The sequence below is a fragment of the Auxenochlorella protothecoides genome (assembly GCF_000733215.1).
Source record: "Auxenochlorella protothecoides strain 0710 unplaced genomic scaffold scaffold46, whole genome shotgun sequence".
NCBI classification, from domain to species: Eukaryota; Viridiplantae; Chlorophyta; class Trebouxiophyceae; order Chlorellales; family Chlorellaceae; genus Auxenochlorella; species Auxenochlorella protothecoides.
The window spans coordinates 1-132,134 of NW_011934475.1; the positions used below are offsets into that span (position 1 = coordinate 1).

Sequence of the window (132,134 nt, forward strand, 5' to 3'; positions counted from 1 at the left end):
TGGTGAGCTGGGAGGTGGGCTGGGTGGAGGTGGCTCTGGCGGCGGGGACGGTGGTGGTGGGCTGGGAGGTGGGCTGGGTGGAGGTGGCTCTGGCGGCGGGGACGGTGGTGGTGGGCTGGGAGGTGGGCTGGGTGGAGGTGGCTCTGGCGGAGGACTTGTGGGAGGCGGGCTCGGCGGCAGAGATGGGGGTGGCGGGTTGGGAGGTGGGCTGGCAGTCATTGGGCTGGGAGGGGGAGATGTGGGTGGTGGCAACGGGCTTGGTGGAAGGGGGCTGAGGGCTGTTGGGCTGGGAGGCGGTGTGTCTGGTGGGGATGGGCTTAGGAGCATGGGTGGCGGTGGGGAGATTGATTGTGGAGATGGTGGGGGTGAGTTTGGCGGTGGGGAGGGCGACGGTGAGGCCACGGGAGGAGGTGTAAAAATGGGGGCGCTGGGGGGAGCAGGGGGAAGAATAGGAACGGGTTTGATTGGAACTAAGGGCGAGACTACAGGCGTGTTTGTGCTCGGATCCGTGTAGAGTGCCTGGGCGGTGCCCTCGGTAGAGGTGGAGCTGACAGATACAGTAGCTGATGTGGTCAGAGATGTAGGGTGGAGGACGACAGTGGCTTCATCCCCAGACTTGAATGTGATGACGATTGTCACAACTGGCACCAGAGAAGTCATAGTAACCTGGAGCGAGCATGCAACTGCAGCGCTGGTGTTGGGTGCGCAAAGTAGATTCTTCACGTCCACACTGGTGGTTGCTGGCGGAGGACTGGCCCGCCTTGGACTGGGTGTTGGAGGCCGCTTGGAGATGGGGGAGGGTGGGGACCTTAAGACCAGGGAGGGTGGGGGGCTGCTGTCGCGGTGTGGTGGCGGTGGGGAATGGACAGGTTTGGTGGGCGGTGGAGGCCTAGGCTTCTTGCGTGTGGGAGGGGGTGTCCTCTTTCCAGGGGGGCTCGGGGGTTTTAGAACTGCCCGCGGTGGGGGCGGCTGTGTCTCCTTTTTGGGTGGGGGTGGTGGGGACCTCTTTCCGGTCGGAGGAGGCTTTCCTCTTGAGGGTGGGGGCGGATACCGTCTCTGGGGAGGAGGCGGAGACGCCTTCTTGGGAGGAGGCGGAGACGCCTTCTTGGGAGGAGGCGGAGAGGCTTTCTTGGGAGGAGGCGGAGAGGCGTTCTTGGGAGGAGGCGGAGAGGCTTTCTTGGGAGGAGGCGGAGACGGTTTGGGCCTCGGGATGGGTGCTGGTGTCACATCCACAGTCGCCGACGTTACCAACATGGAAGTCAGGCACACCGCCTGGAAACCCTTGCTGTTGTTGCAGATGTTGTGGTCGCCCTTGTTACTGCTCCCGATGTTCTTGTTCCCGAGATTATTATTACCTGGGGGAGGAGGAGGAGCGATATCAAGAAGTGGTGAGCTTTCCAAGGAGAGGTACATCTACGCGATGCGGTTGGCGCAAGGAGTCTATTTGCAAACATGCAAACTCATGGTGAGGGGAGGAGGGGTCCAGGAAACTCGCCATTGTCAGGCAGTGGATGCTCACCCTTTTCCACAGGAGAGATAACTGATCAGTCCATGCAACATTGTTTCCCCGGGGTCTAACACTATTTTTACTTGCCTATGTTGCGTGATCCTACATTACTGGAACCGAAATTATGCCAGCCAATGTTCCCTGTCCCAATGTTCCCCATTGCATCGGCGCTGCATGCGGCCTCGCCTCGCCACAGGCATTCCACGCCCAGGAGGGCCTGGCATGAAGCACCAGAACATTTTTGGAGGGATTTGAGGCTGATTGCGGCTATTGGAAGGTCGAGTGACCCCAAGGGACCACTGCGGACTGATCCAGCTTCAGTATGCCCTTGACTCCTGGGGTAAGGCAGGCAAGAAACAGTGGTGAGAAATCATGAGAGGAGTTGGCGAGTTGGGATTTGGTAGGGTATAATGTGAGCCAAAGCGAATGCATCCGGGAACATACCTGCAGAACAGCGTACTGCTGTCTTCCCTGAGAAGGAGCACGGTGCTCCCAGATCTGCAGGTCGCAAGGGGAAGGGCATGGTGAGGGGGATTGTCGCCGAGGCACCTCGGATAGTTCCGACCCTGCAGGGCGCCCGGCCGGACCAGGTTCGTTCCTCAATGGCACACGTAAGTCCTTGATTGCACCGAATGCGCATTTCATAGCCAATGGGCTCTCACTTTGCACTCGGTAGTGCGTAGAAGGCTGTCTTGCAGGATGCCTGCGGGGGGTAAGGAATGGGAGTAGAGTGTGCGCATCTCCCGACGTATATCCACGCGGGGGGCGCAGCCTCTCGAATCGCCACCTTCGCCACCACAGACCTTCACGTAGAATGACTTCAATTGCACAAGGAGGAAGCACGTCAGCCACCAGCGGGTGCGGCCGCTGCCCCTCATCGGAGTATTGCGGTCCTCCCGTCGGGTGCAGAATTCAGATGCGCATGCTGCCCGTGGGACCTCCGTGTGCTCACAACGCTTAACAATAGGTCAAACCACCTAATTCTCAGACACAACGAAGGTGAGACTGCAAGTGGGTGTCTTAGGTTATGAATGGCGCCCCTCATGCTGAACCCAGAGGAGTTGCTCCCCCGACAAGGGGGTATCACAGGCGCGGTCGCTCCGGTCACGACCGCACGTCCCACATGGTATCCAGCGGTGAGCGGGTCGGACACTTTACATTCTTTCGGAGCCCGTAAATCAACTTAAAGCCTCCACAAATCTTTGTGATCCATTATTTGTGAGAATTTTAAGAATAAGTCTAGCTTGTAGCACCATCGGAGCTTCGCCGTGGAGATGCGGACAGATACCGGATTCACCCGGACATCGACCTCGCCGGAGCCACTGAGTGAAATACATCAAGCCCAAGAGAAGGCGAAGTTACAGGTTTCATGAGTGACCTGATGTGTTTTTGCCAACATTATAGGGCCCTCGATGCTACTGTGGCTCAATTTGTTCGCTGCAACGGCGGAGTGCCCTAGGCTGACTTAGCGCGCATGCAAGGGGCCCGACGATGACCAAGGCATACACCAGTTACAGGTTGAAGCAAGGACCCAATACCTTGTACGCAGGACGTTCACCAGAGAGGAGAGCCACACCTGTGTATGGATTTGCAAGTGGCACACCGGCTGTGGCCTTCCGGTCGTTGACGAGCGCTTGGAGAGGTAAGCCCGAATTTCATCGCACCATTTCCACTGTTTGTAAGATTTAAGCTGCTTACCACGAACAATCCCATATTAAAGGTTCAACTTAAAACTTCCGGGTTCAGCGCATTGCTAAGATGGGGGTCTTCCCTCCCCGCGATGGATTACTTGGACACGAGCACCACAGGGGTAATTCGTCAACCCTAACGCCTGTGGCATCAGGTACAACCTACCGCACATCTCCGGCAGTGTTCTTTACATCCATTCATACAAGAGCGTATCCTTACTTCTTGGAACGTCCGGTTGGTGTGGTCTGAACGGACAATTATCTGAAAGGGAAAAGGCTGGGCGGGGAATGGATCTCACTGCTGGGACCAGCCACCAGCGGGTGCGGCCGCTGCCCCTCATCGGAGTATTGCGGTCCTCCCGTCGGGTGCAGAATTCAGATGCGCATGCTGCCCGTGGGACCTCCGTGTGCTCACAACGCTTAACAATAGGTCAAACCACCTAATTCTCAGACACAACGAAGGTGAGACTGCAAGTGGGTGTCTTAGGTTATGAATGGCGCCCCTCATGCTGAACCCAGAGGAGTTGCTCCCCCGACAAGGGGGTATCACAGGCGCGGTCGCTCCGGTCACGACCGCACGTCCCACATGGTATCCAGCGGTGAGCGGGTCGGACACTTTACATTCTTTCGGAGCCCGTAAATCAACTTAAAGCCTCCACAAATCTTTGTGATCCATTATTTGTGAGAATTTTAAGAATAAGTCTAGCTTGTAGCACCATCGGAGCTTCGCCGTGGAGATGCGGACAGATACCGGATTCACCCGGACATCGACCTCGCCGGAGCCACTGAGTGAAATACATCAAGCCCAAGAGAAGGCGAAGTTACAGGTTTCATGAGTGACCTGATGTGTTTTTGCCAACATTATAGGGCCCTCGATGCTACTGTGGCTCAATTTGTTCGCTGCAACGGCGGAGTGCCCTAGGCTGACTTAGCGCGCATGCAAGGGGCCCGACGATGACCAAGGCATACACCAGTTACAGGTTGAAGCAAGGACCCAATACCTTGTACGCAGGACGTTCACCAGAGAGGAGAGCCACACCTGTGTATGGATTTGCAAGTGGCACACCGGCTGTGGCCTTCCGGTCGTTGACGAGCGCTTGGAGAGGTAAGCCCGAATTTCATCGCACCATTTCCACTGTTTGTAAGATTTAAGCTGCTTACCACGAACAATCCCATATTAAAGGTTCAACTTAAAACTTCCGGGTTCAGCGCATTGCTAAGATGGGGGTCTTCCCTCCCCGCGATGGATTACTTGGACACGAGCACCACAGGGGTAATTCGTCAACCCTAACGCCTGTGGCATCAGGTACAACCTACCGCACATCTCCGGCAGTGTTCTTTACATCCATTCATACAAGAGCGTATCCTTACTTCTTGGAACGTCCGGTTGGTGTGGTCTGAACGGACAATTATCTGAAAGGGAAAAGGCTGGGCGGGGAATGGATCTCACTGCTGGGACCGGGTGGGATTTGAGCTGGAGAGGGTTCAGCAGGACCCGGGAAAAGCTTCGAGGGGCAAATCTGGTCTGAGAGCACAGAGTGACCTTTACAGGATGCACACAGCTGGTTGGCCATGTGGATGAAGGCGCCAGAAGCACTCCTCCTTGATACTGAGTGGCATGTCGCTGTCCCAGACCTCTGTATCCCAGATTGGTTGCCGAGGTGCAAATCCACTTCGCCCACCATCTGGGGTAATTGTGCTTGCACACTGACTTGAATGTCAAGTAGGAATGCTTCTGACAGGTTGTGCAGGGTTGCTGTGGGAGGCAAGCGTCCTTCAGAGAGGGAGCATCTTCCCTTTCCAAACTCGGCATGGATTTCGTGGGGGTGCTGTGGCATAGGGCAATGCCCGCACACAGGGCTGCTGGCATGTGAGGAGCATGGCCAATCAGATTCCCATGAATGATCCTTCTGCGACATTGCATGCCAATCCCGGCCAGCGGCATTGGTCCGCTGGCGTGCCGTCGCGCTCACCCCTATGCGTAGGTCAGAGTCGCCACCCTCTGGGTGTCAGCATGCTTGACCCTGTGCCCAGAGGGGCAGGTGGGTGCGGTTCCCGGGACGACGGCGCCCAAGTCGTCAGGCCGGGAGCTCTGGAAGAGGGGCATAGGGATGAAGCGGCCAGAGCCGGCAGTCACATTAAGGTTGGTGCCGTCCCAGACGAGGCGGCCTCGGCTCAGTGTGAGCACCACCTGCAAAGACGGGGAGCAGGAGCCAGGGTGGGGATGAAGCGGGCCAGTATCTGGAGGCAGGCAGAATGGGGGGCCCATGGCGTTGAGCGCTGCAGTCCTGATCGCCTTCCCCCTTCTTGGCCCCAGGGGTGGGTAAGGGGGGCATCTCCTAGATCACAACCATGCCACTCGCAGTTGCTCCCCGCAAAAGCGTGGTGGCAGTGGCTGCCATGTGGCTGCTGGTGGGCGGTGGCTGGACGGCGTCTGGCACCGCAGTGTGGCCAGCTCCGTTCTTGCATTGGCACTGGACCATGTCACCCGGCCCCATACATAGCATTTGGTCCAATCCCCCACCCCCCTTCTCTTGCGCACCTTCCCGGTGACTTCCATGCCCTCGTACACGTTGACATCCACCGCGGAGTGATGGGTGGCCGCGCTGATGACGTGGCGCACGCTGGGGTCGAGCACGATGACGTCGGCGTCAGACCCCGGCGCCACGCTCCCCTTGCGCGGGTAGATGTTGAAGGCCCGGGCCGCGGCGGTGGAGGTGGCCCGCACAAAGTCGCTGGGGGTGGAGGCACCGCTGTTCACCATCGTCTCCCACACCACATGCAACCTTCAAGGGAGAGTGGCTGAGCTGGCGACGGCTTCGTGTTCGCGGTGGGGTCGGGGGTGGCGATGAGGGGGGGACCCCGGGACAAGGGGGAAGTGAGAGGCGGAAAGGGCGGGCAGATTGGGACGAGGGGGAGGCAGGAAGGTATGTGGGGGAGCTGGGTCGTCGCAAGGGGAGATGCGCCGGAGTGCAAGGGAGCAGTTAACGTGGGGTTCCCCCCCTCCCCACCCACCCACCGACAACTTCACAAAGTACAGGGCCGCCCCTCACCTCTCCTCAATGCCGTTGACGCCATTGGGGATGGCGCGGAAGTCTTCCTTCCCAGCCGCCTTTTGCGTCGAGTTGAACACCGCGTGATCCGTGCCCACAATCTTGCGGGGGGCGGGGGGCGCAGGGGGAGGCGAGGAGTTCAGCACTGCTTACGCATTCATTGAAAGTTCAAGGAAAAGTTTCGAGAATCCCAGGGTGTGACCTGGCAGGACGCACTCTAGCTTACCCCTTGGGCGGGGACTCTACAGACCTAGTGTTGCTTCCACCCCCCTGACCCTCTCTCACCTCGCCCGGCCCTCCCATGTCAGGCCCTTCCCACCCCTCTCCCTTTGACCCCCGTAAAACCTCCACCCCCTAAGTAAACCTCTCACCTGGAGCACGCCGCCTGCCAGCGCCTGGCGCACCGACGCCCTGTGCGCCGTGGAGCGGATGGGGGGGCTCATGACATGGGCGGCGGCCACCGTGAAGTTGGAGTCCCACATGCTGTCCTCTGTCAGCGCCAAGGCGGAGATAACCGTCTCGCCCACCACCCGCTGGCCGTGGCGCCTGGCGCGGAGGCAGAGAGGATTCTAGGTTTGGGTATGGTGGGAAAGAGGCAGGGGGGGGTGCGGTTGGGGGGTGCTGCCGGGAGCAGCATGGGTCGGGAATGAAGCAGACGCTCCTGGAAACTGAGTATCGTCCTATGGCGTCAGCATGCAAAGCATGCCTGGGCCGCCCTCGCAGCTCATGACTCCCCAGTTCCCCGCACATTTGCACCGTGCACCGAGCGTAGCGGCTGCCTGCTCCGACCCTTCATCCCCCACGTCCGGTCACCGCCACCACCCCCCCCCCCGCTCATTTGCGCACCTGGCGGCCGCAATCTCGTCGGCGGCGCCCCCCGACATGACGTGCACGACGTACAGGCGGGCCCCCGCCAGCCCGGCCAGCCGGATGGCTCTGCCCGTGGCCTCGTCCTCGAGCGCGGCGGGGCGGGAAAGCGCATGGCCGTGCGGCGCAGTGACGCCGCGCGCCGCCACGCGCTCCTGGCCCCAGGCCACCGCCGCACCGTTCTCGGCGTGCACCTGGGCCAGCGCGCCCAGCGCGGCGCAGCGCTCCATGCCGCGCAGGAGCGCGTCGTCCTCCACCATGAAGGAGCCCTTGTAGGCCATGAAGAACTTGAAGGAGTTTATGCCCTGGGCGGCCACGGTCGCCATGTCGCGGGACACCCTGCGTGGAGGTGGTGGGGATGAGAGCGGGTGAGGGGGGACGACAGGTGCTGTGGGGTGTCGGGAGTGGGGCGTCCAGGCAGGAGGCTCACACACTAGCTGGTACGTGACAAGCTCCACGATCAATCTGCTTCCTGTCTGCAACACCTCCTGGACAGAGTCGGACCACCTCACACATCCCTGACATGTATTAAAAATCTCTCCATCCCCCCGTCCAAGGGCACACTCACTTGTTGGACCAGGAGGTGACGGCCATGTGGAAGCCATAGTCCATGACCCCGTGCCGTGCTTTCTTACGCCAGGCCTCCAGGCCCGCCAGCAGGTCGTGCTCCACAGGCAGCACAAAGTCGATGTGCATGGTGGTGCCCCCCGCCAACGCAGCTCGCTGGCCACTGCGGCGGCGAGGAGGGTGGGGGGTGGTGGGGTGCTGGGGTGTGGGCATGCCGCACTGCAACAGACAACACCCCCTCGCTCATGTGGAGGGGTGCTGGGCAAGGAACGGAGACCGTGCTCTCTGCACCCAACAGCACCCTCTTCCCCCTTTGAGGCGTTGACCTAGCAAAGTCGTCGCAGGAGACTTGGCCCATGAATGGCATGTCCAGATGTGTGTGAGGATCGATGCCCCCCGGCATGACCAGCTTCCCAGTGGCATCCAGCACCTGCATTCCTCCCGTCAGCTGTGTCCCAGGGACAGGGGGTTGGGGCTGGGTTAGTGAGCAGTGTGATGGAGAGCCCAGACACTGCCCAGGCGTTGGGCTGGGTACTGTGCATTTCAAGCCCCTCCTCCTGAGGAGCAGGGCTGGCCCATGCCAATGCACCACAGTCCGCGAACTCTGTGGAAGAGACGTAATGACTTTCCCCACGTCACTGTGCAGGCTGTGCAGCCCCCAACAGCGCACCTGTATGTTGGGCTTGACGGCCACTATGATCTCGTCCCTGATGAGGACATCAGCGACGACGCTGTACTCTGCATTGACAACCGTGCCTCCCTGATTGGGGCATTGGCGGTGAATGATGAGAAGAGGGAATTGGTGAGCTGGATGGTCGGCCAATGCGTGTGGGATGGGGCACAGGATGGTACAGGCCTGCTCGTTCACAAAGAAAACCCTTGCAAGGGAGCCGAAACCCCACCAGCCATAATCCGCACCGCTGTCCATGTACCTTGATGAGTATCTCGGAACCTCGGGAGGGAGCAGCAAATGCCAGAAGCGCTGTTGTGATCACCAATGCCCTCCATGGGAAGTTTACAGACCACGACCGAGTGCGGCCACGGCACCTCGCCCTGGTACGCATCCTCCTCGCACAACCCTGCATCGAACAAGATGGGTGGCGTGACCCAGCAATTGCCCGGATTGCTGCAATCCTGGATGTTTTCACGGTTTGGCACTGTGCCAGTCACTCCGTGTCGTAAGTGAGGTCCTTTCGAACGACGAGGAGAATCTCCGAGAGGCGTACATCATCAGGCGCCTTCATCTCCGTGATGAAATGTCCTGTAGACGTCGGATGTGCAGCAGGTCCCTCCAACATCACCCCGAAACCTCGTTACTTAAGCATGATTGTTTGATGAAGCGCTGTGACGTCGCGGGGAGATGACCACCGTGACCAGTCCCGCTCCGTGCCAGCTGCCCAACCCACCGCCCAAGCCCTCCATCCGGGATGTGGTCCCTGTCACCCTGCGCTTGGAGTACAAGGGTCGTCGCATCGCGGACAAGTTCCTGTGGAACAGCGGGGAGGAGCAGGCCGTGGTGGCGGAGTTTGCCCGCACTTTTTGCCAGGACCACGGCTTGTTCGCCTGCCACGCACCCACGCTGGCCGCAGAGCTTTCCCGGCAGGTGAGGGCGTGGCTGGTAGCCCTCCCCCCCGCCAGCACGGAGCATGAGCCGGCCCCGGCCCCCGACCTGCAAACCATCAGGTGAGGGGGGGATTGCGTGTGATGGTGGGAGGGGCAGCGTGTTGCCCCTCGCCCTCTGTCCTCCTCCTCCCTGTTCAGGCTCGATCGTGCTCTGTCTCTTCATTTCGACATCCATCGCCTCCACCCCTTCCTCCCACTGCGCCCCAGGCTAGACTGCATCGTGGGCAACGTCCGGCTGCAGGACCGGTTCCAGTGGGACGTCTCGCGCATCGATCCCCAGGGCCCCGAGATCTTCGCGCAGGGCCTGTGCCGCGATCTGGGCCTGCATGGCCCCTGGCCCATCGAGGTGGCCATCGCGGTCCGCCACCAATTGGCGCTGCTGGCGCGCCAGGGGGCGGCCGCCGCGGTGGGAGGCGAGGGCAATGTGCGGACGGCGGGCGGCGGGGGAGCGGCGAGCGGCGGGGAGGCGGCGAGCGGCACCACCCCACCCCACGTCGAGCACGAGGAGCCGGGGGAGTGGGGCCCGCGCGTGACGGTGCTGACGCGGGAGGAGCTGGCGGCGCTGATCTCGGCCCGGAGCGAGGCGAGCCGGGGGGCCGGCGCCTCGGCCACGGCATCGGACGGCTCGAGGCGGGGCCCTGGCCAGAGCCAGGGCCAGGCGTCGCCGGGGCAGGAAGGCCCGTCCCTGGGCGCGTCCCCCGCGCTCAGCGGGCGCCAGCTGCGCAAGCGTCGTGGCGCCCGCCTCGCCGAGCTGGTCTCCTCCGAGCTGGCCGGGGACGGCGCCCGCCCCGTCGCCGCCCCGGGGTCCTCAGGATCGCCCCCCGGGGATCCCGCGCCAGGCGCCCCACGCGCCCCTCGGGGCGCCGATGATGGAGGGGATGGGCGCCGCCGCCGCCGCCGCCGCATACGCCTACCCTGGGCCTGGGCTGGCCGGGCAGGCGGAGGCCCAGCTGCAGGCGGGGCGCTTGGTGGCTCCCGACCCCGGGCCCGACGCCTTTGGCATCGGGCCTGCGGGCACGTACCCCGTGACCCAGGCGGCGCCCCGGGCCCCGCCCGTGAGCCAGTTTGCAAACCTCTTCCCCGACATGTTTTGAGGAGCGATGGGTGGGACCCATCCACGTCCCTGACCTGACCCTGCAACGTGCTCCCTGTGCCCCTCCCTGTTCATGCACAACTCTTCTTTCTCGAGCAATGTGCCTGGCGTAATGCACTCCCGACGGGGACCCACACAACTGACATACACCCTTCCCCATTACTATTTGCCATGACCAGACCACATGTAGGCAGCACATGGAGATGGGCTGCCTGTTGCCATGGGCTGACCCAGGAGGGAGTTGAGGGAAGGAGGTGGGGCGCTGGGCAATGCGGTCAAGAGGCAACAGGTTAACAGAGGGAGCTCTGAGACCCATTGAGGCTGCATGCCAGGCATGGGGTTGCCCCCGGGACAGCCACCCAACGGCTGCATAGTACACCAGGGGGCGTTTGCAGGGCGAGGAGCACCTGCTGCCCATCAGAGGTCCTTCTTCACAATCCCGTCGACAGTGGGATGGGAGGTCCCTGCCGGCCGCGTGGCAGCGACGTTGTCCCCCGCCCGTTCGAGCCTCCTTGCGCTGTCGTTGCCGAGGAACGCCACCTCGTCTGCGGCAGCAGCGCCCTTGCCCTGCAAAGCCAGCAGCTTCCCCCTCAGCACATGCTTGTCGCGGTTGACCTGCGAATATTCATCAGTGGAGAAAGAGGCGAGGGTTAATTGACATGTAGAAGTGGGTCTCGGCGAGGCCCAGGAGGGCATTCAGGGCTGCATGCCACCAAGTCGCCCAGCCATGCCGTCACCACAACTATTGGGAAACCGAGGAAAGACATATTGATAACGTGGGAACCTGCTGGCCCCCCAAAGGAGTCCCAAGCGCACCTGGTACACGACCCACAGCACCGCCCAGGAGGACAGCGTGAAGAGCGCCAGCCAGAAGTTGCGCTCGTTGCGGTACTGGCGCGCCAAGAGCATGACCAGGATGTTGGGGTCCCGCCGATTCTCTAGCTTGGCCACCTCCGCCTCAGAGGACAGCATGGGCCCGATGCAGAACGTCACCGACAGACCTGGCGGTAGACGATGGCATGCGGTGGACATTGGACGCTTGGCAGGCAAAGAATCCAAAGCAGGGGGGCTCTATGACTTCAGAGGAGCTCTGGCTGGGGAAGAGGATAGCCTCAAAGCCTGCACCCATGTCAGCAGGCACCACCTCCACCCTGGGTCAGGCATCCTGGCGATACCAGGCCAGCTCCGTGCACACAGACAGCCGAGATTCACCCACTGAGAGAGCACCACACTCACCCGCGATGAGCAGGGCAAAGTGGATGATCTCAATGGGACCTCGCACCCTCGCTACAAGGAGGGTCTCCACGAACCGGAGGACACCCCTCCTCACCAGGCGGGGGGCTGGCGCGGACAGGAGAACCACCAGGACGACGGGCAGGGGGAGCAGAACCCAGGCAAGGAATCTCCACCAGGTGAAGTCCTGGGTGCCTCCGCCCAGCACGTCTGGCACCGACCCGAGGTTGAGGTCATTCTCGACGGAGCCAACATACCCCATTATGATGAGGCGCTCGGAGATGATCAGGCCTTCAACACTCCAAATCACGCACGATTTACTTGACAGTGTTCTGATCCGGATTGATACGGGACGAAGACAGGTTTGGCAGGGACATACAAGGACCACGTCGCCCATGCGAGCACAACTAAAGCACGACTTCCCATCAGATTCCAGCCCAATTGCATTACAAACTTCTTCCTTCAGTCCCTCCTCCCATCCAACAGTGTTCAAAATCGAAATGTATAATTGCTTTCAGTACAGAAGTTTACCATCTGATCTTGCATGGGCTTGCGTTCACCAGTCGCTGGCACAATGGATTGGTTCTATCTAGGCAATGCCGGTGGGAGGCATCGGCACGCTTACTGAGCGGGCATTTCCCAGCTTTGAAAGGGGTCCATCCTCTATTGGACCATCAGAGTAGAGTTTTCAGCCAGTCAAATGACTCATCCCAAACCATTTTTCTCTCGAGGGTGTGCAAGGCACAGTCGGGATGAACAACCTGGGCTCATTCAAATTTGCGTGGCCAGGCAGCCAGCGATGTATATTCTCACATCTGTGGACTGCCGGTCCAGCTTCCACAGGAAGCTTGCGGAAGATAGTCTCCAGTTCATGACCTGAAGCATTTAATGCAGGTGCAAGCAAGGCTAGGGTCATTCGTTCACCCTGCCAGTTCACTCTGGATGAATGGCAGCAGCCCCAGCAGCTTCCTCGACTGGGACCTGACTAGTGATAGATGCTAATGCGATGATGTTATCGATGTCCCTCACGATCCGAGACACAACGAACCATGCAGGATGTCAGAAAACTTCTGAAAGGGGTACGCAGAACCGGGCGCGCGCGCGCGAGTATGTTTCCGTAGGGGTGCTCCCCCTGTCGATGCTGCCAGAATGTCTCATCTAGGCGAGCCCGGTTCCGGAGGGAGGCTAACACAATAAAGCCAAGCCTCTGGTTATCATGAGGTGTCAAAGAAGGGCCATCTGTTCTCTTAAACGCTCGCCTGTCCTCTCGTTGTTACTGTGAACTGTACAATCCCCTCTTGCGGATCCGTTGTTTCGGGTGCCCCTCAACCCACTGAATACCGATGAGTGGCTTCTGGACAGACTCTTGGTGGCCCATGCCGGAGACGGAGAAGAGCAGTGCCTGCACGGCGCCTGTTTCGGTAGTGAGTGTCTGGGAACGCATCGGGCATTGTTGCGGTTGCAAGTCGTCCGGGAAGCCTTCCATTCCTCGAAATGCTGAACCGCCTCTCCAAAATCCATCCAACGCCGCAGAAACCATCCGCGCGGGTGTCTTCCGAGTCAGAGTCCACTTTCTGGCCGGTCTGGTGGACCTCGCACTACAAAACGCCTCATGACCACGACGCCCCACTGGTGGTGGGCCTTTCCCTCCTCTCTGTACGCTAGCCTTCATCAATGTAGAATGCATCACCGCGAGCCCGATGGCATCAGAGCCACTCCACGGGACGCGGCCCTTGTCACACAACCATCATCACTGATCACCCTGAGTGGACAGATCCTCGCACGGCCATCCATACCACACCCATGCACATGATGATTGAGATTTGTCTTCCAAGCCACCTTTTTGTTTATGAGAGGAAAGAGAGAGGTGTACGTTGCCAGCCATCAGGCAACCCTGGCGGGCACTGATGATCCAAGCAAGAGCGCTAACCATGCTCATTTCCAACCAAATAGACTGTACAAAAATCTGAGATGTTGGCCGAGCACAAGGAAGGATATAGGGTTTGGCAATTCAAAACGGGGAATATCATCCAATTCCCACACATTTAGGCATGAGTCGGCAGGCGTCAGGTGCTGTAATTGAACGTAGTAAAGAAGGGTTGCCACCGTGTCGCAACAAGTTGTTTCAATGCAGGATCCAGCCTGTGGGGAAAGGAGATTCGTGGGAGAGTCTCGCTGCATGGAGGTTCGTTTTGTAGATGCTGCAGCATCACCGCAGCACTCACACGCAGTCAACTTCTCAAATCAATCACTGCGCTGTGTCTGCATGTGGCTTCACGGAAACCTTGTTTGTCCGAGCTGCCCGGCCATGCAGACAGCCACAGGCACTCCCACCACCCATGACTCCCACCGCTCTAGGTCATTCTTCTTAAAGTCGGCAAGTGTGGAGCAGTAGTGCTGGACGTCGGGCTCCACCCTGTCAAAGCCAGCGAGGCCCAGCCTGTCATAGATGGATCGCAGCGTGCCCACAGCATCAGCCTCCAGCTCGGCAAAGCTCACCTCGACCAGGTTTCCTGTGAGGTCGAGGAAGGGATGGGGCTGGTTGGTAATGTAGTGTGCGCCGGGCCGCTTACCACCCCCTCCCTCCTCATGGTTGTGCCCCAGCCGAGTTGCCATGTCCATCACGAGTCGTACCGGGGGGGATGAGTGGCTTGGCTGCCTGGTACGCATCATGCAGCAGGCTGAACTGATCCAGGATGAACCTGGTGACGTCTGGCGGCGTCATCCGCTGCAGGGCGGTGTATGGGTAGTAGGAGTCCGCCATGTGCGCCGCAGAGGAGAAGACCTGGGGCGTTTGGTTGGGGTGAGGTGTGTGTGCACATGTTCCGCTCACTGGTGGACCGTGGGAAATGGGTGGGTCCAAACGCCGCTGCGTGCCAGTGCGCGCGACGGCTGGCCCTTGACGAGGGACTGCGCTTTCTCCATGCACCGGCGCTGCCAGCCAGCCCCACACTCGCGGCCCTCGCACCGTGTAGGGGTCGCGGTGGATGTAGATGAACTTGGCACGGGGGAAGAGCTTGAGGAGGAGGGGTACGCGCGCGGTGTGCACAGGCGACTTGAGCAGCAGGGGCTTGTGCCCGCCGGCCCGCAGCGTGACCTTTTTCAGGAACCAGGTGAAGGCGTCCAGCCAGCGGGCGGTGTCGGCGGCGCTCGCGGACTCCAGCTGGTAATAGGGCTGGAAGAGGGCCTGGTCCCGCATCATCACCAGGGGCATGTATGGGGACGTGCCGCCTGGTCGAACGGAGTTGGGGGGCCCGTGGATCCCTAGGCAGCAGGCAAACACCGGGGTTGGGTTCAAGAGTCTGCAGCCCATCCAAATGCAGCCTCTGTAGGGCCCAAATGTAGGCCTGGCTCCTGCTACCATCCCGCAGCAGGCCTGCGGTGCTCAGCCTCTTCGAACCCCACCCACCCACCCTCATCCACACGTGCCTGTCAGGGCGCAGACTGCAATCTCGTCCTCGGCGGGAGTCTGGAAGCTGAGGGCCATCGCGTCCATGGGCCGGGTGGGGTCCAGCAGCGGGGCGGCCAGGCGAGCCAGCGCCGGCCCCAGGGTCAAAAAGGCAGACGGGAATCCGGCCGCTAGGGTGTCCACACAGGCGAAGCGGGCGTCGCGGGACAGGAGGTTGTGCAGGTGGGTGGTGCCCGTGCGGGGGTGCCCCAGGATAAAGACGGGGTCCGGGTGGAGGTGGGTGGCAGCCACCCTGCGCCGCATCAGCACCCAGTCCGGCACGGCCAGGAGGCTGTTCACCGCCGACAAGAGTGTGAGGAAGCCGATGCGGGGGGCGTAGGGCCACCAGTCGAGCCGGCCGCCGTGGCGCCAGAGGAAGGAGAGCCAGGCGGGGAGCGTGACGCCTGCAGGCGCGCGTGCGCGCGTGTGTGTGAGTGAGTGTGAGTGAGTGTGAGTGAGTGTGTGGGTGGGTGAGGGCCCCTGTGATAGGGCGCTGCCCAACCTTGGCCAGATCCCTGCATCGCCTGGCGGGGACCTACCACTGAGCATGTTGTTCTTGAGAGCAAAGGTGTGCCTGTGGGTCAGGGTCACCGTGGGTGAGCCCTGCACGTCAATGCAGCGATATTCAGCTTGCTGGTCCTCCATCCCGCCGACTTGATCAGGCATTCCGGTCAAGTTCAGGGGGCGGACGAAATTCCAGGGGCATCCGGCGCTTGGTATATTCAGATATTAACATATCTCGCTTGTATTGTCGCATCCCTTTCACGATGGGGACACATGCCAACAACTCCTCCTCCGTAACACACTCGGGGAGATCGCGCGCGCCGAGACCGCGGATCGTGTCCGAAACGCGACTTCACCATCAAGCTGGAAACAAAAGGGCTAGTGTGCATCTACAACGTGGCATCAATCCTCTTCTAATGTTTGGCATGGTCCATTGAGCGAAACCCGGTCCCACGATGACGCGACACATTCGCAGCTTGGCCAGTCTGGCTCGGAGGTCTAGGCTAGTCCTCCCGAGCCCGGTTCTGCAGCCGCCAGCTGGCCCAAATTTGGAGTTTGTAGGACCCCATGCGCAAGCATCATCCTCCATCCCCTGGGTGGGCTTGGCAGTCGCTGGGCTGTTGGCGACTCCCGTGACTGCAGCCGCCCTCTCCCCCGACCCGGCGTCTGAGGAGCGTGCAGCTGCCACCCGCGATCTGGTGTCTGGGACCACAGCCGATCGCGAGGCAGCTGTTAGTCTCCTGTCCCGCCTCACTCGCGATCCCGATGGCCATGCCGCACTCCTAGCTACCGGTGCGCTTCCGGCACTGGTGCACGTGGTTACAAGCCGGGAGATCGACAGCCAGGTGGGTGGCCTCATAGAAGTCCTGATTGGCGAGGGGGGTGGTGCACAGCCCACCCACTCCCTGGATGTGCCCGATAGCCAGATCTGCCTGTCGTGAGCGCAGAGCCACGAGAGAGGCGACTGAGGTCAAACGCCCCAGCTCGCAATTCTATATCTCCGCAGGTCCGTGTGATTGCGCTGGGCTGTGTGGCAGACCTCCTGGCCTACCTGCCTGCCCGACAACCCTCGCCCGACACAGCACTACTGCTGGATGAGATTGCGGCCGTCCTGCAGGTGGGGCTCACGCCGTGCAGGTTGGGAAAGGTTTTGGCATGGACCCTGCCTGCTGTGCATTCCCGGCAGGGACCCCATTGCAGCCCATGTGGCCTACCCGGCGGTGACCTCGCACACCGCATGCAGGCACGGAACGACTGGGGTAGCGGCCCAGGCGACGGCGCGGTGGGCAGGGCGCATGCGGCCCGCGTCCTGCAGCACCTGCTCAGCCAGCCTGAGGGCCATGCTTCGGTGAAGAAAGCGGGAGCACTGGATGCCCTGCTCGCACGCAGCGCTGAGCTGGTGGGTGGCGCGTTGCGTGCAGGCATGGTGGGAGTACCGCTGTGAGCACATGCGCGGGGCACGTCCACTGCGCGGTGTCGTGTGTGGTGTGGTGAGAGGAGGGCATGTGGGGCTGCCATGCTGCGCTCATTCATGCTATGAGCCTGGCAAGTCAGGGCCCCGGCCTGTGATCCGCAGCCGCCTCCCCGTCCTCTCCATTCTCAGGCCAAGGAGAGCGCAGAGGAGGGTGGCACCTACCCCTCCCTGGCAGCTGTGCCAGGCAACCTGAATTCGCTGAACTCTGTGGAGGAGGAGCGGGCTCTGGCTGCAGCCCTGTATGGGCTCACCGGTGCGGCGGTTGTGCTCCTGCCTTGTGGCTCACACCGATATTGTGGGAGTGAAACCCGGGATGCATCCAGAAGAAGTAGGAGCCTTCACATATGGCATGGGATCATGCATGCATGCATGTTTTTTGGCATGCATGGCGTGTCTGATTAGCAAGAAGAGTGCAGCCCTGGCCAGAGCCACTCTTGGTCAAACAGCTCAAGATCAAAGTGCCCTTCCTGCCCCTCTCTCCAGGCTCAGAGCTGGGGGTTCAGGATGTGCTGGTGTCCGAGGAGACCCTGAGGGGCCTGATGCGGTGGGTGCTGTCCCAGGATCCTCTGCTCCAAAGGGCTGGGGCTGGGGCGGTCGCGCGCATTGTCTGCTCAGGTGTGTTGCGGGAGGGGGTGGAGCGGAAGAGGGAGGGGGCAGTGGGCAGGGACGGGGAGAAGGGGAGGTATTCTTGTGATGCAGGGAAAGCTTTGAGATGCCAGGACCAGCGCGGGGCATGGCCTGGGTCACTGCACCCGCACACAGCCACACCAGGCTAGGCTGACTGAATGAGGAGGTGCGGCCTCCGCGGTCAGCCTGCAGACTTCCCGCGCATGGCCCCGCCGGCCAATGACCCCTGGATCTCACACCGCGCAGGCCCCTCCCAGGCCACCTCCGTCGCCGACCTGGGCGGGTTTGCAGCCGTGGTGGCGTCCCTGGCCTGCAGCGACCCCCAGGCGCGCTGCTATGCGGCCGCCGCCGTGCGCAAGGTCGCGCAGTTTGGGGGGCCGCTGGCCGGGCGCCTGGCGGCCGAGCCGCGGCTGGTCCCCGTGCTCCTCGCCTGCGTCGTGTCGCGTGGCGCGGCGGGTGACGGCGGCCCCGCCGCCGGCGCGGCGACGGCGGCCGCCCGGAAGTTGGGCCTGGCCCCGTCCGGCGGCGGTGGCGGCACGGCCACCTCGCTGTCGCAGGCGGAGGCCGCGCGGGGGAAGGACAGCGTTGAGGGGCTGCAGGGCAGCGTCCGGCGGGGGGTGCAGCGCTGCGGGCTCATGGCCCTGGCCGCTGCAGCGGGGGAGCGCCAGCTGGCGCTGAGCCTGACCGCGGGCGGGGCGGTGGAGGTGCTGCGCAGGGAGCTGGCCGCCTCGGCCTACGCAGGGGAGCTGGAGGGCCTTGCCAGGGACACTCTGGCGCTGCTGGAGCCCAAGCGATGACTTCTGTTCTGGAGAGGGATTGAAAGGTTGTCTCCTGGCCCATGCCCTGGTGCTCATGCATGTGCAAGCTTGCCAGCTCATGTGGCTTCCGAGTCCAGCATTTGAAAGGATACGAAGCGAATCCCCCCCCATTCCAACATCGCCCGCTCGATAGATCAGCACGGTAATTCTACGCTGTACATCAGATCACTAGCAACCGCGTCGACTTGTGATCCCCTCATCAAGCCGCCCGATCACCCACCCGGTGAGGCCTCCTCATGGTGGTCACGAGTGAGACGCCATGGAGCGAGAAGTACAGGCCACAGACTCTGGACGAAGTGGCCTTCCACAAGGATATAATTGACACGAGTAGGTCGCCGGGGCGAACAGCGGGACCTGGTTGTTTATGCGTCGGCGACGAGATCACTTTGCTGGAGTGGCCCTTCAAAGCATCAAGCCCATGTCTGAGCCACCACCCTCCTCCCGATAATGTAGTCAAGAAGCTTCTGAATGAGAACCAGCTGCCGCACCTGCTGCTGTACGGGCCGCCAGGCACGGGGAAGACCTCCACCATACTGGCACTGGCTCGGCAGATGTACGGCCCAGGGGCTGCTAACATGGTGCTGGAGCTGAACGCCTCAGATGACCGTGGCATCGGCATCGTGCGGAACGAGATCCAGGACTTTGCAGGGACACGGAGTATCTTCAAGTGAGCTGGGAGGGCTGTGAGGGAGGGAATCCATGGGAAGTGATGGGAATGGAGCCATGGCAGGGTAGGGCGGGTGGGATTTGGACAAGCTTGGCTCTCGCCCACACCGTCCCCCTGTTCCTCCTGGTGATGCGGCCCAACCCCTTGATGCGAGCCGCCGCCGTGCTGCTCTAGTCAATTCCCCTCACACACACACACACACACTCTGTGTCTCACATCCACAGCAATAAATTCAAGCTGATCATCCTGGATGAGTGTGACGCAATGACACGGGACGCCCAAATGGCTCTGAGGAGAGGTGCGGTGCAGCCCCAGGCCTGACCACGAGGGAATGCCTCTGGATGCAGGGTGGGTGCCTGCCACTTGGCGCGAATGCTCTTGGACCACACGGCGCGCGCCCATCCATTAGAACAGCCCAATACTGGTGAAGGACCAATTCTTATCTGCACGCCCACTCCTCCCTCCCGCAGTGATGGAGAAGTATGTGAGAAATGCCCGCTTCTGCCTCATCTGTAACTTTGTGAGCAAGATCATCCCAGCGCTGCAGTCACGCTGCACACGCTTCCGCTTCCAGCCCCTCCCGCCCAGCTTCGTGACGGAGCGCCTCACCTCCATCTGCGCCCTCGAAAAGTGAGTCCTGGGAGGGGGATGCTGGAGGTCGGAAGGGGGATCTGTTGGTGCTACCACGAAGCGTCGCCGTGCCGACACTTAAGCTGCCCCATTGACGAGCAAGCACCCTTCATGCCACTGCTGCAGGGTGCCCACGACGCCTGAGGGGCTGGAAGCCCTGGTCCAGCTCGGAGAGGGCGACATGCGACGCGTGCTCAATCTTTTGCAGGTTGAAAGCGTGGGGAATGAGGGTTAGGCCCAGCGCGGGGACACGCTCCAGTGCATGCGGTCCCACCCGTCTCGCACGCTCCGGGGATCCCTCCAACCCTTGGGGTCGGCGTCAAGCAGGAATCATGCAGCGTTCATTTCTCTGCATCAACGGCACCTGACCCGACCCTGTCACAACCCACGCCTGCAGTCGGTGGTGATGTCGGCAGGCGAGGTCAGCGAGGTCAGCGCCTATACATGCGCTGGGCGGCCCCTCCCGGCAGACATAGAGAGCGCGATGCACTGGCTCCTCAACGAACCCCTGACCGCAGCGATGGAGAGTGAGTACGGCGGGCTTGTTGTGTGTGTGGGGGAGGGGGGGGGGGGGGGTGGAAGGCCCTCAGGATGGCCACATGGGATGGACCTCATGGCATGCAAAGGGGTTGATGCGCGTCAGGTTGCAAGGGGCGCGATGGGTGCACCACACCTGGAACTGTGCTGCGGAGATGAGTGGGTAGATTGCCCATTAAGGGCCAGGCAGGATTGGTGGCATGCCCTGAAACAGTGCCCGGTCCGGGCCCCCACCGCACAGAGCTGACGGATCTGCAGCGGTCCAAGGGAGTGGCACTGGTAGACATCTTGCAGGCCCTCCACCCGTGAGCACACGTTGAGGGGGAGCAGGTCGTTCTCTTGCACAGCCGGCCGACGAGGCATGCTGTTGTCAGGTGCAGGCAGCTTGATTCCTCACATCGCCCCCATCTTCAACCCACCCATTCTCACCCCCGAACAGGTTCGTTTTCAGGATTGGGATGCCGCCCGAGGTGAGGATCGAGCTGGTGCGGAGCCTGGCGTCGGTGGAGCACAGGCTGGCCTTCGGGACCAGCGAGAAGTTGCAGCTGGGGGCGGTGGTGGGGGCATTTGCCGCCGCCAAGGCCGGCATCGTCGCCAGCGCCAGCTGATGCGTGGCACACGTTCACCCAGCTGCTGGTGGTGTGCGAGGAGATGCGGAGTATTTGCACAGAGTTCTACCTGCTCCCCATGCGCAGCTGGCATGTGTAAGCGGGTGCTTGCGGTGCCTGGCAGCTTCAGGGTGCACACGGCCCCTCAGCACTCCGTGAGTTGCTGAGCCCTGACGAGGGCGCGACCTCGACAGCGGAACTGAGGGAGCTCAAGGTGCAGCGGGAGTCGCAGTCGCCTCCCCCGCACTTTGACGCTGCGTTCTGAGAGTATGTTTGTCATTCTGCTCGCCCCATTGGGCTGAGGCCACAACCACTGTGCTCGCCAGGCTCCCTGGGGTTTGAGCCACACCGACCGGTTCGTGTGCAAACTCCGGCACCACCTTGGGCACCAGATGCCCCCCCTCCCCCAGCATGGGTTGTGCTTGCTCAAAGAATGAGAATGCCGGGCCGCGAAACCTGCCCACCTTCGCCAGGTGGGGTTCTCCTGCCCTCGCGGCACGCGCACCCGACTGTCGACGCTCGCGGCGCCTGATCATGAAGCATCCAGCCATCCAACCCCTCTCACCTGCCCCTCCTCCTCCCTCCCGGCATGCACCAGGGTATCCATCTTCAAGTCGCTGGCCGAGGCGGGCGATGCCACCATGCCCAGCCAGCGCAAGCTCGAGGCGTCGTCCAGCGACGACTCCCTGGCCCCCATGGGCCAGGAGGGCGTCGAGGGACAGAGCCCTCCCCCACCCCCACGCCAGGAAGACTCCCCCGTCCTCCTGACGGGGGACTCCGAGGCCCTGCTGGCCAAGTCCCGGGGCATCAAGCACACCTTCAGGCTTCGCGTGGGCGTGCTGGAGGTACGGCATCAGTGCGAGGGGTTTGGCCTTGTTGATCCCTGCCTGTGCTTCGCTGGCGACCACTGGGCCGTGTCCTCCCTCGCGCTTCGCTGCGGCCCCTGCCGTCCTCAGCCCCCGCCGTGCCATTCGCTCTTCGCCTCATCCCACGACAAGCCCCACCTCTCATTCTCGCGCACTCCCCACAGGGCGCTACTTTTCTGAACCAGTATATCGTGGTGGACACCCTGGGCCGCGGCTCCTACGGCCGAGTGAAGCTGTGCCTGAGCACGCAGGACGACGAGCTGTATGCCATCAAGGTGGTGAACCGGGCCCTGGTCAAGGCCGCCAGCAAGGCCAGCCGGCTGGGCACGGGGGCCGCCGGCTCGGGCCGGGGGGTGGGCCTCCTCGCCCGGCGCGGCAGCGGCGTGTCCGCCGTGGCCGCCTCGCCGCCGCCCGCCGGCGCCGACCTTTCCAGGTCCAGTCCCGAGGCCGACGCCGACGCCGACGCCGACGACTTCGGCGGCGACACCCTGGGCCCGCTCCGGCGAGAGATCGACGTGATGCGGCGCCTGCGCCACCCCAATCTGGTGCGTCTGCACGAGGTGATCGAGGACGGGGCCAGCGGCAAGGTGCTCATGGTCATGGAGTACGCGGCGGCGGGGCAGCTGCTGGCGAAGGGCCAGCTGTCGCCCGAGCGGCGCATGCCGGAGGTCATCGCGCAGTACTACTTCCGCCAGATGGCCGCGGGCATGGCCTTCCTGCACGCCAACCATGTGGTGCATGGTGACATGAAGCCCGACAACGTGCTGCTTTCGGGCGACTCCACCGTCAAGATCGCCGACTTTGGGCAGGCCCACTTTTTCAGGAAACGGGACACCTTTAATCGCACCCTGGGCACGCCGGCCTTTCTTGGTAGGTAGGAGGGCGGGGGAGGGGGGGGACAGGTGTGCAGGCTGAGCGGCAGGGGAGGCGCAAGATTGGTTCCGAGGCCCTCGTGATGTTCAGGCTTGGCTGGTATGTGGCGATGGGTTTTGGCGAGGTGAAGACATTCGAGACATGGAAGCTTGCATCCGCTGGCCGCTCCTGCGCCCTTCACCCACGTCTTCCCCCTTCTCTCGTTGCTTCGCCCCGCAGCCCCAGAGGTGTGTGCCGGGGAGACATACCGAGGCCGGCAGGCCGACATGTGGGCGCTGGGGATCAGCCTGTACCTCTTCATCTACGGGGAGGTACCCTTCCACGTCAGTGCGGAGGGTTATGGGGCTGGGTGGGTGGATGGTCGACGTACGGGGGTGCCTGGACTGGGGTCTCAGCGGCAGCATGGTAACGTATGGAACGCTGTGGCCCCGCTCGAGTACGGGGCACGGTGGCGACTTGCCCCTGCCGGGGTTGTGACACGCCAAACCCACGGTCTGCATGCCCCAGCCAGCATGATCAGGCCGGGTGCCCTTCCCACAGCCCATCGCAACACTCCCCACACCCTGCAGAGTGAGACCGTGCTGGACCTGTACGACCAGATCGCGGGGGGCAGCGTGCCCTACCCGGAGCACGTGCCGGTGTCCATGGAGCTGCAGGACCTGTTCAGGAGGATCCTGAACCCCGACCCCGCGGCCCGGCTGACGGCGGAGGAGGTGCGGGGTAGAAACGGGGGAATTGAGGCGGGATCTGGGTCGGACTCCAGGGTGCTCCCCACTGCCCCTGAGCAAAATACAGGCCATGGGATCCCTTCAGGCGGAGCGATGAGGTCCCTGGTGGCCTGCGCGAGCATGCCTACTACCTGCGGCCGCTCTCAAGCTGCTTGTATGTCCATCACAGCCTAAAGGCACGAAGAATGAGGGACCCCCCTCAATCCCACTCCATCTAACCCATCCCCGACCTCATTCTTACACACACACACCAAGACCTCCAATTCACCACCTGAGCGCGCAGATGATGGAGCACGCCTGGGTCAAGGGTGACTTCTGGGCATCCCTGCTCTCCAGCTTCCAGCTGGCAGACGGCACCTGGGCCGCGCCGCCGGAGGTGCATGCCAGCATGCGCGCTGAGGACGTGGCGGCCATCGTGTTCCCCTCGCCCTCGCCGCAGGGCGCTTCCCCCGTCGCCGGCACGTCGCCGCGGTCCGGGGTCGCTGGGGATATCCCCGCCGAGGCGACGCCCACGGGCCGTGCAGGCGCCGCGCGGCGCCGGCCGGGCCCGCTGAGCCAGGACTCGCCCCCACTGCTCCAGGCCGCGGCGCAGGTGAGTGGCCTGCAGCGCCTGCCGCACTGGGAGGACGGCCTGCGCACGCTGGAAGACGAGGGGCCCGACATGTCAGCGGCGTCGCTGGAGGACGCCACGCAGATGTGCAGCGGCGGCGGCGAGGACCCGGGCGCGGCGGTGCCGCCCGGCGGCCGCGGCCTGGCGCGGCAGAGCCCCACCCAGGCCCTGGCCGGGACCTGGGCGGCAGCCGCGGCGTCGGGCCGCCTGCACTCCACCCTGTCTGGGCGCCCGGTGCCGGATGGCGCGGGTGTGATGGACGCAGCGGGAACGGCGGAGCATGCCGCGAAGGCATGCGAGGCATCCCCGGACCCGGCGGGCCCGGGCGGCGGCCGCTCGACGGAAAACGGCAGCGACCTGCAATTCTACGCCTCCGCGAAGGCCGCCCCGCTCTGCTCCCCCTTCCAGGGCTCGGCGCCTCCGCCCGCCGCCGGGCCGAGGCCGGGCCCCGACGCCTCCGCTGTGCCGGTGGAGGCGTCGACTTCGATGGCCACCAGGCCCTCGGCCGGGCTCCACGCCGCGGGGCCGGGCCGCACTCAGCCCGTGGCCATCCTTCTGCCCCGGCGCCGCTCCGTCGCTTGGGACGCCAGCTGCGAGGACGGCGCGGGGCTGGGCGCCTTTGCCTTCACCCCGGGCACGGCGCGGGGGGAGGGCATGGCCAGCAGCGGCATGTTCCGGCGCTCAGTGGTGCTGCAGCCCGCCCAGGCCCAGCTCCCCTGCCCCAGCCCCTTCCAGAGCGCGCGCCTGTCGACGCTCAGCCCCTCCCCTCCCTTCCTGGGCCAGGCACCGGCCTCCCCTGGGCCGGGCTGGAGCCGGGGCGGGCTGGCGCGGCACGAGGAGGAGGAGGGCGCACCCTCGTCGGACCCGCGGTCCCGGCGGCGGCCGCTGGCACACACCCGCTCCATGTCGGTGGACGGCGGGGAGGCTGGACCCGAGCCGCACCCCGCGCGGTCGCTGCGCCGCAGCTCCTCCCGAGCGCTGACGGCGGGGTCCAGCGGCAGGGAGCGGCGCACGCAGAGCCTGCGCGGTCCCAGCCCGGGGGCCGAGAGTGCCTCCAGCAGCGCCGCGGAGGGCAGCAGCCCGCGCGGCAGCCGCCCCTCCAGCAGACTGGTGTGTGTGGGGGGGCGGGGGGGGGGGCGTGGGGGGAGTCGATTGTGATGGGAGTAGGAGTGGGTTAGTGGGGGAGCTACACGGTGGGACCACGACCATCCAGTCCACAGGGGCATCCTGCATCCTGCATATTTAGGTCAGGCAATGGCAGAACCTGGGCACATGTTCCCGCGCAAGCGCACGCGCACTTGGACGTCCAGAGCATGAGACTCACTCCGTCCCCAGAGCCCAGGGACCCCTCCCAAACAAAAATCCTGCAGGCAAACCTGGCGCGGCTCTCGCACCGACTGGCCAGCGCCGTGCGAGGGTGGGTGTGGATGGGCGACCTTGTGAACTGGGATCACTGCCGCGCACCCTGTCCTGCCAGTGGAAGTACACCACCAGCCCCTTTGCCATGATGCCCCATCACCCTGTGCCGTGCTTCCCCCTCTGCACAGGGTCCAGGACATCGAGGTCCTGCATGTCGCGGCGGGGGAGAACCTTGGCACGTCGGACAACATGACCTCGGTGCTCTACATCGAGTCTGGGGAGCTTGAGATCAGCTGGGAGGCGCGCCTGCCCTTCTCCCTCTCCGCCGTGCTGGGCCACGCGCTGCGCACCAATGAGTCCTTCAGCCTGGACCATGGGCTGTCGGGGCCCATGGACTCCACCACCATCGACATGGACATTGGTGTGTGGCGTCGGGTGGTAGAGGCGGGGGGGGGTCGGAGAGTGTGTCCATGGAGGAAACTTTGTCTGAAGCGTGGTGCAGGGCCATAGAGTGCGTGTGCAGGGAGGGGTCCCAGGTGTGTGGGGCAGGGCTCCCACACATGGGGCTAGAGTGCGACGGCGTGCTCAAACATGGGCGCGCTGTAGCGCGTGTCACTGTGTGGTAGTGCCCCACGGTTGCCTCTGGCCCTCTTTCCAGGCATAGCCTCGCCTCCATCGCTGGCCCTCCTGCATGCATGGGCCCCTCGCGCTGTCGAACCTCTGATCCCACCAAACACACATGCACATCACCCATCAACCCCTCTCCCCCTGCCCCACACTCACATCTCTTTGCAGAGCAGCTGCAGACCGACGCGAGGAGCATGACGCTGACGGGGACGGTGCGGGAGGCGGCGGAGCGCGCGGCGCTCCTGCTGCGCTCCGCCGCCGTGCCGGGCGCCATGGACGACCTGCTCGTCACGCGGCGCGGCCCGCGCCAGTTCATCGGCGCGCTGGGCATGCTGGACCCCGCCTTCTACCACGACCGCTGGAAGGCCTCGGCCGTGGCGCTGACCCCCGTCACCCTTGTCCGCCTGACGGCCTGGGGCCTGGAGCGGTTCTTGGAGCAGAATCCGCTGGTGCAAGTGAGCATGAGAAGGGGGGAGGGAGGGGGATTTTGATGGGTGTCCTTGGGGGGCAATGGGTTGACAGATGGAAGGTTGTATGCGGCACAATCGCTGGGGAGTTGACGGCAGTATGGCTCGCGCGAAAGCGTGGAGAATGATGGGTGCATGTGTGTTGAAGGCCGTGGAGGGTGCTTGTCCAGTCCAGGGTCTAGGAGATGGGGCAGGGGAGGGCTTGCCCGCCTGCGGGCCCTCCCCCCTCCCACCCCCAACCATGCAGCCGGGCAGTGAGCCGGGTCGCCTGCCTCCAGATGTCTGCACCTGAATCCCCTCCCTCATCTGCCCTGGCTGCCAGGTGCACCTGCGTGCCAGTATTGCCCTGACCCAGGCGGAGGTCATCAAGCTGGAGAGCTTGGAGAAGATCGCGGAGTGCATGCACACAACACGCCAGCGCACCGTCGAGAGGAGGCTGGATGCTGAGGGTCCCAAACCAAACGAGAAGGCTGACTCCAAGATCGAGGAAGTCGCAGGAACGGTGAGGATCCTGCGGAGGATGTTGCAGGGAAGGGGAGAGATGCAGGAGACATGCAGGGGGGAGGGTCTGTACAGCTCGGGCTCCCCGTGCACAAGGTCCAGTGGCATGGATGCTGTGCTTGCTCTCCACCTTTACGCCACACATCCCTGCCTCCTGCCCCCCGCCCCAGGCGCCGGCCAACGTGGAGCATGACGCCATGCTCGACAGGTTCGCGGTGGTGCACTGGCTGCGGGACACCTTCAACACCCTGGGGCAGGATGCCTTGAGCACGCTGGGGCTGACGTCGGATCTGACGCCTGCATTACGCTCCTCGAAATCAAACACAATGACGTAAATTGACCACGCTCCGCTCCGCTGCGCCAATTTGTTGCTTGATCCAGCTTGTCAGCCACCAAGATGTACACAGCGAGGGCTGGCGCCATACGATGGTCAAAAGGGACATAGTAAAGTTCGCGCGCGCTCGATCTCCGAAGGCCCACGATCAGTCCATGCCATGCCCCTTGGGTTTCGATCTGCAACATGCGCACATATTCTAAACGATATTTTGTAACAATCCCGAAAATCTAATCTGTGCAGCCAGGGGCTTTGTGGGCCATGTCGACCTCGACGGCCTGCGTGTTTGTTTTGCTCCTGTGCATCCTGCCGATGCACCTCACCGCGGCTTCGGAGTTCTCCTTCCTGGAGCAGGCCCGGGAAGACATCAATTGGCTGGTGTCCACTCGGCGGGCCCTACACCGCATCCCCGAGCTCCTGTATGACCTCCCCCTGACCAGCGCAGCGGTCAGGGGCTACCTGGACGAGCTGGGCATCCCACACACGTGAGTGCCGCCTGCATGGGCTGCGGTGGTGCAAGGGAGTGCAGGGGGGTAAATCATGGGTATGGGCATGGAGGTCCCAGGCGATCCAGTGAGCCGACACCCCCACAGGCCAGCGGCCGGGTCCGGGGTGGTGGGCATGATCGGCACCGGGGGCCCGCCCTTTGTGGCCCTGCGCGCCGACATGGACGCCCTGCCCATCATCGAGGCCAGCGGGGTGGACTTTGCCTCGGAGCACCCAGGCGCCATGCACGCCTGCGGCCACGACGCCCACATGACGATGCTGCTGGGCGCCGCCCGCCTGCTCAAGGCCGTCGAGCATCGACTGCCAGGGACCGTGAGACTGGTCTTCCAGCCCGCCGAGGAGGGCGGCGCAGGCGGGGAGCGCATGGTGCAGGAGGGTGAGGGCGGTCTTGGGGCAGGAATTTTGTATGCTGGGAATCAGTGCGGCACAAGCGCTACGGCCTGGGTGCCAGCCTGCCGACCATCATCTCATTGCGCTCTATTAAATCCCAGCGCCGCTGACCAACACCCCCTCCTTCCCGCATTCCTTGTTATCTGCGCTTCATTCTCAATGAGCCCCCCTCCCTTTCCAGCATGCACACATATACACCCCCATAACATCCCCCCCCCTTTCCCCCCTCAACAACAAAAAGGTGTGTTCCAAGACGTCGGCGCGGCCTTCGGCTTCCACGTCTGGCCCTCCCTGCCTTCCGGCGGCGTGTACTCCCGCCCCGGCTTCTTCATGGCGGGCGCCATCCGCTTTGAGCTGGTCGTGCGCGGCCGCGGCGGCCACGCCGCCATCCCCGAGCTCCTGGCCGACCCCGTCGTGGCCAGCGCGGCGATCATCACCGCGCTGCAGACGCTGGTGTCGCGCGAGACCTCGCCCTTTGACTCCGCGGTGCTCTCCATCCCCAAGCTGGTGGCAGGGCGGGGCAGGGCACAGGCCCACAACGTGGTGCCAAACTCCGTCTTCCTGGGCGGCGTGGTGCGCGCCACCTCAGACGCCGCCATGCAGCGCCTGCGGGCACGCGTGGCGGAGGTGGTCGCCGCCGTTGCCGCAGCGCATGGCTGCGTTGCCGAGCTGGACTGGGCCGAGGACGCCACGCCTTACTACCCGCCCACCATCAACGACCCGGCCCTCCACGCCTTTGCCGACGGCGTGGCGACGGGGTGGGTTGGGTTGGGGGGTGTTACTTCTATCTTTTGGGGGAAAGTAAAGCTCTGCCAGCCAGGACGGCCCGCCCACAAGACCACAGCCCCCAAATCAACACCCTGTTACACCCCCCAAAAACAACATACAGGCTGCTGGGCGCCGGCGCTGTGGGAGAGTACGAGGGCACCATGGCCGCGGAGGACTTTTCCTTCATCGCGCGCGCCGTGCCCGCCACCTTCATGTTCCTGGGCATCCGCAACGAGACCCTGGGCTCCGTGCATGGCCTGCACACCGACCAGTTCATGATGGACGAGAGCGTGCTGCCCGTGGGAGCGGCGCTGCACGCCAGCCTGGCGCGGAAGTGGCTGGAAAGGGAGGCAGCGGCCACCGCCCCACCAGTGCAGGACGAGCTCTGACTCTCCTAAGGGATTTCTTGAGCTCCTTGGCAGTGTGTGGAAACGGTGATGGGAAGGCCTCTCAGTTCCACGCGCAAGCATATCCCGTCCAGGCCAGCTTCCAGAGCATGGCTGCCCTGGCGCTCTGATGTCTGGACGCCCACACCGTGCTAATTTATGTCCTTATGCCTTGCAAAAAGGGCGCTCGTCATCCGCGCCACAATCTATACCGTGCCTCATGCTGAGATTGTTGTATGTACACTGACCAGGAGCCCTGTTCTCAAGTGCACAACAAGCACAAGGGTCCAGGCAGAGATGCTGATGTAGGGGATGGGGGGACAGGCTGCAGCCAGCCAGAGGTGAAAACCTGCTGGCAGCCATGGATTCAACATCAGCATGCCTGCTCCCATCATCACTCCAGCCCCGCTACTCCACTTCTTGGAGGTAGTCGGACACCTCGGCAGCGGTGAGGACGCGGAAGACCCGATCCTCACCCACGATCCCCACCTCCACGGTCTCTCCCGTCAGCTCGCCTGCGGAGGGAAGGCGGGCCAGGGTGGGCATCGGTTTGGGGGCTGAGAGGGTGGTGTATGGCCGGCCTGCACCCATGAATTTATACTGCGGTCGCAGATTGTACCAGGCACTGCACCTCCACCCAATGGAGCTTGCCAGCCCTCGGCCTGCTTCGAGCCTGGGCCAAGGCCTGAGCTTGAACCCACCCTCAAAGCCGTCCTTGAGCGTGAGCAGGGCGGTGTGGATGGCATCCTCCAGCTCGATGTCCTCGCTGTACCTCTTCTCCAAGAATGTGCGGGCATTGATGGCGTTCTTGCCGATGGCAGACGCCTTCCAAGCAAAGTAGGAGCCGGAGGGGTCCACTTGGTACAGCTGCGGGCCGTTCTCGTCCACCCCAGCCAGGAGCAAGGAAACGCCAAAGGGACGCACGCCTCCAGACTCTGCTCAGTTGGGGGCGACAGCGAGGAAGAGGGATCTGAATGGCGTTCCAACAAAGGCGCAGCTGTGCTGACACGCCAAGCTCAGGCGGCCCGCAAACCACGCCCCAAGGCCATCCCCCCAGCACTCACGTGTGAACTCCTGCATGACGGCCGCTACCTCTCGTACCAGCTGCGCCACAGGCATCTGCTCGTGGTACTGCCTGTAGTAGGTCTGCCCTGCCTTCCTGGCCTTCCTGACCAGGACTCGGGAGTCGGGCCCCATGCCCGCATAGGCCACCCCGAGATTGGGAGTGAGCAGGGATATCTTCTTCACCGTTTCCTCGTCCACCAGTGTGGAGGGCAGTTTCTTTTCCGTGGCGATGACCACCCCATTGCTGGCCTTGATCCCCAGACTCGTGGCGCCCCCGTTCACCGCTGCAAGCGCATACTCGATTTGAACCAGCTTCCCACTAGGACTAAAGGTGGTCAGACTAAAGGAGTACTGCATGGGGAGGCAGCGCGGGAGGGAGTGGGTGCGGAAAGGAACCGATCACGCTGTGACGTCCAAGGCGCCTATGCGGGGTCCCACCTGAGACTCCCCCATTCTGCTGATCCAGAAACGATATAAGCGAAGGGGCTGGTTCCAGGGATGGGACGATGGCCGAGGATAAATCTACAGTTTATTTCGCTGCCTGTGGATATATGCAGTTCTCGCAGGCCTACACCAAAGGGATCAACGAGGCTGATTTGGAGGGCGATCTGCAATTCCAGGAATGCTCCATGCCAGGTGAGATGCTCCCGATTGGTCCGTGTACTATTGGCATTCATTCCGACGGTGCTCGGCCGTGGTGCGTACCCAGACCACTAGGGTACCGTGCACGATGGCAGATCACATTGCCATAAGCCGAAAATCGTCCCCAGCTCCAAGACGGAAAACCTACCCCTGCATCGCTTGTATGTGTATGCAATTCTCGCAGGCCTACACCAAAGGGATCAACGAGGCTGATTTGGAGGGCGATCTGCAATTCCAGGAATGCTCCATGCCGGGTGAGATGCTCCCGATTGGTCCGTGTACTATTGGCATTCATTCCGACGGTGCTCGGCCGTGGTGCGTACCCAGACCACTAGGGTACCGTGCACGATGGCAGATCACATTGCCATAAGCCGAAAATCGTCCCCAGCTCCGAGACGGAAAACCTACCCCTGCATCGCTTGTGTTACCGATGTGAACAAGCGGGCAAAGTCTCAACATTGCTGAGGTACAGGGTATGACGGGCACCACACTTGTCGAAACTCGGGAAGGAGAGCACCCCGAGGCGACACCCAGCGGCCCCGTGGAGCAGCACACCTACTTGCCATTCCATATTCGGTTTGATGGGAAGGATCGACACATCTTCGAGGTGATTTGCATGTGAACGTGATGAGGAGCTGTCGATGTAGAAGACGTGTTGAGCCTTCCCTGTTGCGAATGTTGCACGCACCCCACCCCATGCACCAACGATGGCCGATAATGACCTCCAACCCTCCCCATCTCCAGCCCCTCCTGCTCCTGTTGGATGGAAGACACGGCTCTGAGGCCATCTCCAAGCAGCTGGCCCCCATCATCATGCCAGGGCTGCAGACCAACGATGGCCTGCAGGGGTGAGTGGGATGTTTGGCGCCTGGGGAAGTGCTACTGAGCACCTATTCCGTGAACGCTTCATCTTCTCATCCAAAAGGGTTTATTTCGCTGCCTGTGGATATATGCAGTTCTCGCAGGCCTACACCAAAGGGATCAACGAGGCTGATTTGGAGGGCGATCTGCAATTCCAGGAATGCTCCATGCCGGGTGAGATGCTCCCGATTGGTCCGTGTACTATTGGCATTCATTCCGACGGTGCTCGGCCGTGGTGCGTACCCAGACCACTAGGGTACCGTGCACGATGGCAGATCACATTGCCATAAGCCGAAAATCGTCCCCAGCTCCGAGACGGAAAACCTACCCCTGCATCGCTTGTGTTACCGATGTGAACAAGCGGGCAAAGTCTCAACATTGCTGAGGTACAGGGTATGACGGGCACCACACTTGTCGAAACTCGGGAAGGAGAGCACCCCGAGGCGACACCCAGCGGCCCCGTGGAGCAGCACACCTACTTGCCATTCCATATTCGGTTTGATGGGAAGGATCGACACATCTTCGAGGTGATTTGCATGTGAACGTGATGAGGAGCTGTCGATGTAGAAGACGTGTTGAGCCTTCCCTGTTGCGAATGTTGCACGCACCCCACCCCATGCACCAACGATGGCCGATAATGACCTCCAACCCTCCCCATCTCCAGCCCCTCCTGCTCCTGTTGGATGGAAGACACGGCTCTGAGGCCATCTCCAAGCAGCTGGCCCCCATCATCATGCCAGGGCTGCAGACCAACGATGGCCTGCAGGGGTGAGTGGGATGTTTGGCGCCTGGGGAAGTGCTACTGAGCACCTATTCCGTGAACGCTTCATCTTCTCATCCAAAAGGAAACCTCCACGCAAACCGTCCCTGGGGCAGCCAGCTGAAGAAGCAGGTTGATCATGCGCTGCGGGTGCTTCCAAGGAAGGGCGTGCACCATCCACACACACATCCATCCTCTCCAACGTCCCCTGGGGCAGCACCCTGGGGTCTGCCCCCAGATGTACCCAGATATCTGGAGATTTCGGTGCGTGAGGGAGGGAGGGGCTCTGCTGTGCACTTCATGCATCGAGCTTCTTGTAAGGGACGTGCTTGTCCTCCGACACTGCGGAACCCTGTCATGTATGATTCCTGAACCGGATTGCCGCCCTGCACAATCCCTTCCCTCAGCTCACGGTGCCCCTGGGTAGCAAAGTGTTCGTGGACCGGGTGGTCTGGGACATGCGCGCCGCCGTCGATGAGAGCAACATCTATGCCAGCACAGTGGCTGGGGATCTGGGCTTGCCCTGGGTGTCCGCTGCCGTCATCTCCAAGCGGCTGAAAGAGATCTTGGACCAGGTGTGGAAGGTGAGGCCCTTGTGGCAAGGCGGAGGAGGCAATGTAAGGACTGGTGGTGGGAGCAGGTGGGAACAACTGTGTCTGCCAGGTTTGCCACCGCACCCACTTCCTTGCCCACGGCCTGCATCTGGATCAGTTGCCGACAGGTACGCATGCTTCACCTCAAACCCTCACAGGATGGCTTGGGCACTCCAGGCGTCGTGGCACAGGACCCGAGTGCAGCACCCCCCATGAGGTCAGCAGCCACTTCCTGGCCCTGCCTCGTGACACGTGAGAAGTTTGCTGCTGCTACGCAGGGGAGCAAACCGGTGACGGGTGGCGACGGGCAGGAGGAGGGCGCAGGATCAGAGCACACGACGAACAAGGAAACCATTGAACACATGGATGTAGACAACTGAATTGAATAAGAATGCTGGTTTACACATTGTTGAGAAACAAGACAGTCCCATTCTCACAATCAGTGGGTTTGTAAGGTCTTCATCATGCATGCATATAGGCCAACGTGTCGGCTGGCGGTCGGGGCGCGAGTGCGTAGGTTTAATTGAAACCCGAACGGCGACGAGTTGATGGCATTCAACAGGAAATAGATGCCCGGACTGTTTTGTAGAGATCCAGCGCCATTGAGATGACGAGCGCTGTCGAGACATGCGTCCTGGCGAACGCCTTGCCCTCTTCCCTCTTACAGAGGATACAGGTGCATTTGCGATGGGCCCTCGCTCTGATTGCTGTGGCATTCACGATGTCCATGCTCCCCGAAATTCCTTCACGAATGTCCACTCCCTCCAGAGCGATGCGAAGGCCCTGGCCGCCAGCCCCAACTATTGGTTTCCCTTGGAGTGCTTGGATTCGCCAGCAACCGCGGCCGAGGAGGCAGCGGCTCACCTGTACCATACATATATAGCTGCAAAGGATGTAGAAGGCGTCGTAGGCGCCGAATACTGGGTTCAGGCAGGTTCACTGGCCCCTGGGAAGACAGCAGCTGTGCTTAAGACTTTGGGTATACCATACAGCCCTGAGGGATGCAGACTCCATCACCCTCTGCACCCCAACATCCCTGACAACAGATATTTGAGAAGGGACGAGGTCTCGGCTTTCACATGGACAAGGTATTTTGTATCAATTGTGGGTTTGAATTGGCGACCTATGATGGTGGGCAGAGAGTTCCAAGAGAAAACACCTCATGTGGACGACAGCCCAGGCCAAGAGCACCCTCCTTCAATCTCATTGATGACTGTTAAGCACAGCGCCCTCAGCCAGCTTCCTTCTGGCGGTCTGCACCCACAGGACGAGCATTTGATGGCCAACGAGGGGCGGCTGGTGACCCCCCTCATCTCGTCAGTGCTCTACCTCACTGGCACAGCACAGAACCCCCAGCGCCAAGGTGTGTGGTTGAGGGGTGCACCCCTCCCTCCTGTGGCCCAATGCAGGCGTGTGCATGCTCCCGCTGGGAGGATGGAGACGCAGGTCCAAATGCCCAGTCCCCCTGCACCACCCCATGCCTCTGCAGGGCCAACTGTCATCCTGGACCAGAGGTTTGATGCCGAGCTGGGAGCGGTGACCCCGCCCAGTCCCGCCTGGAGCACGCTCTCCTTCCCCCTGGCGGGCAACTACTGCCTCTTTGATGGCGCGCTGGGTCACGGCGTGCTGGACGCCGGGGACGAAGCGGAGATGCGGGCCACTCTCTTAATCAACTGGTGGCAGCACCGGCCGGAGGCGGTGGGGCGAGCGCCGCTCATGCCTGCGCAGGCCGAAGCGGCCGAGGGCGGTAACGCCGGGCTTGGCAGCGATGCCAGACGGAAGCTGGCCGACCTTTGTCTTGGGGAGCGCGCTCTTCCCATCCCCAGCATTGCCGTGGACGCCGCCAGGCTGGCAGGGGAGGACGACATGCTCCTGGTGAGTTGCCTGGCGCGGGCCAGTCCTTAGGAGTCTGCCGCGGCTGCCCTTCTGTGAATCCTGACGTGTCTGCATGCCAGGACAGGCACCTAAACTGCCAGCTCCACGTTAGTCAACCCAACCCCCCCTCCCCCCACTCGCAGCCGGACAATCTTCTTGCGGAGAATGGGGTCGCACTGCATGGGCCGGGTGCCGTGCATGCGGTGACCTTTCACCACCAGGGCCTCAGCCTTTGTCCCATTGATGGTGGGGAAGGACTGAGCATCGCTGCCGCGCTGGTCCTGGCTCAGGATGGGGAGAGCAGCTCTGAGAGTGGGGACGAGGAATAGTTGTGGAGGGATTCGCACCTGACGCTGGAGAGCGACCTGGTGGGCGGCGTGCGCATGCAGGCTGCCGCGAGTATTTCCTATCCTAATAGGATGAAACATAAGAAAGCTTGATGGCCCCCAGATTCACGTTGGGCATCCGAGGAGGAAACACAATCTGTGTAGAAATAATCTAGGTTTTGGCCATGGGGTAGCAGCTGAACATCAGACGCGCGCCGGGCTCCCTGCCGAGTGACTTCCCTCCTAGGCACCAGCTACAGGCAGATCGTCCCGCTCGCGCATGCATATCCTCTGATACCGCTGGCACGACCAATTCGGCACAACCGCCCTGCATCGACAGGTGGAGGGACTAGGTCACCTGTCCAACCTCCCGTCACTCGCTCCTGGGCTGTTCCACCGGCTGGAGGGCACGCGAGGCTGCCAACAAACAACGCGGAACTCTACATCCTCCCCTGAATAACTGAACTGCAGATTAGTCGCCATGGTCAAGCTCACTGCCACCATGCTGCTCAAGTTCATGGGCGCAGACCGGGACCCGGTGCTCCTGGGCTCCGCAACCGACCTCTCGTCCTTCGGTTTTTTTCAGCGCAGCACCGTGCGGGAGATGCTGATCTTCGTGTCCCGCACCGTGGCCAGGAAAACCGCGATTGGAGCGCGACAGAGCGTGCAGCATGAGGAGTACCTTGCCCACGTCTACAACCGGGACGGCCTGGTGGCCGTGGTCTTCACCGATGCCACCTACCCGGCGCGGGCAGGGTTCTGCGTGGCCAATCAGGTCATAGACGACTTCACTGCCCAGGATGGGGATTCCTGGCGAGGGAACACGAGCGATGTGGAGACGGGAAACGCATTGCTGGAGGCAGCCCTCCAAAAATATCAGGTGTGTCAAGGCCTGCTGGCAATTAGGGGTGTGAGGCCATGTGGCCCAGGATCGAGCCTGTGCTCTGCAAGATATCCCTGAGCATTTTGAATGGTTGGGTGGGCTGAGAGTAGGCATGGAGCTGGGTGAGTCGCTTGTGAAGGGGCGGTTGGCGTCTCATTTTTGGAGAGATTCCTCCAACGCGCGGCTGCATAAGGCGCTGCGACAATGCCTCCCTCCACTTCGCGATTCTCAGGATCCCACAGCGGCAGATAAGCTCGCCAAGATCCAAAAAGACCTCGACGAGACCAAGATCATCTTGCACAAGACGATTGAGAGTGTACTAGACAGGGGCGAAAAGCTCGATCAGGTGGGGAGAGATGCAAGCATGCGGTTTTAACTTATTGTGAAGGTGGACAAGCCAGAAACTGAGCAGACAAGCGAGGGATTCAGTGTCCATGCACCGCTCTCAATATGATTCGTCAGGAGGGCAAGGTACCTGGATAGAATCGCCAAGCTATGTAGGGGTTGTTTCCTAGATTCTCAGCTTCTCTCATTCAACCCCTCCCCCCCCCCCCCATTTGAGCAGCTGGTGGAGAAGAGTAATGATCTTGGAATGGCGAGTCAGCTCTTCTACAAGCAAGCTCGGAAGGCAAACTCCTGCTGCCGACTCATGTGATCGCTCCCTCATCCGCTCTGTGGCTGTGCAGTGCAAAGCAGCCGCACATGCCTGCCGACTTGCAATGTATTGCCTTGAAACCCCTCAAGCATTCCTGCTTGGCGCACTTCACCGACCATGCCATTTGACTCTGTAGACCAGCACTCTGCACCCACTGCGGAATCGAAGGAGCAAGAGAATTATCTCCCACTAGGTTGCATGTGGTATACACAGTAGCAAGCTGAGTGATATGCTGGCGAGGCACAGGGGCACACTGAGCTAGGTTCTGAGGTGGCTTCAGAAAAGGGAATGGTATGTTGTAGTTGCTGGACGCTGCAACTTATCATGAATGTGTGCCTTGCCACTCCATCACACCCAACTGCTCGGTCAGGCTGGAGAGTACACCTTGGCATTGGGCGCCATCAGGGACCAGAGGGGATGCAATGCGATTGTGGACGCATGGGCTGCTGGGATGGCCAGTTGGATGAGCAGCCCTGTTCCAAATCCCAGGGCTGGCTTGATGTAGGCGAAGCGCTCGAACCAAGGGTTGGTGAATCCATGCATGTATTTGAGCTTCCCTGCCCCGAAGTCGATCTGAGAGGGTGGGCAGGGGATGCATGTGAGAGATGAGATGGGCAGAGACCAACCAATGCAGCTTGGCAGCTCAGGCAGAGACGGAGGGAACACATGGGCACTGACCGATGCAGCCTGCAACATGCCTGCTCCTTCCAGGAAGCGATGCCCCAGTCGAGGCCCGTTTTCCCGCCGAGGGCAACGTCCAGGAGCTTGCAATGGCAGCCGCAACCCACCTCGTGGAATGGGTATGCAGTGACGGCGGAGGTGGCGCAGGTCTTCAGGGAGTCTCCCTTGGCGATGAAGTTGGCTGCCAGCAGGGGTCTGGGCAGGGATGCCATCTCCTCCTGCTCGTGCAGCGCCTGCAGCGTCCCGGTCTGCGGGGTTGGGTGGGGTGGTGGCCTGATCCGCAGGCAAGGGGGTGCTGGAGCTTCCAGGGGTGCCTGCATGAAATACTTCCGGCTACGGCCTGTTATTCATGCAGGCATCCAACCCCGCCCACCACGTCTGCTCGAACCGCGATGAGCCGACGGCGGATGAGGCGGGCATTGATCTGGACGGCCGCCTCCAGAGTCGAGACTTCGCTGGCCCCCGTCGGCATAGCCAGGCCGCTCCTGGCGTCCTCTGCGGCGAGGCGGACAGGGCAGAGAGGCGATGGTATGTTGCGGTGTGGGTGCGCCTGCCACAGCCTGAGTCCCAACTTGAGCCCCTGGGCGGGATACATCGGACATTCCCTTCCCCCTGCATCCAACCCCCTCTCCACCCACCGGGCGTCAGCCCCGGCACTTGCAGGATCTGGATCGTATTTCCCATGGCTCGTTCCAGCTGGTGGGCCACCCTAGGCGCCAGCCCCAGACGGGCGTGCAAGAGCTCCACATTCACGGTGAGCAGGGCCGGGGCCCGGGCCACCAGCGGCTTACCCCCCAGCGAGTTCACCAGCACCGCCAGGAAGGCCTGCACCGCGTCGAGGCTGGAGACGGGCGGGCCGGGGATCGGGCCGCCGCCCGCCACCTCCCTGATGCGCTCCACCGCCTCGCGGGGCAGGTGGATCGTGTGCACGCCCTGCTCCGCGGCAACAAAGCGCCAGAAGGCGCCGGGCAGGGACGCCCACTGCGCCGGCGTGAGCCGCGGGTCTAGGCCCGTGGGTTTCCAGGCCGGGGGGGGGCGGCGGGAGGGCGGGACGCAGGGCGTCGTAGCTGCAGGCCTGGGTGGTGCCAGCCAGGGGCGTGCCCAGTGTCCCGCGGTACAACTCAGACAGGCGGCGGAGGAGGTGGAGCTCGTGCCGGCCGTCTGGATGGGAGGGGGTGTGGAGAGGGGGGGTGCGCTGGTCTGTCTGTGGTGGTGAGAGGGGTGTCCAGTGCTTCTGACTGGCATCCCTCCCTTCCTGCCCCTGCATGGACCAAAGCAGAGGAAGAGATGTGATGCCCCCCCCTCCCCCCATCACACACGCGCCTGCCACCAGGTGGGAGACGGTGATGGAGAGGATGTCCCCATTGCTGCAGCTGGTCAGGCGCAGCTTGAGCAGGGGCCCACTGGCGGCGCTGCCCTTCCCCGAGATGGGGGGCTCGGCGAAGAAGGGTGCCGGGGTGGAGAAGAGGGAACATCGCGCCATCGGGCCTGGCCAGGTGGGGGGGCCGAAATCCTGGATCTTGAGGTGAGCTGGGACCTGCAAAGGATGAATGCTCTTACTAAAGAAGAAGCCGAGGTGGGGCACCAATGCCTTGCATACCGGCAGATATGAAGGCTGCCAGCAGGCACCATTGTCATGACGCATGCCCCCAAGCTCGTTGCACTCTCCGCAGGCACCTTGGCGTGCGCCAACTCGATTCCAGCATTATTGCAGAGGATGGCCGTCTCCCTGTGTGGCTGCAACCACCCTGTGCCAGTCAATCTGCAGGGGGTGACACTCCAGGTAATGCAGGGGCTTGTGCATGTGCCGCTGCGAGGTGCCTGCCAACGCCCTACGAAGCGATCCCCTGGCATGGCTGAGCGCCCGAGGCCATGGGAGTCTACCAACATGTTGCAACCTTGAGGCCTCATCACCTTCCTGCAAGGTAAGGAAGCTCTGGTAGGAGCTTGGTCTCTATGCAGCCGGCCAGCCTGTCGGGGTCGATGGCTGTCGATCCCTGGGAGCCATCCCTGCAGAAGAAAAGGGAAGTGCTCACGCTCCAGGCCGCCGTCAGCTGGCTGCTGGCATTCGTCTGGAGATGGAGTGGTTGTGAGTGTGAATCAATGGCCAGGTATCTTGAGGCTGGTCTAGATGCTGTATCTCATAAAGCAGGGCATAGGGCCAGCGATCTCCACCAAAGCAGTCCAGAAGGGCACCTTTACGATATTGTGAGCGCGGGTGGCGTCGTGGTCCCTCACACGCAGTACGCGGCGATAGACTTCTGTCTGTTCCCTCCATGCCACATGCTCCTCCGCGGTGATCGGCAATTTGTGTAGTGGTACGGCAGTCCGTGATGAGGACGTCAGACATGCTCGAAACACATGCGCGTGTGGTTGACTATGGCGACATCTGCGATGTAGGACAGCGCGGCACTTCTCGGCGCCGAGCACGATCGAGGAGTCGATAGCTTAATGGGGACTGGCATATATATCTGCTGCAAAATCTCGCTCGGCGCACCTCGCGTGTGCTGCGCGAGAGAGTCGATGCCACATGAAGTGCGAATTCGAGTGCAGATCCCCACCACGCCTTGGAGGGGCGAGTTGCAGCCCGAATGAGTATGAGTGCGTTACTAGATGCAGAAGATCGACTTTCGCATATTTTCTATATCATCAGGGTTTAATCTCGAAGCTCATGTCGGACAGGATCATCTTGCGAAATCGACGGCTGGTATTCCAGAGTGCTCTCGGCAGTGACCTCGTTTGACCGTCTGCTTCCTGGGTGAACCAAAGTGTCCTGCCCATCCACCAAGATCTTCCATCGGTAGCTTGAACCTAGCAATTTTTGAGCAGTGCGCGAGTCGATGAGGAGCGTCAGCGATCTACGGCAGTTGCACATGGACACATCACATCGCGAAATCAGCACACATACAATGAACCCTAACACTTGTGACTCTTGCAGAGTGCAGCACGGTCCTGTGCATGCGCTCATGTTCTAGGAATGTCGATCGCCAGCTCTGAGGCACGAACTGCCAGCTCCGTGGCAGATCTGACTGCCTCAGTGCACATAACCTCGAATAAATTCCCAGTTACCCTGTTTGATTTCCATCTGTCGCTGGACGTCTGCAAGTAGTTTGTCCCGAAAGGGGCGCAGGTTCGAATCCTGCCGTTGTCGTGCGCCGTGACAACGTGGCCGAGTGGTTAAGGCGCAAGCCTGCTATTCATTCCAGACCTTTTGGAGAGCCGCACAACATGCAGCAGGGTTCAGACAGGCGGCCCAGCTCTGGGCAGGGCCGCATGCAGCGCCGCGCCGGACTGCTTCGTCAGCTCCCTCACCACCATGGTGGCGTAGGAGGAGGGAGCCAGGCTGAAGGCCAGTCGCAGGGCCAGGAGGGCGCCCCCGGGCTCCACTCCCTGCCCCTCCGCCAGGTCCGTGTCCTGTGCAGAGTGGCGCAGCAGCTCCCACTCGACGTCGCCCGGGGAACCCAGCACGAGGCGGTACGCCCCCGTCTGTCCCGCGAGGGTGAACCCCGCAGTCCCATGCGCTGAGGTCTCCAGGCTCAGGCCGTCCTCGGCCAGCAGGCGGGCATACTCCTAGACACAGTGGCGCAGGGGCGAAGGAGTCTTTGGAGCACGCCTTGAATGTGTGCAGCGTTGAGGTGGTGGCCAGAGCCGGCACATGGTAAGGACGGTCATACAATCATGCACCCAGCACCGCTGACCCTGCTGCTCTGTCTTACTGCAGCCACTACCTCGCCGGTGGCATTCTCAGGTAGACGGACGCTGCTGCCTGGCAGCGGGAGGAGCAGGTCGGACATGGAGTATGACCTCGTGTCCAGGTCCTCTGCTGAAATTATGTGCACCGCCTGCAAAGGGTGGATGGGTGGGTATTTGAGTGTGTGTCAACGACCTTCCCAGCGCATGTCTGCACACAAGGAAGTGGGGAAAACGTGCAGGCCAGAGTAGAATTTCTACCATGCCCAACCCAATGCCTCACCATGTTGGCAGGGGCGGCCGCCTCCTTTGCGTTTGCTCCGGGCTCCGTGAACTCCACTTCATTCTCAGAATGGAGGGGCACCTGGTCTGTGCTGCCCACAAACTCTTGGCTGCCATCAGGCCCACCCGCACCGGTCTTGCTCTGTGCCACCAGGTCTCCGACCAGCAGTGCACTCCTGGACTGGCGCAGCCGGAAGCTCGCCACTGAGTTCCAGAGGTAAGACTGGTAGGCATGAATGTACATGGTGCGCAGGTTCCGCGGGATGGCTTGGACTGCTGTGAGGTAGTTGGTGGCGCCATGCTTCAGCAGAGCCTGTGGGATTTTGGGAGGGAAGTGACCGGGTGTGATGAAGCAGTCAGAGTGCGCAGGAGTATGTGCACACAATTGCCTGGTGACGCTGCGTCTGTAGAGCAGCGGAAGGTGACATGGCAGTAGCTTCCAGCAACCAAAAAGCATCATTGAACCAGGAAGCTGGCATCGAGGACGATCTTTTTAAACTAGGTATTGCCTCACAAGTGCCTTATCCCTGTAAGACCACACCCATGTGCCAAGCCCATCAGCACACTGAAATAGGGTACCTGGAGCACAGCTGTCTCAGCAACTGCAAATCCGGGGGTGCCCCTCAGCGCGCTCTTGACCTCTTGGAGGCTGGTGGGCAGGACATCCGGACCGGCCCGACCAAGGATGCTGGCGACAGCCCTGTCCCACTGCCCTGCCAACAGAGCCCTGCCAATGGCATGTGTCGGGATGGGGCCGCTGCCAAATCGCTGCAGGCCAAAGTAGTTTATGAAGCCAGAGGCAGCGAGGGCTGTGCACGCCGCCTTGACGTCTTCCTCTGCATCAGGTGGGAGCCCCCTGAGAATGAGCTCAAATCTAGAATGGGATGGGAGGAAAGGTTAGGTGAGCCAGGTTTGCTCGGCTGGCTGGGCACGTGGCATCCAGGGGCACCCTCGCAATCGGTCTGGGTACAGAACTCGGGATGTCTTGTGTTGCAATGCAACCCAAACAAGTGATCTCACAGCCTCTCAACCCCAGCCTTTACCAGGCATGCACACACCTGTTGCCCCCCAGTTGACCCAGGTGTAGCTCCTCGTCAGTGAAAGAAAAGTCACCCACACTGATGCCCCGCAGCTGTTTGGCAGCTGTGGCCAGGCGCCCAGGGTCGACCCTGAAGGCGGTGACTTCTTGGCAGGTGCAGCCCCTCTTGTCCTTGGTCCCCGCAATCCCAAACACCTTGGCGGAAACATGCAGCTTACTGCCTAGCAGAGAAAGCGCGGCCTGGGGGGAAGTGTTGGACGTGAATTGGGTGTGGAGGGCTGTGGGCGTGAGACCTGTAGGGCTGCCTCAAGTCAAGCCTTTGCCACACTCTGGTGCTGTTGACAGCGTCGGAACCTCCTCCACCTGTCAGTGTGGGTACCTTCACACTACATAAACCCAAGGCCAGGATTCCCATGCACATCCCTTCCCGCATACCTTTCCCACCCACCTGAGACTCCATGTTCTCCTTGTACATGGTAAACTTCACATACCGAGCGTCACCGCCAGCCCACTCACTGCGCCTCCTCTTGATCCCCTTGCCACCCCCCAGACCGAGCTCAATGCTGCCCTCGGCTCCTGTCTCGGTCGCCAGGGTCGGCCAGGCCTTGAAAATTCCGTGCACCGCAGTTCGTTGCGCCTTATCCTGAAAGGGGCCCAGGTGAATGCGCTCCGAGGGAGGAACCTGCGCGTTGGGGGGGGGGCCTCGCGCTTTGTACTGGGCTTCTGCTGAGATCAGCGACCACCTCGCTGTCCTGCACGAGGTTTGGGGCAGAATGCACCAAGTGGAGCAGAACCCACATCCATGAACACCCCATTATGAGCACAAGATGCCATGCCACCACTGACCGAGCCATTCTTGACGCGTTCTAAGAAGTCAAGGATGTCTGGTGAAGCGGGGTTGCCCGTCGCAGACTCCAACTTCTGGATGAGCTCCTGAGCGGAACACAGGGGCACCTCACGAGCCTCAGCCGCCTGTTGCAAGGAGACAGCGTTAGGTGATGGCTTGCGATGCGGTTTACTTCCCAGGCCAGAGAATTGGGCTTTTCTGGGCGCTCTGCCCATGCTTACAGCTGCATGCAAATACGGCTTTGCTAAATGGTTCTGGTTCTGCTGACAGGAGATGCCGTGGACACCCAACTACATGCTGACCTTGGGGACGGTGGTGTTGACCAGTCTTACGACGCCTCCCTCCTGGCGAATCTCATTCACGCGAAAATCAGAGTACCTGAGGAATGGATGCAATAAGCGACGGGAGCTGAGGGGCCCCTGGGCAGAGTGCTGTCACAGGATCCAAATCCGCTACAGCCCGAATTACCTGTGCTTGAGGGTGGCGGCGAAGCCCTGAGCATCATTCGCGTATGCGACGATGCCCACATCGGCCTCCAACACCATTAATGTGGGAGAAGCTGTCCAGGATTCCTCGTTACACCTCAGTCTCGTAAGGCGGCAGCCGGCAATCGCTGGTTCGAAGGGGTTACCGGCGTGGATTCTGGGTTTGGCACCAACAAGCGGGCTGTGGGGTATGCAGCAGACAGTACTCGAAGACTGGTGGAAAACAGCGAGTCTCATTCAAGGCGGAAGTATTTCTGTATATACATGGAAAGCAGCGTCGCGAGGTCCTTCCGCGAACTTGCATAGGAATTATGACTAGGCCATTCTTTCCGACACTCTAGTCAGGGTCATGTAACTCCACTGGGTGCTCACACCTCAGGTCAATGCCATGCTGCTCAGAGTCCCAGTCGGGACTTGATGGCTATCAGCAGATCTGGATGCTTCAGCAGGAGGCTCTGAAGGCGGACTGGGTCTCGGAGGAGTGCCTGTAGCAATGGTGGGCACAGTGAGGTTGTAGGGAGTATGCGGATATGACAGTGCAGTGGGAGTTTGGAGCAATGACAATGAAGATGTGGCCTCAGCAGGGCGAGAACATTTGGTAAGGATTTCAGTAGTCTGGATGCTGCGGACACAAGTACCCTCAACATGCCACACACAGGAAAAAGACTCCTTCCAATTCGAGGCTCCAATCACACTCACCATCGCCGCCTGGGGGTCTCCAAGAAGCTCTTCAGGTCCAGGTGCGGGTCCCACTCCATGCAAAACGCTGTCACGCGGCTCGGATGCCGTCCCTTCCGGCAATGGAGACGCCCCGGGCATGATTACAGGCGGCTGCGGCGGCTCTTCTGCACCCTGTGCTGCCACAGGGTCTCCTGCTGAGCCGGGCGAGGCGGCCCTGCTCCTCTCCGAACTGAAGTGTCTGGTCTCCTCTGGCTGCCCGCCCGTCCTTGCCACAGGCACCACCTCCTTGGCAGAGCCTTTCGCGATGGCATCTGTGTTCGCCACATCAGCGGGTGCGCCGCCCTTCTTTCCCTCTCCACTGCCCGCCAGCTGCCAGGACAGGTATTCACGGGGCGGGGAGGGTGGGGCCGCCCTGCAAGCCAGGCGGCCCAGGGGGCAGGGCGCGCCTGCCCGGAAGGTGGTCATGGCGTCTTCGGCCCCAGCCCCAAGCGCACACGTATCTGCCATGGGGCGCGTGTCGACCTTGACGAGGCGCTGCGCCGCCGCCTGGGCAGACAACGCCGAGGCGGGGACGACCTGCTTTATTCAGGGAAGTGCGAGAGACAAAGGGTAATGTGAATTGGTCATGTGAAGCAGGTATGCAGCGTCCTGCCTTGGAAATTCAAGGGTATCCGTTTCTTCCATGCAGCTCTTCACAAGATGCGAGCCAAGAGACGGCATGAGTACAATCCCCGACCCTTGAGCCCCTTTGCAGTCATCGCACCCGTGCCGCAACATTATTCCAGAACAGGACGAGGAAGGGATCTTGCACGAGGAAGCCCCCCGAGGCGTCCTCTGGCCTCCATCCCAGCACATCGGAGTGGGGAGGCTGGGCCTGCATGCAGATCAGTTCGGGACATGTCAACACAGAGCCTCATCGGCAACTTGCAGCTGCATCTCAGCCAACGGCATGCCACCAGTCGCCCTTGGATAGGCTCAGAGCTGACGCAAACACATGAAGGAGATCCAGCAGAATAAGCCCTACAGAGTTGCAGTGCAAGACCACCTCACAAAGGTTTATGAAAGGCATTTGCCCAACCAGGCATTCCACCCTCCACAAATTCGCACCTGCAGAGCCGCCTCCAGGGCTGCATACTTGGCATGAGCGGGCTGCATCGGCCACTCCCTGTCCTGGTCATATGTCTCACACAGCTCCTGGAGAACACCCCGGTCCAGCAGCAGGCCCTCCGCCCTATCAGCCGCCCACTTGGCTGCCAGGCCCAGGCGCGTACGGGCGTGCTCGCCAGCGGCGCCAGCCTCGGCGACCGACGCCGCATGCCGCGCCACCAGCGCATTCCGTAAGCCCGCCCGCCCGTGCTCCGAGGCGGCCAGGCAGCGCATCACGCGCCGCGCCAGCGCCCCCGCGTCGGCCCCCTCACGCAGCGCGGAGGCATGAGTCATCAGCGCCGCCGCCAGCGCCGCCGCGTCCCCGGCGCGGGGGCCGTCGTCAGTGCGCTCGGGTGGCCTGTGGCCAAAGCCAAGGCCGGGGCTGCACAGCGGCAGGCAGGCCTCCAGGGTGGAGAGCACCAGGGCCGCCCGCTCCGGTGCCAGGGTGGCGGGCATGCCCGGGTAGTAGGCCAGGCCTGTGGAGTAGGGAGGGTGAAGGAGACGAGACTGGGCAGGAAGACAGAGGCCGCCGCAGATGCGTACCCCGTCGGCCAGAGCACTGCACGGCGTCATTCCGACCATTTCCGAAGGAGCATATGGCGAGGGACCCAGACCCAGGGCTGCATGTTGCAGCGCAGGGTGGACCCCTTCCCCTTGGAGCACACACCACCCAACTCGAGGCCCTTACCCACCCAGGATCGTGGCCAACCGGCCCACCAGGCCCGCGTCCAGCGCTGCTGCCCTGAGCGCAGGGCGGTGGAGCAGGGGCACCGCCAATTCCAGCAGGCCCCGGGCTCGGTGTAGCAGCGGGCCGGGGGCTGTGCCAGGGGCAAGGGCGGCCAGCCCGCCCAGACCCCTCGCCAGTGGGCGCAGCGCGACCTCGCCCAGGTTCGGGTGCAGGCACGAAAGACGGGCGAGCAGCTTGCCCAGCGCGGCGCGCAGCAGGCGCGACTCACTGGCGGTGCCGTGCTCCGCCAGCAGAGCCAGGGACCGTGCGTGGGCTCGCAGGGCCTGTGCATGGGGACAAGGGAGGGTGGAGTTTGCTCGGAAGGTGACGTCGAGCTCAGGCATGGAGCCACCGTTGACTGCAGACCGTAGCCCGGGCCGGAAGTGCAACAAGAGGCTGGCTGCCCCCAAAGACGCCAACCCAATCCCAATCAGCAAACACACAGCCTCCCAGCCCACCTGAGCCAGTCGGGAGCGGAGGGTGCGCTGGCAGGGAGGGGCGCTGGGTGCGCTGTGCCCCACCGGCAGCCACTCCTCGGGGCAGAGGTCGCCCAGGAGGCAGGTGGTCGTGAAGAGCCACGCCGGCAGCTTCGGTATTTGGGCAAGAGGGGGAAAGGGGGGGAGGGTAGTTCCAGGTAGCAGTGGGGGTCGGATCAAGCTCTGTGTGATCTGAGATGCTCGGTGCGGGTACTGAAAGGCTTGCCCAGCTCCTGCCCGCATGCCAAATTGCAACAGGCGACGACGCCCGGCAACTGGCTTCGCCCCCGACCATTTCCCCCACATGCCCCACTCAGCTCCACCCCATCAGAACGGCACCTGAGGCGCAGGCTCGGGCCCACTGTCGGCCGCGCCGGCCTCCGGCCAGGGCTGCAGCAGTGGTAGGCCTCCTCTCTGGCTACCAGGCTCCGAGAACAGGGTGTCCATGAGTCTCGGCGTCCATGCGTTCTCATTCAGGAGCCAGGTGCGCAGCGCCAGGACGATGCCGGCCCGGGCGCGCCGCACGCGACCCTTCGCCTGACCGCCTGGTGCCGCCGTGGCGCTGTGCAAACCCTCTTCGACCCTCTCCTCTGTGGCCCCCGGCAACAGCATCCCGAGGCCCTCCTCGTCGGTCGCAAGAGCTGCGTGCGCCGCCAGGAGCGCGCACAACAGGCCCGGGCTCTCCAGCTCGCACCCTGCCAGACAGGGCAGCACAGCGGCGGCGGCCGTGGCCGCGCCCTCCTGTAAGGTCAGCGCAGCACACCGGGCGGCGCACCAGCCGCCGGGGTCGCGCGCCGCCCTCCCCAGGCCGCCCTCCCACGCTGCGTCGCGGCAGGCCTGCAGCGCGCGCGTCGCAGCGCCCAGGGCCGCGGATAACAGGCCGGCAACGTCCACCCGCTCGCCGGCCTCCGTCAGCGCGCGGCGGGAATGTTTCATGTGCGTGGTAGAGGGGCCGCCGGGCGCTGACCCGGGCGCGCACTGCACCGCCAGGCACCGCAGCGCCTGGTCCAGGCTCGCCCAGCCTGGAGGCTCAGTCATGAGACGGTCGAGGCTAGTACGAGGCGAGGCAACATCGGATGAGGCGACGACGGACAGGGCTGCTGACTCCACCAGATTTCGCTGGGAGTCGGTGCCATCGGCCCCATGCCCCGCCAAGTGCGCCTCCGCGTGACGCAGGACTTCGGGCAGGCCCCGGTCCCGGACCGCGACCAGCACCCCCAGCCGCACCGAGAGCTCCGGCAGCAGGGCCGAGCCCGGCCCCGGCAGGGCCTGCCTCTCACCAGGCGCGCTGGTTTCGGGGCCACTTGCACGTTCCGCACCCTTGTGATCCACACCTTCCCCGGCAGCCAGCAGGGCGTCCAGGGAGCAACCGCAGCGCGGCAGCATGGACGCACAGGTAAGCGCGAGTCCCAGCTCGACGGCGCCGGGCGATCGGGCACTGATCGCCTGCGCCAGAGCAGCGCCGGCCGCCTCGCCGCTCAGCGCCATCGCCAGCGCGGCGGCAGCCGGCTGGACGGCGGACAGCGTGCGCAGCGCGACGACTGATCCTTCCGTCCCCGCCGACCCGTGCTCTCCTGGACCTTGGTGCCAGTCGACCAAGCGTCGGACCGCAGCGTGCGCCAGAACCGCCTGGCCCACACAGGAGCGCAGGGCAGGAGGCTCCCGGTCGGAGCGCGAGTGGCCGCCGCCGGCGATGTCGATCCCGGCCCCCGCCAGCATGGCGAGGGAGGTCGGGTCGGAGCCCAGCAGGCCGAGCGTGGCAGGGCTGCTGGCGAGCTGGCTCAGGAAGGGGCGCAGGGCCAGCCCCAGCGTCCGGGACAGCTCGTTCCTGGCCTCCAGCCCCGCCGACGCCTCACCCTGCGATTTTGACAGGGGTGGGGATTGAAGGTGATGAGACAGGCTCTCTGTGGCACCGCGCATCAACGTGGGCAACCCTCCCGCAAGACCACACCTTAAGCATCCAAGCACCCCAAGCCCTTGCGGCCACGGCAAGGGACATGGCTGGACACACGCAGCACATGCTGAGCCCTGCAAGTTCCAGGCCAGCCCCCTTGGACCTCCCACGCCGCCCAGCTGCCCCTCCTCCACCCGGGTCGGTCCTCATCACGAGCATCCCGAGCACCCATCCACCAGGTCCCGTCCCCGACGCACCCTGCTCGCCAGCACGGCCTGCGCAGCCGCCGGCACGCGCAGCAGGACACAGACTGCGCGGGGCGTGCGCCGGGCCTGCAGCAGTGTCACCACGCCGGCCGCCGGCCCCTCGCCGGCGCGCAGCGCTTCGGTGAGAAAGCGCAGCGAGGCGGCGGCCTCGCCCGTCGCCCGGCCCAGCTCCGCCACGAAGGCAGTCGAGTCGGTCGTCACGGGCGCGCCCTCGTCCACGTCAGGGCGCGCTTGCCCCATCTCCGCCGCCACGCGGCCCGCCAGCTTGGCGGCGGTCCTCGTCAGCGCCGCCGCCGCGTCGGCGGCGCCGAGCAGGGTGAGGCACTGTGTGGCTAGGCTGGCGAGGAGGCGGGGCTGGGGGGTGAGGAGCCGGGATGCCACCGAAGTCCACAGCGCGTCCCGGTCCTGCTGCGCAGCCTCCCACCGCGCGTCGATGCGGGCCTCCACGACCGCGGCGTGCGCCAAGCGGGCAGAAACAGTGGGTCCCGAGGATTCTGAGGCAAGAGTGGGCTCGAGAGCCACGGGGCTCGCGCCTTCTCTGTCGCCGGAGACTACTGCGCTCCCCTGCGCCTGGTCTGACTTCCCTGGCCCAGGGCCAGACCCCGCCGGAGCAGGGATGGAGAACCCCGGGGGCCCCTCTGCGGAGGGATGCGCTGCTTTCTTGGACTGGTGTTTGTGCCGAGTGGAGGACTTGTCCCCATCGCCCACCGAGGCCGAGGTCTTGCTACCGGACCTCGTCCCGTCACGCTCGCTGCGCCTCCGGCGCTCCGACTGGTCGTGGTTGGACTTGGACTTGCTCCGGTGCTTCCCTCGCCGAGCTCCCGCTTGCAACTCGCGGTCTGGGGAGGCCCCGCTGCCTGGTCCGTGCAGCCTGCTGGCAGCATGGTCACCTTGGTCTCCTGTTCCTCTGTTTCCAGGCCGGGCCTCCACCGGCCACCCCAGCGTCGGACGGTGGGTCACCCTGCCTACAGCGGCACCGGCCGACCTCGCCGCCATGATCACCACAGGGTCCTCCTCCTCTGGTCGCCACCTCGTCGGCGCGGCAGCGGCGGGGCGGGGGGCCGCCAGGCGCGTCGGGTGCCACATCCTCACGCCAGGGGGAGGGGAGTGGCGGGGGAGCAGGGGGGGGGGCAGCAGCGCCGCTTCCTCCTCAGGCAGCCACTCGCGCTCGCGGGGCGCCGGCACCGCGACCCGGGTGGCCTGGTGTGCAACCCGCCCGGGGCCATGGTGGGCGTCCCCGGCCCGCCGCTGCTTCCTGCAGCCGAAGCAGAGTCACAAAGGGGTCTGGTGAGTGGCAACGCTGGTGTCTTGAACGACCCAGGAGCTTGGGCCTGCCTACTATATCGTCAGTGGCGCTGTCTTCATACCATTCATTCGTGACAGCTCCCAAGGTGGCATCTGCAACCAGAATTCTTGCCTGGAGCGGGCCTCGCTTGGGTCTGCATGCGCCGCCTGCAAGCTTGGCTGCGGCATGGCGCGGGGCCATCCTGAACCGGACCTGTAGTCTGCTGCCTCCTCTGTAGACATGAGGCAACAATGGCAAGGCAGGTTGGTTGGGCTAGGATACAAATGTGCCATGCACTTTTTCGCTAAACAGCCTCTCACATTCGGCATCACACTGGCACCTCCCTTCCACGAGGCCTCGCACGCTGCACCAGTGTACCCACCCTCCCACCTGGGCAGAAGCGTATGGGCTCATGCCTGCGCTTGGGTGGCGAGGGATACCCACTCGCCCCGTCTACTTGGGGGATGGTGGCCCGCGCCGGGAGCGGAGGGGGTGCCAGAGCTGTGAGCGGCTTGGCAGCATCGTTCACACTGCGTAGCTCAGCCGATCGCTCGTCCCAAGGAGAGCCCTCTGAATCGTGGACATCAGCAGTAGCGGCCTGGTCGGTGTACGGAGTCACCGCCCCCGGTCCCGCCTCACAGGCGCTCCCATTCCCTTCTTCGGCGCCATCGGGCGGCCAGATGCCGCCAGCCCCCGTCTGCGCGGGCACGGGGCACTCCCAGCGCCCCAGCAGGGCCTCGCAGGCCAACACGCCGCCGGCCTCCATGAGGACCAGGGCCACGGCCAGAGCGTGCACAGCGTGGCGCTGGGGCCAGGCGCCAGGCCCGGAGCCCAGCACCTCGGACAGGATGAGGAAGACGGCGGGGCGGCGCAGCATGCACAGCGCGGCGTCGACCCCCAGGCAGGCCAGGGCGCAGAGCGCGGCCAGGCCGCCCGCCGCCAGGTCCAGGGTCGCGGGGGGCGCCCCCGCCTCCTCCCCGGGCAGCAGCCGGCACCAGCGCAGCGCGAGGCACAGGCCGCGGTCGAGGCATCCCGGGGCCGAGGGGACGAGCGCGCCCCGCGCCAGCGCCTCCCGCACCGCTTGGCCGTCTGCTGGCGCCGCCAGCACGCCGGTGATGTCGTCGGCGAGCGCCAGCGCCTCGTCGAGGCACGGGCCCACGCCGACGGGGACCTCTGCCTGCTTGATCGTCATCGCATCGATCCCGTCCTGCAGCGCTGACAAATGAGAAACAAGGGCGGCGGCCCTGGCCTGCAGCCCCCGGGCAGTCTCCAGCACCGCAGTGGGGGTGGGTTCAAGCCCCGGCTCCAGGCGGTGCTGCAGCGCCTCGCCCAGGGTCAGCATTTGAGGCGAGGCAGGGGCATGCCGGGGCGCCGCCTGGTCCAGCCCAAAGCCATGCAGCGTGAGAGGGAGCGTCTGGAAGCGCCCCGTCAGCACTAGCCTGGTACAGATCATGTCCTGCATGGGGGTGCAAGCCTGGGTGAGGTTCTGATAATGCTCAAGAACATCACTGGCCTGAGGGGAGCAAGATGGTGTGATGACTGACAGGCCCGCAACATTCATGGCGCGCGACCCCAGACAGCCTGCCGCTCTTGGAAGACATCCCCGGGCCCCAATTTTGCATGTGCCTGTTGGGCTCCCGTCCACACCTACCCACCTTGAGCTGGACCTGCACCGTCCCCTTCTTGGGCTGTTGCACGTGCCCGGAAAGCGCTTCGAAGCGGGCGGCGTGGGGGTTGCGTGCATCCTTGCCCCACATCTGGACGTAGGCAGGAGTCACTGAGGAGGGCCCAGCAGCAGTGCCCCATGATCCGGCCTGGGGCACCGCCCCGACAGCGACCGAAGTGATGCAGGCGGGGCCAGGCAGGATGATCTGCGGGCACGTGGGGTGGGCGATGTGCATGGGTGCAGCCATGGCATGACCCCTCCCAGATTGGCCTTCAACGACCACCGCAGCAGTCATCGGGCTTCCCGCACCTCCTCAGTGTGCTCTTCAAATCTTGATTTGGTGAGGATGCCTTTCCATATCACTTCGCTGGAGCCTCTGGGAGGCTCCGATCGGGACATCGTCAGGCTCGGGCTCGGTGCCTGGCCTTACTTGCGTGCACGAGCATACCCACGTCCTCGGCGGCAGGTCTCGCGAGGTGCAGTCACGAAGCATGCACAGAGTGCTCGGGCTGTCACTCTTGTTGTGCATTGGTTCGAACGATCCGACTTTTGTGTTACTTTCATGAACTGCACGCGACACAGTCGCGTGCAGCGCGTGCTTTGCCTTTCCTCGTCCATAGATACCAGGCATCGCTTGCGATGAATCAATTGTCGATGCACATGATAGCGATGTCAAACTCATCGGTTTCCACCGTTTAGAGGGTAGCCACAGCACCTGGCGCTGCTGTGGAGTCCCCACCCATGACGAGTTCCGACTAAGTGATCGACGGGGGACCTGCAGGACCCCCTTCAGATCCGAAAGGGTGTGCGCATGGATTTCCGTCAGACAGGATTCAGTGGTAGTGCTGCCAGGCACGGCGCTGTGTCTCTGGGAGGAAGGTCTCGGCGGGAGGAAACTCGAGCGGAGATCCTGGAGCGCACGAGGAGGGAGAGGGAGGAGCGGAGGATCAACAGACTTCGTGCCAATGCTGCCACCACCATCCAGGTGGGTTGGGTGCGAGGCATGCATTGCACGCCTGCTCTACAGGTCAGCCAAAGGACCCATGCCTGTTGTCATCATATTACTCACTCCCCCTTCCCAGGCTGGCTGGCGATGCCGCCGTGACCTCATCCGAGCCAAAGAGACGCTGCGCCGACGATGGCAGGGGTGCTTGGAAGCGGAGCTGTCGGCATCCTGCGACAGGTGAGGGCCTGGGGAAGCACCTGGGATGGGCCTGGGCTTGGGCAAGTGTGTGACAGGCTCCCGAACAGGACACCCGCTCCCTGGGGGCCTGCACATCGATGCAGGGTCCTTACCTCGATGGCCATCGATTAGTTCACCCCAGCACCTCCTCTTTGCAGCTCTCTCATGGCAACTGATGCAGCCTTCCTGCGTGCCTTCATGTTCTTTGCCGACGCCAAGGTCGCAGGAGACATCCCCCTCCTGCCTCGCGCCGCGGAGGCAACGAGCCGGTCCCCGGCGCCGCTCCGCACCCTGCAGCGCCGCAGGCTCGTCGCGCTGACCTGCGCCGGACTCTGCGCGCCCGCCGGCCCCGACTCGTCGACGTGCCTCTGGCCCCTGCTGGCCCGGCTCCTGGACAGCCCAGACCGGCTCCCCCGCGTCTGCACAGCCCTGCTCCCCGGCTGCCTTGAATGGGCAGCCTGCACCGCGCTGCATGCCGGGACCGACGCCCCAGGCACCGAGTCCCTGGATGCAGGAGTGCATGGGGTGCTGAGCCTCGTCTGCGCCCTGGACCCTGCCGAGGTGCGGGGCGCGCTGCGCCGACCATCCCCCAGCACGCAGACGGATGGGGCCGGCCTTCCTCCCTTTCCTCCCACCAGCTTCTTTGGGCTGCTGAGCACACCGCAGCCGTGGCTGGGCTTCCCCCGCACGCGCAGCCTCCTTCCTGCACTGGCGGCCTTTGCCGCGCCCGGCTTAGGGGCGGGCCTGGAGGGCGCGGGGGCGGATGCGGCGATGGAGGGCGTCGACGCTGCGCTGAGCCTGCTGGGCAACCTGACGGAGGGTGCGGCGGGGCGGGCGGGCGCGCCGCTCGGCGCCGCCGACGCCGGCGCTCTCGCGCACGTGATCTGCCGCCTGGTGGCGCGCGTCGCGGCGGCCGGCGGGCAGCTGCCCGGGCGGGGGGACACTGGGACGCTGCCAGGCTCGCGCCTGGCGCCGGAGGTGGAGCGGCAGCTTGCGGGTCTGGCGAGCCACGCCTTCCTCCAGGCCCTGGTCGGGCCTCTGCTGTCTCTGGAGGCTCAGTGCGGGGGGATGCCCGGGGCGCTCGCCCTCTGCCGGCTCCTGGACGCCCTGGCCGGGGCGGTGCCAGGCATGCGCGAGCGCCTGATGCTCAAGCTCTCGGTCGGCACGCCCTTCCTCGCCCAGCTCTGGAGCGGCTACCTCCAGCCGGGCATGCAGGCCCACGGGCTCACAGGTGTGGACTCACGCCTGGGGCTGCATGGGGCAGAGGGTCCTTGCAGTACGGCCATTGTCTTTGCATCCGTGCACTGCTGTCTTCCGCAGCTTTGTGGCTGGTCGGGTTGCCGATGCCGTCCCTGGGACTCACGTGCAAGCCCCCCTCCGATCCACCCAGGCCAGCCGTGGCGAGCGCGAGGACTCGGACCACGGCACCCGGGGGAAGACCCGGGCTGGATGCTCCCGCTGTCCATCCTCTCCTCCACCTGCTCCATCCTCATCTCCACAGGTGCGATAACTCCACGTGAGGACAGGAGCTCAGAGGAAGAGAAGGGACTGGGATGTTCAGCTAATCACCCAGATGTTTCTCAACGCCGCAGGCCTGAAACAAAGCTCACCCTCTTGTTGAAATCCTCCCTCCCCTCCCATTTCCAGGCGAGGATGGGGATCTGTACGACCGCACCTTCCCCCTTCCCCTCCCCGACCTGGTGCAGGCCCTGAAGAGGGCGGTGTGGTGGGTGCTAGGTGGCGGCGAGGCCGCACGCGCCCAGGCCCAGGGCGGTCCCGGCCCGGGGCTGCAGGCGCAGGTCGTGGAGACGGCAGGTAGGCTGCTGGGCCAGCTGTGCGACCGCAACGGGCGCCGCGCCTTTGTCGCGGCAGAAGCCTTCCACGTCCCCGCCAGCTTCCCCGTCGACGTGCTGGGCGACCTGATGGCCGCGGACCCCGAGGCCGAGGGCGGGGATGCCGCACGGCGCCCGCAGCTGGGGGACGGGCGGGGCCGCGCCGCCGCGCTGTGGGTGTGGGCGCCCTGCCTCATCCCCTTCCACCAGCGCGTCCAGGCCTTCCAGCAGGCGGTGGCGCAGGCGAGCCGTGCAGAGAGGGGGTGGGGGGAGGGGCTTAAACCCCTTGCCAGGATGGGAGGGGTCAGACGCTGGTGGGCTTGCTTCTCGCTTGGGTCTCTTGCTGAAGGAACCCCTCTCCTTGCGTGTGCCGAGAATTCCAGAGGTCATGCTCCAAGCCCTTCAACCCAGAATTCCCTTTCAAACCTGTGATACCTGCCCTACCCGCCCACCCAGGACCGGGCGTCGTACTATGAGGCGGAGGAGAGCTGGCAGCTGCGCACCGGGTCTTACAGCCGGGACTTTGTGCCCGTGCGGCGGGGGCAGGTGCTGAACGACGCCTTCCAGGCCCTGGGGGGCGCTGGCGGCACGCTCAAGGGCCGCGTCCGCATCCAGTTCATCTCGGACCTCGGGTTCCCCGAGGCCGGCGTCGACGGCGGGGGTGCGGGGTGGTGCTTCACGCCCCTGGCCTGGTGACGGTTGGCTGGCAACCGCTACAATGCGTTGGCGGCGTCCTTGCTGCGAGTCATCTCGTTCCACTCATGCTTGTATCCATTCGATCGTTTGCCTATCCCACCCCATCCCCCGGCCCTTCTCCCCCTTCACCCTCAGGCCTGTTCAAGGAGTTCCTGGAGGAGGTCAGCAAGGAGGGTTTCGACCCTGGGCGCGGCCTCTTCGCGGTGACCAGCGACCAGCGGCTGTACCCCGCCCCCGGCGCGGCGGCCCTTGTCCCCGACGCCCCCCGCCTGCTGGCCTTCCTGGGTCAACTGCTGGGCAAGGCGCTCCTGGAGGGCACGCTGGTGGACCTCCCCCTGGCCACCTTCTTCCTGCAGAAGATGGCGGGGAGGGGGTGTGAGCTGCGCGACCTGGCCTCCCTGGACCCGGAGCTGGCGGCCAACCTGGGCAAGCTGCGTGCCTACGACGCCGCCACGCTGGCGGGGCTGGAGCTGACCTTCACCGTCACCGACGTGCTGGCGGGGGAGGCACGAGAGGTGGGTGTGCTTTGGGGTGGGGAGGAAGGGAGCAGGGGTTGAAGAGGAGGGGGGTGTGGCTTTTTAGAATGTCGAGGGGGCGGGGCAGAGGGTGCCCAAGGCCACGCAGGACCGGCGGAGCAGCCGTCTGGGGAAGCAGGAGGGGTTGTGATTCGCGGTATGCACGCGCATGGGGCATGCCCCACGTGCGTGCTTCCCATCGCTGCCTTCCCATCACCCAGATGTTCATGTCCACAGCCTGTCAGGTCCAGCCTCAGCTGCTTGCATGCACAATCTGTACCGCATCCCTCCACGACCCCTGCCCCTGCTGCTTCCGCTTGTTCACCCCCTCCTTCCCTTCATACACTGTTGGCCCAACTGTCACCACCCTTTTCCAAACCGCCCCTAACCCACAGGTGGAGCTGGTGCAGGGCGGCGCGAGGCGCAGTGTAACGCGGGACAACGTGATCGAGTACGTGCACCGCATGGCCGACTTCAAGCTCAATCGGCAGCTGGCCGGCCCCGTCGGCGCCTTCCTGGGGGGCCTGCACTCCATCATCCCCCCGCACTGGCTAGCGCCCTTCAGCGCCGCTGAGCTGCAGGCCCTCATCTCCGGCGGCGAGCAGGGGCTGGACCTGGCCGACCTTGCCGCCCACGCGCGGTATGGCGGCGGGTACGCCGCCGACCACCCGAGCATCTTGCTCCTGTGGCGGGCGCTGACGGCGCTCACCGCCGCCGACCAGGCCCTGTTCCTGCGCTTCGTCACCTCCTGCCCTCGGCCCCCGTTACTAGGGTTCAAGTACCTCCAGCCCCCACTCAGCATCCAGGCGAGGCGGTGGGGAGGGAGGGGGGAGGGGGGAGTGATCTCGGGCCCCGGGCTGGGGAATCAAGTGCACGCGCCAGATCGCTTGAGGTCTGATCTTGCTGAACCCGCCTGCACCTCTTTCATAGTGTAGGGATCGTGCCTCGACGCCGTGAGACACAACTATTTCCCATCATGCCCCGCCCACCTCATGCATCCCCTCCTCTCGAACCTACACAGATGGCTGGCGCGGCGACGGGGGAGGCGCTGGGCCGGCTCCCCACCGCCTCCACCTGCATGAACCTGCTCAAGCTGCCGCCCTACACCAGCCTGGAAGTCATGCTGGACAAGCTGCGATACGCCATCACCGCCGGTGCAGGTTTCGACCTCAGTTGACACATCCTGTTCATGCCCACCCGGAGAATTCATGGCAGGGGTGCCCTGCCTTGGCCCCAGCCTGTTGACTCGGACCTCGCTCTCGTCGCACCCACGTGAGCTGTTGCCCCCACCTGAGGAGAGCGCCAGAATCGGACTCGGGTGCCAGAAACAAGGCAGCGCGCGATGAGGGCAGAACGAGCCTCCCCTAAAGATCCTCATTCTTTCAAACCTCGCACATTCCTGCTCCTCAGACCGCGAGGGCCGAGGGTCGTGGTGGGTTGCAGCCTCCGGCGTGCCACCTTCTCCCGTACTTCCTCACCCTCCCTCGCCAGCACATCAGCCGGCCCTTCTGTGTCGCTCACCCTTCACTGGTTCCAACATGCCGCTGCGTCCCTGCAACCCCTCCACCCCGGCCTTCAGCCCCGTGGCGCTGTCCGTGACAGCCCGGGGCCAGGGCCACAGCCACCACGCCGGGGCCCGGGACCCTCGCCAGGCCCTGCCCCCGAAAGCCCAGGGTCGCACCCGTGCCCTTCCAGGCCTGAGCCCCTCCCCCGGCACCCAGGCCCCCGCCCCTGACGAGGAACAGGCCCCCATCCAGAAGCCCAGGGGCATCCAGACGGAGCTGGCCTACCTGCGCCAGCGCACGCGCATCATCACCCACCACTTCCCCAGCGCCCTGGGCGTGGACGACTTCATGCAGCGCATGGAGATTGCGCTGTACGCCTTTGGCTTCAGCGGCGACAACAGCATCGGTGGGCTCTTGGGGGGGTGGGGCTGGGTGTCCTGTAGGTATGGTGCGCGCAAGGGCATGTACTATTGGCAGCATCGCGACCCTTCCCTCCCATGTGCCCCTCCCTCCCCCCCTCCCCCTCCAACGAACAGCCATGGTGAACCTGTGCCGCGACGAGGTGACCTTGACCCTGAAGCAGAAGATCGACCAGGTGTTTGGATCCTCCTTCAACACCAACGGCCTGGGCGGGGTGCTGACCTGCGGCGTGAGCGGGGTGCGCGCGGGCTTGTCCCATGCCCCGGTCTCCAAGGGCTCCGGCAAGGAGCGGTACGTCTTCTTCTCCTTCCCCCACATCTCCATCGACTCGCGCGGGCGGCAGGGCACCATCTCCCGCCCCGGCCGCCCGGGGCAGTCCTGCGCCTGCGGCGCGCTGGACGGCGCGCTGGCCGACATCCGGCGCACCGGCCTGGCCGCGGCCTGCAAGGTGCCAGGCGTGCACGAACCGTTGGACCCGGAGATGACCATCCTGAAGCAGCGCCTGGCGCGGCGCCTGCGCTACGAGGGGGTGGGTGAGGAGGGCGTGCAGGCGCTGGACCTGGTGGCCATGACCCAGGTGGCGGAGCGCACCATCACCGACGACCTGGAGTACCTGATCTCCCAGACCGTGGACCCCGCGCGCGCCGACTACGCCGTGGTCACCGGCGTGCAGATCCACTCCTGGGGCACCAGCTTCGACGACGACGCGCCCAACCTGGAGTTCGTCGCACCCTCCACCATCGACGTGGTGACCAACGGGTACAAGACCCACGTCGACCTGCTGGCCCTGCCGGCGCTGACCCCGCGTCAGATCGCGCTGCTGGCGGAGGGGCCCGAGTCCGGCGGCGGCGGCGGGGGCGGCGCGGGGCCGGCCCGGCCGGGGCGCCCGCCGTCGGTCTGCAACAGCGCGGGACACACCACGCTGCGGGAGATCGACCCGCCCTACATGTACGCCAGCGCGGCGCAGCGGGAGGACCGCATGGCGCGCATCGCGGCCTACGCCCAGGCGCTGGGGCCCGGCGCCGGCGGCGAGGGCGACACCTGCTCCTGGCCGGGCTGGCAGTCGCGCCTGCGCGCCCACGAGCCCCACCGCGCCGACGACTCCTCCATCCACATCGACCAGGGTGAGGGGGACTTGGGGTTTTTTTTTTGGGGGGGGGGGGGGGGTGCGGGGTGCGGGGACTAGCGAGAGGGCATCACTGCCTGTAGGCAGGGAGGGCTGCTCGTGCCCAAATCACATGGGCCCCGTATTCGTTCTGGCAAGGATCGGCCAGGCCCCGCAGGGCGACACGTTTTTGGCAGACGCAGTCGCCCCATACTCCTCCTGCAGCCTCGCTGGACATGGCGGATTGGAAAGTCCAACCTTGATATAGTTTGTGGTCGGGGAAAATGTCCAAGGTGGTTGACCTGACCCTCTGCAGCCTGAAGAATAAGCAGCGAGCCTCCCTCCTTTTGTGCCGACTCTAATACCTAAGATGGGAAGGGTACCGGCTGCACGCAACCGTATCGTTGAATGAATGAGTCCAATGCCTTGAGCGCACCGATGTAAGCTGTGCCAGATAGGATGGTGGGGGGTCTCGAGCTCAGAGCCCATAGCTGCTGCAGGTGCTAGTTGGAACTGGATGTGCTGCGGCTCGAGACGCCAAGCATTCTGTACTGTACAGCCAGGCACATGCCGGCAAGAGTGGCACACCGCACTGTCACATGCTCGGTCCTGCCCGATCATCCATCGGCAACTCTGCTGCCTTCTGCCAGCAGGCGTTCAATGACACGTAGGGCTGCTCGCACGCCGTCCTCCCCGCGCAGGGTCTGCTCCATCTCCCTGCATCGCTGTGCCACGCCGGGGTCACGGACCAGGCGCTGGATCGCATGGGCCAGCGATTCGGCCTCGTCATCAAGCCGACCCTGGTCGGTGCCCCGGTGTACCATGTCCAGCAGCGAAGCAATGCGTATGCCGATGCCAGTCCGGGCCACACAGCACGCCCAGTCCTCCTGATCAAAGTGCAGGGGAGCCACGAGCTGCGGGGTCCCGGCCTGCATCCAGAAGAGTGGCGGTCTTGGTTGAGTAGGAGAGGGTGCACCTGTACCGTTCCCGGCATTTGGAAAGCTCTTTGAACATCAGTTTGAGCTTTCAGCATTCCAGGTAGCCGAATTCGTTGACTCCCTGCAGCATGACACCCCCTTTGACAGCACCACGACCCATTTCCACACCTTGGCAGCGGCAAGAGTCGTCCCTGCCCCTCCCACATGTAGGATGGCACAGCAGCTTGGCAAGAGATGACTGTGCGACACAGGATCGCGATGGAGGTGGACTTTCTGATGGCTGCACTTCCTCCTATCTTGGGTCAGTGATCCCACCTCCAAAACTCTCGTGTCGAGCTCTGGCAGACGCAGCTGGGATCCTGAAAGGTGTATGCCGATGGTGGATTTGCGTGCCAGCGCTCCCACCAGCTCCAGAAAGGCCTGCTGCTGATCAAGATCCAGCATTCTGGAGCTGCAGCCCAGATCAACGAGCAATGGCTTTGATCCTGGACTTGATGGGGGACCATGCAGCCACCCTTCGGGCCCTCGATGCAGCTGGATACTGTGAATGTCCCAAGGCCCACACATGGTGGCCGTGGTGAGTGACCTGGAAGACTCAGGGCACAAGAGGCTACTAATACCTGCACAGCAGTGACATACCTGGGAGTTGTATCGGCATGCTGTGTGTCAGAAAGCCCAGTGCATTCTCATACGTCAGTGAAAGCCATGACGTTGGATGAAATGGCCATGTCACGCCCCCAACCTCACCCAGGAGCAGCATGGGGGCAGCAGTCCGATCAAATTGACAGGGCGACGCAGGCAGATTCAAGGCTGCCGTCCTCCAAACGCCCCAGTGATCGGCAAAGAGGGGCCACATCCATTCATGGATGTGTGCCCGGCTGACGAGATCTCCACAACCGCCCCGCCGCATGAAAGGCAACCGGGAAGCCTGCAGACTGGAGACAAATTCTGGATCCTCAGCCGCCATGGCATCCCAAAAGCCAGGGGGAGCTGAGGAAGGAGGCGCACAGGGAGAGGCTGCGACGGATATGAGGCCAAATGCTTCTGCCAGATGGAAGCCCTCCAGGGAGAATAGATTGTAGACAATGAGGCCTGGCTGTTTGCAGACACGCAATCCGATTCTCGCAGCTGCTGGCACCTTGGCAAAGAGGGTCTGACAAGCGCTGAGACAGCATTGTCGCTGAGAAGCATCCTGCTCTGCTCTCTGGGTTGGGGAGATGCAGGAATGAGAGGGAATGGCCAGGCGCGAGTACACTCTGAGGCAAGGTTTTCTGTAGATCCACTGCTTGCTGCCAACCTTGTGTGGGAGCACGAAGGGATCACTATTGGCCCAGAAATACTGCAAATCTGGACTCAAATCAAGATTCCCGATCCAGTCCTGCCAAAGGGTTGAGAAGAAGACTGTTTGCCTGCTTAGAAACTGCGTTCTAATCCCTTTGCTGCTATTCTGCTTACCCTCTCACCATGTGAGCTGCATGTGTTATGAAACTGACCCTACAAGATGTAAAGGTAGGGTCGGTAGATACTGAATGTGCCAAGACGAGCAGAGGCTGAGTATCTCCACGTGAGCCGAAGGCAATGAAGAGTATTCCACTCTGCGGTTGAAGTGCTGCCGTCATGGCGCTCAACGTCAGGATTCCTTTGGGGCCTCGACATCAGTTTAGAGCAGGATGTGTACATGTAAGGAGCAATCTGACATGTCTTTGCTTTATATATATCCAAGATGCCCTCTAGGATCCGATTTCAGCGGGGCTTGTGTTCTTGGGAGTCGGTGGGTTTCGGAGCACGCGCCGCACAACCCTCCTCGCTGCACCCACTTGGCCTTCGACGGGGGGAATGTTTCAAGCGTCAATCCAAGGCAAATCACCTTGAGGAGCGCACAGAAGGTCTCAATAAACATAAGGATGCTGAATAGCTCAAGTATGCCTGCCCCACCATGACGTCACTTCTATGCCTGCAGTGAGTCCTTGTAACATCGATCGATCTCGATGACGTAGAATCAGCCGACTTACCTTCTGCATTGCGCTTCTTCTGTTTCGTTACAAATGAGTAGCATGGCACCACATCAGACCGTGGTCATGGACAATGGGGGCTGCACGATCAAGGTCGGTCTAGCCGGCGACCTGTCCTCCCTCAGGTGATTGCGGAAGTGGCGCGAGGACTGGGTGCAGAGCGCCCCCTCACTCCCACTCCAGGCGCAATATCCCGCTTTGACCTCACGCAGGATGATCCCGAATTGCACAGCCAAGGTCAAGGGGGAGCGCCAGGGGTACATAGCGGACACCGTCCTCGCCTTCAAAGATGTCCTCTCACTGGTGGTCAGAAGGCCGATCGACCGCGGCTACGTTGTCTCCTGGGATCTGCAGCGCGACATCTGGACCAGGTGATGCCTGTGGTCTTGTAGTTATCACAAGTTGATGTAGTACTCAGTTCCATGGGTTTGAGGTGCATCTTTGGTCCGTCTGCACGCATGCAAATCTCTGGTAGACAGCTCCTGTGACCTACCACACCTTGACCTTCGTTGGACATTGGAATGACATATACCTTCTCTCATCACACTCCCACCAGAGTTTTGAAGCATGTCGTTGGAGTCAACGCCTCCACCATCCGCCTTGTGCTAACAGAGCCGCTGTTTAACCTGCCTGCATTGCATGACACCCTTCTTCAGGTGACTCAGGAGGGATAAAGCCTGAAGGAATTGCTCTGCTTTCTCTATCCCAGATGACATCGCCACGGCACTCCCCTCCTCCCTCTGACATGCCCTCTCCAAACTGTAGGTCCTCTTTGAGGAGATTGGCGTCCAAGAGGTGTTCATAGGCCCCCCTCCTGTGTTCAGTCTCAGATGGCATGCCCACTGCCACCCAGGCTCCTTGGCCAACACAGCAGGTGAGCGACTGGTCCACCGTTTACTCCTGCCTGCTGAGTCATGGGCTCCATCGCACCAGATGGGATATTCCCTCCGCCATTGGGCCAGCAGCCATATGGCACCCTCAATCACTCAAGTCCCTCCCACACCTGCACAGGCTGTGGACTGGTGGTGGATGCGGGCTTCAGCTTCACGCATGCCGTGCCCGTGTTTGACTGGAGGGTGTTGCAGCCGGCCGTGCGGCGCATCGATCTGGGAGGCAAGGCCCTGACCAACCACATGAAGGCCCTTGTGTCATACAGGTAAGGGGTGGGGATTTGACATGCCGGGCAGATTCAGAGCCTTGGCTGTGTGCCTGGAGTCCCAGAGGGGTGTTGGGATCTCTCATGCATTCACGGGACGGCTTCCTCGCACCGGTGTGCATGCCCAGCCAAGATGTGTCGGCATGCATCCCCCACCCACCACCCTCCCGCCATTGCCTTCAGGAGCATCAACATGATGGAGGAGACATACCTGATGGAGCTGATCAAGGAACAGCTTTGTTTCGTCTCCCAGGACCCCCAGACCGACTTGGCGGCCTCGCGTGGCAAGGCCTCCCGGCACAGGAGGGTCTATGTCCTGCCCGACGGCGTGTCTGACAAGCTGGGTCACGTGCTGGACGAGGCTGGGGGCGAGACCATGCCCATCCAAAAGGACACGGTGAGGGGAGTGCTCGGTGGTGCTGGCATTCTGCCTGCTGGGCAAATGCCTGTGTGACCGAGCGCGTCGCTGCCAATGGTATACTCTCCAATGCAGTGCCCATGGCGCTACTGTGCTTTCCCACATGGCGGTGACCACCCAAACAACCTTGCCGAGCCTCCCTTCTCACCTCAGGCGCTGGTGGTGAATAGTGAGCGTTTCATGGTGCCCGAGGCGATCTTTCACCCATCAGGTAGCCCAGGCCGCTGTGTGTATGCTGCCTGGCACTGAGCGGCTTCAATACGCTTCATTGTGTGATTGAAAGAGGTCCTCTGGAGATTGTGTTAAATATACCTAGAGTAGCAAAATCTCTGCCACTCGGGCTTGCTGAGTAAGAGGCACAACGCACCGCTTTCAGGCCTCCTCCCCATGCACCCGCAGGGATTGGCTTGGAGCAGGCGGGCTTGGCGGAGACCATCGCCGCAGCGGTGCAGGCGGCCCACCCCACCCTCCATGGCCTGCTCTACTCCAACGTCCTCCTGACAGGTTCAGACCGGGATGGTGGCTGCTGTCCAGGATCACGGAGTTTGGCTCGTACTTGCCATTGCCGCAGAGCAGGGACGCTGAAATGATGCACCGCTGTGAAGTCTGATTCACCAGCTCGCATTACCTCCTTGCACGATCACACACCAGGGGGAACGACGACGTGCCCAGGATTCAAGGAGCGTCTGGAGTCCGAACTGCGGCCCCTTGTTCCCGATGATTACCAGGTGGGTGTGCCGTGTTTTGTGGTTTCTGGACCACGTCTGGAGTCGTAGCAGAGGATCGGGAGGGGAGCTGGCGTGTGACTGGCCGGTCAAGGCAGCTGGGGGGGCTCAGGTTTCCGACTCTGAGCGACACTCCCCAGCCTTGCCTCGTCCAGCAGCCTCACTCACCCCTGTGCAGCTGGGAGTATTCCTGGCAGATGATCCTCTCACATGCGCATGGAAGGGGGCAGCTCTGGCCGCTGCCGACCCAGCCTCCTCGGCTCGGTTCATCACGCGTGCGCAGTACCAGCGATCAACCAGAACAACCACACCGACCCCTGAACCTCGTTTGGAAGATCTCTGGGCGGATGACGAGTGATGTGAAACCGGCACCTGCATGCTGTGCACACCACCGAGTGACGTCACCAGAAGTATACGATCCAGGCAGAGGTGTCCCGAGATTATAAGGGCGCACTGCGCATGCAGATCTTGGTGGCTCCTCTGACTTGAGGACTCGGCCGCTCCCTGTTGTTCCAGCCTGACTGCCACAGGACCCGATGAACTAGAATCACCCCCTTGCCCGTGGCAACACTAGAACATGCCCATCCTGTCTTGTTTTACATCAGTCAACAACTGTGGTGTCATAAAAGCTAGGCGGGACTGATGTCCAAGTCCTCATGCAGAGGGTCCCCCATGAGCTCATCGTCAGAGTCTATGGTTTCCAGCTGGAGGCTGGCACGCAGGGCGGGCCTGTGCCCATTCTCCTCCGGCCCCGCCACTTCCGCCATGTCACTGGCGATGGGTATCCCCGCCCCATCCTCCAGGATCTCCTGCAGGGCGACCTGCAGTGTGCAGAGTGTGTGGGCAGGGGCTGGAGTGCAGGCCACATTGGGGCCTCGGCCGACATCCAGCAGGCACACACAGCGCGACAGGCACCCAGGTGCACCCCATGACCCACCCATCCCCATACCCCACCTTGCTGCCCTGGCGCCGGTAGAACAGGACGTAGGCGGCGGGGGACTGGACCTCCGTGGCAGGCACACACCTCACCGACCCGTCATCAAACAGGTACCACAGATTGTCGTCGGGCATCTTGCAGTACGCCGTGTAGTGCCCCCCTCCCAGCCCGCCGTAATGGTTACTCACGGCGTACAGATCGTACTTGTTTGACTCTGGGGTGGATCCGTCTGACGCCGGGCCTAGGATGTGCCGGCCAAGGTCGAGGTCGGTCAAGGGAAACTCGACCTTGGTGTCCAGCTTGTCCCGTGATGCACGGGAGTAGGAGAAGCGTTTGAGGTGAACCACGAGGACCTCGGGCAGTGACCACAGGTCCAGCTTCTTGTTTGCCTGGTGGGCGGTGTATGGTGGGGCGAGGGGTGATGGATGGGCCTCGCTGTGAGGGTGCACCGCAGGGCTCCTCAGCGGGAAAGACACTGTTGGGCACAGCCCGGGCACGTGGAAGGGCGTGTGACCAGAGCATGCCGCAGCGCGACCTGTGCACACCTGAACATGCTGCTTGCACTTTGAGCAGTACCAGCTGTCCTCTGCATCCAATTGCTCCATCTGGAGGAAGGCCTGCCAGTGGTGATGGGTTGCAGAGGGGTGCTTTAACGCGCCTTGAATGTTTGCAGGGGAGGGCAATGTTACTGGTGCTGGAGACCGGGTGCCTGTGAATGTGATCCTTCAGGGCCAGGTTGGCGATGCCATGCCCTCCCTAGCACCCAACTGCACGGCATGCACAGATCACGGTCGCCATCTCATCCACCTCCCATCACCACCAGCACAAGCCCACCTCGACACAGGACTGGAGCCGGAGCGGCGGGGCGGGCTTGTGTGCAGCTTGCTCGGCCTCCAGCACCGATCTGTGCTTTGCAGGGGTATCCCATCGGCCCTTGCCATACTGGCGAGCAGCAGAGCTACTCCATTCTGTGGGAAAAGGCGGGGATGGCATCGCTGCAGCTGCCTCACGGGTAGGGTACTCGTTGATGAAGCGCATGACAAGACGCACGTCAGGTCCACTGACTGCATCTTATTCATCCAAGCATTGATGCAACCTATTGCTCACCAGCTAAAAAACAGAGCGGATCCTTGGTGGGGAGAGCAGGCGGCACGGCATCATCCCCAATGAGGCTGTATCGCACTCTGCCCTCTGCATTGGCAAGCTTGAGTGTGAAAATTTGTGATGCGCATCCATCCAGGCTTTCTCCTGCCATGCTGACCTGCAGGTGGATTTGATTTTGAGTTTGGGAAGGGGAAAGAGGGATACAGGGAAGCAGCAGAAGCCTGCCTTCAATGCTGTCTTTATGTCACAGGTACTGGCAGGCAAGTGAAAGCCTATCTCCAACCAAAACAGGGCAAGTACACCTTTGCGGAATATCGTGTCCAGCCCTCCACATTCCTTCCTACCTCAGGCTCCCGGGCTTGCGCGGCAAACATGTCAAAGGGTGCGCCCTCGTCCTCTGCCTTGATGATGGGCACCACCTGCGGTCCAGCATCGGCAGCATCCCCACCGTCGACTTGCATTTCCATGTCACCGTCCTGGATGGGCTCTGCCACTAACTCGGCATCTGGCACTGGGCATTGAGGTTGCGGGTGCATTGAGTACCGGTCTGCCAAGCAGGGTCAGGGGACGACGATGCTGGCCTCCACATCCCACTTGTTGTACGGGATCCATGCAGCCCCCAGCCCACAACACCAGCCCCCATCACACCAGCTTCTGCGACAGCTGGGTCTGCAGGCTCCTGGCCCACCTCCATGTCCATTGGGACTGGCATGCCGGAGCTTTGCGCCTTGGAGGACGCATCAGGCTCTGAATGGAGCTGGAAAGGTCTGCATGCAGGGGGAGGGACACATCTGGTGCTCACACAATAATGATTTGGGTATGAGTCAGAGAGCCTTGACACATACCCACCAGTCTGGGCACCGGCCAACAACTAGATTCTCCCAACTTCCTACAGAAATCAGTGACCCTCACCCTCCACCGCATCTAGCAACTCGTCTATGCCATGCCTGAGTGACCGAAGGAGGGCGGCGCTCAGCACATTGTCCGAGCCCTCAGGTCCTATCGTACTGCTTTCTATCCGTGCCAGCTTCAGGCCCTCAAGATCCTCAGTGGACAGGAAGAGCACAGCGGGCGGCAGGACTGTGGAGTAGGTTATCCTGCATGTGGAACGAGGGGGATCACTCTTGCAGCATCCCGGGTCCGCCGACTCGACAGCGGGGCCAGACAGCTGTGAGTACATGTATGAGGGAAAGGCAGCATCTGCCAATGAGTTTCCCGGCCCATAGTCCAACACTCGGCACGCATTTCGTCGATACCACCCACCCCACTGGCATCCTTCTGGAGCACCACACCAGGCCACACAACAGACCTGTGGTGCACCAGGACAGCGCGCCTCCCGGCTGCTGGTCCTGAGTCCACATCAGCATACAGGTACCCCAACAGCTGGGGGGCGCGGGAGCCCGAGGACAGGGAGACGGCTGGTCGGGCGGGCACGAGGCCAGCCAGCTTCCTCCCAGCTTCTGTCAGAAGCTCCAGCTGGCCGCCCCCCGCCGCAGGCGTCCAGCGCGCAAGCAGGAGATGCGGTTGCGAGGCTGGCGATGAAGGTAGCCCTGCCTTTTCTGTGGAATGCTGCTGGCACATTGCCGCCAGGGCAGCCTGCAAACCCCTGCAAGCATTCATGAGCAGCGGAAGAGTTGAAGCAGGCAGGATTTGTTTGTGCATCATCCACAGGGTGACTGCAAAGAGAGACAAGCCCGTGACGCCCACGGCCGTCGCTGCTCCCCCCTGATAGTGTTCTGCCAGGGTCCACCAGGAACATCATCCAGGTGCAACATGAGCTCCCTTGTAAACTCCCCTCGACCGTCCACGTCACACACCATCTCACCCGACACTGCCTGTCTTGGGTAAAGTGACCGAATACTGCCTGGGCTCTGCCCCACCGTCCATGCTCAGGACTGTGGGATGAGGGAGAGACGGAGGTCAGTGTGCAGCTGAGGATGGAAAATGAGCGGGGCAGGACAGCACTCTCCATCCCTCCAAGGCCTATGCATGCAGCCCTGATGGAAGCCATGGTCCCACCCCCCAACACAAACCCTGGCCAGCTGTGAGATTGTCCGGCACGTGGAAACGGCAGCACAGCCCGCCAATCATCCTGCTGCTCCCCGGCCTCGAGTCTGAATCTTCCCACTCCATACCAGTACAGGTGGATCGTTAACCGCCCCCCCCCACAAAACAAACTAGGCTCCGTACACATTTTCAGCCCCTGCACCCAGGCGGCAGCTGCCCCAGCCCACCTGTGACCCTGAAGTCCTGCGTCCTGGGCCCCGGCAGGGGCAGCGAGAGGTACATAAAGGGGTCGAACTTCACGGACTGGTGGCCGCACTGCGGGCACACAAGCGTGGATTTGTACATGCCCTGGAAGTGGTCCACGATGACCGAGTCGTTGCGCGCACGGTAGGCGCGCCAGGCCTCTGCCGCCAGCTCGGCGTCGGGGCGGCCGTCGGCGTCGCCCTCCTCGACGTAGGGCTTGACGCGGATGCGGTTCAGATCCTCGTGCAGGCCGTCCAGCAGGAACGCGAGGAGCTCCTGCGAGTCCTGCTGCGCATACCCCTGGAACTGGGGCGCAAACTTGGACAGCTGCCACTTGAAGTGCTTGGGGTTGACGTGGGAGGCGCCGGGGAGCCAAAGCTTGCCCACCAGGCCCCCGAAGGCAAGTGCCAGCTTGCCGCCCAGGCCCAGGGGGTTGTCGGCGTTGCAGTCCTTCTTGTACACGCCTGACAGGAAGACTTCGAGCACGGGCACTGCCAGTGGACAAGGGGAAGGGTGGAGGTGGGTTCAAGGGGGGGACATGCAGGTGCAGGTTGCTGAGTAGGCTTGGAGTGAGGGAGCACAAGACCACAGGGTGGCGAATCGGTTTGGAGAAGCCCGTCATGCCCAAGCAGGGGCCTCCTCTTCCCGCACCTGTGTGCGCCAGGCACTGGACGCTGGAGTTCATGAAACAGGTGTTGCCCAGGTTGCCCAGCCCGGTCAGGCCTCTGCGTCGGGCTGAACCCTGCAGTGCAGAGGGGGGGAGCAGAACGGTGTATCGAGACGATGAAGAGCAGACACGGCCAGTCCCAACACATGAGTGCACGCAAATGTCAGTGAATACTAGATTCAGGCAGACAATGCAAAAAGAGACGCTCAAGACCACGGTGTGGCACCGTCTCACCCTCAGGATGTGGCCTTGCATGTGGCCAAAGCCTGCCAGCCCCCCCTCCCCCCCCAAGTCAAACCCCGCCAGGTACAATGCTTGCCAGTATCACGATGTCCTCTGCCCAAGAGGGGGCCTTGCCGCCGCTCCTGCTCAAGGGACTGCCAGAGAAGAAAGAGGGACTGGCCCCAAAGCGAGGGCTGGGTAAGGGACTGCTCCCTGAGGTGAGCAGCAGCGGCGGGGAGGAGGGACTGGAGGCCATGGGTCGCGGCTTGCTGGGTGTCTTTGTCTGCGATGGAGGACGAGGGAGCTTTGGACGGTTCAGCATCGAGGAAAGGAATGGCTTCGGATCTCTGGCTTGCGCAGCTCACACCCTGCCTGGCATTAAGGACTAGATTGCTTTTCTTCAGACACCAGGAAGCCCCGCCGTGCACACTCCGACGCACCACGCCAAGGACCTCAGGTTTTTGTCGAACAATTACCGTCTGCTGATCCAGAATTCTGACGCCCCTGAGTGTCTTGAAGTATGTGTTGGCCTCCAACTGTCAAATGGCATTGCGATGTTGGGCTCAGGAAACATTGTGATGAGGGCACCCCCTCCTACCCCCATACAAGATCACCACCCTGCTCAGAACTGATAAGTAGGAAACGACATATCTTGCCAATCGAGAGCCGGGTGGACCCTGCTACAAACCCAGTGCAGCTCCTCACCAGGCGAGGTGGATCTACTGATGCATCCAGGGCATCAAAGTCATCAGAGGACCCTCCAAAGGTCCCAGCTGCTCGGTCCAATAAATTTATTACTGTGCACTGTCGCAGGATGGAGAGGGTAGAGAAATGGTCTGGTGCCGTTTGAATACAAGCTGGCGATGTGACTTGCCAAGCGCAGAGGCAGGGATGGTGAGTTTGCAGCCATAGGCTACCCACACGAGGCAAGGTGGCTCGCCGACCCAAAGCCACGCAGGTCCACGTGATCAGGCAATCCATATCTTGCCCCTTCCCAACCCCAACTCAGACGCTCACGTCCCCTCCATTCCCGCACACACCAGCTCAGAGATAGCAATGACTGCGCTCTTCCTCTCCAGCCCAGCGCTCTCATTAGCCTCCCGCACAACCTTGACGTGCAGCTGCCCCGGGTCCATCTCGACCCGCGACCTATTCAGGCCCACTTGCATGTATTCTCGCACAATCTCGGGTCCAGCGACACCGTACCTGCGGAGGAAGGGGCAGGGGACAGGGGGCACTCCCATTCAGAGAGTGCAGCACACATGGGTTGTGTGAGTGGCAATCGGGGCTAGGGGGGGACCGTGCGCAGACCACTCGCCGCACCCGCAAGGGGCATCTCTGAGGTGCTGTTTGGGCCCTCTCCTCCTCACCAGCCTTTCAGGAGCTCCCAGGTCGGCTCGCACAACGCCCAAAAGTGCTTCTTCTCCACCAGCCCGGAGCGGAGTGTGGTGACCCCTGCAGCCTCCTCCTCGTCCAGGGTGGACTGAGCAGGATGCTGGCACTCTGCCAGCAGGTCGCTGTTGTCGATGGGGCCCGGGTTTGGGCCCGGGCTGCTCGGGCGGATGATGGAGACACGCTGCCTCGCCTCGTTGTACGTGAAGCCTGTGTGCTGACACCAGGCTGTGAACCACCTGCGAACGATTGTGTGGAGGCATGGGGAGAGGGGCCGGGGAGGCTCGGCCTGGGATTCTCAGGCACAGCCCATGGAGGGAAGCAGCCCACACTCCCCTTGCCTGCGCCGCAGCAGCCACCAAAGCCTCAGTCAGGCACGGCAATGTGTGCATTACCTGTTTCCCACGAGGAATGTCTTCAATCCAGGCTTCACCGAGGCCTCCCGACACTTGGCCTCCGTGGTTTTGATGGCCTCGGCCTGCTTCCCCGGCTCGGGCAGGGTTGTCCCTCCGCCCTGGTCGACGATCGGCTCTCCCTCCATCTCGGATTCCTCCTCCGTGTGCATATTCAAATCAATAGCACCCCGATCCTTTTTTTGTTCTTAAATCAGGAGCTCAGTTCCTGTCTCGGCGGCGAATCCTGTTGACCCAGAGCCAGGCTGATCTCGTGGGCTCGAAGGCTCAGGTATGACTCCAGCTCGGCATATCATGAGACATCGAATGCTTGGAAAGAGGGGTTGGGGATGTGCAATGCGCCATGCAATCCTTCAGTGACCGCATTCTGCTCGTGGTTTCGTCGAGAAGGCGCGGCGCACAGGATGATGGGCACGATCACTCTGTGATGAGCTTGAGTTTACAGAGCTCGATGATGCGGTGGAGAACGCCGCCTGCAGACTCGAGAGCACAATTGGCAGCATGCATGATTCAGGCATCGTGTACAGGGAATATATTACGCTGGACTTGCGGAGTGTGCAAGACGGGGAAGGGCATGGGCGGCAAGCACACTTGGACAAGACGCCCTCACATCGCCGGCCCTGCGCCATCCAAGGTCATCACAGGGCAGTTTGCGACGCCCGGCTACACCTTTAAAGTTCCTTTGGCTCCCCAGCCTTGCAGCCCCAGGAGAGGCAGACGAGGTCGAAGAGGTTGAACTGGCACGTGCAGGCGTTGTGAGGGGGGCACTCCGACAGCCCAAAGTAGCCGCAGAAGCTGGAGACTTCAGGGTTGACCTCGTCCTTCTTGACAGGGTAGGAGGGCGCCTCGTAGATGGAGCAGGGGCCGTTGGGATTCTTGAGGGACGCGCGCGCCAGGCGGAAGAAGCCTGCCTCGCCCCAGCCTGCGCGCAGGTGGGGGGGGGGGCGGGGGGGCCCGGGAGGAAGGTGGGAGGAGCTGGTGTGCGCTCATGTTGCTCAAAGACGGCTGGGAGATCACGCTCCCAGAGGGTGGCTTCGCCACCTGGCGAGACGCAGGCCCCCATTCTCCCCTTCACCGTCAGACACCGACCCTCCTCCGCATCACCCCTCCGCCCACCTTCTCCCCAGGAGTTCTTCACGATCCAGTGGCCGCTCTCGGCGCTGCCGTCGGGTCCATCCTCGTACCCAACTGCCAGCACGCCATGGTTGAGCTGGGTGCAGCACGTCTCGTCCCCTGCCACGCCCGAGGAGTAAAACTGGAGCGCAGAGTTGGCGCAGATGGCCACCGACACGGGCTGGTGTGCGAGCGCCTTGCGCAACGCGGCGGCGCTGCCCTTGGGCACGTCCTCGAAGCCGTCGATGGCGACGACGTGGCGGTCCGCCTCCTTGCCCGTCTGGCAGGGGAGGTCGAAAGACCAGTAGCCATAGTCCGCCTCCGTGTCCAGCCCGCCGTTCTTCACCACGTAGTCAAAGGCGTAGTCCATCAGCCCGCCGCCGCAGCCCAGATCCTTGGCGTGGTCGCAGCTGACCAGCTGCTGCTCCGACAGGGACACCAGCTTGCCGGTGCGGATGGCGTTGATGCCCTCGATGGAGCCAGTGGCACTGCGAGTTGAAAGAGGAAAGAAGGAAGGAGTTGGGGGGGATAATTCACGATGGCTGCACTGAGAGAGATCGTTGACTCAGCGAGCCCGGGGGGCCCATGGCAATCAGGCAGGGCTTCATCAATGGGGCAGGCTCTCAAATAGTGTGGGGATGCAGGGCCAACACAAAAACCAGAGGGAGGCACCACTTCTACAGCAATGGTGGCTTCGTCAGGCAGCCTTTGATCCACATTGCCTGCTCGGCATGGGTATCAGAATATTGCCCCACCAAGTCCATCTGCCGCAGCCCTATGCCAGGCTGGGCCTTCAAACCCTCCCCTGCACAGGGTCCCTTCTCCCATCCCCATCCCATGCCACACATCATCACCCACGGACCTGAATGCCCAGCACGAGCCGCAGGCATACTGGTTCTTCACGGGGGTGACCGCACCCTCCTTCCTCCAGTCCACAGAGGACGGCAGGTCGGTGGCGTTCTCGTACATGAAGCCCAGCCTCTTGCTGGTAAGTCTGCAGGGAGGGCAGTGCACATTGCCAAAAGGGTTAGCACTGACGGTTCAGACACTGGAGGGATGCTGCAAGTCAAGGGCAACCCTCCTTAGACACCACAGCCATGTTCGACTCACCTCTCATCTGTCCGCAGTGTCTCGTTGTACCCCAGAAAGTGCTTGGAGAATTCCTCAGACGTCCTGAGTGATAAGACGAGGGGTGCTCAATAGCATGAGGCAGGTGGCCCTGTTCAAGCAGAGGCATGCACCTTAGCCCATGCACCCCGCCTGCCAGCAGCCCACTCACAGGTCTGCGAACTGGTTGATGGCCATGGTGAAAGACGCCTGCTGCGCATTGTGAGCGGCGATGGCGGCGGCATTCTGTGTGAACACCTCCAGACGGTGAGCGCGATCGTTGCCAGCGTACTTCTTGTTGTAGTGAGTTGCCCAGAGCTCGAACACGCCCGCTGGATCAGCCTGTTTTGTGGAAGGGGGGGGGGCCTGGTCGGAAAGCTCCAGGAGGGTCAGTGCATCGCCCGGCCCATCTGCAAGAGGCATCCACGCCTCACACGGCCCGCGGTCAAACCAAGGGCTGCCATCTCGTCATCCCGCGCGTCTCACCAGGGCGTTCTCTGCCGTGATGCCGAGACCTGCCACTACATTCCGCTCGGTATGCAGCGAGGTCTGATCCAGAACAGGCCTCGCGACGGCACACAGAGCCAGGCTCAGCACAAGGCCCAGCTTCCACATAGAGATAAACTTCGAATCGAGAACAGGCGGGCCAGCACAATGGTACCGCCAACCTTCAGACTCAGCACGATGTTTACAAATATGTTTGTGGGTCTGGGTGGGTGCTGTCAGAGTATGGACCCGGCTGGGGTGTCGAGTGCGGCATCCATCCCCGAAACGGGAGGAAACCAGGGCATGGCAACGTTGCACCAGCAAAGCAGTTTGAGCAACTCGCAGGCAGGCTCACAAGAGGTACGTCAGCGCCCTCTCCACGCTGTTATCTGACCTCTCCAAGGCCTCCCTGGCCCGGTCTGGGTCAAAGCCCATGGCCTGGAGAGCCTGGAGAGCTTCCTGGGACACCTCCGTCCTCGGCACATCTGCTGCGCGCGTGAGCGGTGGCCCGGGCCGAGTGGCAGGGGCCTGGCGATCGCCATGCTGCGGCGCTCCAGGCGCCACAAAGCTTTGGCTCGTCCCTGTACCCCTGCAGCCGTCCATCCAGGACAGGACCAAGGCTAGTCCGCGGCGCATCCTCGGCGACGCCTGTCGGAGAGGTTGGGAGGTAGACTCAGCATTGGGTGGTAGTATGAAGATCAGAGAAAGATGATGAGAAAGTTTTATAGCTGTTTTGCAAGATTTAAATTGTGGTGTGTGGACTGGATCTTATTGCGATCAGGATCATACACGCTGAGACACATGGCCAAACTCGGCCCATGGGGTGTCCACAACGACAACCAGCCTCAGGTGGTGCGACAGTGTGAGCTCTGAGACTGCTGCGTGTCCAGTCAGCACATGCCTGCATCCGCCCTTTTCCACCAACGCACCTTCCAGCTCTGCAGGTTGAAGATGTTGGCGTGGTAGAGGATGCCGGCCAGCAGCGCGCAGCCGGCTGCCAGGAGGGATTGCCGGCCCTGCAGCAGCGCCAGCTGCAGTCCGGCCGCACACACAAAGGCCTTGTCGTTCAGGCGCAGCCCCAGCAAGCTGAAGTCCTGCAGGACCGGCACCGTGGCCCAGTAGGCGACCAGGTCGGTGAAGACGAGCGCGTACGGGGCCGAGACCAGGGCTGTGCCGGTGGCCCAGCGAGCGGCGGCCTGGACTCCCAGCGCCAGCCCGCAGCTCGCCAGCCGGCACTCCAGGGACCGCACCGGGCCCTCCTGCCGTTCCAGGAGGCGGAAGCAGTAGAGCAGGCCCACGCCTATGCAGAGCGTGCCGGCGCCGGGGAAGCTGAGCATGCGTAGGAGGGGGGGGAGGTCAGACCTTGGACCCGCGGCCCCCGACAACGCTCCGGACAACATGCTGGTGGCCACTGTCGTGAAGAGGAGGCCCTTGGTCAAGGGGGCCCCACCTGCGGGGTGATCGCCCGGGGGCAAGCGATTGGGTGATTCGGGAACCGGGTCGTTGCAGGCATGTCGCCTCCCCTTTCCCCCCCCCCGCCCTCAGTCCTCATTCCTCGCCCTTAACGCTCACGGAATCCTGATAAGCTCCTCGACGCCATGGTGCCCTCTCGATACGTACTCTGCCACTAAAACTAGGCGCAAGCGATGGCGCAGGGATCTGTCGCGCAGCTCACATATGGTCGCAACTGAGTGTATACCCAGGGGCCTAGACACCCCTCCTGTGCAATGCTTCGATAACAGATCTCATATTAGAAGAATTCCGACGGTATATCGCTGCAGCAACGGGTCTTGATCACTGAGGATTGGTACAGGGCACGGGTCATGCCTCCTCATCGACGCGCGGCTACGAGAGCCCTGGTGAGGTGTCACTGTGTAAGATCCCACACACTGCCGTCTCCGCCTCATCCCAGCACAGATTTCCTGCCAAGAGTCCAGAGTCTTGCAGCTCTACCGTGCATGCTCGCCCCTGTGCTATAAGGCCTTGCAGCTCCTCGAGGCGCATGGACGCAAGCTGCAGCAAGGCACACGGAGTTTGGGTGAAAACGTATGGTGCAGGCATCGAGCATGGAAAAGGGGTGCTTAAGCTGTCCATCAACCTCATCTACATTCGGTATGCATATCAATGAGTTTGCCCAAAGCACACCTTTCTTGCTTGGCTTGTTAAGATGCTGGGTAGTTTCTGCAGGATACTTTCCTGTCTGGCAATGGACACCTGATGTGCCAGGCACTTCCTCTTCAGCCGGGCATCCTCCATCATCAGCTTGCGTTGCTCCCCGGAGGACATCGTCTGCATCGCGGGGGCAGCGGCGGAGTGTCACGACTTGAACCTTTGCTGTTACTTGCTAGAACGACGCGGAGGAAATTCTCACACAATTTCAATAGGGTTGCCTGTCTGTAATGACTATCTTGACAGCACCGCCCCACCATTGTTGGACCTCTACAACACACCTTGGCCCAGTGAACTGTCGTTCCAAGCTCTGCATTGACCTGCCGCCTCCCAGGCAGCTCTTCCAGCATGCTCCTTGTCTCCTCCTCTGCGAATGTGGGATGAATCCGATGGTCATCTGACATCCATGGCTGGACACAGAGCTGTTAGAAAAATCCACTGGATCGAAACCTCATGTTTCACCTCCAGACTTCGACACTGATTTTGGAGGGGATGGACAATCGTCAGCCACCACACATGGGATACATCTGTCTCGGGGATGGACAATCGTCAGCCACCACACATGGGATACATCTGTCTCTCTACAGCACCCAAATTGTCTGTGCAGACTCGTATTTCCCCTCACCAAAACGTTGTAGCTCCAAGGCATCTTCTACCCGTCTCGCCTCAAAGCTTGGCATCAGCCCAGCATACTCCTGCTGAGCTGCCACCAGCTCCCTCAGCAGCCTGGACCGTGGAGGTGAGAGGGCGAGGATGTGCCAAGCAGCAGCGCTGGTTGTTGATCAACCCCGCCGAGGCACCCTCAGAGCCCGAGCTGGTCGACAGCCCGGCGGTCCTCCCACCCGCCCCCCTTACAGTCAGGACAGATGCATTCCACGATCTCCTCACCATTTTGAGGTGGCCTGGCGTCGCACCAGATGCTGTGCATGCAGAGCCTTGAGCTCGTCCATGCCCTGTTTCCGCGCTGCCGAGCAGAGCTCCAGCTGCTCCTTCTGCAGCTTCCTCGCACATTCTTCCGTCCTCTGACTCGCCTCGGCGAGCTCCTGGAGCTGAGCGTCGTGGGCATGCCCATAGGCTTCCATCAGTCGGGCGAGTAGACCGTCCAGCTGCGATCGCACATCTGCTCCCTGCTGCTTCAGGTGCCTCGCAAAATCAGCACATTCCCCAGCCTGGCTCTCCAGCAGGCTCTGGAAGCCGGTCTCCAGACTCTCGAGGCCCTCCTGGGCAGCGGAGAGCACGGCGTCTGCTCTGCCCAGCCCTGTGTCCCAGTGCAGTGCTGCAGAGCAGGCCGCCTCGCTCAGCTCTCCAGGAGTTGCGAGGGTGCTTGTGGCTTGGGTGTGGCGGAGGCCTTCGGCCCTGCAAGCGTGAGCTGCAACCACGCCGAGCTGAAGTTCAGACGAGAGCGTGGCGACGCTTCTCTGGCAGTTGGAAAGCCCTCTGGAGTCGGCAGTAGAGATGATGTTGGCATTAGTGGCCAGGGCTGATTGGACCAGGGCATCCACAGCCCTCAGGACTTCTGCATCCTTGCCAGCCAAGGGGTCGGCAGGCGTGACCTGCAGGGCAGGGACCAGGACACCCACGTCCATGTCACTTGATCCTGCACCGCAGGGAAATAGTATCTGTGTAGTTCAGGTGAGGGATGATTGCAGGACAATCTGCTTCAAGTTGGTCAAGCCGCCATATGACGGTGAGGAACGTATTCCACACATCGTCTTACCAAGGGCAGCAAGATCGGGACCTTGTTTTTGATATTGGTTGCATAACATCAGTCGCCATCTTCTCGTGCCCTCCCTGCTCAAAAAGCATATAAACGCTTCGCTGGATGTTTGTTTGCTGATAGGCGGATGTCTCGGGAAATATGAATCAAGGGTCTTTCACGCCATGCCGTCGAAGGTCGCGTTGACTTGAGGCTGCCGCGAGACAGATGCCAATGCGGGAACCACAACCCGCTGAACTAGGCTTATCGAATCCAACTGGGCAGCAAGAGGCAGCCTATAAAGGTACGACACTCATGCGGCGGAGTCAACGTTCCGGAGGTTGCCATGCCTTTCCAGGTCCAACGCCTCTCGCTGCGGAATGCATCTACGCTCAAAGTGTGACGGTGCCCTTCAAACCGATCAGCAACACTCCGAACCGGCTTCTCGCTGGGTTTGCGTGGTCTCGATCAGGATGAGGATTCCGACGCTGCTTCGCGCCCGCGCCCTTGAGGCCGGGGGTGCATTGTTCCAGACGAATGGGCATTCGTCTGTCAATCGCACGGCGTCCAGCACCATCTCTACGCTGAGATATTTCCCCTATTGTCGAGCGCTGGTGGACGTGCGTCTCATCGGGGGAAACCACACGTACCCTGCCTCGCTCGACCATGGCTGATAAGGGAGGGCTGCTGGAGGCCCAGCAGGCCCTCTCCTCCCTCATCAGCAGCAAGAGGCGATCCAGCGGAGAGAACTGGAGTCATGCCTTTGACATGATGGCGTCCTACCTGCAGGTGAGAGTGCCTAAAGGATAGGGATTGTGGCACTAGGATGTGAAGCTCTCCATTGCACTGTGCAACAAGTCCCTGCTCAATGTTTCCTATGCAAGGGAATCAACCACAGTGCATTTGCTCTGTTCCCGACTCACATCTTCCATTGACGCAGCGTCTCGGACTGGACAGGCAGCTGCACAAGCTGAGCGTCATCCACATTGCGGGCACCAAGGGCAAGGGGTCTACGGCGGCCATGGTGGAGAATATGCTTCGCCAGTGTGGGTACACCACCGGCCTGTTCACATCCCCCCACCTCATGGATGTCCGCGAGCGCATTCGTATCAATGGGTGAGTGGGCAAGCTCAGATATGGGGTATTATAATGCCTGCACGACGTCACTGTATGTGTACCTTGCGTGCAAGGAGATTTACCTTCCCTTGAGATACCCTGCTCCTCCGTGCCTTACAAACAGTGAACTGGTGGATGAGGCCACATTCCTACGGAACTTCTGGTCGGCATTCAACGATTTCTCGGATGGCAGCACGCCAGAATCCCCTGGCATGCCTGCCTACTTCCGTTTCCTCACCCTGCTTGGTAAGTGGGACCTGCCTTGGGCCACGAGTGATATTGTTTTGGCAACTCAATGAGCAGGATGGCGTTTTGACGCCCCATGCACTGTCCTGAAACGGATGCACCGGTGAAAGGGGAGTCCTGACTGTGTTGAACCTTGTCCGTCAATACCTGCAGTGGTCTACACCCCCATCATCTGTCTTGCAGGCCTGAAGATATTCCTTGAGCAAAATGTGGATGTTGTGATTTTGGAAGTGGGCATCGGCGGGCGTCTCGATGCCACCAACTGCATCAGGAGCCCTGCAGTCTGTGGCGTTAGCCCCCTTGGATTCGATCACATGGACCTCCTCGGACACACCCTGCCCGTGAGCTGACATCTCATTTGGAGTCTGCCGGGAGAACGATCATTCATTGAAGTGGTTTGTTGATTGGGGAAGCTGTTGATAGCCATACTCTGAGCAGGTGCAATCCTGCGTGGTTGCCCCAAGCATCCAACCACCCAGATTCCATGCCCTGCCGCTCCCTGCAGGAAATTGCGCGAGAGAAGGCTGGCATCTTCAAGGCAGGGAGGCCTGCCATCACGGTTCCTCAGCCGGCAGATGCAGCCGCTGCACTGGAGGAAAGGGCGGCGGTCGCGGGCGCCAGTCTCAGAGTCGCTCCCTCCCTGGACACCTATGCTGATGGCACCGGAAGCCCCCTCCACATCGGCCTGCCCGGGGCACACCAACGAGTGAATGCCAGTCTGGCCATTGCACTGGCACGTGCATGGGAGGAGCAGCGGGCTGCTGCGAGCCCCTCCACGCCCGTGTCGGCGAGGATCGAGCAGCTTGCGAGGTGCCAGCTGCCATCAGAGTACCTGCGCGGCCTGGCCACTGTGCACTGGCCGGGCCGTGGACAGGCGAGTCATGCTTCGAGCCAGCCAGAATGGCTGGAAAGGGGGGAAGAGCTTGGGTTTTCACGTCTGCCGGATGAACAAATCCCAACACAGCACCAATCTCCTGGGGTCGATTTGGGGCGAATCTATGTTCCAGAACCACACCGTGTGTCAGCACCCTGGCCGCGCTCACGTCCTGCCCCGCTCCCTGGACGCAGATTGTTCACGACCCCGAGACCACGGAGGCTGCCCCAGACTCCGCCCGCCTCTCGTTTTACCTGGACGGAGCGCACACAGCCGAGAGCACGGCCGTGTGTGCCGACTGGTTTGCTGACTGCGCAGCCGCTTGGAAGACAGATGCTGCCACGACCCGACACATTCTTGTCTTCAACTGCCAGGAGGTGATCCAGGGGCGGGTTTGCAGGCTGAATGGTGGATAGTTTTACCCTCTCAGTCTCACTGTCTGCCAGTTGTCGAGCTGACAGGCCGACCTGGAGCATGGATAGGGCGCAGGGTGGTGTGCCAAGAGGCTTCCGGTCAGACCCAAACCGCTACATTCGATATTGCGGGCATCAAGCATGCTTCCTCCCGTCCCCTCGGCAGGAGCGGTCCCCCGAGAATCTACTGACCCCGCTGGCGAGAGTGCTTGCCCAGCGAGCCGTCCCCATCCACCATGCATTCTTCGTTCCCCCAAACTCCTCATACGGGAAGCTGGGAGCTCGTGAGGGTCCCGCCGAGCTGACCTGGCAATCTCGGCTGCAGGCTGTCTGGGATTCCCTGCCACGAACACGTGCGATCGCCCTGACTGGAGAGCCTGGAGCCGCCCCTCCTCTCACGTTGGGCAAGGCAGCTGCTGCCACTTTGCCCTCTGCAAGTAACGGCAAGAGTGTGCTTCCGTGCTCTGCTGTGCTGCCAACCCTCCAGGTAAGGGTCAGGTTTGGAAGAGCAGATGGAGTGAGATGCTCGGCTTCAAGTATATCTTCGCACTTCTGGGTTGCCGTAGCGAGAGATGGCCCTATCTGAAGTCAAGGGAGGCAGCGGTCCCACTTGCATCTAAGCATGCGAGCCCCCAAATGCAATTTGCCCCTCAGCAAGCCATATTACACCCTTATGATGCACCTCAGTCTACAGTGGACTTGCTGCGGAAGGCTGCGAGGGAGTCTCCCACTGTAAGATTCAAAGTTCTGGTCACAGGTTCTCTGTACATGGTGGGGGATGTTCTGAAGATGCTGGGCGTTCGCGCTCGATGATTCTGTTGCTAGCACCTCTCCTCACATAGAAGTGCAACAGGTCTGGACTCATTGAGGCCGTGTATGCCTCCAAGGGTGCCAGTCTAAATTGCACTATTTAAGCACTGATTGTCCTGCCATGCCAAGAGGATGTTTACAGTGTGAAGGAGGCATGTGAAGAACTGAACACGCCATGCCAACAAGGCCAACATGAGCATGCAGGGCTTGAGCTGTCATGGGAGCAGAAGCAAATGTTGTTGGCCAGGGTATTGCCTTTCAAAGCCGGTAAATGTACTTATCTCACCATTCCACGGACAGTAGCCAGCTCATTCGACGGCCAGGGTCTTGAAGGCAGCAGAGATGTGGCCATTGGCTTTGACCCCGGGAGATTGCCTCTTCACGGGGGAGGTCACCGGAGTGGCACGCCCAGACAGGTACGTGTTGAGCTTGCCTGTACGAAGAGTGGGAGACTCCAAAGTGAGCGCTCCGAGTGACTTGCTGCAGTCCTATGCCGCTGCGTTTCAAAGTCTTCAAGCTCCCAAGCCAGGGGCCTGCTAAACAGCCACATGTTGTCAGCTAGTGGTACCATGATCTCATCCAATCTCCATAATCACCAGCCAGCCCGCCTCCCCCCTCCTCCTCACCTGCTGCGGCCAAAATGAGCCCCAGGAAGAAGGGTGAGGCTTTGAATGGGCGCGACTTGAACTCCGGGTGGAACTGCATGGTGGTCGGCGGGAGGGCTGAGCAGCAGCATTGTCAGCTCACCGCCTGCACCATCCTCCTGATCAAGTCTGCAGGCCGGCCCCGTCAGACTCCAGGCGCCACATGGTGGGCCCGGCCTCGACCCAAGCGTGCGTCGTGCAGGTGCCCCCGTCCCGCTCTCACCTGGGCGGCGACGTAGTAGGGGTGGTCTCGAAGCTCCAGAATGCCCATGCGTGACCCGGTCTCGTCCCGGCCCACGAACCTCATCCCCGCCTCCTCCAGCTGCGGCACATACTCCGGGTTGATCTCGTACCGGTGCCGGTACCGCTCGTCCACCCACTGCTCCGCCTGGTACAGCTTGGCGGCAACACAGTCGGTGGTCTCCAGCAGCGTGCGCCGCATGCCCAGGCGCATGGTGCCGCCCTTGTGCGTGGTGGAGATCTCCGGCATGAACACGACGACGGGGGCGGGGGAGGCAGGGTCCCACTCTGTACTGTTGGCCCCCGCCAGGCCGAGCACGCTGCGCGCGAACTCGATGACCGCGACCTGCATGCCCAGGCAGATGCCAAAGTAGGGCACGCCATGCGTGCGGGCGTACTGGGCGGCCGCGATCTTGCCCTCCGTCCCGCGCCCGCCAAAGCCGCCGGGCACCAGGATGCCCTTGGCCGACCTGAGCATGGCCCATGCAGCTGCGCGATCGGGCAGGAAGGGGGAGGGGAGGGGGTCTATGCGCACGACGTGGGTCAGGGTCTGGGTTGGGAAACTACAGTGGGGGGAGGCAGCGAGGCATGGAACAAGGAGAGGGTTCCCACACAGGGCAGCCTCTCCCAAAAGCCGTGGCTGCCATGCCAACACAGATGAATGAAAGTTTTCTGGAGCCTGCCCCTCCCAACCCACCAGATAAGCAAGGCAGCGGGACTGACCTTGGTGTGCTGCCTCATCGTGGGGCGAGTCGGCCGTGACGGGCTCGAGGTCACCAGACTCCAGAATCTCCAGGTCCAGCTTCACGCTAGCTGCCAGGCAGGCATGCTGCAGCGCCTTGGTGACCGACAGGTACGCGTCCATCAGCTCGACGTACTTGCCCACCAGCACGATCTTGACCGCCTGGGCCTGCATTTGGGGAGGCAAGGTGAGGCTGAACACGTGCATCAGGTTTTGCCGATTTGGTCATGTATCCTGGTGGGCAGAGTCTGCATCAGGTGACCCCTTGGCCTCCTGGCCTTGCTCACCAACACAGGGTGCATCGCCCACCTCAGCCCATCCTGCCCCGCATTGCAATCTGAGCACAGACTCGATGCAGGCACCCCCCACCCTCGCTGCCGCACCTCCCTCAAGCTGTCCCACTTGTCGGCGATGCCGGTCTTCCAGCGCTGCATGTCGATCTTGGGGGCGGAGGCGCCGAGGCCAAGGACGCTGCAGATGGTGGTGTGGGCCCCCTGGTCCTGCAGCATGAGGGGCACCCTCCAGATGTTGGACACATCGTGCATCGTCAGCACCTGCTCCGGGGCCACGTGGCAGAAGGAGGCCTGCAGAGGAGGGAGGGGGTGGCGATAGGGTGGGGCCGAGTGCAAGATCTCGTCCGGCGCACAGCCCACCACCCCTCGCTGCCTGCACGGGCGGCCTGGCGCACCAGCTTCTCGCGGACCGATTGGTTAAGGGGCTCTGAAGAGCGACAGGCCAGCAGGGAGGGGTTCAGGCCCAGGGAGCGCAGGGTGGAGACGCTGTGCTGGGTGGGCTTGGTCTTCTGTTCGCCCACGGCCCCGATCACGGGCACCAGGCTGACATGCACCACGCAGAAGTTCCCTGGGGGAGAATAGAGATGGATGTCAGTGTACAGAGTTGTGGTTTCCGGTCCTCTAGGATGCCATGGCGGGGTGGGGTTGCAGGGAGGGTAGCAAGGGGATCGTAGCGCAGACACAGGCATCAAACGCGATAGAAGAGCCCGCTCCTCTCCTCAACCATCCATCCACCGCCATCAGCGACCCAGGCGTCCACAGGCTCATTCCACCGGCGCACCTGACCCCACGCGGAACTGGAACTGGCGCAGCGCCTCGATGAAGGGCATGGACTCGATGTCGCCCACCGTCCCGCCCAGCTCGATCACGCAGACCTCGGGGATGGAGCCCGTGCCGTCCACTGGGACGTGGGCCACGCGCTCAATCCAGTCCTGGATCTCGTTGGTGATGTGCGGCACGACCTGCACCGTCTTCCCCAGGTAGTCGCCGCGCCTCTCCCTCTCGATTACCGCCTGACGGGGAAAGGGTAAACCGGGTGGATGCTAGCGGGTGCATAGACGCAGCAGCGGGCGATGGCTGGGCGCATGGCGTGGCAGACATTCCCTGGCGCACGGATGCAAACCGACGTTCTCTGTCAGAGTGCTGCCCGCACCCTTGGTAGGCGGAGAGACACCTGCACCATACCTGGTAGACCTTCCCGGTGGTCAAGTTGTTGTTCTTGCTCAGTGAAATGTCCAGGAATCGCTCGTAGTTGCCCAGATCCAGGTCGGCCTGGTTGGAAAATGGGGAACAGTGTTGCCTTCTGCACAGTGCTGCGAGGAAGGGAGTAGGCCAGCCTTGGAAAATGCCCTCCCAGCGCAGAGGTGCACGCTCAGGCACACCTCGCCACCGTCGTCGAGGACGAACACTTCGCCGTGCTCCAGGGGGGACATCGTGCCGGCATCCACATTCAGGTACGGGTCTGCGGGGTAGAGTACGGGGGCGTGACCCGGAGCGCCTGGGTGAGTCACACCGGGTATGCAGGACAGTACTCGACGACACAGCCTCCGCCCTTGGCAACCCAAATTAAACTTACCAATCTTCAGGGAGGTGACGCGCAGACCGCAGGCTTTGAGGAGCACTCCAATGGAGGAGGCCGTCACACCCTTGCCCAGGCCGCTCACCACCCCTCCCGTCACCAGAATGTACTTCATCCTGATGCACAGCAACTACCACAATCTAAGAATTGATTTCGCGGAGTAGAGGATGTCTACAGGCTAGCAAGGGCTGCGAGTCGTGGTTGAGCCCCGGGACTGGCCTCGCGAGGGCGCTAACGAGTTTGAAATGCTTTCCACCTATTCGATGTGGAGTCCACTCAGACCAGTCAGGACAGCGAGGTCTTGCTTGGCCCAGAAGGTCGCAGTTGCTATGAGAGGGGCATGCATGACTCTTCTCTTGATGCCTTGCACCCTCCGCTGTCAAGACCCTCAGCGTCATGTCAACCTCCCAGCTGCTCCTCTGCAAACAAGCCTCTCAGCATCCCATGCCTGGGTGTCTTTCCCCTGGTGCCTGCACAGAGATCTCAGCACCTACAAGGAGCTGCTGCAGCAAATTTGGCTATAGAGCCACATGCAGTTCCTCACAGGCATGAATTCAAGGAAGCAGTAGACTTTTGGCGCCACAGTACCAAGCCAGTCGAGCCTCAACAGAGGCCTAGCCTACTTGCCACCCTTCTTTTTCTGCAACCAGGATTGGGTGGGATTCAGTAAAACCTGGAAACGAACATCAAAGGCAACTCCCTCCCTCCTCGTCAGGCTTCACTCACCCAGATGAACTTGGCGTCATCACACTTCGGCTGCACGGGCATGGTGGAGCAGTACGGGACGTAGTCCAGTCCATTGTAGGCAGCATCATTCAACGTCTTCCGGATCTGATACTCCCAGGCATCGTCTGGAATCTTGACGTGGCCCTGTGTGGTCGAGAGCAGAGACAGCTCAGTTCAGGGCATGGGCCACACCTGGAGATTGACCAGTCAACGCAGGGGAGGGAGACCTACCGCCGCCGACCAGATGTCGCTCCCCTGAGTGTCGCTCATGGTGCGCAAGGCGTCGGACGATGATGAAAAACTGAGGCCCCAGAGCGTGCCAGGTTTAGAATGTCGCGGGGTCGAGTTGCTCCTATTCGTGCGCTTCTTTCTTTCCTGTTGGCCCAGCTGACCCAACTGGCAGGCAAAGGTCGCATTCACCTCGCCCCTTTGGTCCAGCTTGAACCTCTGAGGCACCCGCTCTTCTGGGCTTACAAGATATGTTTGTTCTTGATTCCTTATGTGCAGGGATGTCCATACAGGTGAATATCTGACAGGCTATATGGAGGGAGCAATATCCAAGGGGTTGCCTGTTGTGCCTGAGTCGAGTGTGTCACTCACACAGAATCACTGACTCAATGGATGCCATTGCGGCACCAACGTTGCCATTTCTATGCCTCTCTCTGTCTTCAAATCCCATCGTGTTCTTACACCAGGCATGCACAGTGGCTGCTTGAGTCCTGGGCTCTGCCAAGGAATCGTCCGTCAGCCTAGTGGGTCCAGCTGCTCAAAGCAGGAAGGCTGACTCAGATTCCTCCCATGCATTGGCTGGGCGACAGGTTTCGACAGGGAGATGGGACCAGTCGGGACTCGCATGGGGGATGAGTAGTTCTGAGCCCCACCGTTCATTCCTGTGGTGAAAGACCTGGCCACAGGCCGGCAGAGCTTTGATGGCGAAGAAGCGCCGCTCGGGGGATCGCTGGTGTTTCGGGAATGGGTGGAACTTTCTGTGCGAGGCTTATTTTCGTGCAGCGAGAGTGTGGACAGAAGGGTCTGGCTGTTGTCACCCTGAGAGAGGGAAGAGTGGGAAAAGGGAGACTGTCAGAGGGTAATCAAGCTTCCTTCATGGCAACCAAAGACTGATCTCGGGCAACAAGTGAGCAATACAACGGATGTGAACAATGAGGTTGACGGGTTGAAGGAACAACAGCAAGGTGACACGCGAGCCTGACGAGACATGCAGGTGGTGCCCAGAGCCGGACCTGGCTTGCTTCTTTGGATTCCAGAATCTGAAGTCGCAGAGCCTCCAGCTGTTGATCCTGATTTGCCAGACGTGCCTTGAGCGTCTCAACTTCCTTAACCTTGTCCTGTAGAGGTGATGCAAAGGAAGAGGGAGTGTCTCAAATGGCACAAATCGGCCACCTAAAGTGCTCCGGGTGGCAATTGCAATGCGTGGCACACGCTCTCGTGACCCCCCCACACACCTTGAAGAGATGCTCCAGAGCTCCACATGTCTCCTCAAGATCGGCGATTCGACTCAAGGCTGCGCTCAACTCTGTCGTCAAAGGATCAATGCTCTGGGTAAGCAGACCCTCCGAATGCTGTGAGTGCCCTGCGGAGCGCCAGGCACAGTAAGAGGTCGATTTTGGCTTCTCTGGTAACAGGACTTGGACAGCGAACTCAGAGCGGCTGAGTGGAAGCAGCATCCAAGCATGTCAGCTGTGAGTCAAAGCTCGAGTGCCTGCACGGATGGCCCCTCCTCACACGATGTGCATCCCGTATGCAATTCTTTCGTCTCCTGCAAGCTCAAACTACATACCTCCAATGCTGCCGGTTGGGGGTTCCTCCATAATATGGGCAGACGAAGAGGGTTCCTGTCCAAAGGACTGGTGGAACCCAGGCTGCCCGCTGTCCCTTTGATCAGCCCCGGCTGGCGCCCTAGGAGGACTGGGGCTAGTCTTCACGGGGTCGACTGGCAGGAATGCCTCACTCCCAAAGGTAGCCCAATCGGCAGACTGGGCATTGGCCGTAGATGGCATGCGCACAGGCTGGATTTCCTCAAAGCCTGTCGCCCAGTCGCTGGGTTGGCAGCGATGCTCAAGCCCAGTGTTGGTTGATGAAACGCTTGCAGAAGATGGGGCAAAGGCTGTTGCTGCCTGCATTGCTGCAGCGCTTGTAGGAGTGGCCGCAAGAGCTGCAGCTTGTGCTGCAAGCGGCCCTCTTGGTAAGCTTGTGTCACTGACGACCCGAGCTTGCTGCTGTTGGGACTGAGTAGCCGATGCCGAAGGGGCCCACTGGGAGGCAGCTCGGCTGCTGGGTCTGGAATGGGTGGCACCAGCGGGAGCAGATGCGTGTTGCTCCACAGGGCCAAGCTCGACAGCCGACGACCTCGATAACGCTGAGATGCGCTCTTGCACCTTTTGACGGATATTTGGTGTGCATGAGTTGCCAATGGGACTGTTTTCAGTTGCGCTGTCTCACCAGTGACAGCAGCGCCGGCCATTATCTTGCACTCACAGAGAACCTGTCCACCAATGTCTGCTCGCACCTGGCCTATGTCCCAGCGTCGAGCCACATTGATGGTCAACATGCCTTCCAGGAGCTCCCGGATAGAAGCTGGGGTCCCAGGGGGGATTTCGTACCTCCCATTCAAGATCTGGAGTTTGGCCTCCCCTTCAAATGGTAGCCTCCCAAAGCAGAGGAGGTAGAACAGGCATCCCAGCGCCCAGATGTCTACTTTGGTGCCTATGAACTCACGTGCGTACAGGTCCCACATCTGACCACAGGAGTAGAGGGTGGCTAGGTTGGTGAGGGTCGCTTTGGTGGAGACAGGTCAGACACAGTGATGGGTACCGCATCAGGCAAGTGGGGGCAAGGATGCCTCCTTGTAAAAAGGAGGATGGATGGCCAGACAGCACAACAAGCGGCCCCTCCTCCATGGTCCAATCTGTCCCCTACAGTATACCTCCGGGGCACGATAGGCTGGGGTGGTATTCCTCTGGATTTCGTCCTCCAAGAGGGCAATGTCGGCCCCCGTGCGACACGCCTGCGAAAATTCGATCATGCCCACATTGTCATGCATGAAGACTCATGCCCAACTTTCACCAGTGAACCTCCCACACCATTGCATATTTGCACAGACCCAGAAGACCCCCAGTTACCATCTGACAAGTGGTGGCGCTCCCGAAATCGCACAACACCCACTGTCCGTTGCTGTGCAGTAGTACATTCTCTGCCTTGATGTCTCTGCGGAGAGGCATTCATTGAGGTCAGGGACATGTACCCGGCAATCCCCGGCTGCCCAACGTTTTCTGCAAGGACCACTCATCTCACCACAGCGTCTGCTCACCTGTGCACTGTCGGCAGCTGAAGGGAATGCAGCGCTTCGACGGCGACACACACTGGCTGGAAGACGGCAAGGATGCCCTCCAGGTCCATTGGCCGCGACAAGGATTGGAGATGGGTTGCCAGGTTATGCTGGCAAAACTCCAGCAGCACGAATGCCTCCTGATTCCCTGGGCCAAACTCGGCGGCAACGAGGGAAAGTGCTGCCGGGCATTCACGCAGCTCGTCCATGATCCCAATCTCGTTGTAGACAGCTGCAACGGCGCCTGGATCCCCTCTGTGGGTAAAATACGGGGGTGCTCGGGAGGGTATGGTGGGAAAATGGACACTCCCCCTTGCAAGAATCCTCTCTGGGTCTCAGCACCCCACCCCCACGGCCTACTCCAGACTCATACCCGAGACGGAAGTGCTTCAGGGCCAATATCGTTCGAGACTTCATTTCTGTTACGCGGTAAATGCTTGCGAATCCTCCTTCTCCTATGAGACTCTCAACCTTGATCTGCAGACCGTCCACCGCCAACGAGCGTCCACACAAGTCACCACCGCCATCTCTACGTTTACCCAAGGCTTTCAAGAGGTTCATTGATCACGAAATCGCAGCTGAACGTCGGTGGACCCCCGGCCTTCCTTCCGGAAATGTGTGTGCAAGACCTGCAAACTCAATCCTTCCGGCAAGATGCCAACACGATGAAGTCTAGCGGCCTATATGGTCTCCGAAAAACAGTGTGGACACGTGTGGTGCTTTATTCTGAAGGGATCCATCTGATGCCGAGGAGCTTTTAACCCTGCAGTTCCGGCAGCCACGCAGCAGGCACTGCACGAAGCGGGCAAGCCCTACGAATGACAACACCAGCAGAGGGCCGGGAGAGTGTGTGCCAATATATCTCGTCATACAGCGATAGGCGTATACTGGTACATCTGCGTCCAACGCGCTGCCTGCGCCTGTCTTGTCATTGGACAAACGAGCAGTCCTCCTGTCATGACTGACCACCATCCCGACGGGCTCGAGAGCGCCATTCGAATATTTAAAGGGCTGGACTTGTCCAGCGTTCCCAATAGATGTATCGTGCAAATACAAGTTGCCGAGAAGTGCATTCGAATTTTCCGGAACGCAGCCTCCACAGGGCCGCAGAACTTGGCCCTGCTACGAGAAACTGGAGTGCTGGGTGCATTGGCGAATGTGCTTGCCATGCGGCTCGACACCACTGAAAGCTATCCGCTTGCTACCCTGCAGCTCCTGAGCATGCAGACGTTTGCAAATGCTGCAGCATCCTCTCCTGCAGCCGTGCACCTGTGCTGGACCCTCCTATTGGAGGCAGGATTGCTTAGCGCGCTGAGCAACTTCACAGGTATGACTCCTTGCGCCATGCACTGGAAACTCCAGTGATGGAGATGTATGGAATCTACTCTACTGCTCATCATCCCTGACTCTCCGTCTGTCCGGGCAGGACCGGTGCTCGATGCCCTCTGCTATTTTCTGTTCTTATGCTGCCAGAGGTGGAGGGAGCCCCATCTCCCCAAGCCGGATGTGGCTTGGATCATCAAGAAGATCCTCACATTGCTACCCCAGCTGGTGGGTGGTGTGCACTGGATGTGGCAGCAACTGTTGACTCTGCATTCATGCCCTCCATCCTGAAGCTCGCCAGCATTTCGGCAGGACCACGCATGGGACAACCTACCCCTCCTCATTGGGTATGCGGTGTACGAGAGTGGCCTGGCGGAGGAGTTGCTACAGACTTCAACTGCTGAACTCCCCTGTACGTGCATGATATTGGACATTCTCTGCCAAGAAGCCGCATCAGTGCCATACAGGTTGGTGGCGGAAGCAGAGCACTCCAGGGAGCACACGGGGTTGGTGGTGGCAAGCCTTTGACAAGCCCAGCTTGCTGACGCCATTCTTCTCGCATATTGCAGTGAAGTGGGAACCTCGGTTGCCACAAACCATCTTCGAGCGATGCAACATCTGGGAAAGCTAGCCCGTGGTATTGCAGAAAAGCGCGAAACCCTGACGAGCGACAACTCGCTCATGCTTGTCAGAGGAGTCTTGGCGCTTGGCAGGGCGATCATGGCAAGAGATGACCAGGGCCGGGGCCTGTCAGTCCACAAGGCCCCTCTTGCTGAGGCTTTGCTGCAGGCAGGCTTTGTGGAGCTCCTTCTATGTCTCTTGGACATGGTGCCGGCCCCTCGCAAAGACCAGGCGCCAGCCGGAGAACCAGCAGCGCAACATACTCTGGACGTCAAGACTGATGTCTTGGCAGGTGTGAGGAACAGGGTATCTTGTGGCAAGGAGCGGTGCCCGTGTGTCTGTTGAGTTCCCCCTGTCGCCATCTTTTTCCTCATAGAAAGGGAGTTCTGTGGTCCTTGCCTGAACTGGAAACCCCGTCAGCATCAGGAGCAACCTACTTTGGTTTTAGCACGTAGCATTCCCAAACCAATCCTCCGCATGTGTTCTATCCTCCTTTGCAGCTTTGGCTAATTCACTGTATCGACGGAAGGCTGTCCAAGAAGCTGTGCTTGACTCTGGGAAGCTAATTCTGATACTGACACAGTGTCAATCTGATCACGATGCTCCCATGGCCCGGGAGTGGGCACTTCTGGCTGTGCGAAACATATGCGAAGGCAATCTTCGAGCCCAGGTGAGGGTACAGATGAAGAGGTCTCACCGGGACTGGAACCAATGCCATGTCGCAGGTCTTTACCCTGCGTATGCCCCTTGCCAGCACCCATGTGACCTCTCTGCAGAACGACGTGGGGAGCTTGAGAAAGGTCCAGGCATCAGAAGGGTCTACCCAAGTCCTGGGAGGCGTTCAGATTGTCAGCGACCAGGCACTTGGGAAGAAAGTCTTGAAGGCAGTCTCTTGAAATTGCTTCCGGCACTTCTACCTCCAGCCACTGCTGGAAGCTTGCAACTCAACCCTGCAAGGCTTCAGTGTGACGTGGCACGAGAGAGCGCGAGATCGTCGGTCCGAAGAAGCAGGGGTATTTGCATGGTAAGAAGGCTCGGAGTAAGCAGCGATAAACTGTCCACGCATATACAACCTTGCTTTACAGTACCTACCACTCCATCGCCTCGGGGACGAAGGACGATGCAGGACGTCCTCGACGATCCGGACAAAGTCTTCCAGCTATTGCACCCCCTGGGCCGGGGATCATATGGAGCGGTATACAAGGCCAGGGTAATAAGCACGGGCGAAGTTGTGGCAGTGAAGGTCATCCCGCTGGCCGCAGACGACGAGATCGAGAGCATCCAGAGGGAGATTGCCATGCTCCGGGACTGCAAGCACCCAAACATCGTCAAGTACTATGTGAGTGGTTGCACGGCATGCAGATCTCACCCTGATGCTAGGTCAACGAATACAGGTCCTCACTGTCTACACACTCTCCGGAACGGCGCAGGGAAGCGTCAAGACGCCGGACTCACTCTGGATTGTCATGGAGTACTGCGCCGGGGGGTCTGTCAGCGATATAATGCACGTGAACTCGTCCAGTCTCTCCGAGGCGTTGATCAAGTACATTACCGGAGAAACGCTGACCGGTCTGGCGTACCTCCACTCTGTGGGCAAGGTGGGTGGCCCCTTTTCCCGAGGTTGTGTGCATGGATTTCTTAACTCAATGCCACCGCAAGCTTACACCTAGCCGTGTGTCCTTCTCACAGGTACACCGAGACATCAAGTGTGGCAACATCCTCCTGACTGAAAACGGGGAGGTGAAGCTGGCCGATTTCGGCGTCGCGGCCCAGCTCACTAATACCATGAGCAAGCGCAATACTTTCATTGGGACCCCACACTGGATGGCTCCCGAAGTCATCCAGATAAGCCAGTATGATGGCAAGGTGGGTGGAGGGTTGCTTGTTCAAGGGGACCCTGGCGGGCCACTGTTGGCTGCTCTGCAAACTGCAATGATAGGGTTGCAGAGCGACCCCCTCCCTCCCCTTCCCAGGTCGATGTCTGGGCGCTGGGCATCACGGTGATAGAGATGGCCGAGCAGGCTCCACCCCGGTGGAAGATAAATCCTAACCGCGTTATTTTCATGATAGTCAAGGATCCCGCGCCGCGTTTGTCGGATTCTGAGCGCTGGAGTCTGACGTTCCAAGATTTCATTGCTCAGTGTCTCCAAAAGGTGAGTGAGGATATGAGCAATCCCTGTAGGTTTTCAAGCGGAGTTCATATCCAAGAGCCTGCATGAGTGATCCTTCTGGGGCATGGAAAGCCAGGAAAGCCTCACTCGCCCCCGTTCCCGATCACTCCAGGACGTTCTCTTGCGGCCGACCGCCAAATTTCTGCAGCAGCACAGGTTCATCTCTGTGGACAGAGCCAGTGTCTTGCAGATACTCATACCAATGATACAGAGGACACGTGCATACATGAGCGAGCTTGCAGCTGCGGCTGCTGCTGTGTCCGGGGATACCATTGGCGCTGGAGGTAAGGCTCTTCACGGGTGACCACTTTTCTAAAAACGACGGATCCATGACACGCACTGATTGTGGACTGTCCCCTCAATTTCCCACACAGGGACCATTGCGATGCATGCCTCACCTGCCAGGAGGCAGGCCGAGGCAGACACATTGGCGGCTGCATATACCACGACAGTGCTTGCAGACAAGAATATCCATAGCAGTCCCGGGGAGAATTTCGGCGCAGGCACCTTTCTGCGACATGACTTGTTCCAGGGAACCTCGGCGGCAATGCAGTCTTCCCCTGCTCCTGTGCAGAGAGGTGCGCAGACATGGGGAATTCACAGGTGTCATCTCTGACCAATCCCCTTCACTGGCATACCATGAGGTGGGAGGTGCAACCCGACACCCGAGTCTCTGCTGCCGAACCTCGGATCGTTGACGCTCAAATAAACGTGCAGGTGACCTTGCTCACACAAGTGGTGACTACTCGGCTGCACTGAGTGCCATGTCGGACTTCGACAACCTTGACCTCCTGCCATCAGTACACCCTCCTTGGGTGAATGCGCATGGAAAGGTGAGTGCTGAGCCTTCACACATCTCAGCGCCTGGTGCTCGCTGCAGGAATAAAGATACCTGCAACATTACCCCACCCTGCGCAGTCGGATGTACAAAGGTTGAAGGAGCGACTGCATACCATATACACTGGAGGATCGGTCGTACCCCTCCCCTTCCTGCGAGCAAGCGATGCGTTCCCTTCAGCACTCCTGATGAAGTCTTGGGAGTCTGAGGATCAGGAACCTCAGGTATTTGCCGTCAGGACTTTGGGTGGCTCCAAGGGGAGTCGGGAGCCTTGCGACAGTATACGGTATGACTTACTGCATATGCATGCATTCAGTCTGCCAAGGAAGTGAGGGAACTCCCCAGGCTGAGTTGGTCTCGCAATGCATTGCAGGAACCCTGGGAATTCGTTCTGCGAGGTATGCTTACAGACAAGGGCGAGACAGAGCTTCCCTCTGCTATCCGGCAGAGGATTGTGCAGAGCAACGTGCTCCTCAACTTTGTCAAGTCGATCGCGTACCACGAAACTCTGCTGAAAGATCAAGTGGAGCTGCCCATCCGCTTGAGGGATCACCTCAAGACCCGTTCAGAAGAAATGAAGACCTTTCTTCGTACAATTTTGTGTATTTAGTTTTAAGTAAATATGTCCTAACACTCAAACAAGTGGACAAGCCGGGCCGACTCGATGGCAGGGTGTGGCCAGGTGCCCATGCACTTTATGGCAATTCACCTTGTTGCACCGGCAAGGAGATGTGCGAGCCTCGAAAGGGCTCGATATGTGAATAGCTGGTAACCTTTTCATGCAGTTTCCCTTGTATATCTCAGGAGGCACGTCTGGTTTAGGAGTGAAAGATCTGTGTGTGAGGGATCCTGAGACAGGCTCTGCATCAACTTGTAAACGTAAAAATAACCCATGACTTTAGTCACTGACACGACACCTACACATATAAAGCAGTACATACTGTCGGTGGGACACTATTCCTGCCCAGAAGGATGACTCTCTCTGGCACAATTGCAATACACCTTCTTTTTGGAGCAGCTTCGTAAAGCGTCAGAGGTTCCAAACCTTTCCGGACCTAAACACAATAATGCATCGCATCCACAGCACCTCGAGTATGTAATCTGTAGGGTGCTCTGGGAATGGAAGTATATAAAAGGAAGCATTCGAGACTCAAAGCAGGGATACTGATGGCATAAACAGTCCTATTCAGCTCATGCTCGTACATGGCGTGAGTCTGCGAATGCGCGAGTGCGTGAAAATCAGGAATACACGAGCTTTCGATGCAATTGATGGCTTGGTCATTCGGCAACACCGTTGCACGGGTGGAGCTGCCCTAACCCCCACCGAAAGTGCTCTTACATAAAGATATTAGGCTAACACTTCATCAGGTTCCAAAACAAGATCGTTCCTATCATCCAGTCTCGGGACATGCCTAGTGTGAATCTGCAGACTTTGTGCATCGAAGAGGACCGACAATTGTGTTAGAATTAGATCAGATATCCGTATGCCAGCATTCTGCTTGGAGTTGACAATGGAGGGTTTTGATCGTTAGATGTAATTACCAAGCTTTGCTTTTCGAGATTCACACAGATGGCCGATAGGCAGTACTTAAACTAATTGTCCAAAGTAAAAGGTATCCTCATCGTCACCACAAGATATATTCAAATGGAATGTGGGTCTCTGAACTCAAATAATTATGTCTCACGTTGTTACTTCACAGAGGCTTGACTGTGTATTTTCATCACATCCACAGCAATATCCTTTCGCGATCTTCTTACCATGTAGTTGTCTCGTATTGGCCATGACCATCCATATCCGCTTTCACTCTAAATTTGTTATATTGAACATTACATCTTTGTTAGAAACGGAGTGTCCTGTAGCAGTGGTATAAACCTCATTTGCACCATCTGAGATGTCAGTACCTTGGGTAGATCATTACTTGAGCAGTGGGGCAAGACATGGCACGCAAATACTGCGCAGCCTCGTCGGTCCGATAGATCACAATAATTGAGAATGAATGAACAGAGATTGCCTCTCAACTTGCCATTGAGGGCATCAGCCATTGCCATCTCAGACAAAAGCTGTTGTAACGGCTGTGAGGAAACGCCGGGTGTAATGGTACACGGCAGATGAGGCTTTCTGGGAGATGCTTCGATTCGGCTAAAACCAGCTGAAACATACGCTGTGTTGAAAAATAACATAGCACACATCTGTCAGCGGAAGAATTGACAGTGAACTGCAGGCAATTTGACTGGAGACAAAATCCCTCACTTGGCAGCAGCGTGGCTTTGCTGTCCTGCTCTTGGAGATTATGTTTTTGAGCGCCGTGATTCTAAAGAGAGAATGGGTGGGGGAAAGCTTGTGGCGACTTCCTTGTCACGAATTCAAGGGGTTACAAAAGGTGTGTCTTCCCTTCTGTCTTTGTGGACAAATCTTCTGATGCTTGAATCTGTTTTGCACATGTGCCCAAATATTCACAACTTCTGCCTTAGAGATTCAGGCGCAGCACTGCACTCACTCTCATAGGCGATGACGTTGCAATATCTCCCAGCCGGATATGAGTTCTAATTACTCGCGAGGACAATGTGATTGTGAAACTGCAGCTTTGTCAGATAGGACATGCGAAGAACAACTATGTGGAGGTTGCAAACCTGCATGCTCACCGAATAAATTGATAGCACTGCCGCCCGCACTCCTCACAGCATACTGTAACTTACTTATGGAGTCAAATGTATCTTCAATCGTTATCTCAGGCCTCATGAGGACGCATCTTTCATCCCATAGATGTAATTGACGAGGGTATACCTTCAGGGTATCTCCAAAGTTGCCTCGAGTCCTCAGCCATGTGAGCCAGGTCTTGGATAAGCTGAATAGAGAGATTCTGCACTTGCTTCGATATACATCCCAATTTTCTCTCTGCCAACTTGGAAACCACATCGCCCTCAGCGGAACTGGGAAAGGGAGCGATTCATGTGAGCCATTTACTACTGGAAGTACTTACAGAAGCTCTAAAGAATGAATCTCAGTCTCGTAAACCGTCTACCTTGTCATGAACATCAGCTCGCAAAACTCTCATGGTGCCTGGCAGGAACTCATTGTGGCATCGCTCGGGGCCTACCCTGAATCTACCCCAAGATGCACACTTTTGGATCTGACAGATTGTATTTGCACATCGGATCCGTGTATTGCTTGGTTACTGAAGCATCCATGTAAGTGGATGCTGTTTTCCCATTTACAAGCGATCATATACACGCCCATTTGTAAGCTGCATTGCACGTTGACAGCACGGCAACGCACAATTTCCAGACTCAGTAAAGACATACTACAGGAGTTGCACTAAAGACGGTATACCAGCTTATATTTAACCCAGACTCCTGATCCAGCAAGCTCAGTGCAGGTGACACGTTTGTAGTAGCCGGTTTGCGATGCAATTAAGTTTTGCCACCACTCTAGCGTCTTGCGCGCTTGTGCCTGAACCTCGACAGCCCTTAGCCATGATCAAGACGGCTGTAGCTGCTCAGAATGGTACTCATGGGCACAGACTAAGTACTACAACGCAAATTCATCACACTGCTTGATTTGACTCCGTTGGTTGTGTCAGACAAGATGCAATCCCGAACATGATATCAGACTTACGGCAAGAGAATGGCGTGATGCATGACCCCCTGTCTTGCCGGATTTTAACATCACAGATCAGGATCCATTGCAATCTGAGCAGCATTCTGCTTGTTGTTTCAGTTAATGATTTCTGGTCTTCTCCTTGCAGTAAGGAGTTGTGCATGTCGAGCATCTCCGTGGGTGCTGTGGTATGTCAGGCATGTGAACCTCCCTCAACGTTATTTGTGCTATTGGGTATGGACATCTTTAAGATCTGCTCTGTGGCATCTCGTGCGCCTGAGATGAGATAGCCAAGCAGTCCTGCTGTTGTATCGAGGTTTTCTTTGGCCAGGACTACAGCAAAGGAATAGATTTGGTTTCTTGTTGCTGGTGGGATCGGAGGCGCCAGCAGATGTACCATGCTGCTAGAATTCTAGATCAGTGAACCAGAGGATCTTCTCCAGCTCCTCCGCGGTAGAGACTCTCATGTTAATATCGGCCAGAGGTGGAAGCTTGGTGATGAAAGAAGACTCCTTCCTGCCTTACAAACGTACAGCAGCCTTAACCGTCAAGTAACTCTTGGACACTACGACATCAGCATCAGAAGTGCTAGTCTCATCTCGAGGTATCTCATGGACTTATAGAGGGACTGATTCGATCTCCTCAGGCAAGCATATTTGATGCAGGGTGCGCTACCGGTTCGTCGTCTTTTGGCTCGGGTATGGCCCCTCTGCTTGATCCTCGAGTCTCGATTCAGTGCGGTATCTGCATTGCATGATGTGGAGGCAATTGTCCAAGATCAAAGGCAGTAGAGGCCAGGTACGCATGCGGGGACTCTTCCATAAACTGCAATGGGTTGCAGCGAGATACTGGGGGCTAATCTCAGATGGAGGTGTGACTTCATATACAGCTGCAAGCCAGTGAAGTTTTCTTTGGCTGCTCCTCGCAGTCTCGTATTGCTGCGTTCGCAATTTCTCCATAGTCCCTAACATGCATTCATCCCACTGGACTCATCTTATCTTGCCAAGCAACCGCTAAACATAATAGAGATCATCACGATTACCAGGGTTGGAGCAGGTCTTGCCATCCTGCCAGAGCATCCCATCATCCTATCTAGGTGAGCAAAGATATTTTCGTGTTGTTTCACCTGTGAGTTCTGTTTCTTCCCCCAACCTGGTTCATTAGCCTCTCAGGGAATGGAGCACGGCAGCTCTTTTGGTGCAAATTAAAGATTTCTTTGCTTCGCTTTGCGTGAATTATTTAATCGATAACGAGCGTGGCATTTCAGGGCAAGCATGAAACCCCATGTCTGGTTTTTGACCAGTACAGATGAAAAAGGCACTCCTCTACTGTATCATGTGAGTGCGAACTCCCGCTATCTTATGTACATTTTACATCCATCTGAGCGATACCAGCAGAGACGTACCGGCGCAATGCAGCAACGCAACAAGACTTCATCATCAAGCATGAGAGCTGTTGACAATAAACCGTAATCATGATTGGTATGCGACATAAATATGAGACTGCCTGGTTCACAGTCAGCAGATGTGCACGATACTGCAGTAAGTTCAGGCTGATGCAGTTTGAAGCGTCATTCAGTGAACTGTTCGCTATCAATTTAAAATTTTACGTACGTCGAGTAGGCCAAAAGCAGCATGTGTTGCCGCTACTTCATTTAAAGCATAGTCAACCAAGAGTAAGAAGGGATTGCCTAAGTCTGCACAAAATGTATATATTGTTCTCATGTGGCTGCAGGATGGTGGACGTACGTAGCCCATGCTCCTGTGCAAGAGAAACGGTCTCGACGAGTTGGTCATGGACCATACCAGTTGGATGTTATCGCAGAACCACATCATTGGTGGACAGCTTGAGGCTCTTATAAGGGGTAAGGAGATCGCATGATTTCCAAGCACTCGTGCAGCAATCAGAGGTATATTGTGTGCTCTCCTTTAGCTTCGGATAATTCCTACATTGATTCATCGCAACAAAAATGGCAATAACGGACTTGATGCTGTGTCGCTCTCGGTCCCTCTTAAAATTATCTGAGTAAGGCATAACACAACGGCGCATGCATGTCAGGCATCTTGAACATAGTATGTTTGCTGGGCCGGACTGTCAATTTGCTAGGAGTTCCAGACCCCTACACGAACGCGTCGATACTATGAGATTCAGTTGGAGCACTTCCGATGGCATGCTCACATTGTGTTCAAAAGGGTTTCTAACCTTGTGACTTGTTAGGGTGCTGGTGTTATTGGCAAATTTTGTTGAGGCAAATTTTCACTTCTATCTGGTGTACTTCTCATCATCAGTTGTCGTGGCTCTCCTTGTGAGCCCTGTCATACTTCAGCAGTCCTGCACATTATACCTTGCACAAATCAAGAGAAGTGCTCGGAGACACACTTTAAATTGATGTTCGTAATGGCTTTCTAGCAGCAGGCAAACAGTCAGTGCAGTTGCAGACAGATAATCTCGATGCCTCCTAAATCGCGAGTCTACTTGAAGACGCATGGCAGCTTTTACCTCGGATGTTTATATCATTTGCCGGAGACTTCCTGGGTGGCAGGTCGAACAATAGTCCTCGAGTACAGCTGTGGAAGGACTTCTCCATGTCAAGCTTAGACAAGATCTCATTAGCAAATGTGGAGGATCCTGGACAACCACCCCTTCGGAGCACTTTTGCTTCGCAGTGGCTCCCTTGAGTCACTCACCATTTGTCGTACCAACAGGAGGGCGAGGGCTGCAAGATTGGCCTAGCCGATATCGCGTACCAGTAAGTGACCTCGTCTTCTGCTGACAGTCCAGTTGTAAACGTGATTGTGTAAAGGATGGACGTGGCGGGCTCTTCTTCGAGTGTTGTTGTGTTGCTTGGCATGGGCAGGCAGTTCGATTCAAGTTTGTTGAAGCCCCAGTGTTCGCTTTCGCAGGACTAGTTGGCGTTACTCGGATCACTTCAGCCTTTCCACATGTTGATGAGCCTATCGATAGCTGTGCAGGACCGTCACCAGGTCGCCCTACCTAGCCCAGGTACCAAAGGTGCAAAACCATTGTCACATTGGGTCTCGGCAGCAGGGCAGGAGTCTGTGCAGCACTCCGGGGCTCGTCACATTTTTCCCGACCGCCGAGCTAATTGCACCCGCAAATCTGAAATGGAGGCATGTCTTCCCCGTCAAATTCAGTGCCTGTAAAAGTTCCGAAAGTGCGGAAAGGTCAATCCCAAGCTTTGATGTTTGAGGAATAATCGGTCCCCTCTGCCAACGCGTAGATGGGCGCGCTTGGTCTCGAAAGATCAATAATCTCTGAGATCTTCAGAAATGAGGCCTGCTCCTTGGCAAACCTAAGACATTCTTGAATTTAATAACATTCTTGGTCTGGTCGTGCCCCGGGAGACGTCAGCGTCGACAACTTGCTGTCGACGACCCTCACCTCGCCACCCACCCTGCAGCAGGGCCCGCATGCGCCCTCCCTGGCGCAGGCTGCACAATATATAGGAGTCGATCTATACTCCTTTGAGACACTCTACCGATGGCGACCCTTGTGTTTAAGCTTTTCTCGCTGACCCTCAAAACGGTCTCCAAGCCCCTTGCGAACAGACTCAACGGCGCTCTCCTCACGCACCCTGTCGTGAGGCAGCGACTGGTCAAGGTCGCCAACGTAAGGAAGTGTTTTCTTAAAGGTTGCGCGCATTCGTACTCTCTTCACCACCAAGCTGCGACGGAGAGTGGGGCTGTTGGTGTCGTGCATCTCAGCGCGATCTCCCCTGTCGACCCCTCGAGCAGTTCATGCACAGAGTCGAGGTCAGGATTACCCGAGGAGCGGAGGGTCGTACAGGAAAGGCCTTCATAGCTGATATGGATGAGGAGCATGCCATGGAGGTGATATCGAAGTTCATCACCGAGACCTTTCTATATTCGGTGAGCTGCTGGGGGTATGCGAGTGTGGGATAGGGCCAGGCCGCTGCCTGGGAAGAGGACGGCAGCCACGGGCAGGAATCAGACCAGGTGGATGGTCAGCTTGTGTATGCGCTATTCATGCGCTTCTTGCGCCTTCCTCCAGACAGCAGTGTTACTTCTGCTGCTAGAACAGCAACGAAAGGCCAATGAAGATGAAGTCAAGCAGGCAAAAACGATTGCTGACCGCGCACGCGTAGATGCTCTTCATGAGTGGCACCTGGGCGCTGAGAAGGTATGGAGCGCTGGATGAGAAGAGGCGGTTGGGGTGGATGGTGGGATATGACACGGCGTGCCTTGATTTCAGTTCATGGATGCTAGCAAAAGGTATAGACTGCAGGATTCACAGTATTCTCCTGCGTTTGCAGAGGCTGAGCGATGTGACAACAGACTTGCAACTTGCAATGAAGTCCATGGAGGAGAGACTGGAGACGCTGGAACGGATGCTCACGCCGCCTGAGAAAACACAGCGATCGTGGTCATTTCGGTGATGTTGCAGGCTCAGTTAAATTTGATTCTCATGTAATCATAATTGCTATCAAAGCACTGGGGCTGGGATCGGCCATGGTCCTTCAGTGACAAGTGCCCACCGCGGTGCCGTCTGGCTGATCAAGCCAGCGAAACGGGCGCAGCAGGCAGGGTTTGGCAAGATCGGTGCATCTCTTCTCTGCCTGCTCTGCTGCGATGATGAGGAAAGCACCTGATTGCACGGCCTCGCTTATAAACAAGATAACATCACCAATTAGGGACAGGACCCGAGTGGCAGTGGCGTTTGAGTTGCAAGCATCGGCACCTAGAAGATACTCGGTGTCCCAGCTCGTCCACTCGGAGCGCATAATATCTTGTTTTGACGCATCAAGCATGGCCTTTATGAATATTGCAAAGGCACTGGTCATCGCGTCTCTGCTGCTGCTCGGTCTCACCGGTTACCAGGCGATGCAGTGTGAGTGGGCTCCCTTTGCTGGGAATTTGTCCTGAGCAGGACGGTCTGCAGACCCGTACCCAGAAAAGCTCACTTCGCGATGCAGATCGGGAGACACTCAGACTGGAGCAGCTGGAGTTCACGGGGCTGCCGGGAAGCCTCTTGCTGAACCTTGTGGTGGCAGCCGTGATCGGTCTGGTCGGTGGTGTACAGTATTGGGGCAATTTCAGCCCGATCCGCCTAGCTGATAACCCAAGGTGGGGAATTAGTGTCCTAGAGGTGCTGTGGACGAGCTTGCCATGGCCAGGCGCTGCTCTGAAATGCATCAGAAGTGAACAATCCCAAGTTTCAGAATAGACCTGCCTCTAACTGGTTCCAAATATCTTTCCCGCTCCTATAGGCCCATCCACTTGAGACCCTTGCGACCTGAATTTATGGCGTTCACCCACAGGGGTGAAGTGCTCTCATCCCTCCCTCACATAAGGGCTGCGGCGTCTGTGCCCACAATACGCTGAGCACAGATTGCCCCTGCCCTTTGAGCTTGGCCCATAAATTCCATTGCATCTTCCGTTATTTGCTTGTTCAAATAGACTGTAGCATGCCTTCGGGCAGCTGCATATCAGTACAGTCGGTCGCTTTCTGGCATGGCAGACGATCGTGAGATGCCCAGCAGTAAGGGGTATTCTTCCTGCCCTACCGCAGTGGGAAACCAGCATTTCGGGTCGTTTCCTTGCGCCGATCTTTCCCTTCCTCACTTCGGACCGTCTCTGGGGTGCAATATGACTTCGGGCTGCGTACCCTGCCTTCCCAAATGGCAAGCTCGAGGCACGCCAACCCTGCTCGGAGGCCACAGGCGCCCACCCCGCACTCCATTCGTCGACCTCCGTGAGCATGTTACTTCATACCCACATCTTAAATCGCTGTTTCAATCACTTTCGAGCTGTCGAGAGACATCCCGTGGCCGTACGAGAGGCGAGCGGTTGAGCAGCAGTTGCGCTCGGCGACATCGGGGTCCTCTATGGAAAGCCATGGCCTTGACGCCTTGCACCTGGAAGGCCTGGCGGAGGTTTCCAATCATCAAGTGTATGACCTGAAGGAAGTGTTGGTCGGAGCTGGCCTCTTGTCAAACCACCTTGCCACCACCACGCCCCAGAGGGTGAGTCATGGGGGTGCCCACAGGGAAGGAGCAAGCCATCCCGATGCAATTCCTTGCCCAGCCAGAAAGCCAGGCCAACAATGGTCGGTGAGCCTCAGGAACCTCTCACTGTCCTCTTTTAAGTGCAGAGTCAGGAGGGCAAGCGCCGTCGACTGACCATCGGAAGTGAGCCAAGCGAGACACCCTGCAGTTCCTGCAGGGACACGACAGAGGACGAGTGTGATGCTGTGGCAGCTGGTCTGCAAGCTGTGCTCCGTGGGAAGATGCGAACTTGGTCCCGTAATCTGGTCAGACTGCAGCCAAAGGTGAGCCAGAGAGACGCCTGTGTGTGGAGGGACAGCTGCATCCCAAACAGATTCAAGCTCTGCCAGGGCAGGAGTCGTGTTGCATCGATAACATCTTCTCCAGATAACAATGGTATCCTCCTGCTCGTACCCAGGTGCATGTCTCTGAGTATCTACTGGAATGCGGTCTGTGGCTCTTCCGCAATCTGCGCAACCTTCAAGTGGCCGCTGCTGCTGCCGGAGTATTGCCTGCGGCTTATCTGACGGAGGAACAGTATCTGCTGCACGATCTGATCGCCTGCTGGTGGCTGGCAATGAAGCACTGCAGTGTGCGCACAGCAGTACCGAACAGGTACTGGGGCGGTGCTCAGTCTGAGAAGATGCTGGGGCATGCACCAAGAATACGGTTCTGGGGCGGCTTGCTACTTCCACCTTCGTTCGTCCTTTTGTTACCCCCTGTAGCCCCATCAGGTGAGCTAGAGACTTCCCGCCAACCCACCCAACCTGTCCCCTATATCTTGTGCTGCCAAATTGCAGGACGTTGATGTGTCGTGCCACAGGCGCCTGCCCAGCACTGCTGTCGGACAGGGAGCTGGCTACACTCATCTCCCTGAACTGGAGGGTCAGCGGGGTCCTGAGCAGGGGAGACCTCCTCAGCTGAGCCCTTAGCGGACAGTCGTTTAAATGATTGCGAATGCCATGCCCTCCTTCCCAACCCTACCCTCACATTCTCTGCAATAGGCAGCCCTTCCCTCCACGCCGTGCTCAAGCACGACCTGTATACTTGCTGATGTGTGCCCTGCCAAGATGCCCTACCATCGTAACTCCCCCCACCTCTCACACACACACACACGTGCTTTCCTCTGTTACCTGGTGTCGATAGATCTTTGCGTGCCGGCATGCACAACATGAGCAGCGGCATGACCCAATCTCCCCCTTGGTTGTGAGGTGTGTTATTGATGTCCATGCAACATCCTGATGTAAGAATAGATTGAGGTTCATTCCAGGCTGTGCCTGCTCAGAGCCGACGCGGATCGCATTCCTTGAGCCAGAGGCAGGTTCAGGAACGGCTCGGCATGGCACAAAGATGGAAGCATGTGTGCAAGGGGATGTCAAGGCTCCGCCAAGGAGAGGCGGGCCCAGCTGTGGAGGCAGGGCTGGAGGGCAGGATCTTCATCTGCAGTGGCATTGCCTTCCACCTGGTGCCCGCTTTCTTGCATGCCATGAGAAAGTCAGTGGACCATCCACGGCACACCGCCACTCAGCAGGAGCAAGAGCATATGCTCAGTGCTTGGGCAAGTCTCGTGGCTTGCGAGCCTCCAGGGGGCTGACTTCCCGGGCCTGCCGCTCCTCCCTCTGCTTTCCCTTGATCGTCTCACGGACCATGTCGGCAAACAGCGCATGCCAGCGGGCATCCCCAACGAGCTCTGGGTGGAATGAGGTGGCCAGCAGGTGTCCACTTCGCACAGCAACCACAACCGAGGCGGGGCGAGATGAGTCTTCCGCCGCCTCCTCGGGTGTCAGGTGGTACCTGGCAAGCACCTCCACACCTGAGTGCATCAGGGAATGCAAACTTGGCGGAGGGGACAGGGAGCGACGACCACTCAAAGTTGACAAACATGCCCCTGATGAAACTCTCACAATGGACTGTGTTGCTGTCATACTACCCTACCAGGTACCTACCTGGGCCTGTCTCCAGGATGGCGGGGGCACGGATGAACAGGGCCCTGAAAGTAGGCTGCCCTGCCACCGCTGTGGGGGCATGCAGGAGGCACTCTGGTGCAGTCAGCCGCGTCTCGAAGCTGTGGATCTGTGCGCCAAAGAAGTTTCGGGCAACAGTGACGTCCAGCCCGCCCAGAAGCGCTTGGCCTCCGGTCTTCGTGCCAACCGCGCGGTCTGCCAGGAAGATGAGGCCGGCGCAGGTGCCCCAGACGGGGCGCTGGAGCTCCCTGGTGAAGCGCTGAAGCTCAGGGATGAGACCCCAGCGCTCTGCCACCAAGGCCATGGTGGTGCTTTCACCCCCTGTGATCAGGCATGACAAAGGGAGACCTCATGGCAATGCTGGAGCTTGATTTCACATGCAGGTCTGCCCGACCTTGAGGGACTTGTTGCTGACCAATCACCGCTCTGGGTGTTCAGTGTGCACACTTACACACGTACATACATCGCACCATGGGACGGAAGACCCTGCACATCCCCCCTTGGTGGACTGCACGGCCTGAGAACTGCCAGAGGCTCGTCACCTGGAATGATCAGGCCGTCCACCCCATCCAGTTGCTCCTTCGTCCTGACCTCCACGGCTTCCACTCCTGGCAGGGATTGCAGGCTGGTCACATGCTCCCGGAACGCACCCTGCAGCGCCAAGACACCGATGCGGCTGTCCGCTGGAGCGTCGTTCATGACGACGACGTGGGGCTGGTGACCTGCTACACGACCCGTCCGAGCGACGACCGCGATTGGGCAAGGTGGCGAAGGTTTTCGCAATAATTCCCTCGGAGCAGCTTTGTAGGGAGTTTCACGTCTGAATGTGATCTTCTGCAGGACGAGTGGCTAATGCATGCATGTGGCCCGCTAACCAGAAACGACAACCTGGGTCTTGCAGAACATGGCATTTAATTTATTGATGTCTTTCACCTTCGCCGGTCGATGTAGTATAACGGTCAGTATACGTGCCTGTCAAATGGTGCTGAGTGCCAGTCCTTTCTGGACGCACGTGATCCGGGTTCGATTCCCGGCATCGGCGACATTTTATCTTTTGCTTAAGGTGTGCTGTGCAGGCTGCCATGCTGCCATCACACCTGCTTCTCGTTCCCACACCCTGCGTTGAAGCTCCTCCGGCGACACGGATTCGGGAGCAAGAAGCTTCGGGTGCCCCTCCTGTAGGTGCAGAGAAAGAACGAGCCACGCTGACTTGCGCCAGACGTGAGCTGGTCCGAGAATGCCGAGGTCCCATCATGCTGGGCAACGATGGGCACACACGCACTCTCCTTCTGGATATTTTGTGTCGTTATAAGTCGAGCCCAGACTCTCAGCCCATCCCTGCCCTTGAGGACTGTGGCGGCAGAGGTTCCTCCCGGCGGAGGGCAGCATGGCGAGGAAGATTGCCTGCATAGGTGAGCTCGATCCCTTGTTGCCTCGAATAGATTATAATGTGTAAATGGTGTCTTGTGCACCTTCGTTGGAAAGATATCAGCCCTGGCTCCGGCATGCCCGGAATGTGATGATGACGTCATGAGCGCGGATGCACGTAACTGAGAGCCCCATACACTGCAAGCATGCACCTCATATGGCCTTCTAAGAGCACTGAATCCGATCACTTGCTCCGACTGCAGGAGCGGGCTATGTGGGTGAGTCGGGTGGCTATGCCCGAGTTCCTCATCGTCTGTGGTCGTGGATTTGCATGTAACTGGTGCATGCTGTCTCTGTCAGGCATACACTGAGCTGCAAATCCCTTTCCTCACTCGGCTCAGGTGGACCAACCATGGCAATGGTAGGATTGCCTCATCAGCTTTACTTGTTCAAATCATGGGGGTTAACATGTGCCTGCACACAAACTGGAAACTCGTAGTCCACACCGACGCCCTGTGCAGATTGCGTTGAAGTGCGTGGACCTAGAAGTTGTGGTCGTCGACCTGAATGTCTCCCGCATCGCCGCCTGGAACTCGGACAAGCTCCCTATCTACGAGCCAGGCCTCGATGAGGTGGTCAAGGCTTGCCGCGGCCGCAACCTCTTCTTCTCCACCGACGTCAAGAAGCATGTTGCCGAGGCTGACATTGTGTTTGTGAGCGTCAACACGCCCACCAAGACGCGCGGCGTGGGGGCAGGCAAGGCCGCCGACCTCACCTACTGGGAGGGAGCTGCGCGCATGATCGCCTCCGTGTCTACGTCCTCCAAGATAATCGTGGAGAAGTCCACGGTGCCCGTGAAGACAGCTGAGGCCATCGAGAAGGTCTGTTTCCCCTCGTTTGCCAGCTTGGAATGTGTATTTGAAGGAATCTTGCGGATCTTCGTTCCGGCGGGGTCAAGTGAATGATCAGTGTCCTGTGCACGCGTATTGGATTGATTTTGGAGGGGCCATACCATGATTTCTTGCAATTCTTAAGGCCTCTTCCTCCCTTCTTCACGCAGGTCCTTAGATGTAATTGCACCAGTGCATCCGTGCGGTTCGACATTCTGTCCAACCCCGAGTTCCTGGCTGAGGGCACAGCGGTTGCGGACCTTGCAAATCCTGACCGCGTGCTCATAGGTGGCAAGGGCGGCCCTGCCGGGCGTGCTGCTATAGAGGAGCTGGCCGCCGTTTATGCTCGATGGGTGCCTCAGGATCGCATCCTGCGCACAAGCTTGTGGTCTGCAGAGTTATCCAAGTTGACTGCCAATGCCATGCTCGCCCAGCGAATCAGCTCCATGAACTCCATCTCTGCCTTATGCGAGACTACGGGTGGGGAAGTGGGGTCGAGTTGATGAGACGCTGGAGCTTGTCGAGGATTGTTGGGTAATGGCTGGCCCGCGCTCTGATGATCATCCTGCGGGAGTCTCGTCATCCTTGATGCCCATTTGGATTACGAGTCAATTCTCCTTACCTCTAGATTCTTCCCTCACCAACGTCGCCCAGGTGCGGATGTGCAAGAGGTCGCACACTCCATCGGAAAGGACTCGAGGATAGGCCCCAAGTTCCTGAACGCATCTGTTGGCTTTGGCGGCTCCTGCTTCCAGAAGGACATCCTCAACCTGGTCTACATCTGCGAAACCCTGGGCCTCAAGGAGGTGGCTGATTACTGGCATGCCGTGATCACCATGAATGATTACCAGAAGCAGCGTTTTGTGGAGCGAATTATTACATCCATGTTCAATACCATCTCGAGGAAGAACATCGCAATCTATGGATTTGCCTTTAAGAAGGACACTGGCGACACGCGCGAGACTCCTGCCATCGACGTCTGCCATGGTCTGGTGGCCGACGGAGCTCACTGCGTGATTTACGATCCCCAGGTGGGAGCGGACCAGGTGCACCGGGACTTGGCCACTCCAAAGTTTGAGTGGGACCACCCCAGCAGGGGTCAGGCTGCCATCGCTGGGCGCGACGAGATCAAGGTTGTCAAGGTGGGTGAGGCGTCGATCGCAGCGCTGGTGTGGATATAAGAGCCAGCTTGACTGAAGGCGTCCTTGGAGAACAGTGCATGCAGTTGAGATTCAAGAGCAGGGGTTGGGGGCCGGGGGGTGGCACCTCACATAGCGCAGGCTTTGCAATCATATTCACAAGCTCCAACATTGTATCAAGTGCAGGATCCCTATACGGCTGCGCATGGCGCTCATGCCATCTGTGTTCTTACGGAGTGGGACGAGTTTGCACACTACGACTACCAAAAGGTGAGCGCCTGTCACTATGCATGCTGACCTCTCTTGAGGGACGAGGTCGGGGGACCCTGGGCCACGGTGTGTTCACGCATGCATTTGACTCCCACCTCCCACATGCATTTAGATCTATGACAACATGGTCAAGCCTGCGTTCATTTTTGACGGACGAAACGTTCTGGATCATGCTGAGCTTCGCAAGGTGCGCCCCCAAGGGTGGTTTGTTGAGTTTTAATTGCCTATGTGGGATGGACAACATCTTACTCTTGGTGTCATCGTCTGTGTGTGTCTCATCACCAACCCAACCCCTTTCCACAGATTGGCTTCATTGTGTATGCTCTTGGCAAGCCCCTGGACCCATTCTTATAGAGTGAACACGGGGAAGCTTAGCTTGATCTCATGGTTGATCTCTTCATTGCTTGGGCTGCTGCAAGGGTTGCGGTCCGTTGACTCACCCTCCTCACAAGTCATTCCCCGCCATGTTGTGGCTGCATCATCTCATACCTTCCCAATGTTGGTCTTTTTCTGTAGTTGCAAGCTGCTCAGCAACTTGTGCATCAAGGAGCCGGCATGGCTTTATGTTCTTCTCATTCTCAAGAGATCTAGAGGGTCCACTGTTCCCATGGATCCATCTCACCATCACTCGTGATCGCTGTTTGCAAGCTTAATGTGTCTTCTGAACCCTTGTAAAAATATGCATAGGCCCTCATTGCATAGGTTGAAGCGCTAGACAGCATGGAAATAAGCCACGGACGTCGGCATCATGTACGAAACAGTATTTGTAGGTAGGATGGGCAGCTGGTGGTTTGCCACCTGATGTGGCGGTCACTCATTTGGCATACCAAACATAAACCTCGGTCGGTGCTTGCATTACAGCCAGATAGCATCTCTCATAACCATAATCCAGGGAATTCCTTCGCGATCAAGTATGCTCAAGGTAAGGCACCCATCGTTTTGGGGAAGGTCCAACCCGGGCCTGGCTGGACCTCGTCATCAACTACATTACAATAGGCGGGCCACCATTGCGCTGTTGGTACTGCAGACCTCCGGTGGAGAGTGGGACACCGGGAGACGATGACGAATGTGAGGAAAAGGCTGTGAGAACAGACGTTCTCTGCGCCAGTGCTTATGCTTCCTATTTGAACGACATATAGAATAGCTACGAGGCCCTGTTAGGCGCAGTGCATTCCCTGCTCAGAGAGCGCTAACCACCGGAGCAGTTGGCGGTTGTTCAAGAGCAGGCCTGCACACAATGACCAAGAAGATCGCGTGCATCGGTGAGTTTGTTACGCTAAGCTGGGATTTGATGATGGCGTCAGCCTTGCGGACTCCGACGCAGTTGTTGTGGTGCTGGGATCTTGCTACCTCTTGCTCTGGTCGAACTAGATCTAGGGCCTCTATTTCGACATGTGGTCCGATATTCCAGCTGCAAATGATCGGACCGATACCTATTCGTCATGTGAGTCTCCAACTCAGTACCCCTCTCGCACCCTGTATGCCTGCAGGCGCGGGCTACGTCGGTGAGGCTCCGGATCGCCATCGAAGATAAATGCTGTTATGCACATGCCGCATACGCACCGAATCAGTAACACTGGTTGACACAAACTCATCCACTGCTTGCAGGTGGACCTACCATGGCCATGGTGAGGCACTCACCAAGCCCATCCCCTAGCCCATGAGGTAACTATCACCCGGGCATTGACCCTCCTTCTCCTATCCCAACCCTCCACAGATTGCGTACAAGTGCCCAGATATCGTGGTGGTTGTCCTGGACATCAATGAGGGCCGCATCGCCGCCTGGAACTCGGACAAGCTCCCTATCTACGAGCCAGGCCTCGATGAGGTGGTCAAGGCTTGCCGCGGCCGCAACCTCTTCTTCTCCACCGACGTCAAGAAGCACGTTGCCGAGGCTGACATTGTGTTTGTGAGCGTCAACACGCCCACCAAGACGCGCGGCGTGGGAGCAGGCAAGGCCGCCGACCTCACCTACTGGGAGGGAGCTGCGCGCATGATCGCCTCCGTGTCCACGTCCTCCAAGATAATCGTGGAGAAGTCCACGGTGCCCGTGAAGACAGCTGAGGCCATCGAGAAGGTGCGTGCCACTCCATGAGTGAGGGCTTTGTGTTGGACATTGAGCCTTCGTGCATTTCATGTAGGAACTAGGGGTGCCACCCCAAGCGCAAACCTCTTCCCTGTGTCTCTGATAGTGATGTGACAGTACAAGTATACTGAGATAACACTTCTTTGGCATCTGCAATATCCGCTTGCATTGACTTCACATGCTCACCTTCCACACATCCATGCATAGGTCCTGCGTCGCAACTGTGCCGACCCCGGGGTAGACTTCCAGATCCTCTCCAACCCCGAGTTCCTGGCAGAGGGCACGGCGATTGCCGACCTGACCAACCCCGACCGCGTGCTCATCGGAGGCAAAGACAACCCCGCTGGGCATGCGGCCATCGAGCAGCTGGCAGCCGTGTACGCGCACTGGGTGCCCCAGGAGCGCATCCTGCGCACCAACCTCTGGTCTGCGGAACTGTCCAAGCTGACCGCCAACGCCATGCTCGCGCAGCGCATCAGCTCCATGAACTCCATCTCCGCGCTGTGCGAGGCCACAGGTATGTGTTTGACTTTGGGCTGCAGAGGGCAAGACGGCAGGTTGATGGGTTTATGGGGATTCCAGAGCTGCGGCCTGCCCATGGGACGATCACATGCTCTGTCTCAGCCGGGACAGTATTCATCTGGGAGAACAGTGCTTTACGCATGCAATGTACACGTGCATAGGATCTCCTCTCGCTCATATCCCGCAAGATCAGGCACCTACAGTACAACACGCTCACCATCTGAAACGATGCGTAGTCCGCCCCCCCCCTTTGCCGCCTCTATCTCGAACCCTGCCAGATTTGTGCATGGTCTCAGAACATGGCACCTAACATCCACACTGGCACCCTTCCACTCACACGTTTCAAGCCCATTTCTCACCTGGCTGATTGCTCCAGTGACGTCTCTGGCCTGCCCCCTCCATGCCCCAACATCCCACTCACGATGTGCAGGGGCGGATGTGCAGGAGGTTGGGCGCTCCATCGGGACCGACTCACGCATCGGCTCCAAGTTCCTGAACGCCTCCGTCGGCTTTGGCGGCTCCTGCTTCCAGAAGGACATCCTCAACCTGGTGTACATCTGCGAGACGGTGGGCCTGAAGGAGGTTGCCGAGTACTGGCACTCTGTCATCACCATGAACGACTACCAGAAACACCGCTTCGTGGAGCGCGTCATCTCCTCCATGTTCAACACCATCTCCAAGAAGCGCATCGCCATTTACGGCTTTGCCTTCAAGAAGGACACCGGCGACACGCGCGAGACCCCCGCCATCGACGTCTGCCGCGGCCTGATGGCGGACGGAGCCCACTGCGTGATCTACGACCCCCAGGTGGGGGCGGACCAGGTGCACCAGGACCTGGCCACGCCCAAGTTCGAGTGGGACCACCCCGCCCGTGCGGGCTCCGCCGTCATCGGACGTGACGAGATCAGCATCGTGTCGGTGAGCGGGGGGCGCTGCGCCGGGTGCACTGGATGATTGGAGGATTGGTGTTTGCCGCGCTTTCTCCGTGGCGGCTGGTATGTGCCGGTCCGACCAGGGGGTCCGCACCTGCAATTTGAGCCGCTCCAGGACCGAACAGAGTTCCCTGCTCGATCCCACACAGCTTGATTCCCCACTGTCTCGCGCACAGGACCCCTACGAAGCCGCTCACGGTGCCCATGGCATCTGCCTGCTGACGGAGTGGGACATGTTTGCCACACTAGACTACCAGAAGGTGAGCTTGGGATAATTGTCCTTTCCCGGCCCTGCCAGGCCTAAAGGGACTGGGAAGTCACGCACAGAAGACCCGTGCCGATCACTTTTCCAGGATCATTCAGCGCTCCCAGCAACACGAGCGCCCCTGCCTATCAACACAGATCTTTGAGAACATGGTGAAGCCCGCTTTCATCTTCGATGGCCGCAACACCCTCAACCATGCCGCCCTGCGTGAGGTAAGTGGGCAAGGGAGGGCACCCTGCACTGCAGCAATGCCCTCTCCGCCGCTTCCAGTTCCCCGAGTCGCCACCATGCTTACACTTGGGCCCCCAATTTCCCCCGTCACAGATTGGCTTCATCGTCTACGCCCTCGGCAAGCCCCTGGACCCCTTCCTGCAGTGCGCATACAACTAGGCCGGGCAGAATGGTGCAGCGAGTCTGCTTGCCCCGCGCCTTGTGCGTCATGCGTCTCTGCATGCGCACTTACACGGGACATGCCATCCCTTGGGTGATCCTGGAACGCCTTCACGCTTCCCACACATGGCACGACTGTCTGTTCACAATTCATACCCTCACGATCACCGGGAAGAGCGTCGTCTGAGGGCAGTGTGTGACGAGACGTGTGTGGCTCATCTGGTCCAGAAGGTCCTGAAAAGTGACAAAGGCTGGGCATCACGGCGCAGAAGGCGCGTGCAAGTGTTTAACCGCGACTTAATCACAGCTGCCATCGACCCGCATTGGGACCGGTAACTCCGTATTCCGAAAGGGCGTGGGTTCGAATCCCACTGGCGACAGCTCCGACTGTCGGTCGCTATGGGGGAGTGGTCTAACTCGATACGTTAAGGTCTTCCAATCGCCTTTTTGCCTTTTTCTGGTCCCGAATTCCGGGCGAACGTGGCTTTCCGGCTCAGACTCTGCCCTCTACACGGTGACCATGCTGTAGCTTACTGGTCTTCACCTTTCCTTCGGGACCTGCTTCACAACCAGAAGCACTGTGCTCATTCTGCTGTGCGAGTATGTAATTCTGTGCAGCCAAACATGGATCAGGAGTGTCTTTGGTCCCATCGGACACCCCAGGACCTTGCATGTGTGGCAACCGCTTTGAGCAGGGAGAACCTCCACGCATGCACATCAGTGCGCATCATGGCCAGGCAAGTAGCCGGTCTGTGGTGCTCCAGCCGCGGCGATCCGGCACACCATGGAACCGAGCAGCGGTGGGGTGGGGCTGATCATCGCCGCTCTGTCCCTTCAGAAGGCAATTTGATGGGGCAGGATGCCCTTTCCTCGGAGTGGTCAGCCCACCGGCGCTCCAGCCCTGGTTCCCGTCCACCAGGAATCGGGGTCGCCCTCCGGCGTCCACCCGCCGGCAGCCAGGGCGTCTTCCTGGGACGAACCGTGCCGTGTCCACTCGCCCAGGGGGCATGCAGCGAGGGATGTCGTGGTCTGGGGCAGGTGGGCGGCATCTCAGCATGCTGCGCATGTCCCCAACCTGTGTGTCCTCTCGGACGCAGCTCCCCCCGGTCAGGTGGTCCACGGGAAGAGCAGGCTGTCTTGCCCCAAGCCTGGTGCGCCGCGCTGTCCCAGCCCCTGAGGTTGCAGGGGGTCCTCGGCGGAGCCCAGGGGCAAATCGCTGCCAGGGATGGCATAGGGCCCCGAAGCCCCCACGAGCGCGCTCCTGTCATATTCTGCGGTGCGCAGTGGGAGCAAAAAGTGGGCGCGGCTCCCAGTGCATCGCCCACGCTTATCCCCAGACGCAGCTCCCTTGCAAACGGGTCTCCACCGGTGGCCTGCCCCAGAGATCATGTTGTCTCCTCCCCCCCCCATTTTTCCTGCGGTACCTGCGGCATCAGATGGCTCCAGGCCCTTGGAACGCCCGCCCCGTGCTGGACCCTCCCCATGCGCAGGTGGGGGAGCGGGGGGCTCGTGCCTCTCCCCCGCATGCTCCACGGGCCGGAAGCGGTTGCTGTGCGCGCCTCCCAGCCCGAACGAGCTGGCGTCGAAGAAAGTGCGCTTACGCGGCAGGGCCACCAGGCTCTGCTTCAGCACCGTCAAGGGGCCTGTGGTGGGAATGCGGGGGGGGATGAGCGATGGATGGCTGTTCTGTGCCAGGGCTGTGTGTTGGCTGGGATGCAGTGGACCGTGGGGTCTCCTGCCCGCTACAGGACCTCAACCCTCTAAGGGGCGTCCCCCTGGCTCTCCCACCTTCCACGAGGCACCCATTGTCCTTGAAGTGGTGCAGCAGCGCGCCCCAGATCATCTGCTTTGCCAGGACCTGGGGGTTCCCGAGCACGAAGAGGCCATACCGCGCACGCGTCAGCGCCACATTCAGGCGCCGCGGGTCGGACAGGAAGCCGATGCCCTGGTGCGCGTTGGAGCGGACGCAGGACAGCACCACAAAGTCCTTCTCCCGCCCCTGGAAGGCGTCCACGCTGGCGCACTCCACCGCCGCGTACTGCTCGGCGCGCAGCGGCCCGGCCCGGGCCAGCGTGGCCAGCACGTGCGCGCGCTGGCCCTCATAGGGCGTGATGATGCCGATCTGGGAGGGCGCCACGCCCACGCGCAGCAGGTGCGTGACCAGCTTCTCTACAGCCGCCGCCTCCGCCCGGTTGAGGTACGACGTCCCGCTTGCGCTGATCTCCTCCGCGCCCAGCTGCAAGGGCAGGGGGTGCGGTGCATGGGTGTGGGATAGTGGGCTCCCGCCGACGCGATCAGGGCGACGCTGGGGTGGTGATGGATGCCAGCACCACCCTGCCAAACAGCAACGACTTCTCATGAACTAGAAGCAAAGGTTCTTGACGGCACTCAACAGGCCGACAGGGTGACCCTGCCCCTTGTCCCACCAACCCCTTGCCCCACCTGGACATGGAACATCATGGGCTTGTCGGTGGGCCAGGGGAAGGTCTCGGCCGGCAGCTCGCGCTGCGCGGCCGACACGCCGTTCTGCAGCGCGCCCTCGTAAAAGGTGTCGGAGGGGAAGCGCGACAGCGCGGGGTGCATGCGGTACTGCACCGCCAGGCGGATGGGCTTCACGCCCAGCAGCATCAGCCGCTCGAACAGGCTCTGGGCCAGCCCCGCCCGGGCGGCGGGCTTGGCCAGGGTCACCGGACCCAGCTGGCAGTGGTCCCCCACCAGCACCAGCTGGGAGGATGAAGGGGAAGGAGGGTGTGGGTGTAAGTTTGAGATGGGGTGAAACGACCAGGGAGGAGTAGCAGAGGGAATTCTCATCCTGAGGCACATGCACTTATCCTGGACACGTGTGTCCAGACATGTAAGACACAAACTGCCCTCCCAGCAACCCTTGCAGTAGCAGCAGCACCTGCTTGGCTCCCATGACCAGGGGGATGAGGGACTCTGGCTCCACCGCCTGCGTGGCCTCGTCGATGAGCACCCGCCTGAAGCGGAAGTGGGCCAGGCGCGGGTCGCCGGCGCCCACGCAGGTCGCGCACACGACGTCTGCGGCCTGCAGCACCTCCCGCTCCAGCGCCCTCAGCAGCGTCCGGTGCTTGCGCTCGTCTGGAAGTGTAGGGGATGGGATCGTGGGTGGCGGGTGGTGGAGATGGGGCAGTGGGTGTATCGGGAAAGTCAGCGGTGGAGGTCACCCGAATGATGTCCGTTGCCCACGCCTCCCTTCGCACGCGCAACAACGATGCTCACCTTGTGCGGACAGCTCGCCCAGCTCGTCCTTGAGCTGCTGCAGCTTGTAAAGCTCTGGCGACTCGGCGGCCGCCAGCGCCCTCACCTGCGCTCGGTCAGGGGGTGTTGGGTGTTGCGGCAGCATACACGTGTGCAGGCGTCCCAGGCGGCAGTGCTGCTCCAGAGTCTCGTCGCGCAATAGCCCGGGCGCTGCACAGCACCACATCACAAGAATCCAAGCCTCTTTTCGTCCCTTGGCTGACGGCCCTGGTCACCTCCTCTACTCCCTTAGCACACACAAAAAACCAAAAAGCACCTGCTGGTGCAGCGTCAGGTGCTCGACGTTGGAGGCCACGGCCTCGCGCGAGCGCGCCTGCAGCCGCACCACCTTGAGCCCCGTGACGGCGGCGCGCTCTGCCAGGTGGTCCACTGCGATGTTGGAGGGCGCAGTGACCAGCACCTGCCCCGCGCCGGCGCCCTGCCGCGCCAGCGCGTAGACGATGGAGGCGGAGGTCACGGTCTTGCCCGTGCCCGGTGGGCCCTGGATTAGGGACAGGGGGCTGCGCAGGACACGCGACACGGCGTCCGCCTGGGATGCGTTGAGCTCTGGCAGGCCCGGCGCCGACAGGCGCTTCGGCAGCTTCACCTTGAGCGCCGTCTCCTCCACGACGTGCCCCAGGATCTTGTGGTACAGGTAGCCGGAGACGCTGGTCTCGTCCACTGCAAAGGCCTTCATGGCGCGCTGCATGCGCTCAAAGGTGGCGCCCTTCCACACAAACTCGACGCGGAAGCCCACGGTCACGTCGGTGGGGGGCGGGCCCTGGCCTATGTTGAGTGCGGGGAGGGGGAGCAGGCACGGTTGGATGTGTCGTGAAGGATGATGCGGATGGCGACGACACTTCCCCGCCGCCTTGCATGATCCAGGCGCGCCTCAGCACCTCGTGCACGCCACCAGCCTCAAAGCAACCCCCATCAACCTCCCTCCCCACACCTCCATTCCAGCAGCCTACCCTTCTCGCGCGCGCGGAGCTCCACCACGATCTCCTCCCCCGCATCACCCAGGCGTGTGACCAGGCCCATGCCCTGCCAGGGCGCCGCGCCCAGACGCGGCAGCGGGTGGCGCAGCAGCAGCTCGTCGCCCACCACCAGCCGCATGTCGCCCGAGTCGCGGGGAAAGAAGAAGCGCGCCACCACGCGCCGGTTCAGGCCCACACTCCACTGCACCGACACGTCCTCCCGTGCCAGCGACTCCTTGGCCGCCTTGTCGTAGTCTGCAGATTGTTGGTGTTAGAGAGAGGGGTTGTGTGTGTGTGATGAGGCTATTGTCCGTCATCATGGACATACGGAAGGGGGGAGCAATCCTGCGATACTTTCCTAACATTCAGGCTGCCATGCCTGCTAGAGAGGTCCATGCGCATTCTGCTTGTAACTGATCCCTCCCCAGCTCCCTTGAAGCTTGGGACGACACTGCTCCACGGAAAACTTTGACACTGCATCCCAGCACTTCCTAATCCCACCCCACCCACCCCCAACCCCCAACCCCCCATCCCCGCCATCCTCCATCCCCGCCACCCCCCATCCCCGCCATCCCCACCCGCTTCCAGCTTGATGAGCGGGCCGAAGATGTTCTGGTACTGGTAGGCGTCGTCGTACCGCAGCGCAACGGGGCAGGGCTCGTCCTCGGCGCGGGGCGGCGCCAGGTCATCCAGGCCCTTGGTCGGGTCGCGGCGCCAGGCCTCCTCCAGCGCGGCCACGGCGGCGCCGGAGACGTGGCGTGCGCGAGCGATCTCCCCCGCCTCCGGCGGCCGCACCAGCCAGCCGACAAACGCGCGGTCCTCGATCAGCGGCGACCAGGCCGACAGGTCCAGGTCCAGGTCCTTGATGGCCGGGGACGAGGGTGGCGTGTCCCGCGCCAGCAGCACCACCGTGTGCTCGCCGGCCAGGGGCACGAAGCCGAGGGCGAAGACGTTGCGCGACCCCGAGGCGTAGCACTCCAGCACTGTCTCGCCAAGGGGGGAGTCTTTGTGCAGCGAAACCTCCTTGCACTTGGCGCGCACCAGGTGGGTGACGATGCACGAGGCCGTCCCCGTGACGCGGCCGTTGCAGAACCACTTGCCCGTGGTCAGGCATTTGACCACGGACTCGGGGTTGTGGATGCCACAGTACCTGCATGGGACCGTGGGGGTGGGAGGGGAGAAGGTGGGGCGGGGCCGGGGCACCAGTGGGCGCGGTCGGCGATGGCGCAGGGGTGGCATGGCTGAGTCAGCACGATCCCTCCCTGTGACTGATGGCCCACATCCAAGGGTCTGCGAGGCCCCCGCCGCCCAGCAGGGGGGACTCCCTCCCCCCACAGACTGTCCAACTCAGCCTCTCCACTCTCACGCGCAGGCCCACTCGGGCGCCTTCATGACGGCCTCTGGGGCGCCGTCCGTGAAGCCATCAAAGGCGTCCTGCAGGCTGAGCTGGCTGAGGCCCGTCTCGGAGAGGGGCCCGTCCAGGCCCAGGCCCCCCCCCTGCGAGGAAGGGGCCGACACGATGCCCACGCTCGCATCCGGCACCTGCGCCCAGGTCGGCGGTGTGGAATCAGTGGTCGATGCGGAGATCTGGGGCTCAGGGCCAGCGTCATGGCATGTGGTCAAGCCTGCACCCGGCCTCCCCCTTGGCCGCGGAGGGGCGCGCCAGGGGAACGCACCTGGCTGAAAGGAACAGGGTCTGGATACCCCGCTCCAGCCTCCTGGGTGTTGAAGTCCAGAAAGGAGAAATCCACCTGACTCCCGAGCTGGGTGGCCGTGATGTCACCAGCATCGAAGGGGGCCTGGGCATCGGAGTAGGACTGGGAGAAGAGACTCGTCCCGTTCATCCTTGAGCACGGCCGGGACCTCCGAAGCTCACGACGTTCCACGGGGCATGCCTTTGGGTGATGTACTGCTATAAAGCTCCGTGGATCGTTGCATCCTCGTATTGCAGACCGGGTGAACATGCCACGGCACTGGTCGCTGCCCACGCCCACACGGACGGCCATCCGCGCGCGCGCAGGCCTGAGGCTTTACTAAGACCACCACCGTCGCACTCGTCAAATATTACAAGCTTGGCATGTCCGGGGCTTGAACAAGTACACAGGTGGTTGTACAACCGACAAAGAAGCACATATAGTTCTGGGTTTGGATTTCAGAAGCCGCAATGCCCATGGGTTCTCACAGTGCACCGACGTCGAGCGGCCGCCAACGTGGCGACGCCAGTCAGGCGGGGCTCGCCACCCTCCAGTCACAGACCTGATTGGCCCACATGGGCACCACCTCCCCCTCTCCAAACTGGTAGGAGGCGGGAACCTGCCAGGGTTCCCGAACCAGGGTCACGGTGTCTGCAGCGGGTTGGAGACCCGGGTTAAGTACCACGTCATCATGGCATGATCTGAGGGGGTCCACGCGAGTGACTCGCAGAAGCTTGGCCCATCCACTTGCACGCCCAACATCGGACTCTGCCAGCCCCGTGCCTCACCAGCGTTCCTCGGCAGTCCATAAAAGTCGGGTCCATGGAGCGAGGCAAACCCTTCCAGCCGGTCCAGCCGCCCCGCGCCCTCGAACGCGGCGGCGTACAGGCCGAGTGCCACGGGGGCGCTGTATATTCCCGCACACCCGCACGCCGACTCCTTGGCGTGCTTTGGGTGGGGCGCGGAGTCGGTGCCCAGGAAGAAGGCCGGGCTCCCGCTGCAGGCCGCCGCCAGCACGGCCTGGCGGTGCTCCTCCCGCTTCAGGATGGGCAGGCAGAAGGCGTGGGGCCGCAGCCCACCCTGGAACAGGGCGTTGCGGTTCAGCAGCATGTGCTGGGGGGTCAGGCTGGCGGCCAGGCGCCCGGTGCCGGCGTGCTCGGCCACAAAGTCGGCAGCCTGGCGGGTCGTGATGTGCTCCATCACCACTTTGAGGTCTGGGACCTGACCAGGGAGTGCAGGAGTGGGGGGTGGGTGGGGGCCAGGTTGGGTGAGGAGGCGGATTCCACACCCTGTTGCTGCTGGGGGGGTGGGTGACACAGAATGGCAGGACGCCAAGTTCATGTCCCCCCAATTGGCCAGGGATGCCGACGCCGGCATGCATAGACTAGTGGACTCCTGGAAAACGAACTCAGATCATCGAGCCCGTAAGATCAACAGGCCCCCACGGCCCCACCTTATCGAGGAGGGGCCGCAGGACGCGCTCTATGAAGACCGCTTCCCTGTCGAAGAAGTCGACGGCGGGGTCTGTGACCTCGCCATGCACTGCCAGCACGATCTTCGCCTGGATTCCACAGGGAAGGGGTGGTCAGTGGTGCTCTTGTCAAAGGGACTCCTGCTGCCCAGGACAGAGTGGGCAGGTGATTCCACACCAGGTTGATCCATGCGACCGTGCGATGCTGCAATGGGCGAGCTGCTGCCTCAGAAGCGTGCGAGGTCATGCGATGTAGGATTGAGTATGGAATCACCATTGCACATACTGTGGCAAGAATAGGGTCCCAGGGGGGTAACGAGTGGTGCCGGATGCTGAGCGCAGCCTGCCCAGACCCCCCCAACCACAGTGCGCCAGGCTCAGAACGAGGCTGGGGCGGGGTGGCGGACCCAGGCGTGTGCCATTGAGGTTCATTCTGGCCCCTGAATGGAAGACACGAGGCCAGGGAGGGGCCAAGCGCTAATGTAGAGGGCCGCACATCGGCGCCTTGGTGCGTGATCCCGGTCTGATGTGCACCCGTGCTGGGTACCCATCACCAAGCCCCCCAGGCGCACCTTGGCCATGGCGCGAAGCGCCGGCAGGCACAGGTCTGGGTCTGTCACCCCGGAGGCGCTGTTGGTTGTGGCGCCGGCGGGGTAGAGCTTGAAGGCCACCACGCCCGCCTCGGCCGCGCGCTCCACCTCCTCCACGCTGGTGTTGTCGGTCAGGTAGAGTGTCATGAGGGGTTGGAAGCTGGAGGCGGACGGGGCGGCTGCACGGATGCGCTCCCGATACGCCAGCGCCTGCGGTGTATGGATGCATGGTGTGTGGCCTCAGACACAGAGTACTGGTCCAGTGGCTGTTTGATGCTCACGTCTTGGCCATGCTGTTCCTCTCATGACAAAAGTAACAGCCTTTCCCAAAGAGAGCACCACACATGGAAAGCATGCAGACGCTGCCCACCATGGGGGTCGTAGTGACTGGCGGAACCAGGTTGGGCATGATAATCGCTCGCCCAAAGTGCTCAGCGGTGTGCGGGACGACGGAGGCCAGGCCGGGGCCGTCTCGCACATGCAGGTGCCAGTCGTCAGGCCTGATGATCGTCAGGCTGGTCACGGACGGGGTGGAAGACGCAGTAACAAATGAAACCCTCGCTGTCGACCCTACTACATTGGGGGAAAGATTGCAGTAAGATACCACTCCAAACGGTAAATCGCATGAGTGAGTGAGTTCCTATTGGCTCAGTCGTGCCAAGCAGCATGGATTCCAACCCTCCGCACACACCTGCTCGTTGAGCGCTGGAGATTTGCTTCACCGGATTCACCGTAGTGAACCAGCGACAGCTTGCCATTGAAAAGCCGACGTGCGTGTGTCCTCGGACACCCTGCACCTATTTCTATTTGGTGTGACGGCTGCGCTGCGCCACAGCCAATTGGCTGCCCGCAGGGCTCAAAGCAAGAAGTCGTCGCTTAGGCCAATGCACTCATGCACTCAGGAGAACCAAGTATCAAGGCATCGTCGATATGTCGCTGAAGGTATACGGCTAGAAGATCCATCGCTGTGATCAACTTTCCCCCTGTGCTGGAAAGAGGGGATGGCCGACTGGAACGAAGGGAAGCGATTCAAACTTGCGGGCGTGCGCGAGCTGCCACACTCTTCACCTGCACTCCACTCGATCCCGCTACCGTCTATTCGATATTCCTGATCTGAGATAGCACTTCCCATCCCGATCTTCTGAAGCCCGCCGTTTTCGCACACTAGGCAGAATGTTTGAGGCGCGTCTTGCACAGGGAGCCCTGCTCAAGAAGGTACGCCACTCTGGCTCGGGATTGCACGGCACTGCCATGGCTATCCGATCGCAATTCAACCCACAGAGTTCTACGTTAATAGCGCAATCACGTCGGCTATCGGCGATAGCGCTACCGGGATCTCGACTGATGTCCGACGGGAGTTTCAAATTTCGACGTGCCCACCCCTCGTATGTCTCCTCCGCCCCTCCTCACGCCAGGTGGTGGAGGCCATCAAGGACTTGATCGAGGATGCCAACTTCGACTGCAACTCCAGCGGCTTTAGCTTGCAGGCCATGGACTCCAGCCATGTGTCCCTAGTCGCTCTCTCCCTGAGGGCAGATGGCTTCGAGCACTACCGGTGTGATCGCAACGTCAGCATGGGTGAGCTTCAGTGTGTGATCAGATGGCGTTGCATGACCTCGAGGGGATGCAGGGCGATGTTTGCCAGCACAGACTGTTATGGTGCCTATTCGCTGAGTGTGCTCAAGCCCTGAGGTTCTTACTCCGCACCCCCGACATGACGACAGGGATGAAGCTGGCTAGCCTCTCCAAGATCCTGAAGTGTGCCAACGGCGACGACGCCATCACAATGAAGTCCGAGGACAATGGCGACACCATCACCTTCATGTTTGAGTCCCCAGGTGTGTTGCATGGCCAACGTCTGTTGCACATATAGACCTGGGCTTTGCCTCAGCTGAGAAATGCATGACATACGTCCTGCTTATTGAGACTTCAACCTAGCAGTGCAGGCCCTAAATCTTACCTGGACCACCCTCGGTCTATGCAATCGCTGGCAAGGTCATCTGACAGTGTCCCCACAGGCACCCTTCCCCCTTTCTTATGATATTAACAGAGCAGGAACGCCTCTCCGAGTTTGACTTGAAACTCATGGACATTGACAGCGAGCATCTTGGCATCCCTGGTGAGTTGAGGTGGTAGGTGGGCCCACAGCAACGTGTGGTATTGCAGAGTCGCTGACATTATACTTCACAGAAATGTCAGTTCCAGGGCTGCCAGGCTCAACCCCAATCCTCTCCAACAGACAACGAGTACGACGCCACCGTGAAGCTGCCCGCCGCCGAGTTCCAGCGCATCGTCAAGGACCTGTCCACCATCGGAGACACGGTGGAGATCAGCGTCACCAAGGACGCTGTCAAGTTTGGCACCACGGGTGACATTGGCAATGCCAACATCATGTGCCGACAGAACAAGGCTGCTGACAAGGTATGCTTGCGGAGGGGAGGGGGAGCAGAGGAGCACATGCTCTGGATATAGTCTGCCTGTATGCATATCTCTTGTAGAATCGTCGTATGCAGCATTGTGAGCTCCAAGTATTTAAGCAGTGACACTTGTGTGGAATACAGTCACCTGCTCCTTTCATCCACAACATCCCATTTCACTGTCTCACAGCCTGACGAGAGTACGGAGATTGACATCAACGAGGCCGTGTCCCTGACGTTTGCCCTGCGATACCTCAACAGGTTGGCTGGAGTTATGTGTCCTGCACAGCTTGGAGTATGGGATTGCTTCCTTTATTATGCCACCATTCTGTCTTTTACTGAGCTCATTGCCAGCTTCTCATGTGGCCACTCGGCACCCCTTGTGCTCCCCGCAGCTTCGCCAAGGCGACCCCCTTGAGCACACACGCCGTCCTGAAGCTCAGCAAGGAGCTCCCGATCCTGGTGGAGTACCACATCCCGGAGGTGGGCCGACTTGCATTCTACCTGGCTCCGAAGATTGAGGACGAGGACAGCATGCGCGATTGAGCCCGACACTATCCTGGCTTGGGGCCTGGGAACCCTCCCTGGCATGTGCATGGTGGCAATGTTACAAAGATCCCAGACTCGAGATATTATCTCGCTAATCAAAAGGGGTGCCTGAATGCTGGAGTGCAGCAGAGCAAGATACCAGCGAGGCAAGAAGGAGGCCTGAGGCAGCTGCAGGGGTGAATTGCGTAGTGCAGCTGTCCACACATATCAGGGAGCAAACCTGACGCAGAGCCCCCCAATCCCCTTGGCTGAGCTGCAAGCCGCTACGCCTGTCCCAATCGGAGGACCACGACCGTCACATCGTCAGTGGACCCCTTCTCCACGGCAACGGCTGCCAGGTGCTTGGCCAGAGCCTCGCAGCTCAGGGAAGACTTCCGCTTCAGTTCGTCCGCGATCTACGGGTGAAATTTAGAGTGGAAACTGGAAGGGATAGCGCTGCAAGCGCACGCATGGTCCCTCTCAGGAAAGCGACGACACTCGTGGCAGTACCACACGCTCCAGTGCCATGTCGACTGGGCAAGTTGTTGAAGCAGCTCCTGATAAACAATTTCTGCTCACCTCCTGGTTGGTCAGGCCTCCCCCACCACCTCGCTCCTCGTTGGCAAACAGTCCATCCGATGCAACCACCAGCCAGCTGTCAGAGGCCGTGAGCTCCCTGGTCTCTGTGTATGGCTGCGCAGGTAAGATGAGTAGAGGAAAGGAATTTAGCACCCTAACCTTGGGTGCGATTGTGTCTATTGGTTCATGGCCAAGTACAGTGGCTCAGGAGAGGACATCCGGAGGGAAGTCCTGTCCCACTATTCCCAACTACATCATGATTTGTACCTCAGCAACGACTCCAAAGCCAGAGGAGTAGCCATCGCCTCCCGCACGGACGCCCTCAAATTGTCCGCTACCCTGGATGCCAGGAGAGGGATGTGGAGGAGGTTACACGGTGTGGTAGAGAGGAGTTGCTGGATGTGTCCCCTCGTGACTGCTTGAGGGAAAACAATTGAACCCTGGGCTGCGACAGACACAAGGCCCTCTTTCCGCATTTCTCAACGAGCCCGCGCAATGCAAAGATGGTCACCCCTCCCCCATTGCCCATTCCATCACGCCTGTCCAGCTCTCACTTTGAGGTACGCATCCCCAAACGCCCTGCTGAGCGCCAGGATGCCTCCGACGCGCCATGTACCGCCTACGTACCGCACCAGCGGCATCTTGGGGTTAGGGTTCTGGGCCTCGATGCGCAGCCTCTCATCCTCGCTGTCGGGGACATGGTCGGTGGTGAGCTGGTAGGAGGTGCCGCCCTGCACGAGGACCACCCTGGCATCGCCCACATTGCCGGTGACCAGGCACGTCTTCCCGTCCCCCTGCAGCAGGTTTTGTGAGGGGCTTGGTTGCATGAGCATCCTGACGAGTTGCGGGGAGGCAAGGCGCGGTACATGGCAGCGCCAATCAATTCCGACATGCCTCAGGTCTTTGAATGGCAGGAACAGGCATTCTCATATATACAAAACCCACCCTCGTGTGATGCCCCATTCAACAATATGCATACCTCGTAGAGGAGGGCAACTGCGGCAGTGGACCCACACTTGGACCCGCCTTTGCCACGTTCCCCGACCATCCCCAAGAAGCCGGGCTTGGGCGCCAGCACCGCCTTGTCAGCAGCGATGAAGGCCTCCCTGACAGCAGCTTCTGAACATCAGGAGGGGCAAATTGGGGCAATGGCTCAAGATGGAACCATGGGTATCGTGTGCAAGGCTGGACTTGGTCAGCAGGCCTTTCGAGGGTCTGCAGGAGCATCCATTCGCATCAGCTCGACACACTATCAACCAATCTGCACACAAAATCTTCGCCATCTACTCACCCGGATTCGTCTCCTGCTGCCATGCCTCTTGAAGGTAGCCATCCAATTCTGAGGTCAACCATTGGGCGGTTGCAGAACCGCCATGCCCGTCAAACACCCCCACATATGCCAGCAGGCCGCCACCCTTGGCACTCTCTGGGGCAATCTGGGCATGCAGAGGAGCATGGAGGTGAGTAGCTGAGTCTACTCTTTCAGGTACATCACTCCCCGACCAATCCCCATCTGACGGTCATTCCTACCATGCACCTGCACAACGTAGCGATCCTCGTTCTGCTTTCGGACCGTGCCTCGCAAGGAGACACCCCCTTGCTCCCGAACAGCAACTTTTCCAGATGCACGATCAGTTCGCAGGGCAGGAATCCTTGCTGTTCTGGGCATGCGCCGAGGCCTCCATGTTGCCTTCCATGCAGATGCCGGGGGCCGTACCACTGCCCCGCATGGAGACCCAGTGCTTCCTACAGCGATGGAAGCCATTGCAAATGTTCAAAATACCCAAGGTCAATGAACGGACCGACACCACCGGACCCCAGCGCCGCGACTGTTGAACGTAATGTCGCGTACAATCACCATGATCATCGCACATGCACGACGGGATGGGACTCGACCAGCCTGGTCTCCCCCACGTGCGACATGTCAGATGGAGCGCCATCGATCGGATATTTACAAAGTGACGAGCAAAGGAGAAACAAGATATATTAAGGTCGCCTGTGGTCCCATGGGGCCGTCTTCATCGCACGACGTGCTTGATGAAGGCCAATGCGAGCCAGGCCCAGAAGCTGAACACCACCACAAAGATGGTCAGGTAGCCGAAGAACTGCCAGGCAGCGTACCCGCTCAGCGCAAAGTACTCCAGGACCTGGTACAGGGGCGCGTGGGGGGTCAGAGGCGTTCACCGGGTGTCTTGAGCAGGCATGGCATGGGTGCTGCCCACACAGGAGCCGTCGCGTGCACTTGCTCCACCACCCAGGAACACCAGCGTGAGAGTGTTGCTTGCAGGCGCAGCGGCATGCGCCCACCCTGCCTTCACATGACACTGCACTAAACAACCCTGTTGGAATGCCCCTAATCCTTCCTCCCCTCTCACCTCTGACCCCAGGTAGATGGCATTGGCGCCCTGGAACTGGTTGATCATGAGGGCCCCCCAGGAGTAGCGCAGGAAGTTGACATAGCCGACCCACCTCCAGTACCAGGGTGTGTCCACCCATCGGATGAGCAGCCCGGTGAAGAAGAGGAAGATGGTGATAAAGAGGGGGAGGGCGGCGTTAGCAACGTCCATGTTTGGCGACAGCGCGGCAATGAAGTAGCCGAGGGAGATGCCGACGAGGGTGGTGAAGTAGTAGACCAGCCAGAACAGGGCCCAGCTGCCGGACAGCTCCAGCGGGTAGAAGACCATGGCCGAGATGGGAAGGCAGAGGATGAACTGCACTGAGAACTCCTCCAGCAGCTTGAAGCCGAGGTAGGTGACCACGCGGAAGAGGCCGTCGGAGCGCTCTCGGATGAAGAGCGGGCGCTCCATGAGGATGGCGGGGATGTAGGCGGAGGCGGAGTAGGCCACCACCACCGTCCACATGAACAGTACGGCCACGATGTTTGTGATGTTCTGCTCCGAGAGGTCCTTGCCCACATGCCTGATATTGTGTGTGTGTTGGGGGGTGGGGTGGGGTGGGGGGGTGATATTACCAGAGGGAGAGGAATAGGGTCACGGTGAGAGAGTGGGGGTTGGAGGACTTTCTCTTCAAAGGCGAGGACCATGCTTGACCACAGGCGCGCCGCGGATGGCGGCTCGACGCAAAGGAGTTGAGACCTGGGTCTTGTGCTCCGGTTGAGGACCATTGTGAGTGTCCCCTACTGTCCCCTTCAAATGAAGGTCCCACTCCTTCCAGCCCACCCCACCAGTAAAGGGTGAAGAGGATGAAGCCGATGAGCAGCTTGTCCACGACACGCGGCAGGAGGAACAGGGGGTCCTTGAGGTCGGCGCGCAGGCGGTACTTGAACAGCGTCTTGAGGCCAAACCAGGAGGGCGTGACGGTCGCACGCTTCACCGCCAGGTACTCGCGCTGGGAGGGGGTGAGGTCGTTCAGCACGCCGGCCAGGCGGCCCAGATCCTCCCGGTTCTGGGCGGCCAGGTCGGAGGCCGCGTAGTAATCGGTGATGGCGTCGGACCTGCCCTGCCGGTCCGACTGCACCACAATGTCGGTCATGTACTCCACGTCTGACAGGCTGGACCGCTCTGACAGCCCGTCCAGGCCCTGGGCGGCACGCTGGAAGAAGGGCACCACATCGCTGTCTGTGAGAGAGCAGGTGGGTGGGTGAGTGGGTGCGTGGGTGGGTGGGTGAGTGGGTGGGTGAGGAAACTGATGGGTGGGTAGGTGGGTGAGGGAGTCTTCCCCCAACCCACCCCTTTGCCCCCTTCTGACCACACCCTGAACTCACTGTTGGGGCCAAAGTAGGCGGTCCTGCCCTGCAGGATGACGAAGAGGCGGTCGAAGAGGCGGAAGACGTGGGGCGTGGGGGAGTGGATGGTGGCGCACACTGTGATCCCCGTACGAGCCAGCTCGGCGACCGTGTCCATGACCTCCTGGGAGGTGTAGGAGTCCAGCCCCGTGGTGGGCTCGTCCAGGAAGAGGACGAGCGGGGAGGTGACAAGGGCCAGCCCGATGTTGGTGCGCTTCAGCTGCCCACCCGACACCCCGCGCTTGGCGGGCGTGCCCACCAGCACGTTCTGACAGGTCTCCAGGCCCAGCTGGCGCAGGCTGCGCTCCACGCGCGCCACCTTGTCGGCCAGGGGCAGGCTGACCCGCGCCTTCAGCTCCGCGGTGTACTGCAGATTCTCGCGCACCGTCAGGTTGCCCAGCAGCGTGTCAAACTGCTCCACATACCCCGTGTAGCGGCGCAGGAAGGGGCCGCTGGGCTGGACGCCGCCGTACAGCACGGCGCCCTCCTGCTTCCCCGTCGTCTTGCGCCCTGCCAGAACGTCCAGCAGCGTCGTCTTGCCGGAACCAGAGGGGCCTGCGTGACAAGAGGGGGTGTGGTCGGTGGGTCGGCAGCTTGTACCGCGGGGGCGGCAATGTCCACGGGCTGGGCGATGATAGGCCAGGCCTGGGACGCCCACCACAGACCGCACATCCAGGGCATACTTTGCCGAAGGGGCACACTCGAGGCTGTGTGCCTGCCCGGCGCCGCTGCATGCAGCCCAAAGCACCACCTCACCCATGAGCGCATTCAGCTGGCCGGGCTGGAAGTAGCCTGAGACGCCCTGCAGCAGGCTGATCTTCTCCTTCTTGTTGGCACTATTGACCACGGTGTACGTAACGTTCTGTGCGGGGCTTAGGCGTGGGGCATGAGCAGGCTGGCGGGGGGCCAGGGCCGGACAGGCATCGGGCGGCCAGGGTTTTCCCACCCACTACGATCTTGCGGGCCTCAAACTCACATCAAAGGTGACCAGCATGCCCGCTCCCGCCTTGGCCTGGTCAGAATCACTCTCCTTGCCGTTTATGGCGGGCATAGAGTCGACATACGGGATGTGGCCGCTGGGGCCGGAGGGGGGGACCCCCTTGGCGTCGCGGTGTCCGACCTCCATCACTGGGTATCGTCGCTGATCACCAAAGTGCGCGCGAACTTTACTGGAAAGACACTGGTTTGACCATCTCTGAAATCTGTTAGCATGTGGGCAAGTAAGTGCGGTTATCACTAGCACTCCCCACCACACGGCCGTCATGGCACAAGGATGTGCAGGGTATGACGTAAGGTTGTTGCACAATCCGGGAGGGGTTGCTTTGGAACAGGCACCTCCTCCATATCTACCGAATACATTCGCTGGAGGTCAGCATAGGATGGGAAAGAAAAGGATCTACAGGTCATGCAGCCAGCCTTTAAATAGATTCTCCAAGTTCCGCACACCAGACTTGGGAATCACGTCCGCAAGGGACAGGGTGACCTGCATGGGCAAGTAGAATCTGAGGTCAGGGGGGAATAATATTGGTCTATGTCCAGAAAGAGGGATGCGAAGGCCGGGGGTTAGCATCTGTCAGTGCGCACTGCCCAGGATCAGGCTGAGTCAAGTGTCCCCCACCGAATAACCACTGTGCACTTTTTGCAAAGCCATGTGCTTGAGTCTGGAAGCATCCACCAAGACTTCCATCCCTCATCGCTGGGTGGAGCGCCCCCTTGTCTGTCCAATTGTCAGCACCGACTGCTCCCACAATGTCATGGTGCCAGGCCCTTCCCTAAATTCCTATGCCAGACTTCAAGTCGCCCACCTGTCCTCCTCCCAGGGGCACGGGCACTTGGCCGAGGACGCCTGCCACGTCAGCACCATCCCCCTCCTGGGCCAGCATTGCTGCCAGTCCGGAAGCCAGGGTGGTGCCGCCCGAGTCTGGTACCTTGACGTCCCGCAGGTACAGGTGCCAGCCGGAGACATCGATGTAGACATCCCTGCCTGTGTGGGTGAGAGACATTGAGGGGACAGATCTCTACCCTCTGCTGCAAGCTTTGGGAGGCAAATGAGTGATGTAGATTCCGTGCATGAGGAATCGCAACGCTTGCTCCAATGGCACCACCCTCGGGAGCTACCATCACTGTCTCCTGGAAACCTTCCATCATTGCTGCTCACCTATGGCCTCAGACAGGTCGGAATAGACATCCTGGCCGCTCTTTCCCGAGGAAGATACAAAGTTACTCAGGTCCAACCAACCTCCTCCTGGCTCTTTACCGGCCTGGAGCCGGGTCAGTGCGCGCCCTGTGCGTCAGCATGTGAGTTGCTGACACTGGAGTCATGTGCCAGCAGGCCATTCAGAAAGTCGCTGCCGGAATGCTAAAGCTTCCTAGAAAGTCCTTTCCCAAGTACTGAGCACCAGCTTGCCCATACGATGGGAACCCACACCAACCTGGACGGCATGAGGGGCGAGCATGGTGAGCCAATCGGGTAAGGGAGGCTGGGCGACATGACGACTGCGAGACGCGCATGGACCCGCCATGGACACACGTCATTGTGCAAGCCATTTCGAGGAGTAATTGTTTGTGTAACGAAATGCTCCGTGGGTGAAACAAACCCGTTTGTGAGGACAATCGTATCGCGGGGAGCGGATGTCTCGGTCCCAGAACGATCTGGGGCGATTTTGGGGCACGTGCCCCTACAGGACGATGCTCGTTAAAAACTGCACGCCTCTCAAATTTTCAGCGATTTTCCCTCTGAGCATGGGGCGTGGTTTCTCGTGAATAATGTTGTGGGGGTATCTTTGTGATCGAGCCGATTTCTGCCTGACTCACATCCAGTTTGACAGCAGTTCAAATGTCCTCCCAAGATATGTTGATAAACATGGATACGACTGGAAGCCATTAGCCACATTCTTACAAACGTGGAAGTGGGAAAATATCATGGACTTTCTTTCTGGAGATTGTCCACCTCAGACTGGCAGCACATGGCCGCTTTAGCCTTATCGCCGGCCTCACTTACACAATAGGCCTTTATCTACACCATGCATGGCAAGTGAACTCTTCTCGGTCGGCACATTTGCGCTTGGAGGGCGGGTAGCTCATGTTCCTTTTGGATCTTCGTATGGTCGCGCTTTCCTACAACCGTTTCGTACTCCAGCAAATGGGTCGCCGCTGAGCTGATCACGAAGCGACCGGGATTTGTTTGCAGCTATTCAC

At 60.5% G+C, this 132,134-nt stretch overlaps 35 protein-coding genes across 35 annotated transcripts; 18 read left to right on the forward strand and 17 right to left on the reverse strand.

Moving 5' to 3' along the window:
- Positions 1-5,170: 5,170 nt before the first annotated feature.
- F751_4049 (Dihydropyrimidinase) lies at positions 5,171-8,610 on the reverse strand (the record flags this gene model as incomplete). Its single annotated transcript, XM_011403632.1, has 8 exons — positions 5,171-5,386; positions 5,738-5,981; positions 6,249-6,349; positions 6,620-6,794; positions 7,095-7,454; positions 7,684-7,845; positions 8,009-8,130; positions 8,353-8,610. The coding sequence occupies 8 exons, from the start codon at positions 8,608-8,610 to the stop codon at positions 5,171-5,173; spliced, it is 1,638 nt and encodes a 545-aa protein (XP_011401934.1).
- Positions 8,611-9,042: 432 nt separating this feature from the next.
- On the forward strand, positions 9,043-10,588 carry F751_4050 (SWI/SNF-related matrix-associated actin-dependent regulator of chromatin subfamily B member 1-A; the record flags this gene model as incomplete). The annotated part of the gene is made up of 3 exons (XM_011403633.1): positions 9,043-9,365; positions 9,513-10,036; positions 10,578-10,588. The coding sequence occupies 3 exons, from the start codon at positions 9,043-9,045 to the stop codon at positions 10,586-10,588; spliced, it is 858 nt and encodes a 285-aa protein (XP_011401935.1).
- A 227-nt stretch (positions 10,589-10,815) lies between these two features.
- F751_4051 (hypothetical protein) lies at positions 10,816-11,893 on the reverse strand (the record flags this gene model as incomplete). Its single annotated transcript, XM_011403634.1, has 3 exons — positions 10,816-11,013; positions 11,215-11,399; positions 11,635-11,893. 3 exons carry the CDS (start codon positions 11,891-11,893, stop codon positions 10,816-10,818), a joined length of 642 nt encoding a protein of 213 aa, XP_011401936.1.
- A 744-nt stretch (positions 11,894-12,637) lies between these two features.
- Positions 12,638-12,793, forward strand: F751_4052 (hypothetical protein; the record flags this gene model as incomplete). Its single annotated transcript, XM_011403635.1, has 1 exon — positions 12,638-12,793. The coding sequence occupies one exon, from the start codon at positions 12,638-12,640 to the stop codon at positions 12,791-12,793; it is 156 nt and encodes a 51-aa protein (XP_011401937.1).
- A 904-nt stretch (positions 12,794-13,697) lies between these two features.
- On the reverse strand, positions 13,698-15,745 carry F751_4053 (Uncharacterized protein; the record flags this gene model as incomplete). The annotated part of the gene is made up of 6 exons (XM_011403636.1): positions 13,698-13,773; positions 13,982-14,144; positions 14,266-14,416; positions 14,600-14,862; positions 15,055-15,483; positions 15,619-15,745. The coding sequence occupies 6 exons, from the start codon at positions 15,743-15,745 to the stop codon at positions 13,698-13,700; spliced, it is 1,209 nt and encodes a 402-aa protein (XP_011401938.1).
- Positions 15,746-16,820: 1,075 nt separating this feature from the next.
- On the forward strand, positions 16,821-18,481 carry F751_4054 (hypothetical protein; the record flags this gene model as incomplete). The annotated part of the gene is made up of 5 exons (XM_011403637.1): positions 16,821-16,982; positions 17,187-17,310; positions 17,541-17,672; positions 17,931-18,118; positions 18,242-18,481. The coding sequence occupies 5 exons, from the start codon at positions 16,821-16,823 to the stop codon at positions 18,479-18,481; spliced, it is 846 nt and encodes a 281-aa protein (XP_011401939.1).
- A 257-nt stretch (positions 18,482-18,738) lies between these two features.
- Positions 18,739-20,944, forward strand: F751_4055 (Replication factor C subunit 5; the record flags this gene model as incomplete). Its single annotated transcript, XM_011403638.1, has 8 exons — positions 18,739-18,829; positions 18,956-19,169; positions 19,394-19,467; positions 19,640-19,799; positions 19,926-20,007; positions 20,197-20,326; positions 20,578-20,641; positions 20,776-20,944. The coding sequence occupies 8 exons, from the start codon at positions 18,739-18,741 to the stop codon at positions 20,942-20,944; spliced, it is 984 nt and encodes a 327-aa protein (XP_011401940.1).
- A 411-nt stretch (positions 20,945-21,355) lies between these two features.
- Positions 21,356-27,310, forward strand: F751_4056 (putative serine/threonine-protein kinase; the record flags this gene model as incomplete). The annotated part of the gene is made up of 14 exons (XM_011403639.1): positions 21,356-21,417; positions 21,543-21,789; positions 21,975-22,103; positions 22,320-22,680; positions 22,903-22,994; positions 23,253-23,396; positions 23,695-23,889; positions 23,992-24,107; positions 24,519-25,131; positions 25,392-25,438; positions 25,569-25,801; positions 26,176-26,462; positions 26,797-26,976; positions 27,146-27,310. 14 exons carry the CDS (start codon positions 21,356-21,358, stop codon positions 27,308-27,310), a joined length of 2,871 nt encoding a protein of 956 aa, XP_011401941.1.
- A 260-nt stretch (positions 27,311-27,570) lies between these two features.
- F751_4057 (IAA-amino acid hydrolase ILR1-like 5) lies at positions 27,571-29,363 on the forward strand (the record flags this gene model as incomplete). The annotated part of the gene is made up of 4 exons (XM_011403640.1): positions 27,571-27,794; positions 27,903-28,192; positions 28,448-28,964; positions 29,096-29,363. 4 exons carry the CDS (start codon positions 27,571-27,573, stop codon positions 29,361-29,363), a joined length of 1,299 nt encoding a protein of 432 aa, XP_011401942.1.
- Positions 29,364-29,768: 405 nt separating this feature from the next.
- F751_4058 (Proteasome subunit alpha type-2) lies at positions 29,769-30,782 on the reverse strand (the record flags this gene model as incomplete). The annotated part of the gene is made up of 3 exons (XM_011403641.1): positions 29,769-29,875; positions 30,062-30,295; positions 30,425-30,782. The coding sequence occupies 3 exons, from the start codon at positions 30,780-30,782 to the stop codon at positions 29,769-29,771; spliced, it is 699 nt and encodes a 232-aa protein (XP_011401943.1).
- A 760-nt stretch (positions 30,783-31,542) lies between these two features.
- Positions 31,543-35,485, forward strand: F751_4059 (hypothetical protein; the record flags this gene model as incomplete). Its single annotated transcript, XM_011403642.1, has 8 exons — positions 31,543-31,674; positions 31,812-31,915; positions 32,619-32,696; positions 32,937-32,952; positions 33,096-33,272; positions 34,548-34,644; positions 34,771-35,156; positions 35,300-35,485. 8 exons carry the CDS (start codon positions 31,543-31,545, stop codon positions 35,483-35,485), a joined length of 1,176 nt encoding a protein of 391 aa, XP_011401944.1.
- Positions 35,486-35,963: 478 nt separating this feature from the next.
- Positions 35,964-37,020, forward strand: F751_4060 (VAMP-like protein YKT61; the record flags this gene model as incomplete). The annotated part of the gene is made up of 3 exons (XM_011403643.1): positions 35,964-36,362; positions 36,598-36,711; positions 36,931-37,020. The coding sequence occupies 3 exons, from the start codon at positions 35,964-35,966 to the stop codon at positions 37,018-37,020; spliced, it is 603 nt and encodes a 200-aa protein (XP_011401945.1).
- Positions 37,021-37,386: 366 nt separating this feature from the next.
- Positions 37,387-39,184, reverse strand: F751_4061 (hypothetical protein; the record flags this gene model as incomplete). Its single annotated transcript, XM_011403644.1, has 5 exons — positions 37,387-37,593; positions 37,809-37,949; positions 38,075-38,196; positions 38,340-38,705; positions 39,019-39,184. The coding sequence occupies 5 exons, from the start codon at positions 39,182-39,184 to the stop codon at positions 37,387-37,389; spliced, it is 1,002 nt and encodes a 333-aa protein (XP_011401946.1).
- A 1,757-nt stretch (positions 39,185-40,941) lies between these two features.
- Positions 40,942-44,104, reverse strand: F751_4062 (Pseudouridylate synthase 7-like protein; the record flags this gene model as incomplete). Its single annotated transcript, XM_011403645.1, has 9 exons — positions 40,942-41,271; positions 41,430-41,543; positions 41,675-41,986; positions 42,253-42,547; positions 42,732-42,952; positions 43,161-43,394; positions 43,559-43,684; positions 43,862-43,937; positions 44,028-44,104. 9 exons carry the CDS (start codon positions 44,102-44,104, stop codon positions 40,942-40,944), a joined length of 1,785 nt encoding a protein of 594 aa, XP_011401947.1.
- A 382-nt stretch (positions 44,105-44,486) lies between these two features.
- Positions 44,487-52,276, reverse strand: F751_4063 (hypothetical protein; the record flags this gene model as incomplete). The annotated part of the gene is made up of 11 exons (XM_011403646.1): positions 44,487-44,529; positions 45,222-45,301; positions 45,489-45,599; positions 45,833-46,138; positions 46,292-46,347; positions 46,564-46,882; positions 47,057-47,185; positions 47,414-48,931; positions 49,412-49,728; positions 50,910-51,958; positions 52,167-52,276. 11 exons carry the CDS (start codon positions 52,274-52,276, stop codon positions 44,487-44,489), a joined length of 4,038 nt encoding a protein of 1,345 aa, XP_011401948.1.
- Positions 52,277-53,533: 1,257 nt separating this feature from the next.
- Positions 53,534-57,588, forward strand: F751_4064 (E3 ubiquitin-protein ligase UPL6; the record flags this gene model as incomplete). Its single annotated transcript, XM_011403647.1, has 8 exons — positions 53,534-53,929; positions 54,035-54,599; positions 54,759-54,869; positions 55,016-55,275; positions 55,657-55,861; positions 56,032-56,411; positions 56,807-57,151; positions 57,433-57,588. 8 exons carry the CDS (start codon positions 53,534-53,536, stop codon positions 57,586-57,588), a joined length of 2,418 nt encoding a protein of 805 aa, XP_011401949.1.
- A 361-nt stretch (positions 57,589-57,949) lies between these two features.
- Positions 57,950-59,522, forward strand: F751_4065 (hypothetical protein; the record flags this gene model as incomplete). Its single annotated transcript, XM_011403648.1, has 2 exons — positions 57,950-58,322; positions 58,453-59,522. The coding sequence occupies 2 exons, from the start codon at positions 57,950-57,952 to the stop codon at positions 59,520-59,522; spliced, it is 1,443 nt and encodes a 480-aa protein (XP_011401950.1).
- A 2,911-nt stretch (positions 59,523-62,433) lies between these two features.
- Positions 62,434-65,011, forward strand: F751_4066 (Actin-related protein 6; the record flags this gene model as incomplete). The annotated part of the gene is made up of 9 exons (XM_011403649.1): positions 62,434-62,516; positions 62,604-62,762; positions 62,948-63,047; positions 63,157-63,265; positions 63,403-63,547; positions 63,731-63,944; positions 64,119-64,176; positions 64,365-64,484; positions 64,974-65,011. 9 exons carry the CDS (start codon positions 62,434-62,436, stop codon positions 65,009-65,011), a joined length of 1,026 nt encoding a protein of 341 aa, XP_011401951.1.
- A 308-nt stretch (positions 65,012-65,319) lies between these two features.
- F751_4067 (Ubiquitin carboxyl-terminal hydrolase 9) lies at positions 65,320-71,827 on the reverse strand (the record flags this gene model as incomplete). Its single annotated transcript, XM_011403650.1, has 13 exons — positions 65,320-65,511; positions 65,645-66,016; positions 66,173-66,244; positions 66,462-66,595; positions 66,735-66,888; positions 67,076-67,236; positions 67,644-67,828; positions 68,557-68,626; positions 68,966-69,472; positions 69,633-69,723; positions 70,911-71,076; positions 71,241-71,501; positions 71,658-71,827. 13 exons carry the CDS (start codon positions 71,825-71,827, stop codon positions 65,320-65,322), a joined length of 2,535 nt encoding a protein of 844 aa, XP_011401952.1.
- A 519-nt stretch (positions 71,828-72,346) lies between these two features.
- On the reverse strand, positions 72,347-78,136 carry F751_4068 (KDEL-tailed cysteine endopeptidase CEP1; the record flags this gene model as incomplete). Its single annotated transcript, XM_011403651.1, has 7 exons — positions 72,347-72,582; positions 72,792-73,276; positions 73,651-73,782; positions 73,899-73,961; positions 74,068-74,237; positions 75,311-75,710; positions 77,439-78,136. 7 exons carry the CDS (start codon positions 78,134-78,136, stop codon positions 72,347-72,349), a joined length of 2,184 nt encoding a protein of 727 aa, XP_011401953.1.
- Positions 78,137-78,912: 776 nt separating this feature from the next.
- On the forward strand, positions 78,913-79,958 carry F751_4069 (Folylpolyglutamate synthase, mitochondrial; the record flags this gene model as incomplete). The annotated part of the gene is made up of 4 exons (XM_011403652.1): positions 78,913-79,035; positions 79,187-79,362; positions 79,487-79,608; positions 79,792-79,958. The coding sequence occupies 4 exons, from the start codon at positions 78,913-78,915 to the stop codon at positions 79,956-79,958; spliced, it is 588 nt and encodes a 195-aa protein (XP_011401954.1).
- A 2,055-nt stretch (positions 79,959-82,013) lies between these two features.
- Positions 82,014-85,318, reverse strand: F751_4070 (CTP synthase 2; the record flags this gene model as incomplete). The annotated part of the gene is made up of 10 exons (XM_011403653.1): positions 82,014-82,138; positions 82,332-82,404; positions 82,573-83,078; positions 83,313-83,499; positions 83,715-83,915; positions 84,020-84,192; positions 84,406-84,637; positions 84,810-84,896; positions 85,007-85,086; positions 85,201-85,318. The coding sequence occupies 10 exons, from the start codon at positions 85,316-85,318 to the stop codon at positions 82,014-82,016; spliced, it is 1,782 nt and encodes a 593-aa protein (XP_011401955.1).
- Positions 85,319-85,822: 504 nt separating this feature from the next.
- On the reverse strand, positions 85,823-86,199 carry F751_4071 (hypothetical protein; the record flags this gene model as incomplete). Its single annotated transcript, XM_011403654.1, has 3 exons — positions 85,823-85,843; positions 85,930-86,073; positions 86,161-86,199. 3 exons carry the CDS (start codon positions 86,197-86,199, stop codon positions 85,823-85,825), a joined length of 204 nt encoding a protein of 67 aa, XP_011401956.1.
- A 6,140-nt stretch (positions 86,200-92,339) lies between these two features.
- On the forward strand, positions 92,340-93,442 carry F751_4072 (Serine/threonine-protein kinase dst1; the record flags this gene model as incomplete). Its single annotated transcript, XM_011403655.1, has 5 exons — positions 92,340-92,558; positions 92,650-92,817; positions 92,909-93,085; positions 93,193-93,331; positions 93,402-93,442. The coding sequence occupies 5 exons, from the start codon at positions 92,340-92,342 to the stop codon at positions 93,440-93,442; spliced, it is 744 nt and encodes a 247-aa protein (XP_011401957.1).
- A 9,180-nt stretch (positions 93,443-102,622) lies between these two features.
- On the forward strand, positions 102,623-103,189 carry F751_4073 (hypothetical protein; the record flags this gene model as incomplete). The annotated part of the gene is made up of 3 exons (XM_011403656.1): positions 102,623-102,695; positions 102,781-102,931; positions 103,075-103,189. 3 exons carry the CDS (start codon positions 102,623-102,625, stop codon positions 103,187-103,189), a joined length of 339 nt encoding a protein of 112 aa, XP_011401958.1.
- An 863-nt stretch (positions 103,190-104,052) lies between these two features.
- Positions 104,053-104,378, forward strand: F751_4074 (hypothetical protein; the record flags this gene model as incomplete). Its single annotated transcript, XM_011403657.1, has 2 exons — positions 104,053-104,135; positions 104,270-104,378. 2 exons carry the CDS (start codon positions 104,053-104,055, stop codon positions 104,376-104,378), a joined length of 192 nt encoding a protein of 63 aa, XP_011401959.1.
- A 1,020-nt stretch (positions 104,379-105,398) lies between these two features.
- On the reverse strand, positions 105,399-106,514 carry F751_4075 (Pyridoxal biosynthesis protein PDX2; the record flags this gene model as incomplete). Its single annotated transcript, XM_011403658.1, has 3 exons — positions 105,399-105,664; positions 105,798-106,136; positions 106,358-106,514. The coding sequence occupies 3 exons, from the start codon at positions 106,512-106,514 to the stop codon at positions 105,399-105,401; spliced, it is 762 nt and encodes a 253-aa protein (XP_011401960.1).
- Positions 106,515-107,389: 875 nt separating this feature from the next.
- On the forward strand, positions 107,390-109,836 carry F751_4076 (UDP-glucose 6-dehydrogenase 1; the record flags this gene model as incomplete). Its single annotated transcript, XM_011403659.1, has 7 exons — positions 107,390-107,461; positions 107,705-108,064; positions 108,244-108,553; positions 108,728-109,215; positions 109,399-109,482; positions 109,595-109,669; positions 109,786-109,836. 7 exons carry the CDS (start codon positions 107,390-107,392, stop codon positions 109,834-109,836), a joined length of 1,440 nt encoding a protein of 479 aa, XP_011401961.1.
- A 1,265-nt stretch (positions 109,837-111,101) lies between these two features.
- Positions 111,102-113,677, forward strand: F751_4077 (UDP-glucose 6-dehydrogenase 1; the record flags this gene model as incomplete). Its single annotated transcript, XM_011403660.1, has 7 exons — positions 111,102-111,110; positions 111,200-111,559; positions 111,776-112,085; positions 112,521-113,008; positions 113,199-113,282; positions 113,425-113,499; positions 113,612-113,677. The coding sequence occupies 7 exons, from the start codon at positions 111,102-111,104 to the stop codon at positions 113,675-113,677; spliced, it is 1,392 nt and encodes a 463-aa protein (XP_011401962.1).
- Positions 113,678-114,784: 1,107 nt separating this feature from the next.
- Positions 114,785-119,756, reverse strand: F751_4078 (Regulator of nonsense transcripts 1-like protein; the record flags this gene model as incomplete). Its single annotated transcript, XM_011403661.1, has 12 exons — positions 114,785-114,948; positions 115,102-115,320; positions 115,466-115,913; positions 116,120-116,401; positions 116,580-116,776; positions 116,918-117,002; positions 117,213-117,721; positions 117,907-118,167; positions 118,373-118,386; positions 118,550-119,062; positions 119,279-119,454; positions 119,589-119,756. The coding sequence occupies 12 exons, from the start codon at positions 119,754-119,756 to the stop codon at positions 114,785-114,787; spliced, it is 3,036 nt and encodes a 1,011-aa protein (XP_011401963.1).
- A 379-nt stretch (positions 119,757-120,135) lies between these two features.
- F751_4079 (Dihydroorotase, mitochondrial) lies at positions 120,136-122,076 on the reverse strand (the record flags this gene model as incomplete). The annotated part of the gene is made up of 5 exons (XM_011403662.1): positions 120,136-120,257; positions 120,395-120,827; positions 121,060-121,167; positions 121,650-121,877; positions 122,038-122,076. 5 exons carry the CDS (start codon positions 122,074-122,076, stop codon positions 120,136-120,138), a joined length of 930 nt encoding a protein of 309 aa, XP_011401964.1.
- A 764-nt stretch (positions 122,077-122,840) lies between these two features.
- F751_4080 (Proliferating cell nuclear antigen large form) lies at positions 122,841-124,630 on the forward strand (the record flags this gene model as incomplete). The annotated part of the gene is made up of 7 exons (XM_011403663.1): positions 122,841-122,882; positions 123,083-123,245; positions 123,392-123,505; positions 123,718-123,786; positions 123,907-124,088; positions 124,275-124,345; positions 124,480-124,630. 7 exons carry the CDS (start codon positions 122,841-122,843, stop codon positions 124,628-124,630), a joined length of 792 nt encoding a protein of 263 aa, XP_011401965.1.
- Positions 124,631-124,896: 266 nt separating this feature from the next.
- On the reverse strand, positions 124,897-127,114 carry F751_4081 (putative protein phosphatase 2C 71; the record flags this gene model as incomplete). Its single annotated transcript, XM_011403664.1, has 7 exons — positions 124,897-125,028; positions 125,192-125,305; positions 125,459-125,530; positions 125,746-125,985; positions 126,171-126,310; positions 126,483-126,627; positions 127,064-127,114. 7 exons carry the CDS (start codon positions 127,112-127,114, stop codon positions 124,897-124,899), a joined length of 894 nt encoding a protein of 297 aa, XP_011401966.1.
- Positions 127,115-127,209: 95 nt separating this feature from the next.
- On the reverse strand, positions 127,210-130,062 carry F751_4082 (ATP-binding cassette sub-family G member 2; the record flags this gene model as incomplete). The annotated part of the gene is made up of 6 exons (XM_011403665.1): positions 127,210-127,338; positions 127,567-128,110; positions 128,376-128,769; positions 128,916-129,491; positions 129,693-129,798; positions 129,913-130,062. The coding sequence occupies 6 exons, from the start codon at positions 130,060-130,062 to the stop codon at positions 127,210-127,212; spliced, it is 1,899 nt and encodes a 632-aa protein (XP_011401967.1).
- Positions 130,063-130,332: 270 nt separating this feature from the next.
- F751_4083 (hypothetical protein) lies at positions 130,333-131,392 on the reverse strand (the record flags this gene model as incomplete). The annotated part of the gene is made up of 4 exons (XM_011403666.1): positions 130,333-130,419; positions 130,742-130,920; positions 131,095-131,220; positions 131,365-131,392. 4 exons carry the CDS (start codon positions 131,390-131,392, stop codon positions 130,333-130,335), a joined length of 420 nt encoding a protein of 139 aa, XP_011401968.1.
- Positions 131,393-132,134: the final 742 nt, after the last annotated feature.